This window comes from Peromyscus californicus, unplaced genomic scaffold (genome assembly GCF_007827085.1).
Source record: "Peromyscus californicus insignis strain IS unplaced genomic scaffold, ASM782708v3 Scaffold_1__1_contigs__length_55948999, whole genome shotgun sequence".
NCBI lineage: Eukaryota > Metazoa > Chordata > Mammalia > Rodentia > Cricetidae > Peromyscus > Peromyscus californicus.
In genome coordinates this window covers 47,222,303-47,365,891 of record NW_026294492.1, presented here as the reverse complement: position 1 = coordinate 47,365,891, position 143,589 = coordinate 47,222,303, and the positions used below count along the sequence as shown (strand labels likewise).

Below are 143,589 nucleotides of genomic sequence, written 5' to 3'. Positions count from 1 at the left end.
GAAATTTTGATATTTAGTCCAAGCCTAAAAATATATCTGCTTTTTGTATCATATATACCTTATATGTAAGGTTTGTGGATAAATTAATATTTAAATTTTAATAACACTGTATGGAGAAAAGTTGGTATGTATCAAATATGATAAAAATCACTTCAGGGATCATGATGTTCCAGTTATTTCCAGTACTGAAATCCTTATAATGTTTTCAGAATGTTGATATTTAATGTTTCAGTTTTGAAGAAAATTTCCTGAGAGTAACTGAGTTTGAAACTGGATATACATGTATCTTTTGCTACTTTGGAAAATGTGCAACCACACAATTCTTGGGGCTGTCTCTTGAGGTCCATATTACCTTAGTTTTCTCCAGGAATTTCGGTATATATTTTCAATGATATGGTGCTCTAAACTGTTTCCTAAAACACAAACCAAGTGAAATCATTATAAATTATGACATCATAGTAAATGTTAATAAATTCTAGCAAAATTCACAGTAAAAAGTGATCCTTTTCACAGGGGCTAGAGAGATGGCTCAGTGGTTAAGAGTACTGACTTCTCCAGAGGCTGCTGGTTCAATTCTCAGCACCCACATGGCAGCTCACAACTGTCACACATGGCAGCTCACAACTGTCACACATGGCAGCTCACAACTGTCACACATGGCAGCTCACAACTGTCTGTAACTCCACTTCCAGCGAACCCAACACCCATGGTAAAACACCAAGGCACGTGAAATAAAAATAAAAATTAAAAAAGTGATCCATCTCACATATTCACCTAAATGTTTCTTTACCATACTTAAACTTATGCAGAAGCACTTTTTCTTTGATTGACTAATTAAAGGAATGATGACATACTCACCTATAGAGGCCAGGTTCCTCAAGGTTTCCTGCATCACATCTTTGTAGAGGTTCTTCTGGGATGGATTCAGCATAGCCCACTCCTCTAGGGAGAAGTTCACAGCCACATCCTCAAAGGTTACTGACTCCTGAAAGAGCCCATATACATTTCCACAAGGAGTGTGAGTCTCACAGTACTGGAAAGCTAATCTTAACTCATAAGAAGTTGGTAAGATTCAATGTTCTATGTGCGTTTAAGTCATATCATGGTCATCACACTTACATGTCATACACACTAAGAGTCTCTCACACAGTAATTCTGGTAGTAGATTGGAGCTATCTGGTAAGGCAACAACAGGATAGGTCCATCCTTGTTTAGCTAGGTTGTGCTAACCTCTCTCTGTACTTTGGTTCAACATTTACAATGAATTTTGATTGTCTAATGTCCCAAACACAGTCAATACCAGCTGTCCCAGGACTGCATTCTTAGTAATGCAGAAGACAATTCTACTTCTCCTGGTGTCTACAACTGCTATTCAGAGGGATTCCTCCCCCACCCCAACTGTAAAGAAAGAAGTAGCTTTCTCAACAGTTGATATCAATTACACGCCACTTTTACAGTATCTATTTTCTCTCAGAATTCTTGTAATGTTTATAAGTGCTCATCAGACACAGGTTAGAACCCAATATATTCAGAGACCCAGTGTGACAAGGCACCTCAAGATCTTCCTGCAATGCCTTCCCAGACATGATGCTCTGTATCTTGAACTGTAAACCAAAACAGCCTATCCTCCCCCAAGATTTCTTCTTAGGGGAGCTGGAGAGATGGCTAGGGGATCAGGAGCACTCACTGCTCTTGTGAGGACCAGTATGCTGGCTAGTTTTAGGTCAACTTAACACCAGCTAGACTCATTTTGGAAGTAATCTCAATTGAAAATTGGCCCCCAGTGCTGGGCAGAGTGGTTCACACCTCTAATCCCAGTACTTGGGAGAGACAGGCAGATCTCTGTGAGTTTTGAGGCCAGCCTAGTCTACACAGTGAGTTCCAGGACAGCCAGGGCTATGTAGTGAGACTGTCTCAAAAAAGGAAAAAAAAAAAAAATGCCACCATCAGATTAGTCCGTGGACAAATCTGCAATATATTTTCTTGATTGATGATTGATGTGGAAGGGCCCAGCTCACTGTGGATAGTGCCGCCCCTGGGCAGTTGGTCCTGGCAGAGCAAGCCAGGGGGAGCAAGATAGCAACATTCCTCCATGGCCTCTGCATCAACTCCCGCTTCCAGGTTCCTGTCTTTTTTGCGTTCCTGCCCTAACTTCCCTCAGTAATGGGCTATGATGTGGAACTGTGATTTGAAATAAACACTTTCCTCCCTAGGTTGCTTTTGATTATAGTATGTTACCTCAGCAACAGAAACTCTACTCACATCACATGATTCACAACCACTTGTAACTCCAGTTCCAGAGGATCTAATGCCTCCTTCTGGCTTCTCTTGGGGAGGGGAGATTCATGCGTGTACACACACACACACACACACACACACACACACACACACACACACAAAGTAACAAAATGTTTAAAAACAAAATATTGTCACAGCAACTAAACACAAAACTTAAGACAAGGTTGATTATGGGCAATTCATTGTACTAATAAATTAACATTACCATTTTTATTGGAGAATGTCAGTAGACAATGAAACAAGAAGAATGCCACATGTTTTGGAAGTGGCTTTAACTAGCCACCATGTCACCTGTCAGACATGTACAAAATTCTGTACATTCTATAACAAACTTTTAAGAAGTGTGATGGTTAAGGTTGTCACCTTATAGAATTTATAATCATGTAGGACACAAGCCCCTGGTCATCTGTGATTATCTAGATTACATTACTTGATGTGGGAACAAAAATCTTAAGTGTTGGTGGTAGCATTTCCTGAGCAGGGGGATCCTGAACTGTATAAAATGAAGAAAGGAGCTAAGCATCAGTATCATTCATCAGGTTCTGCTTCCTGTTTGTGGGTCATGTGGGCAGCTAATCCAACCTCCTGATACCCTGACCTCCCTGCCATGTAACTCAGTCAATCCTTCTTCCAGTTACTTTCACCAGGGTATTTTATCCCAGCAACCAGGAAAGAGAAAACTGGTACCCTACACTGGGGCTGTTTATGTGATAAACATGACCATCTTAGGCATTGTTTGTGGCAGGGACATGGAAAAATTTGGTATTTGGGTTAGAAAAGCCCTTGAATGCCAAAAACAGGGCTTAATGGGCCATGCCTGTGAAAGTTTGACAAACAATGCTGAGAGCAGCTGTAATTGATAAAAACATCAGTGTCACTATAGGAAAACCTATTAGGGCACACTGACACAGAAGAAAGATGGCCTGAGGGCAAAACCAGAGGCTCCAACCTGAGGTGGCTGTAGAACTGGGCACTGGCATCCACATGGTACTAGTTTTGAAGGAATGAAGGATGTCAGACAGGGAGGTCATACAGAACAGCTGAGGTCAGGCACCTTATAGGAGAGTCAAGAGTTCCTGCAAAGTGGGCCTCAGAAGTCAATGTGTAGAGCTCTGAAGGTGAAGTCTATTGGAGACCACAGGATACTAGAGACACCAGGACCTTAACAACAGCTATCTGCCAAGGACAGCTATAGGCAGAGAGTCCAGTCCAAGACACAGACTATATGTGATGCAGGCAGCAGCTCTGGGGTGGTGGTGCTACCTACCCTTTGGAATGTAGACAATTTCATCAAATTTAGATGTCAGGCAGAGATGTAGGATTTGATGTTTGCCTTGCTGGATTTGTATCTTACTTTGGTCCACCATAGCTTGCCCCAATTCTTCCATTTTATAACAGGAATGTTTGCTCTGGGCCATTATATAGTTGGAATTATGCAGAGCTGGAGAGATGGCTCAGCAGTTAAGAGCACTGGCTACTTTTCCAGAGGACCTGGGTTCAATTCCTAGCACCCACATGGCAGTTCACAACTGTCTGTAACTCCAGTTCCAGGGGATGACACCTTCACACAGACATACATGCAGGCAAAACATCACTGCACATAAAATAAAAATAAATAAGTAAATAAATAAATGTATATATTGGATGTATGTAACTTGCTTTTCATTTTATAGGACCTCACAGTTAAGATACTTTGGAATCTCAAATTGTTTAAACATGCTTAATGACTACGGGGAGTTTTTGGTGTTGGGATAAATGTATACTACATTATAACATGGTCATCAGTCTATGGAGATAAGGGGCAGAAGGTTATGGCTTAAAACTGATAAGTCTGGGTGTCAAGCTGACAAGGGCTGGAATTGTGATGGTTAATATTATTAACTTGACAGACTCCAGAGTCATCCAAGAGACATGCCTCCATGTGCACCCATGAGAGGTATCTAGACTGAGGTTAGCCTTTGAGAATGTCTCTGAGAGATTATGTTGATTGCATTAATTGGTGTAGGCATATCCACCTTGATTGTGGGTAGGATCATTCCCTAGGTAGAGGACTCTAGACTGTATAAAATGAAGACAGTGACCTGAGAATCAGCATTTATTCATCATTTTGTTTCCTGACTGGATGGCATGAGCATCTACTTCACCTGCTTGTTTCCCTGACTTCCCCACCAAGGCAGACTGTACTCTAATCTGTGGACCAGATCTTTCTCCCTTAGCTTGCCTGTCAGATTTTTATTTAATCATACCTATAGAAAAAATAACTAATGAATATAATAAGTCTATTTTATCAAAGTAGTTGAAATCAATGTCCAACAGTTATTTATTATTTAAGTAAGAATATAAAATTTGCCTAACATAAACAAAAGACTGATACAATAACCATGGCAGTAAGCTATTAACGCAGACAGACAAATACACTGAATGAAAGAAATCAGTCTTTACTCAGCAATCTTGAAACAGAAGAACTGATTATTGAGAAGAGATGGTGTACCAGAATCACATCTTGTGTACAAAAAAATCACATCTATATACATAAGGCAAAGATAAACTGGTACCAGCATGGGAACATGCAGTATATTCCCCTCTTCTCCATGGACAATAATCAAATATTCAGTCTTCAAGTCACAGTCAGCCTGACTAAAATAATGGACAAAAATAATCCCAGCGGGCTGGAGAGATGCCTCAGAGGTTAAGAGCACTAGCTGCTCTTCCAGAGGTCCTGAGTTCAATTCCCAGCAACAGCATGGTGGCCCACAACCATACATGGTTGTACATAATGAAATCTGGTGCCCTCTTCTGGTGTGCAGGGGAATTTAAGGTTACTCTTGGTTCTATATGCCATTAATAAGCCTGAAGCAAGACTTTTGGGACGGGGACACACACACACACACACACACACACACACACACACACACACACACCAACACCAAAAACAAATCAAAACAACAACACAGTAGGCCTGCAAAATGGGTGGGTCAGTGGGTAAAGGTGCCTTCGACAAGTCTGACAACCTGGGTGTGACTCCCAGAACCCACAGACTGCACCAAGAGAATTGAAGCTCTCTTCTGACTTCCGCACACATCACAGCATATAACATACACAACACTCAGTTTTTTAAAAAGTAAACTAAAACCACGAGAAAACAACAAAAACCCAAGTGACAAAGTCTGTCTAAGCCCAGCAAGGGACAAAGCCTTCTACATAAGAAGAAAAACCTCATTTGTTCCGTTATATCATAAATGTGAAGTGAGTGGTAACTCCTGTTTAATAGGTCACTTTATTTGTTTTGTCCCTGTCTTTATGATACTGAAAAACAAGAAAAAGAATCCAGCAGGGAGAAGAGAAATGGATATAAATGTTAAACATATGTCAAACAGATATAAGTGAGGATGTACATTTTTTCCTTCTTGTTTTAAGTTACATTTATTTAGTTTTATTTATATGTCTGGCAGGGGGCAGAGGGAGAGAGAAGGTGGGGAGAGGGACCTCCAGTACCATGGTACACCTGTGGAGTTGAAAGGACAACTTCCAGGAGTTGGTTCTCTCCTTCAACCATTAGGTCTCAGGTATCTAATTAAGGTGGTCAAGCTTGGTGACAAATACCCTTACCCACCAAGTCAACTCACAGGCTCTAAGGATGTATTTTTAGTAAAAAGTGTAATAGAATGTAAAGGCTTTTAGTGAGAAGGGATTTTAAATTGTGAATGCTTTATTGGGTTGAGATATATATATATATGGTGAGAAAGATGGGAAATTATTGAGGCCTAAGAGAGAAAGTATGGGGAAGAAATTAGGCCATTGATTCAAGGTCTGGCTTGCCATTCCTGCTTGTGGGGTTCAGGAAAGACCAACAATGACAAAGCCAAAATTGCTTATAGGAACATTATGTTTTCTTTATGCATCTTATCAAACAGAATTGGGCTAAATGCCTCCTCATTGCCAATTTAAACAAACCTCATAAATCTACTTTACAATTTTGTTTACAAAAGGAAATTCTTTATACTTTTAACCCTGTTGTAAAATATACTATGAGGAATATTTGAATATTTAAGAAATTGGGGGGTGGGCGTGGAGAGATGGCTCAGAGGTTAAGAACACTGGTTGCTCTTCCAGAGGACCTGGGATCGATTCCCACCACTCCTACAGTGGCTAACAACTCCAGTTCTAGGGGATCCAATGCCCTTTTCTGGACTCTGGATACTGCACACATGTGGTACAGATATATGCCAGAAATGCACCCATACATATAACATTAAATTTAATTTTAAAAGAGGGTGTAAATCTTCATAGTACTTGGAAATATTAACTTGAAAGCTACCAAGATCTCATATATACTCATTGTAAGGGTACTTACCCAAGACTCTCCCTTGAGAAGCCCATGCCTAGTCTTAACCCCTGGACATCTCTCTAACAATCTGTGCTAATAACTGTTTTAAAATGTCTCTTGGTATATCTCCAATTTGCCTTTATATTGCTTTGCTCTAAAATAGGCCTAATAAGTTTCAGTTTAATTGCCTTTTCCGAAGATACAGCCACAAGAACTAGTAATCTCCAGCAGATACCTAAGCTTACTCCATGTAAGTTTTAAAAGAATTATGTCTTACAAAAAGGAAAAATAGCATAGCTTCCATTTTTCAGATAAATTCTAACATATAATTGCATCATTAGCATATGATCACTTGCATTCATGTTCTCTCTCCTCTATGATACAAACAAAACTAGAAGGCTTTTTTCCAAGTTTCTTGCAACGGCCAGTGTAGGAATATAAAAACAAAAATGTCATTTGAAAACCAATGTGTTACTGCCTGCTTAGAGATCAGGAAAGAGTCCATGTTTTCAAGACTTAAGTTTTACAATACAGGTTATCACTATTGCTCTTGGTTACCCACCAGAACTTGATGGTAAGACCCTATTGCTGAAGACACCTCATACTTGAGCCACAAGAAATGGAGAAATCAAGTTGGTACTCATATGGAATCTTCATCTCTGTTGGCTAGCTTTCACAACGCCAAAGGTGATGTGTAGGTTGCTGGGGAAAAAAAAAATCTTACCAGCCATGAACTCTCCAAGCTATAATATAATGACTTGCCTGGCAAGACATGCCCACTGATGCAAGGGTGGCATCAATGTAATGGGTAACAACCAACCGCTTTCTGATTGAATTTACAGCCTGCTCCACATGATAGAACCCCACAGCTGTCTAGGTCACAGGCCTCAGGGGAGAACATACGCTATTATTCTGCTAAATAGACACAGTATCAAACTGCCTTCCAAACACTTACGGTTATAACAATAGATTAGTTAGTGCAGCTTTCAACGCTCATCAAAGAAGCTCGCTTCTTCTTGAAGTTAATACAGAGACCCACAATTAATCAAAATGCAGGGATAAGTGACTGTGGAAAGCTTAGCTCTAAATGCATCCTGTTCCCCACGAGGCTCAAGAACCATTATGGAAGAGGGGAAGGAAACACTGTAGGAGTCAGAAGTCAGAGAGGACTACTGGGAATCATGCTTTCTAGACATAACAGGGCTGTTGCATGCATGAACTCAGAGCAGTTGTGGTTGCTTGCATAAGAACAGCACAAGATCAAACTAGTCAAACTTTCAGAATAAATGGGGAGGAGCCAACAGAGGAGCTATTGACAGTTAACTGCTGTTGGAGGACAGAGAACCTGTTTTCTTAAGAGATGTTGTTCCTGCTAGGATGACCCCACACCCACAAACATACTGGAAACACTCATTAAATTCAGTGGATTAAAGAGGGCATAAAGTTGGTAGGCAGGTATAGTGCAGTAGGTCTGGGAAGAGACTATAAGGGGGAATCATGGGATGGATATAATCCATACATTGAATACATGTGAGGCATTTTCAAAGACTAAACAAATACACATGTTAAAAAGTTCTTAAATTTTCTATGTTGCTTACATTTAAAGTTGTATCTATAAAAGTACAGATTTTGGAAGCACCATTTAATAATGATAGAAAAGAATATGCAGAGGCTTAAGAATTGGCTACGCCATTAAAAGTCAGTCCTTCACGTTCTACCAGAGGACTCTAGTCTGGTTCCCACTCACAACCACCTGTAACTTCAGCTCCAGAGAATCTGACACCCTCTTCTAGCCATCTTGAGCATCTAGTCATGCTTACTAGACATACATACACACACACACACACACACACACACACCAAAAAAAAGAGAAAAAGAATTAAATGAACGATTTAGCTTATGACTGACAAATGATAAATCTAAATACATACTGTAACATTTTATATTTAAATCTGTATATGGCTATATAAGTATAAATCCTGTCTACTCGTGCTTACATTTATTTTTTTATTTTTTTATTTTTTTCGAGACAGGGTTTCTCTGTGTAGCTTTGCGCCTTTTCCTGGAACTCACTTGGTAGCCCAGGCTGGCCTTGAACTCACAGAGATCCACCTGGCTCTGCCTCCCAAGTGCTGGGATTAAAGGCGTGCGCCACCACCGCCCGGCGACATTTTTATATTGTATGTATGACAACAAATTGGCTCATAAGAAATAAGTGCTCACATAAATTAAGACAGAGGCTGGAGAGATGGTTCAGTGGTTAAGAGCACTGGCCGCTCTTCTCGAGGACCCAGGTTCAATTCCCAGCCCCCACACGGCAGCTCATAACTGTGTATAACTCCTGTTGCAGGGCATCTGATAACCTCACACAGACATACAGGCTGGCAAAACACTAATGCACATCAACTACAAATAAATAAATCATAACAAAAGAAATTAGGACCATTAGTCCAAATATTTCCTAGTTCATAATGTAACTAAAAAATTTAAAACTCAGCATCCTGACTCTTGTAATCACGACAGATTAAGTTTGGCCAGCAGTCCCAATACGCCAATTACAGACCGAGGACCGAGGGTGAAAGAACAGCTCTCTAAGTCAGTCTGGCTCTTTCTGGGAGAACAAATCAAAGGGTTTGATAATTCCGGATCTGGCTTTGGGCATCTGGCACATACTTCTATTTTTAAAAATTGTAATAATTTAAAAAAGAGAAAGGATTAAGACAAAACACAAGTTGTACACAGAAACAGTCCTGGCCAGGGTGATTACCTGTCTGGTCTATTTTCTAGCTGATCATTTTCTTAGTTCTTGTTGGGAATGTTCCCATGAGGTTCTCTGGAGTAGACAGAAGGGCAACAGCATGACTTGAGCTCTAAAGAGAGGAATGTGGAATGCCTGGAAAAGGTGATCTTACAGCTTTCTGGAGATGGAATTGGTTTCAAAGCAGGATCCAGGCTGCAGACTCTCAGATTACCAAGCAAGAGAGGCAGAGGAGCCTGTGGGCCAGTGAAAGGGGGTGGGGAGCAGGATGTGTGGCCACTAGTACCCATTTTGATGTAAGCTCATTTCTCCAGGTGAGAAATCCCAACAAGCTTGTTAGCTAGCGATTCAAACAATGTCTAAGTAAGGTGGATATCAGTATCTGTAAAAGGGGAAGGCTGCTGGAGATGTTACTTCCTAAGCAATAGCTGGATCCTAACATTACATTCCTTTTGCAGCCACTCAAATTGGCAAGATGAGTGGGTGGGCAGGCCTGGGTCCAGGCCCCATTGGCATTCATTGGCAGCAGTCTTTCCCTCTGGCCCAAGTGACTAATGAATGTATAGTCTAGGTGGGTGCCGAAGCCGATAAATAGTCTAGACAAAGCAGCCAGCATGTATAAGGAAAAGAATTGAGGGCTCTAATAAGAACCGATTGTGCCACCTTATATCACCACACCAAACTCTAGAGCCTTCTGTTAACTTCTGTATATACTTGCTTTCTCCCGTCCTCCCTAAGAGTTAGAAAAGCCCTGTTCAGGGTAACCATGGAGAACTTCGTAGACCTAACACTTAGGGTTTTCTCCTAATGCAAAACTCTGTTCACATACAGTAAGGCCTACCTCTAGCAGGACTCTGCCTTTTAAAATAATGTGTAGATACTGGAACAAGTAGCTCAGCAGGTAAAGGTACTTGCTGCATGAACCTGGTGACATGAACTCAATCCTGGAAACCCACGTAAAAGAGAGAATGCATTTCATGAAGTTGTTCTCTGACCTTCAAAATGCAAGTTGTAGCATGCAGGATATCACACACATACACATACACACCACACCATGTATTATTACTGTGTATACAACAATAATTCATAAATAAAATTTTAAAACAAAAAGCAATGTCTAGAAATATCAGAGGATCTGAGGACACCAGCAATTATGACAGAGCCCAACTCCAGTCTTCCATGGATGTGGATCCCCCTTTCCAACAAGTTTGGAAATATCAGAAGAAGGTAGAAATTCAGGGCTTACTGCCAGTGCTAAGATTCACTGACTTATGGATACAGGTCATGGAATTTAGAGGAAGCTTTCCTGGAATCTGTGAGACTCACAGGAAAAGCAGGTGCCACTGAGGAGAGACAGCAAGGAAGCCAGGGCAGACTGCTCAGTGATACTCTATACCATAGGGATATCTGCTTTCCAACAGTGTCAAGCCTAGAAGGACTCCATTTTATTAAGCAACAACCTTGACCAGAGTTACTCCAAGTTGAAGAATAAGAGCCCCCACCACCACCAAAAAAAGAAAGGCAACACGGCTTGTTTACACACGTAAACAGCCAGTATCTTCCAGAACACCAGGAGAGACAAATTGACAACATCAATGATGACACCTGAAATTATACCAAATCATTTTAGACACACCACACAAATCAGCTTGTCAGCCATATCGCATGTAACCCCCTCACCTGGGACCATAGACTAGAAGGACCACCCCAAGACAAAGGATGGCAGGCAACTGTCGGGAGCCTTACCCACAGGGAAGAACTCCTGAGTCAGTCCTTGGACTCCAGCTCCAGTGCGGTTTCTTCTGCCCAGGACACCCAGCCAACTTAAATTGACTTACTCATGCACACTGCATATACATTTGACATCTGTGCCTGCACTGCTAGGACATCATTTTTGGTTCCCTACAGATTGTTCTTTGCATCTGTCTCAGTTCTATGCCTCCTACTTCAGAACGGACTCCAAACTCAACCACTTTAGCTCTTACCCATTCTGTGACCTGCACATTTGTATATCTTTATGTGAAATGTTCATGTTATCCGCCAGTTAATGTTAGTACTTAGATTGTTATATAAGAACCTGTGATTGTCAATGGCTGGCTAGCAAGCAAAACCGGGCATACTTGGCTAATTGTTAACAACGAAACAGACATAATTTGGGAAATGGTTTATTATCCGAAAAATTCTGGCATTGGAAACACACCAGCTTGTCCCTCTGTTTCTGACAACACGCTCAGGACCCAAGGTCACCACACCCTGCATCCCCCCTCCCCCCCAAACACACACACTCACACACACACACGAACCCCGGAGTCCCGAGTCTCACCACGACACTGCCGCCACCGCTCAGGCTGCGGAGTCGCGAGGCTGCGGGTGCCCGGATGCCGACGGAGGCCATGGCCGCAGCACTGAGCGCTCAGCAAGGGACAGGACCGCGGCTGTGCCTGCTGACCCAGCTCCACCCAGCGGGACCCGGGCAGCGCGGCCCAGCGGAGCCCGATGAGTCACAGACGCAGACTCGGCTGCCCGGGGAGGCCGCGTCCCCACTGTCGCCTCCGCTGGCAACCGCCTCCTCCCAACACCCGGGACGCCCGGCCGTACGCACCATTTTCGGTCACCGGGTGCCCTGGTGTTCTCCAGCGGCTCCTGTGATCAGTGGATGAGACACAAACACTGGGGGACAACCTGCGGGGCCCTCTCCAGAGAAGACACAAACGCCTAAAATGGCTGGACGGGAAGTGGCATCCCCGCTGCTGGACCCGCCCTCTCCCAACATTTGAAAGCCTCATTGGACGGCTTAGGCAGCCAAGCAACTTTTCTTATTGGCTAGTGAGTCACATGCCCGCCTCCTAATGCTTAAATGACAGAAAAAATATCCTCTAGCGTGTACTGTGGCGCCAAATCTCAAATCGGAGCACAACACAAGCTTTCCTGGAGTCTAATCTGACCGTGAGATCCCCAAACTCTACTTCTAGCTTTACATATGAAAGGAGTGAAACTATATTTTACATGGAATTAAAAATAAGTAGGAGCCTATTCTTTGACAAGGCAAAGATGTCAGCTAAATTCTATTTGTATGCGTGAGAAATGGCATAGAAAAGAATAAGTCTGATGTGAGTTAGAAAAGAATTAAGTCTGATGTGACTTAGAAAAGAATAAGTCTGCTGTGGGTTATGCCTGTTTTGCTCAGCTTCTAATGTTCCCTCTCCTTTTGCCGTGGATGGTTGTCACCAAGGTCTCTGTGCCTGGCAATTTACACATTCTGTTTACCCTTTTGAAAGTTTCTCTTGAACCCACTCCACCACTATTGACATCACACAGTCATTTCTATAGCAAAACATTTTGGGAATGAAGGGACACTTTGACATGTTCAAAACATATCAAAGATGCTTCAGGAATTGCAAGGGTTGGGCAGGTCTCAACGGAGCTCCGTGACACTAAACATAAACCTTGAAAACTCCACAGATAACTTCAAGGGCAATCATTCCTGCTTTCAGGACCACCAGCCTGACTGAGGAGGTAGAATTAAGTTCACAAAGAAAGGGTAGACGTTAGAAAGGAAGCCTTGAAGAGGGGAGAAGGTTGGATTTGAAAGGCTGCTCTGGGTGGTGAAGGCATTGTAGGAGGCCAGGGAAGAAGCAATGAGCAGACAAGAGATTCTTGCAGTGAGTCAATGTGCAGACTTGGAGCAAGGGCTGGAGAGCTGGCGGATAGAGGTATTTAAAGTCATCTTTTAGAAAGACAGGAGCAGAGAAAGGAAAGCTGAGAGACTCAAGGCTGCAACCAGCAAGCTGACTAGATGGCATCCACAGTTTTTAAGAATTTAATTTAAAAAAAAAAAAATTATGTTTGTCTGTGTGCCTGCCACATGTGTGCAGGTACCCATAGAGGCCAGAAGGGGGCACTGGATCCCTGGAGATGGAGTTACAAGCTGCTGACCATGGGTGCCCATACAGAATTTGGGTACTTCGTAAAAACAGTCCTGCACTCTAAACCACCACAGACAGAGACAGTTCTCCAGCTCCCTACATTTATACTTCAGACCTCCCCCTCCCCCCACCCCACCCCACCCCCCGCATCTAGCTCTCTGTCCTTTGCATTTATAAAAGTCTTACTTAATATCTACTGCCAAATTAGCAGGCCAGCTGTGTCCTGTTCATCTGCTCTTTTCCCTTCTTTTTTTTTTTTCCGTATTGTTTTCCTTTTCAGAGACTTGCCCCAAGAACACAGGCTGGCCTGGTTTTTAAAGTTTCTGGTCTCAGTCTCCTAATGGCTGGGACTGCTTCAGGTTATCTGATTATATTTCTTTACTTATCCCTCTACTTCTAAACAAAATTACCTCCTCTCCCCTCTCATGTCCCTACTGCCCCCTTGTCTTTACTTTTTCCCTGTCTACTGTTTGTCATCAGCAAAGGAATAATCACCGCCTTTATTTATTTTTCTTTTCCTTTCTATTCATACCTAACGTAACTGATACACATGCAAAAAGAAGTCGTAATATTCTTCCACTTTCTAAAATATTTGAAGGATGATAAATTTGTGGGTTTTTTTTTTTACTAGATACTCATTTATTTTAATGTATTTTCATAGTGGGCCTACCCATGGATAGGAGTATTTTTGCAGACACTATTTCCCATTTAATCTGGTAGCCCAAACATTATAGAGCAGAGTTAAACAAAACTTTAATCCTGCTACAACCTGAAAATTGCAAACAGTTTCATTTGAAAAAAAGCAATGCGATTAAACACAGACAGACAGACAGACAGACAGACACACACACACACACACACACACACACACACACACACACACACACAGCAAATCAATGATTTAACCCAAAATAAAAGAAGCTTTAATGCAAAACTATAGTAAACATGAAAAACCAAGGCAATACAATTCCACCAAAAGATACATAGTAATGGCTTCCAAATCAAGTGAATTAGATGAAATTTTAGACAAATGAAAATAATGATTTTACACACACACACACACACACACACACACACACACACAAAGAGGCTACAAATGCCTTACAAATTCCAACAGAGCATAAATACAAGTTAAGGACAGACAAAGGGGAAATTCTGTGGCCTTTGGGCTTCACTCACTGACAACTTATAAAGAAGTCTCTCCTCATTGGCACTGTGATTTCATTCAACAATTTTATAGCTTTTGGCCTGAATACCCCTTCCCCACTGAACCCCTAGAATTTCACTGAGATAGAAGGCCATTGAATATTGGCTGGATTTATTTCTTATCCTCTGATATGCATATGTGTTACCAGTGAGTCCAAAGTGTTTGCTATCTCCTATTCACTTGGTCCAATAACATAATGTCACCAATGTGATATTTTGTAGAAGAGAAAGACAATCAAGAACCTTTCTATCTAAGTTATGACACAGGGCTGGAAAGTTAATATATCCTGAGGTAAAGCTGTAAAGGTATACTGCTGGCCTTGTGAACTGAAAGCAAATTGCTTCTGGCAGACCTTTTGGACGGGGATGGGCGGGGGGGGGACGAAATAGCTAGATCAATAGTTCCATACCATGTGCCAGGAGATGGGTTAATTTGCTCAAGTGAGAACACCATATCTGGTATGGCGGCTGCAATCAGAATCACTGCTTGACTGAATTGTCATTCTCCACAATCTACCTGTCTTCTGCACTGGCCAGAGAGGAGAGCTAAAGTGAGATGTGATAGGAACCACCTCTGCATCTTTCAAGTCCTTGACGGTGGCACTAATTTCTGCAGTCCCTCCAGGGATGCAATACTGCTTTTGATTCCATATTTTCCTTAGTGGAGGAAACTCTAAAGGCTTCCATTTAGCCTTTTCAAATATAATAGCCCTCACTCCTCAGATCAGGGAACCAATGTGAGAATTCTGCCAACTCTCAGTATATCTATCCCAATTATACATTCTGGGTCTGGGGAAATAACCACAGGATGAGTTTGGGGACTCAATGACTGGACCTACTGTGAGTTGGACCTCAGCCAAAACTCCATTAATAACCTGGCCTCCATATGCCCCCCTTTACCTGGAGGGCCACAGTGTTTTATGTGATCTCCTGGAATTAGCATTACTTCTAAACTGGTATCCAAGAGACCCCTGAAAGTCTGATAGTTTCCTTTCCCCAATGTACAGTTACACTTGTGAAAGGTCCCTCTGGGGAAGGACTGAAGAAAGGCTAATAGCAAAATTTTTAGGTATTTATCAAGGTCCTTCCTTAGGGGAACCTCTCCATCCCTTCATTAAAGTGGTTTTAGGTCTGCAAACTGGCTCAAGTCTGGAAAGTGATACATGGGCTGAGATTCCCTTTTGCCACATCCAATGTAATCTTTTGTTTGTTTGAGGGTTTTTTTTCCTTATACAGATCAAACAAAAACTCTGTAGGCTTCTTCTTATCTAGTTCTTTCCTAAGAACACTATGATTGGTTAGCTAGTACCAAAGGTCCATATGAGTAATGCTGCCACAAAATTCACTTGTGCTGACCATTACAGGGTAGGGCACAGTGGTTCTCAGCCACTGTGGTTATGACACCTTTGGGGGTCGAATGACCCTTTCACATGGATCACATATCAGATATTCTGCATATCAGATATTGACATTATGATTCATAACAGTGGCAAAATTACAGTTATGAAGTAGCATTGAAAATTATTGTTGGGAGTCTCCACAATATGAGGAACAGTATTAAGGGGTCAGATAATTAGGAAGGTTGAGAACCACCATGCTAGGCCATTATGGACATTGTTTTGTCTATGCTGCCCATCACGATAACTATGATCACCTTGCCTTTGGTGATTCACTGCTGCCACTTGGCCCCTGCTACCTCGGGGCCCTGTTAAACTCATTGCATTTAATTCATCTAATGGAACAGCAGCATCTAAACCCCTAAAGTCTGGCACAAGGAAAAGGGTGACAACAAAGCTCTTCAAGTGTGCTGTTGCCCCTCTCACCATTTTGTGTGTGTGTGTGTGTGTGTGTGTGTGTGTGTGTGTGTGTGTGTGTGTGTAAGATTAGTGAAGGGCATGTCTTCTGGACCTTCCTCTTGTGGAAGATTAGGTTTTACACAGTGTAGCCACTCTAGCATTTCAATTTCCCTGAGCCTTAAAGTCCCTTCATTAATACTAAGCCAATGGGTATCAGGCATCTCCAACTTCTTGTCAGTAGGCCATATTTTGACAAATGGTTCAGCCAACCATTCAAACATACTTTTTGAACTAAGTAAGCTTTCATATTAAACTTAGAATTTCCACTCAGTGGGCCCATATCAATAAAAGTCTGATTCAGTTTTATGTTACTTCCACCATTATCCCACACCCTAAAAATCCATTCCCGCCTATATTCCCAGACTTCTGCTTAAATGAATCACCAAACTCATTAAGTGCTTTAGTAGTATAGGACACCTCCTCAGGGACTACACTTTCTACTTTCCGTATAGGAGCATGCTTTGCCTTGAGTTTGATTATAGGTGGGCCCCAGTATTGTCTTGCCTGTCATTTCCTCAGCCAAAGGTGAAAAGGGCACTATCTTAAGGGGTGGAGGTGAGGTACAACTTCCCCAGGTGAGATAAACCCTTAGGGAATCTGAGGGTTCAAAGTGCTCAGCTTCAGTAGGGTCCTTTCACACATCCCCATCCCAAGTGATCAGATCCCATTCTTTGCCAATTAATGCCCTTAATATAACAACTGACACCTTCCAAGACTGGGGCTTGAAGTTTTGTTGTGATTCAGCCAACCTTATAATGAGGGCTTCTGTTTGATTTTCTGCAACTTGGGCACTGTGGTTGCTGGAGAAGACTCTCTTCCAGGGCACACTGAGAAGTCTTTAGACTGTTTGGGTGCATGTGGAGCCAGTCACTTTTATCACTATGTTTACCCCTATCCTTTATCAACTTATCCAGAAATGCCAAGAGCAAGCAACCACAACCATCATTTCCCTTATTTCCCCAAACTGTCAAAAGTTTCCTACACAGAGTCAACAAGTCCACTGCCACCTACAGTTGGTGTGTCAGGATAATCAAATGCACTTATCTCCTTCAGTTGTAAAAATAGTTCACATGTGGGTTTTTAGTACAATCCAAGCTCTCAGGAGAGGCTTTAGTAACTGGAGAGGTTTTGGTAATGTGGGTGTTGGCAAATTGAAAAACCTGTTTCAGATACTTAAAAGATTCATCTTTATACTTCTGTTGTCCTAGAACCATTTCTGGCATCAAAATCTGTATTAGTGAGGGTTACTCTAGACTCTAGTGTGTAAAGGGGATTTATTAGAATGACTTACAGGCTGCCGTCAAGCTAATCCAACAATCGCTGTGTTCTGGCTGCGAACAAAAATTCCAAGAATCCCGTAGGTGTTCAGTCCACAGGGCTGGATGTCTCAGCTGGTCTTCAGTATATGATGAAATCGTGAAGAAGTAGGCTCTAATGCCAGTGAAGGGATGGACTTGTAGCAAGGCAAGAACAAGCAGGCAAAGAGCAAAAGCTTCCTTCTTCCGTGTCCTTATATAGACTTCCAGCAGAAGACGGGCTTAGGTGTGTCTTCCTAATTCAAAGATCCGGATTAGAAGTGGATCTTCCTACTTCAAATTAAGCAAAAAAATCCCTCACAGGTGTGCCCTCCATTTTTAGGTTTTAGTTAATTCCAGATGCAGTCAAGCTGACAACCAAGAATGGCCATCACAGGTGGTATTTGTTGCCCAGTTCACTTGGCCACATGGGTTGTGTTCATAAGAGACCTAATGAAGAGGTTGGCTGAGTTAGGTCTTGGAGCTAAAGTTCCTGGTGTGACATGATTATTATAAGGTAGGAAATAGATGAATCATTTGAACAAACTGTTCCTAAAATTCTAAAGCAAGCAAAGGAGGGGCATCAGGAGGACAGCAAAGCAGACAGTGAGGAGTCTCCTGGTTATTCAGGATCAAATATGGGAAGACTTGTGTTGAGATGGAGATCCTAGGGGAAAATACTAGTGATAAGGAAAATGAGGTGCTATTCACTTCTGAAAATATTTAAGGCCTGAGCAGTAGTTCACAGAATGACAAACAAGGGAATGAGTGACTTAAGACAGGTGTGGTGATTTGAATAGGAATGGCTCCCCACAGATTCACAGGTTTGAATGCTTGGCTCATAGGGAGTGGCATGATTAGGAGATGTGGCCTTGCTGGAGTAGGTGTGGCCTTGTTGGAGGAAGTGTGTCACTGTGGGAGGGAGCTTTGAGGTCTCAGATGCTGAAGCTAGGCCTAGTGTGGCTCAGTCTTTTCCTGCTGCCCAAAGATCAAGATATAGACCTCTCAGGGGCTGTAGAGATGTCTCAGGGGTTAAGAGCACCACCAAAGGACCCAGGTTCAATTCCCAGCACCCACCTGTCAGCCCACAACTGTCTGTAGCTCCATTTCCAGGGGTCCCAATGTCCATATCAAAACACCAATGTACATAAAATAAAAATAAATTTTAAAAAAGATGTAGAATTCTTAGTTTCTTCTCCAGCACCTTGTATGTCTGCACACTGCCATATCCTATCATAATGATAATAGACTAAACATCTGAAACTGTAAGCCAGCCCCATTTAAATGGTTTCCTTTTTTAGAGTTGCTTTGTCTCTTCACAGCAATAGAAACCCAGCTAAGACAACAGGGGAGGTCTTTAATTGGGAAAAGTCTAAAGAGGGACTCTATATAACAATCAGAACTCTTCTATCTGTTAACAGTGGGGTGGTTATAGGGCTGAAAAGTAATAATGAGGAAGGTTGTTAAAAGTCTCCTTTTCAGGCCTGCAGTTGCCCATTGGAAGAGGTAGCCAATGAGTAGTCAGTTAAAAAATGTTAAGCATCAGTATCGAACTTCTGCCCTCCGGGGTTCTCCCATTGTGCTGTAAGCCTGTATTTAAGACCTCCTCCCTCCTTCAATAAATGACATTCTGCATTAAACAAAAAAAAAATGTTAAGTGATGAATCTAATCCTGTTTGGCCATTATCTGGGGTCCATGGAGCAGGGACAGCAATAATCTAGAGAAATAAATTACTTTAGTACTGGAAATCAGATTACTGTAGTTACAGAATTGTTCCAGTTCAATCAAAATTGAGTTTCTTTCCAAAATGGCATGGCCCTGGCTAACATCTTGGACCCATTACTTGCTAAGAAACACAAACTGGCCCCACCAAGACCATTGGTGATAGGGTCATGTCCAGGTACCTCTTTGCCTCTACAGCATCTAAAGATGATGAGTTAAATGGCTTAAGGAAAAATGACTGTGGTTTATAGAGCAGTGGATTAGGAACTGTCTCTTTCCATGCTGCTCTACTCAATATTGCTTTCTTAAGATTTTATTTGTAATTATGTGGATGTGTTTGTGTGCCTGTGTGGATATGCACATTTATCCAGTGCCCATAGGTGGCAGATTCCCTGGGACTGCAATTGTGAGTTGCAGGATGTGGGTGCTGGGAATTCACGTCTTTTGCAAGAGCAGTGCTTCTAACTAAGAGCCATCTCTCTATCCCCCAAGCATAGCTTTCTTGAGTAAACATTTAATACAAATGATGGGTTCTTTAAAGGCAAGCATTTCTTTTCAGTATTCCCTTAGGCATCTAATACCAACTGATACTTGAGATGGATAAAGGTGAGCCAAGGTACCCTCTGTAGTGGGTTTTTTTTTTTCTTTAACATAATGCTAACACTTTTGTGTCTTATAGATTTTTTGTTTTGTTTTGTTTTTCCAGACAGAGTTTCTCTGTGTAACAGCTCTGGCTGTCCTGGAACTGTCTTTGTAGACCAGGCTGGCCTTGAACTCACAGAGATCCTCCTGCTTCTGCTTCCCAAGTGCTGGGATTAAAGGCATGTGCCACTACTGCCAGGCCTATATCTTACAGATTTTAAACCATCTTGCAGAAAAGTAAAATAAGCACCTAAAAGTTTACAATAAGGGACTGGAGAGATGGCTCAGTCTGCTTTTCCAGAAGACCTGGGTTCAGTTCCCAGCTCCCACACGAGCAACTCAGGAATCTCTTGTAATCCGGTTCCAGGGGCACCAAACACCCTCTCACAGACATATATACAGGCAAAACACCAATGCACATGAAATCAAAATAATTTTTAAAAGATATAGAAAATGCACTGAATTACTGATTTCCAAACTCATGTGTGTTCATCTGTTGCTATATTGATAACAGTAAAGAATTAGTTCTAGTTCTTGGAAACTAAAGCATAACAACTTTTTTAAAAGTTTAAAATAAAAGGGATATGTGCCTGGCTTTCTTTTGGGGGGCCACCAACCAGCTCCCAAATCATGACACAGAGACTACTATTAGTTTTGAATGCTCAGCCTAGCTTAGGCTTATTTCTGGCTAGCTTTTTGAATTTAAATTAACCTGTTTCTCTTTATCTACCTTTTGCCTCAGGACTCTTTCCCTTTCATTCTTTCTGTATATATTAATTTCCTGCCATCTGCATGTCTGGCTGGCGGCTGCCTGGCTTCTGGCCCGGGCATGTCCCTCTCTTTCTCCCCGTTCTCTTCTTTCTCCTTCTTCTCTCGTTCCTCCCTCAAGCCTAGATTTCTCCTCCTATTTCTTCCCTCTCTCTTCCAGCCCTGCCTCTCCCATCTCTGCCTAGCTATTGGCCATTCAGCTCTTTATTAAACCAATCAGGTGCCTTAGGCAGGCAAGGTGAAACAAATGTAACACATCTTTACATAGTTAAATATTCCACAACAGGGATCTGGAAAGCAGGGGAGGGGGTGAGGGTGGGAGTTGAGGTGGAGGTGGGAGTGGTGTGTGGGTAACTGTGGTGGCACTGTCCAAAAGCCATAAAATTGTTGAATGAAAGTCACAGGGCCAGTGATGAGAGACTTCTTTAGAAGTTGTCAGCTAGCAAGGCCAGAATATGCGGTTATTGTCAATGGTGCTGTTTGCACTCCCAAAATTCTATGACCAAGACCCTGTTGCTAACGACAACACACTCAGCTGTAGCGCACGGGAAGCTGAGCTGAGAAGGAGCTGGAAATCTGCCTCCTTGCTGACAGGCCCACATAGTGCAGAAAGGTGCCATGTGCTCTATGGGAAAGAATTGTTGGCAACAGTGCCCCTCAGTATCTGCCATGTGTGCTATAACACCAACGTGCCAGGCAAGCTGTCCCCAGTAAAACAGCAGTGGCATGGTTGTTACCAATGGAACAAACTGCATTTAGATCTCCATCTATAGGAAAGAACTCACGGTACTGTAGTTGTGGCAAGAGCCCATGGTGATAGGTTCCAGTGAGGAAGCAATGGCTACCATTTTGTAAAAATGTGAAATGCCTGTCAAAATGCTGACCACAAATTGGTGTTTATATTTAAAAAAAAGATACCAATTTTCTACCTCTTTCGTGCAGGGAAACTTCTTTGTAATGAGAAGTTACTACCGAGATTCATTACTGGTCAAGCTCTTAAGAAGTCACTGTTGTGGCCTAGTATCCTGGTTATCAGCTGTACCCCAATTATCAGCCTACATGAAGGAAAATAATCAGACATCTGTGTCCCCACCTCCAACATTACCTCCAATCAGTGACATCACATGAGGAGGAGCAGAAGTGCAGGAGCACAGCTAGGTGTCGTGGCACACACCTTTAATTCCAGCACTGGGGGGGTGGGGGACAGAGGCAGGTGGATCTCTGTGAGTTTCAGGCCAGCCTGGTCTACACAGTGAGTTCCAGGACAGTCAGGGCTACATAGTGAGACCCTGTCTTGAAACAACAAACAAGCAGTGAGCACGTAAGAGGCCTGGAGCCTCCCATGGCTGTTTCCTGCAAACTGAAATCTCTTTCCCTGGGCAGGGGATGGAGACTCATGAGACTCATTCTCATGAAACTTAACAAGGCCCAGGAAGGTCAGAAAGTTACAGAGTGCACAAGAAGCCATTGTTAGGGAAAGAAGGTTCTGGCTCTGAGAAGCCTGCAAGTTGTGTGAGGACAGCAGGATGCACCTCTCCGGAACCCTCATCTCTGCTGGGGTGGGCTTTGCAGTGATGCAGATGAATTTGCATCCCCCAATGCTCCTGTAAATCACCACAGAAAGCTCATGGGTTCACCGAGGTAGACTTGGCTGGGGTTGGTTTGGTTTCCTCTCTATGCCCTATCTGGTTTGAATGGAAGTTTGTAATGTCTTCCCAGGAAACAACCACACAATTATTGACTCTAGCACCTGTCTCCTACTATGGAGCACCTCGTGACCCCCAAGCAGGGTCACCAACCTCTCCTCATTCTGCTGTGTTAACCACCCCCTCCTCCCTCCTCCAAAGCTACTAGAGCAGTGGTTCTCAACCTTCCTAATGCTGTGACCCTTTAATACAGTTCCTCATGTTGTGGTGACCCCCAACCATAAAACTATTTTTGTTGCTACTTCATAACTGTAATTTTGTTACTGTTATGAATCATAATGCAAATATCTGATATGTGGGATATCTGATATGCAACCCTGTGGAAAGGTCATTTGACCCCCAAAAGGGGTCAGGACCCACAAGCTGAACTGCTGCACTAAAGCCTCTTTTGGTTACTAACCCTCCACAAACCCAGTGTGGATCAGTGGCTTGAACAGTGTTCGATGGACACAGAGGAGTTCTGCTGGCATCTGAAATGAGGGTTGCCTTGGCAGACTGGAACTCAAGCCTCTGGGGTCAGAACTACATACAAGTAGTGTCATGTTTCTGTGGAATTGTGAGATACCAACTTGTCGGCAAAAGTGGAATTCTAGTGTTAGGTGTGAAAACAGAGCAGACACTGGGTGACAGAAAAACAATGTGTGTGAAACGTTCACTTTTGGTCTCCTATGTTTAATACATGTGGTGCTTTGAAAAGAATGGCCCCCACAGGATCCCGTATTTGAATGCTTAGTCACCAGGGAGTGGCACCATTTGAAAGGATTCGAAGAATGAAGCAGCATGGCCTTGTTTGAGGAAGCGTGTCACTAAGAGTGGGCTTTGAGGTTTCAAAACGCCATGCCAAGCCCAGAGTCTCTCTCTCTGCCTACAGATCAGAATATCCAAACTCTCACCAGGTCTGCCTGCATGCTGCATGCTCCCTGCCGTGCCGATAATGGAGTAACCTCTGAAAGCCTGTAATTAAATGCTTTCTTTTATAAGAATTGCCTTGGTCATAGGGTCTCTTCACAGCACTAGACCAGTGACTAAAGCAATACATAACACTAAAACCTTCTCTTTATTCTCTCTGTCTTCCAGCTCCATCTATCCTTCCTCCTGCCTAGCTATTGGCCATTTGGCTCTTTATTAAACAAATCAGGTGCCTTAGGCAGGCAAGGTGAAACAAATGCAACACATCTTTACATAATTAAATAAATGTAACATAAACAAAAGTGCCACCTTTACACAGTTAAAGTAATATTCTGCAGCATAAACAGATATCCACAAGATACCAGTATCCAATAATGAGGTGAGTGGCTTGATGTGGTAATGACTCCAGAGAGAATAAAGAGGAGGAGAAATCTAGGCTTGAGAGAAGAAGCAAGAATGAGAGGAAGAAGGAGAGAAGAAGGGAGATGCCCGGGGCCAGAAGCCAGGAAGACACCAGACAGACACGACAGAGCGAAGCAGTGAAAGTAAGCTATACAGAAGTAAGAAAGTTAATAAGGTAGATGAAGAGAAAAAGGTTAAACTTCAGTTAAAAGAAATGTGCCTAAGCTAGGGCAAGCATTCAAAACTAGTAATAAGTCTCTGTGTCATGATTTGGGAGCTGGTTGGTGGCCCAAAAGAAAAAGCCTAGTACATGGATACTCATCACTTTCAACCTTATCCAGTATCCTCAAGCCAAAGTTTGTCCTCCACATTGTGCTTCCTTCCAGCAATGAGCAAAGCTTTGGCAATCAGGAGTCTACCTCCACATCCCATTGATAAAAACAACCCATTGGGCTGGTTGTGGTGGCTCATGCCTTTAATCCCAGCATTCAGGAAGCAGACAGGTGGATCTCTGTGAGATGAAGGAGGCCTTCATGTGCCATACAACACAAACTTAATAAACTTGTAAACATGACCTGATCTATAATTAAAATATATGTATCTTGTTTAGTAGTTAAAAAAAAAAAAGGTTTTCAGAGCAATTTTAAAATAGTTCAACCTTAAAAGGACACTATATCTCTAGAGAAATGGAATTGAGTCAGCTTTAAAGTACTGACAAAAGCAGACTTATTGGAGAGCTGAAAACTTGGTCATTCCTAGGTCCTTAAGGCTGGAGCCTCAGCACTTAGGGACGATGGGTGGGTGAGTGAGTAGAGGGTCAGTGGGTGACTAAGTGGGTGGGTGAGTGGGTGGGTCAAAGGGTGGGTGAGTGGGTGGAGGGACAGAGGGTGGGTGAGTGGGCGGAGGGACAGAGGGTGGGTGAGTGGGTGGAGGGTCAGTGGGTGGAGGGTCAGTGGGTGAGTAAGTGGATGGGTGAGTGGGTGGGTCAAAGGGTGGGTGAGTGGGTGGAGGGTCAGTGAGTGGGTGAGTGGGCAGAGGGTCAGTGGGTGAGTGGAGGGTCAATGGGCGGAGGGTCAGTGGGTGAGTGGAGGGTCAGTGGGCGGAGGGTCAGTGGGTGAGTGGAGGGTCAGTGGGCGGAGGGTCAGTGGGTGAGTGGAGGGTCAGTGGGTGAGTAAGTGGGTGAGTGGGTGGAGGGTCAGTGAGTGGGTGAGTAGGTGGGTGGAGGGTCAGTGAGTGGGTGAGTGGGTGGGTGAGTGAGTGGAGGGTCAGTGGGTGGAGGGTCAGTGAGTGGGTGAGTGGGTGGGTGAGTGAGTGGAGGGTCAGTGAGTGGGTGAGTAGGTGGGTGGAGGGTCAGTGGGTGAGTAAGTGGGTGGGTGGGTGAGTGGGTGGGTGAGTGGGTGGAGGGTCAGTGGGTGGATGGACAGGCTTCAGCAGTCCCAGTCTGACACAAGGAGCCTAGAAGTTTCCTGAAGCCCTGTGTTTCCCTAGCACACTAGTTTGGAAACACTAGGTCTGGTATCGATGAAGTAAACATCAATGGCAGCAGCGCACATGAACTAGGTAGCAAGAGCAATAGACAAGTGAGCAGAAGGCGAGATGCTCTTCCTTCTGCCACACGCTTTTTATCTGGACCCCCAAGTGCAGCCTACAAGTGGGGTGGGTCTTCCCACATCAATCAAGAAAATCAGAACAGTTCTTCCAGTGAGGGTCCACCCACAGGTGTTTCTAATTGGTGGCAAGTTGGCATTAAAACCAACCATCACAGACATGCAAGAAAGTAATGTTAGAAAATAAACAGCAAAGAGAGAAAAATATAAACATATGCAAAACAGAAACAATACAAAATCAATAGAAATATGGTTTAAAGGGTTTAGTCAATGGCCCAGTGGGTAAAAGCACTTTGCAAGCTGAGGACCTGAGTTTGAATCCTTAACACTCGTCTAAAGCTGGGAATGGCGTCAATCGCGGCTTCAATCATGATCATACACCCAGCACTATGGGGAGTGGAGAGAGGTGAACGGCTGAATTTTGCGGGCTGCCAGATTAGTTCGTAGCTGAGTAAGAGACACTTTCTCAAGAGAATAAGTCAGAGAGTGATAAAGTAGGTCACCCACTGAGATTACCACTCTGGCTTCAGTAGGAAGACGGACACACGTGCACACATGTGCACACACACACTAACATATATACATACAGCACATGGTCTTACATACATACATACATTTCAAAATGTTTTTTGCTCATGAAAAAGAATAAAAGTACAGACAAAGTGGCCAGAACTAGGCATATGAAAGCGGTGCAAATATTCCAATATTCTCAAAAAGTCATTTTTAATTAATCACAATTGTTTGAAAAAAAAAAGCATTTATGCATATTGGCATGTTACAAGTAAATGTCAGTCCACCACATGAATCTACACAATTTATAATGCAAGTAGAAACATGTACCCAATTTAATGCAAAAGGACATCACCCATTAAACTATAGATTGCTGCTTTAAGAAACCTTACAAAACGATTTCATGATAGTATACTTTCTACAGCTGTTTTGTTTTTCAAATGTGGGTCTTACTGGTCTCCATTCCAGGGGTATAAGCTGTCATCTCATCTCACGTACTCGGCTTACGCTTATTTTGTAAAGCAAACTTTGGAAATAGAAGTCTAGAATTAGCTCCTAGGTTGGAGAGATGGCTCGGTGGTTAAGAGCTCTCACTGTGCTTATGAAGGACTTGTGTTCAGTTCCCAACACCTACACGACTGCTCACAACCATCTGTAACTCCAGTTCCAGAGGTTCCAAGGCCCTCTTCATGGTGGTGCAGGCACTGCACACATGTGGCACACATTCATACACGCAGGCAAAACACTTACACATGTGAAATAATATAAATAAGTCTAAATTTTAAAAAAATCTGTATTTAAGGTTATTCTATGGTAGGATCTTTCATGTCTGTGAAAGGAACAGTAGTAATGGAAGGCTTTCCAATATTGCCTACATACAAAGGGTTTCTCTCCAGTGTGACTTTTTAAAAAATTGTTATGTATATGGCTAATTTACCTGCATGAGTAATTTGTCTGTGTACCATGAGCATACAGGGGCCACTGAGACATTAGATCCCTTGGAACTGGAATTAGACACAATTGTAGGCTGCCATGTGGGTGCTGGGAATTGAACCTAGGTCCTCTGGAAGACCAGCCAGCATTCTTAACTGCTTAGCCATCTCTCTAGTCCCCTCTAGTTGACTTATTTGGAGGAAGCAGGAAAGAAGTGAAGCATTTCTACATTGCAAACATGCACAGGGTTTTCTGCAGTATACTCTGTGGCATGTCTTTTCCATGATCTGGGACTACAAAGATTTAAACATCGCCTGCATTCCTAGGGCTTTTCTCTAGTGTGACTTCGTTCATGGACTTGAAGAAAACTTTTAGTACAAAAACCATTTCCATGTTATTTTTTTTTTAAAAAAATGTTTCCCTCCATTGTGGCTGTTTCAAGTTTGTTTTGTTTTTGTTCTTGTTTTTGTTTTTTTTAGAAATCAGTAGGAAAAGAAAGAAATCAGTATGATAGAAGGCTTTCACTTATCTTCAGAGTGAGGTTGCTTATGCAAAAGCAACCCAGACATTTAAAATGTGTAAACATTATGCCAGTGAGAATAAGCAAAGGCTTTCCCATATTGTTTACATGCACAAGGTTTCTATTCAGTGTTGAGTTCTTTCATGCTTTTTAAGGTGGCTAAGAGACCTAAAGCCTTTCCCACATTTCTTACATTCATGGGGTTTCTCTCCACTGTGCATCAGTGCATGATACTGAAGAGAACTTAAATGAGTAAATGTTTTACCGCACTGCTTACATACACAAGGTTTCTCTCCGGTGTGGATCATTTTATGTTTCCGCAAAGCACTGTCAGAACTCAAAACTTTCTCACACTGTGAACACACATACGGGTTATCTCCACTGTGTATCTTTTCATGACTTCGAAAGGTTGTAGAAGAGATAAATCCCTTCCCACATTGTTTGCACTCATAGGGTTTGACACCACTGTGGGTTACTTCATGTCTTCTTAACTGATTCAAAGACAAGAAGGCTTTTGCACACTGCTTACACACATAGGGTTTCTCACCAGTGTGAATTCTTTCATGTATTTGTAGGGAACCGAGACGAGTGAAAGCTTTCCCACACTGCTTACAAACATAGGGATTCACACCACTGTGAGTTACTTTATGTTTTTGAAATTGAGTCCAAAGCATGAAGGCATTCCCACACTCCTTACATACATAAGGTTTTTCCCCAGTGTGAGTTCGTTCATGTACTTGAAGATAAGTAGAAGTAATGAATCCTTTCCCACATTGCTTACATACATAGGGTTTCTCTCCAGTGTGGATTCTTGTGTGTCTTTGAAGGGAAGCAGAACGAGAAAAGCTTTTCCCACACTGATTACATGCATAGGGCTTCTCGCCAGTGTGGATTATTTTATGCCTTAAAAGAGAATTCAAACGAGTAAAGGTTTTCCCACATAGTTGACACTTATGGGAACTTGTGCCGGTGTGAATTTTTTCATGTCTTAGAAGAGAACTGGAATATGCAAAGGTTTTCCCACATTGCTTACACGTATAGGGCTTCTCTCCAGTGTGGATCCTTTCATGTACTTGAAGGGAACTGGGGAAAGGGAAGGCTTTCCCACACTGCTTACATGCAAAGGATTTCTTTGCATGGTAATGATGTTCATGCCCCTTCAAGGACCTAAGGGAAGTAAAAGTTTTCCCACACTGCTTACACTCATGGTGTTTTTCTTCAGCAGTAGTCCTTTCATGATTTTGACCAAGGTTTAAGTCTTCATTAGACTGCTTATTTTTATTAGATTTCTCAGCAGGGTCAGTACTTTCATGCTTCTGAAAAGATGGGGGAGAGCTGGAGGTGTTCTCAGATTCCTTATTATTATCCAACTCCTTTCCACGTTCCTGAACTTCATTTGATTTCTGCCCTGGCCTAGATTTTAGCTGGACACTTAGAGCTACATGGCCAATGACTACATTTACAAACCCATTTCTTTTACATATGTGTACTCCTGGATAAAACTTATGGTTCACAGTGCCTTCTGTAGAGAAGTTGAAGATTTCTGCACACTTATGACCTTCTTTACAGTCGTGTAGTTTCTCTACCAGTTGACATCTGTAAGAAATGAAAGTGTGTGAATATTAATGATTTACCAGTAGGAATACTGGTTCTATGTACCGTAAGAATCTTGAACATATTTTGACTGAATGCTATGCAGCATGATTTGAGGGTAGCTATAATAAAAAGCAATAGTACAATAAACCAATGAGAAGTTATATTGTTTCCATGCTTGACAAACATTAAATGTTTATTTCACATTTAAATACACATTTCAGTACTCAATATCGTGCACAATTTGATACACAATACTGATAATGAAAATAATGTTGCATTTTGAACTACTTGAATGTTGTGGTAGTTTAAATGAAAATGGCTCCACTGGTTCACTGGGAGTGGTACCATTATGTGGTGTGGCCTTGTTGGAGCAGGTGTGGCAATGTTGGAGGAAGTGTGTCACTGGGGATGGGTTTTGAGATTTCAGATGCTCAATCCAGGCCCAGTGTGTCACTCTCTCTTTCTGTTGCTTGTGAATCCAGATGTAGAACTCTCAGCTACTCCTCCAGCACCTTGTCTGCCTGAATGCCACCAAGCTTCCCACCATGATGATAATGGACTAAACCTCTGAACCCGTAAGCCAGAACCAATTAAATGTTTTCCTTTATAAGAGTTGCCAATGTCATGGTATCTCTTCACAGCAATAGAAACCCTAACTAAGACAAATGTCTATATTGAGTTATCTTTTTGTTTCATTTATTTATTTATTTTATTTATTAAGATAGAATTTCACTTTGAAGTGCTGGCTGGCCTGAAACTCACTAAGTAGACCAGGCTGGTCTCTAAATCAGAGATCCACCTGCCTCTGCCTCCCAAGTGCTGGGATTAAAGGTGTGGCCCCACACCTGCCTATATGTGTTACCTCAATAATTAATTAGTCTAAAAGAGTAATCTTATTTGTTTCATATGCACCTGATACCCAAGATTGTAGATAAACTGATATTTCATTTTCTATAATGTATATGCTGTAAAATTTGTATATATAAAGTATGATAAAGTGTCACAACTGGCATCATGATACTCCAGTTGTTTCCAATGCTTGAATATCTGGGATGTTCTTACTGATGATGTGGAAAATACTGGCAGTTTTGGAGACAATTTCCTGAGATCAACTCAGATTGAAGTTTGATATATTTGTATCTTTTACCTTTTTGTAAAATGTCCCATGGCACCATAAACTTTGAGGAAACTGGATTACCTTAGCTTTCTCTCAGAATTTTGGTATTCATTATCAATCTTTTGGTGCTTCTTTATGTTTCCTAAAATACAGATCAAGACAAATCATTATGGATCATGATAGTACAGTAAAAACATTAGTAGATTCCAACTAAATTCATGGTATAAAGTGACCCCATCTCACATATTTACCCTTTTCTTTACCCCCTTTTTTCAGGAAACAGTCTCCCACTACCACAAAGTATACAGTCAAGTTTTCTGCATTTGGGGAAAGCACAGGAGTAGCACATAACAAGTGGAATGGATGAGTCTCACTTTGGGAAGACCACCTTCCTGATTGTGGTGTCTCCCCTGTCAGGTAAGTATATCCAAATGTTTCTTTGCCATATTTCAGTACATGCAGCAACAATGATGAACTAGAAGCACTTTTTTTTTTTTTTTTTTTTTTTTTTTGGTTTTTCGAGACAGGGTTTCTCTGTGCAGCTTTGCGTCTTTCCTGGATCTCGCTTTGTAGACCAGGCTGGCCTCTTTTTTTTTTTTTTTTTAAAGATTTATTTACTTATTATGTATACAACATTCTGCCTCCATGTATGCCTGCAGGTCAGGAGAGGGCACCAGATCTCATTATAGATGGCTGTGAGCCATCATGTGGTTGCTGGGAATTGAACTCAGGACCTCTGGAAGAACAGCCAGTGTTCTTAACCTCTGAGCCATCTCTCCAGCCCTAGAAGCACTTTTGTTTGATTGACTTATTATGAGAATGATTATGTCTTTACCTATTGACACCATGTTTCTCAATATTTCCTTCATCACATCTTTGTAGAGGTCCTTTTGAGATAGATCCAGCATAATCCACTCCTCCATGGTGAAGTGCACAGCCACATCCTCAAAGGTCACTGACTCCTAAAAGAGCACACGTATATTTCCACAAGGATAAACCTCACAGTACCAGCTATGCAGACTTCATAAGAAGTTATTGTGACACTGTGTTCCATATATGTTCAAACTGTCTTAGTGTCTTGGTCACCACACTCTTTTTTTTTTTTTCTTTCGAGACAGGGTTTCTCTTTGTAGTTTTGGTGCCCGTCCTGGATCTCACTCTGTAGACCAGGCTGGCCTCGAACTCACAAAGATCCGCCTGCCTCTGCCTCCCGAGTGCTGGGATTAAAGCGTGCACCACCACTGCCCAGCTGGTCACCACGCTCTTATTGTTCATACATACCAAGATTCTCTAATACAGTAATTCTGGCAGTAGATTGGAACAGCTGGGTAAAGTAACAGCCAAACAGGACCATCTTTCCCCTTATATGCTGTGCTAATTTCTCTTTGTCATCTGGGTCACTGTGACAACTTTTATAACAAATTCTAATTATCTAATGCCCCAAAGAAAATTCAAGGTGGATCTCTGTGAGTTTGAGGCTAGCCTGGTCTCCAAAGTGAGTTCCAGGACAGACTCCCAAGCTACACAGAAAAACCCTGTCTTGAAAAGCCTCCTCCCCACCAAAAAAAAAAGCCTTGTAAAAATCACTTTTGCCGGGTGACCTTTAATCCCAGACCTCCGGAAGGGGCTTGGACCTGCCTAGGCTCAGTTTGCCGGGCTCTGCTGACTCCCCATGGGAGACCTTGATTTGGGGGATGTGGGGATGCGGGGTGGCTTGGGGGGGAGGGCTGGGAGGTAGGAGGAGGGAGGAGGCGGGATCTGTGGGTGGTATGTAGAGTGAGTAGAAAATTTCTTAATAAAGAAAAAAAAGTTTTCTTTTATAAGAGTTGCCATGGTCATGGTGTCTCTTCACAGAAATAGAACAGTGACTAAGACAAGTGGATAGTATTGAATCACTCTTCTCACAACTTGTTAGGGACTTGAATATATCCTCTGTGATTCACTATAAACAACATTTAGAAGTGTGTACCTGTTTTCTCATAGAGTATTCTTAAATAATAATTTGATAAGACTTGTGATGTAAGGCCAGAGAGATGGTTCAGCAGTTAAGATTACTGGCTGCTCTTCCAGGGGACCTGGATTTGATTTCTGACACTCATGAGGCAGCTCACAACTGTGCAACTTCAGTTCCAGGGAATCAAACCCTCTCTTCTGGTCTCTGCAGGCACCAGGCTCATACATGCATTACATGGATGTACACTCAGGCAAAACAACCATATACATAAAATAAAACAAAATAACCATTTTTACTTTTTTTTAAAGATCTGATGGTGCATATTGATTTTCAACTTGACAGAATCTAAAAATCACCTAGTAGACAAGACTCTTGCTATATATGTCCGGGATTATCTTTCACATTTTAGGCAGAAGGACTTACCCTGTCTGTGGGATGCACCATTCACTAGGCTGTGGGAAAATGAATTCAGAGGACAGAGGTAACTAAGCACTGGAATTCACTGCCTTCTGCTTTCTGACTGCAGATTCAATGGGAGCAGCTGCCTCCAGCTCCTGTTGTCAAGCTTCCCCCAATATGATAGATTGCAACCTTGAGCTAAATCTAGAATAAACCGCTGCTCTCTTAAATTCCCTTCTCAGGAGTTTTGTCACAATACAATGCAAGAACTTATACAGGACTGATTAAGGGTAATTCATTTTCTAATAAATTAATATTATCATTTTTATTTGGGAATGCAATGAACAATGAAAAAATAAACAGCTCTTACTACCATGTGTCCCCTCATAGACACGCATGAAATTCTATAACTACTAAAATTGTGATGGTATCAGGCAATGGTGGTACACACCTTTTATCCTAGCACTTGGGAGGAAGAGGTTGGTGGATCTCTGAGTTCGAGGTCAGCCTGGTCTGTAGAGCAAGTTCCAGGACAGCCAGGGCAATACACAGGAAAACTCTGTCTTGACAAACAAAAACAAAACAAATAAACAAATAAAAAAAGAAGTGTGATGGAGGATTGAAAAAAAAAAAGAAGTGTGGTTAGTGCTAATTGTCACAACCTAGTCTAGAATAATCTAGGAGACAAAACTCTGGGCATACCTAAGAGTAGTCGTCTATATTAAAGTTAGCCTTTGAGGAGATCTGTGAAAGGTTATTTTGATTAACTGATGTGAGAACAACTACCTTAGTTATGGGCAGAACTGCGCCCCAGGGAGGGACTCATGAACTGTGTGCATCCCTGATATGCACTAGCATTAATTCAGCACTCTCTGCTTCTCGGTTGGAGATGATGTGACCAGGTGCTTCTTGACTGCCCCCCTAGGATGGACTGTACTTTTGACCTGGGACCCAGAGAAAAAAACTTTTTTCTTAACTTGCTTTTTCAAGGGCATTTTACGACAGTAACAAGAAAATGAACTAAGACAAAAACTGGTACTGAGAACTGTGGCTGTTGCTGTTGTAAACTGGACTATGTGGTTCTTTGGTCTTTAAAGCTGGTTTGGGGAGGTATGGTAGTTTGAATGTGAATGGCCCCTTTGGCTCATATATTTGAATGTTTGGTCCCTACTTGGTGGAACTGTTTGGGAAGGATTAGAAGGTGAGGCCTTATATGAGGCGGTGGGTCACTCGGAGTGGGCTTTGAGGTTTCAAAAGCCCATGCCATTTCAGTTGGCCTCCTTCCTTGTGGTTGTTGTTACAACATGTAAGCTCTCAGCTACCACTCCAACGCCATGCTTGCCTGCCTGCTGACATGTTCCCCATCCTGATGGTCACGGACTCACCCTCTGGAACTCTTCTGTAAGTTTCCTTGATCATGATGTCTCTTCACAGGAATGAAAATAAACTTGAGTGTTTCTGTCCTATTTTGGTAACAATGTGTTATGCATAGATATGAATACATTAAACAGATATTTGTGTTGTCTTTCCTCTATGACTTTATGTAATGTAACATCAAGATAATGTCAGTGGTTATCATATTTAAGTTTTAAGACACTTAAAGAATGTCCTTCAAGAGATATTGTTACCTATTCTAAAATATGTAATTGTATTGTGGTTGTATATGGGATACTTATATCATGTTAGTTGTAATTATGGCTTGGCTATTGTTTTTATTATTTTATTTATTTATTTATTTATTTATTTATTTATTTATTTATTTATTTATTTATTTATTTATAGTTTTTTGAGACAGGATTTCTTTGTGTAGTCTTGGCTGTCCTGGAACTTGCTCTGTCGAACAGGTTGTCCTCTAACTCAGAGATCCACCTGCCTCTGCCTCCTAAGTGCTAGGATTAAAGGTATGCACCACTACTGCCTGCCTACTTTTATTAATGTATTCAGTCATAAGGGGATGATTGTGATTAAAATTGATAAGGGGTGGACTTAGGATGACTAATCTTGGTTGTGAACTTGACTACATCCAGAATTAAATGAAAACCAAATAGTGAAAGACTTTCCTTGGTTGGATTATTTGAGGTGGAAGACCCACCTTAAATCTGAGCCATGCCTTCTGGCATCAGTCCCCATAAATGGACATGGAAGAGGAAAGCATTTGCTTTTTACCTGCTTACCCAACTTTCACTGGAAGCTCACCTGTCCTGTTCCTAAGGCACTCCTTCACTGGTGTTAGAGCCTACACCACTGGGATTCTAATGTAGACCCCAAACTGGCAGCTCTCTAGGACATCCCTGGGACTCCAACTCCGGATTAGGACAGCTGACATCCACTCTCATGGACTGAACAATTGTTGGATCCTTGGCCTTTGCATCAGGAAACAGCCACAGTTGAAGGATTTGAGGGACACCGTATAGTGAGCAGCAAACAGGAAACAGGCCTGAACCCCAGCTCAGGTTTAGTTGTTGCGCAGGAAACTTCAGCAACCACCGAGAAGGCCAAGAGTGCTTATGAGACACAGTATGTTTCTTAAGGGATCGAGCCGGGTGGTGGTGGCTCAAGTCTTTAATCCCAGCATGCAGGAGGCAGAGGCAGGCAGATCTCTGCGGGTTCGAGGTCAGCCCAGTCTACAGAGTGACAGGACAGTCAGGGCTACACAGAGAAACCTTGTCTTGAAGAAACAAAACAAACAAGCAGAAAAAGACATCTTGTCAAAAAGAATAATATATGTGCACAGACACACATGCATCAAAACATCTATACACATAAAATAATAAAATAGTTTTTGAAAAAATTCAAATTAGTAGTCTAGCTTAGGACCCACAAATTATAGGTCTACATAAATGAAGCAAAATGTTTCTATTTAAATCCATCTTTATGTATGGCTATATGAATATAAATATTGTCTACACATGCTTGCATTTTTTATATTGTATGTGCAAAACCAGAATGGCTCATAAGATGAATAAGTTAAATTAGTCCAAATAGGGCTGGAGTGGTGGCTTAGAGGTTAAGAGCACTGGCTGCTCTTCCAGAGGTCCTGAGTTCAATTCCCAGCAACCATATGGTGGATCACAACCATCTGCAATGAGATTTGGCACCCTCTTCATGCATGCAGGAAGAATACTGTATACATAATAAATAAATCTTTAAAAAAAAAAATTAGTCCAAATATTTCCTAGTTCATAATGTAGTTAGAATTTTAAATCTCAGCACGCTGATTCTGGAAATCATGACAGACTAAGCTTGGCCATGGGTCCCAATATGCCAGTTAGAGACACAGTAACGAGAGTGAAAGAACAGCAGCTCTACACATCAACGTGGCTCTGCCTGGGAGAACAAATAAAGGGGTCTGGTGATAATAATCTAGTTTCTGGGAGATGACATGAGTTTCTATCAAAAGGAAGAAGTTCAGAGCAAACAGGTATGCACCAATATGTTTGGTCTCTTTTCTGTGGTCATTACCTCAGTTCTTAGTCTGTAAGGTGGTCAAAGATTCTCATTGGTGGGGCTGGAGTGATATCAGGCTTGGCAGTGGGAGCTTGGGCTGCTCTTCCAGAGGACTGGGGTTTGGTTTCCAGCACCCATATGGCAGATCTCAATTGTATGTAACTCCACTTCCAAGGGAATCCATTGTCCTTTGACTTCCAAGGGCAGCAGGCATACATATGGTGCACATACATACATGCAGGCAAGAAACCAATACACATAAAATAAAAATAAATCTTAAAAAAAGATTCTTATTGTTCCCTATGAATTAACTGGTCCTCAGGCGAGGCCTCATGTGGAAATGGTTCATGCTCTGCAGCTCTAAAATCTAAGACAGCTAGTGTTAAGACAAAGGCTGTCTCTGTGCTTTTAACTTTCAAAGAAAAGCAATGGATACCAAAAGACTGAGATGCTAGAGTTTTAAAACAAAACTGCCTGTTATAAGAGGACTTAAATCTTTTTTTGTTTTTTGTTTTTTTGGTTTTGTTTTTTGTTTTTGAGAAAGGGTTTCTCTGTGTAGCCCCGGCTGTCCTGGAACTTGCTCTGTAGACCAGGTTGGCCTCAAATTCACAGAGATCCACTTGCTTCTGCCTCCCAAGTGCTGGGGTTAAAGGCGTGCGCCACCATTGCCTGGTGGATAACTTAAATCTTTATCGTGTTGGTTAATTAAAGTTGGTTGAAAAAAATAAATGAATAAATAATCATGTATCCTAAGGATGACTAACATGTTTTAGAGGCATATAACATAGAGCTTCTAGGATTTTCATTAAAATATGAAGTTGTGAGGCCTGGACAATGGCTCAGCATTTGAGAACACAGGTCTTAGGAGAACCTGAGTTGGTTTCCTAGCCCTGACATCAGGTGGCTCACAACAGTCACTGCTCTAGAGGCGGCACCTGGGAGAACGGAGCGCATGTATGAGGGGGACTAAAGTCTCACGCAATAGCCAACTTTATTCATAGCACCGGACAATTTTTACTCTGAGGGTTAAGAGGAGTCACGTGAGTAAAGTGTACAGTCACAAGGACAAGTGGCATGTGGCAGACCAGCCCCACATGGCAAAAATGTATTTTTCCATAGAGGCATATAAATGAATAACAGTAATGAATAATTTGAAGTAAACTCATTCCTATCCGCTACACCTGAGAAGGGCACAAAAACACATTTGAAGAACAGTTTTGAAGAAACCGAGGCCACAAGACTTGTTTTCTTGGAGTTTTCTCATAAACACTCAGAGATCTCTTCACATGACTCCATTCTAGAACAGTATTCCGACAACAACCACCTGTAACTTCAGCTCCAGGGGTCCTAATGCCCTCTTCTGGAATCCATGGGCACCTGCATTTACAAGTGCCCACTTACACTAATAATTTAAAATAAAATACATCTTTAAAAATAAGTTATATTTCTAAGAAAAAATGTTTTCTAAATTCTGAAAGACAAAAAGAAATCACCAAGTTTTTAAAAAGGTCTTTAAAGACGATATAATTTTGGAAAAAAAAATGTTAAAGCAAAAAGGGACTGCTGCTGGCCAGTGATGGCGCTCGCCTTTAATCCCAGCACTCGGGAGGCAGAGGCAGCAGATCTCTGTGAGTTTGAGGCCAGCCTGATCTACAGAGCGAGTTCCAGGGCTACACAGAGAAACCCTGTCTTAAAAAATAAAACTAACTAACTAAATAAATAAATAAATACAGTCAAAAAAATTGCAGGGAGTGTTTATCCATACAAGAACAAACCTGATTGATATCCTTAGCTCTGGGAAATAATATATTTATCTGGACAGATAAATACTGGCTACTCAGAGAAACCCAGAATAAGGCTTTCCAAATTCCCACATTTAGCCTTAACAGTTAACAGTTGAACTGGACGACATACAAAATGCTTACTTAGGCAGATTTTCCTGAAGTGTGTCTCCTTTCTGTAGGCATGTCATTATGGACTCACTGCTAGCCTGAGCCAGCTCATATCAGTCTTTGACAGTAATCCAAAAGACAGGATAACCTCAGAGAAAACTGTTTTAATCTACAAGCTAACTGTGGCACCCCCTAGCACATCAGACTCTATGTTTTGTTTGCTCTTGTTTAAGAACAGTTCTCTTTAGCCTAACTGTAGGGAAGCTTGCGGACCCAGCACTTAGGGATTTCCCTGTCACAATACCTCTTTCACGTACTGTCATGGCTTACTTCTATCAGGACTTTCCATTTTAAAACAATATTTAGAAACAAACCAAATAACAATTATGATAGAGGCCAACCCCATCGACCCCATGCATGTGGATCTTCCTTTCCATGAGCCTGACAACATCAAGAGGACTTGGGATTCACCATCAGTCCTAAGAATCCTTAGCGGGAACTTAGAGGAAGGTTTGCCTCGAAGCTTTGTTCTGATTAGCTTTAACTGCCCGCTTGACACAGTCAGCAGTTATCCCAGAAGAGAATCTCAGCTGAGAAGATATCTGAATCAAATTAGTATGTGGGCCTGTCTGTGGAGGATTGTCTGGATAGTTCCAGCACCCGACGGTCCCCTACGGTCCAGCTTACAGTGAAAGGCGCCTCCCCTAGGCTGGTGGTCCTGGGAGTATAAGAAAGCTAGTTAAGCATGAGTTTATGAATCAGCCAGCACGTAGTGTTCCTCCACGATTTCTGCTTCAAGTTCTTGCTTGAGTCTCTCCTCTGAATTCTTTCAGTGATGGACTGTGACCTAGAAGTATTAATCAAATCTACCCTTTCCTCCCTGCTTTCAGAGTATTTTGTTACAGCAACAGAAGGAGACCAGAACTACATGAGAGTCTCCTTGGGAATGCAGATATGCCACTAAGATGGGTGAGACATGGGATGATAAAAAGAGGATGACTGCTCGTGGCTAATTCATGCTATAGGGAATATCAGCTTTTGGGTTGTGCCAAGCCTAGAATGGTTCCATTTTATTAAGCAACAGTTTTGACCTGATTGACTCGAATTTTAAGCATAAGACCCTAGAAAGGGCAAACAGCCACTATCTGCCAGCATACCAGGAGACACAAACTCACTACATCAATAAACAGCCCCTGAAATCATACCAAATTTTATTAAAAACACCAGACGCACATGCTTGTCAACGGCACTATAAGCAACCCCTTCACCTGAGTTATAGAGAGAGCACCCCAAGACCAGAGTGTATGTAGCATGACAATGATTACAGGGTCAGCTGTCAAGAGCTGGGAAATAGCCACAGGCAAGGACCCCTGCCTTTGTCCTGGGTTTCAGCGCAATTTCTCCTGTACGGTTGATTGATGAGACTTACTCGGTCCCCAACAGACCTTTCTTTGTCCCTGCACTAGCTCAAAGCCTGGACTTCAGGAAAGCTTTCTGGGCTCCCAAGCCTTTCTAACACTTAGCCATTCCACAACCTGCACATTGGTTTATTTTTGTGTGAAATGTTAATGTATGATTTAATATTAGTGATTAAGATTGGAATAAAAGAGCTGTGATTGCCCACGGTCTGAGAGTAAGCAAAACCAGGCTTACTTGGAAAACCGCAGGCAAGAAGAAAGCATTTAATGACTATTTAATAAATCGTGACAGTGTAAAAAGACACAACACGTCCCTGTATGTTTGTGACATAACACACACAAGGACTCGGGGGTCCCACACCCCTTTACTCCTCTGGTGTTGGATCTCCCAACCTGTGTACCTGGTCTCCACCAACCTCCGCGGACACGACACGCCCAGTCAGCGGAGGCACTGATGCATCCGCTGCACTGAGGACTCAGCAGGGACTTGACAGTCGCTCTGGCTGCTGGCCCAGCTCCACCCAGAAGGATCCCCGCTCCGAGGCTCATCAGAGCCAGTCTAGACTCATCCTCAGACTAGAGCTGCACCACACTCCCACACCCGGCTGAACGAACCATTTCCAGCGACATGGTGTCCTGGTATCCTCTTGGGGTTCCTGCTGTCAGTGGAGGGGAGACCGAAAGGGACGGGAGAAACCTGGAGAGTCTCTCCACAGTCGGAGGAACTCAGATCCCAAATATGGCAGGGACAAAAAGCGATGTCTCAGTGATACGTTGCAGCCATCTTCCTAATGCCTGGATTTTTCATTGGACATGCATCCCAAAACAACTTGCCTGGTTGGCCATCAAGCCACAAACCCGCCTCTTAAAGCTTAAGTGACGGGAGGAGCACACCCACGTGGCAGAGTAAGATACAAATGAGGAATTCTAGGCAGGAGCCTGCCTAAACAACCCAGCTTACTCCTCTGCGTCCACACTGGCTCCACTAGGGGAAAAGGGCGTAAGCAGAGCCTGTCCCCGCTTTCCTGACTAGGCACTTACTCAGCGGGCAACTCTTGCTTCCTCCCCTTCCAATGGGGTTACAGATGTGCTCAGGGAATTCCAGACTCAGTGTCTATGGCAACAGCCCACCACATCATAGAAAACAAAAGGCAGACCAGGTTTCACTGGGATAAAAGAGAGACTGATATATCACACTTCAGAAATTTGGAATGAAGCAGATTTCTCTACCTACCCATATTCAGTCAGTAACAGAGAAAACATATATACAAAGGAACACAATTATTGAAAGCATAGAGAAAGTGAAATTTATAGACAGAAAAAGGCAGACATACTCGAGAAAGTTCTCATACTTTAACAATGACCAAGGGCCTATCCTGACCCAATGACTTTTGCTGTCTTCTACAAGCACAATATTACCTAACTCCAAATGGCCAGTCTCAAGAGACAACAGATGTTACACAATTCTGCCCGCCCCCTCAGATATATGCAAGGATCAGATTCAAAAGGGACACCGAGTCAGATTGCTCTTGGTGGCTGTCACTAAACTGGAGGTCACAGTCTCTACCTGAAGCCCGGTTCAGCCACCCAACCTTGTGAAGACATTTAAAACATGCAAATGAATAGTAAAAAGCAGAAAAAGGAGAATTATGCAATATGGCCATGTTGGGAAGAGGACCAAAAACATCCAGGGACCCCCATCAGTCCATCTTGGGATTACTACAGTGAGATGGAAGTTTAAGTAGAGGGCCAGGACACATTAAGCAGTCCAGGATGAAGTGTGATCCCACCCATCACTGAACTGTCATCATATCTAGGGGGACAACAATCTCTTTCTTAGAGAAGTATTTTTGGAGAGAAAAGCTCCACCTCTGGTTGGCCCAGGCTTTTCTTCTCCCAACACGAGATTCCTGAAGAAATTCCAATTTCTTGGGTTTTTTGTTGTTGTTATTGTTTGTTTGGCTGGTTGGTTTTTTTGAGAGCAGGCTGGCTTTGAAGTCAGAGAGCCACCTGCCCCGAATCCCGGGTGCTGAGATTAAAGGCATGCGGCACCACCACCTGGTTGGGGCTCATTGTTTTAATACTGTTAAAACTAAAGCATCTTTTTAGAAAATATTCATTTCTGCCAGGTTAGTGACACAAGATTTAATGTCAAACAGAATGGTGGGACCTGAAAGAAAATAACTTGGGACTATTCAGAAAGAGCAAAGATACCTATTTTAAGACTTTGGGGAAAGAAGAGGTTGCACTTGGAGGAAGAAGTCTCCTTAATGCATGACTTAGAGGATATGAGGGAAGTAAGGGACATGTCATTCAAAGGAATGTATATCCTTTTTGGTTTAGGATCTGGTTGCCTGAGGAGCTGTAGGGGTGTTAGGTTTTGGCTAGAGGCTAATCAGATTACTTTTCCTGCAGTATTCCAGATACTGCCAGGCTCCCTACCAAGAATATGTCTGTGACTCTAACTGGTTCTCTGGTACCCAGGTATGAGGAAGGAAGTGCTAAGTCTTAGAGACAAAGTAACTCCATTTTGGATAACCTGCTTCTCAGAGCTGATTCTGAGGTACCTGGTGCTGCCACAGGGATAGTTCAACAGCTAGGCTGGGTTTGTAGTCAAACTCCCAGGTGTCTGGATTAGACAATGACAGACCACATCATGCTCTCTCTGGCACTAAATCTTGTGGTCTCAAGGAACAATCACTTTTCCAGTGTCCTCTATCCTATCAAAACCTTACAGTGAGAATTACAGAATCGCATCAGGCTACTTATCAGTTTCCCTCAACTCCCTTGAGGGACTGAGAATCACAGAATCACAGTTGGGTGCTTGTCAAACAAGCCTCAGTAGCAATGAGAATTACAGCATCAGCATTGAGGGTAGAGAGAGGCAGCTGCAGAGGGGTGGGACCTGAGAGATATCTGGTCATATCTAACAATATGGACTTACATAAATGGTTTGTGAGACGACTAAATTCCCACTCCATTGCTATAAAAGACTTCACTGGGGTTGGAGATTTAGCTCAGTGGTAGAGCATTTGCCTAGCAAGTGTAAGCGCAAGTCTCTGGGTTCAGTCTTCAGCTGGGGGTGGGGGAAGAGACAAAAATAACAAAAAGGGGCTGGAGAAATGGCTCAGCAGTTAAGAGCATTAGCTGTACTTCCAGAGGACTTGAGTTCAATTCCCAGCACCCACATGGCAGCTCACAACGGTCTGTAACTCCAGTTTCAGGGGATCTGACACCCTCACACAGATATGCACCCAGACAAAACACCAATGCACATAAAGTAAAATAATTAAAAGATTTCTAGCCAGCACTTGGGAGGCAGAGACAGGCAGATTTCCAAGTTCGAGGCCAGCCTGGTCTACAGATTGAGTTCCAGGACAACCAGGGATGTTACACAGAGAAACCCTGTCTCGAAAAACAAAAAAACAAATGACAAAAAAAGGCTTCCACCCCCAAAAAAGCAATGTGTGAGGGGAAAAAAAATTAAGACTCTCACTTCAAAGGGGATAAGAGATCATTTATCCTGGAGCCAAGTATGAGTGACCATGACCTGAAAATAGACTCATGTTACCCCAGCAGTATGTTTCAATGTGGTAACAGTATCGTGGTGTTTTATAGCTACAAAGTCAAGAGACTTGAAATATATTGGTGGAGACATTGGATAGATAGATTACAGAAAATGGGAACATTTCTAATACATGTCTCAGATCACCTGACCATATGGTTAGCCTCTGGTTGGTAGAAGCAAGTAGTGGGCTAAATTAATATCCTTAAAAGGGGGCTGGAGAGATAGCTCAGAGGTTAAGGGCCCTGACTGCCCTTCCAGAGGTCATGAGTTCAATTCCCAGCAACCATATGGTGGCTCACAACCATCTGTAATGAGATCTGGCACCCTCTTCTGTATACATAATAAATAAATAAATCTTTAAAAAAAATATTCTTAAAAAGATATTACCTGATAACCACAAGAATATTAGGCCCAACCCAGAAGTGGGCAAAAAATGGCTAGTAAGAGGGTTAATGACAGTCTAAGAGAAATTATAATTAAGCTTTGGACCTGCAACATTCTAACCTCTCCAGTCACTGAAGCTGTAATCACCTTTCTAGAACATTCAAATTCCAGTGTGGCTTCTTTCCTTCTTTTGAACTGAAAAAATAAAATATTTTTGAGGCAGGGTCTCACTATACAGCCCTTGCTGGCCTGAACTGAGTAGACTGGCCTCTAAGAGATCCATTTACCTGTGCCTCCACAATGCTGGGATTAAAGGCATTCACCACCAGGCCTAGAAAATTACATATGTATATAGTGTATGTGTGTTTTTGTATGTGGGTATGTGCACACGTGTGTAGGATTGTGCAGAGGCCCAAAGGGGGTATCACATCCCCTGGAGCTGGGGTTACAGTTGTTTGTGAGCAACCTGATGTGGGTGCTGGGATCGGAACTTTGGTCCTCTGCAGGAGCAGAAAGTGTTCTTAACCAATGAGTCTTTTTCCCAGCCCAAAGATGAAGTGGGTGGTTCCTTCCTTCCCTCCTTCCTTTTTCCCTTCCTTTCCTCCTTCCCTCCTTCCCCTCTCCCTCCCTTCCTTCTTTTCCTTTCTTCCTTTTCTTTCTCTTATTCTCTTCCCTTTTTCTCCTCCTCCTTTTTCTCCAGGTTAGGGGGTGCATTCCTTCACAAATGCAATGAAATCAGGGAGGCTGCTGTGGCTGCAGCATTGCACACTTCAAACATTTTCTACTTTTGTCTTTTTTTTGTAAGTTCATCTGCAGTCTGCGTGTTACTGGTCTGTCAGCACTGTCTACCATTGGCAGAATTATAAGGCGCCTACATTAAAAAATGAATCAAGAGGAAACAAAGGAAACATTTGAACACACTCAGATAAGCAGGCTGTTGAAATTCAAGATCACATTCTCAAGTTCAAGAGCCAGACTTAACACTGAAATTGAGCCCGGGAGCAGATCACTGGAAAGTGGTCAATGGGAGTGGGCGGGGGGTGGGGTGGGTGGGTTAGGGGTTGGGGGTTGGGGGTTGAGGGGTGGAAGCATGCAATCCTCTGCTATGCACAAGCCCAGACTTGAAACTGTGACTCCCCAAACCTTCAAATTTGCCAAAGGGACATTACTCTGTAGGTCACCTTAAGGTTTTCACCTAAATGGTCACTCACAGAAACCTTTTATCCAAGGAACTACCTATCCCAAAAGGGTTTTACTTTAAGTCTGATCTTCACAGATTTTTCTTCACGCATACAGGAAGACCCCTGCGACTTTGCAGGATAAAAATACTATCCACAAACCACCACCTCTAAGCCGGTTACCGCCTCAGCGGGGCCAGAAGCTCCTCCTGTCTCTGGCCTCCCGCTTCATTTTCCTCCTCACTCTCTGCAGCTCCTCACAATCAGCACTTCTTGGGGAGCAATTCTGACCAGCTGGAAGTTGAGTGCTTCTAAGAGGTAGCTGAGTAACATACCAAAGGACACTTCATGGCCACCCCACTGAAGGGTCACAATGTGCCCCCACTGTCGAGTGAGGGGCTTCACTCCTCGGCCCACTCGCTTATCGACATGCTTCACGTCAACATCCATAGCGTCATGAGACAAGGATGTCAACTCAAAATCCCTTAAATGCTAGGCTGCTCCTCCATCCTACTTCTGTGCTCACGTGTGAAATAGAGAAATCTCTAAGACACTTCATTTGGATTTTCAAATGGGGCAGAAGCCTATTCTTTGGCAATGCAAAGATTGCAGCTGTTTCTAGGTAAGCACGCCAGCATGGAAAAGGACAAAACTCTCCATTCTGCTCAGCTTCTAGTTTTCCTTTTCCCCAGCTGGTGGTTGTCAGGTCTCCACCTGGGGATTTACATATTCTGCTTGCCCCTTTGAAAGCATCTCTTGAATCCACCCCCACCACCACAGTCACTTGGGTTTCAGATAGAGCTTGCTTTGTAGTGGATGATGTCCTTGAACCTCTGGCTGTCTTAATCCTCTTGCCTGCACTCCTGGTTTCTCAATCATTTCTACAGTCACTCTTAAGGCTCCAGATAGTGTCACTAGGAAGCACCAGGGATGGCGGGTCTCCAGGTAGCTCTAGGACCCTGAAGACACACCTGGAAAACTCCATGTAGCAGTTCCAGGATGAGGCTTCCTGACAAACAGCAGGTCCTGCCTGGAAGGTGTAGCAGAGGGGTGTGTAGATATCGGAGCCACCGGTGTAAGAAACCCACTCTGTCTGTGTAACAGAACTTTTTTGTTTTAAAAGATTTATTTATTTATTATGTATACAGTGTTCTGCCTACATGTATGACTGCATGCCAGAAGAGGGCACCAAATCTCATTACAGATGGTCGTGAGCCACCATATGGTTGCTGGGAATTGAACTCAGGAGCCCTGGAAGAACAGCCAGTGCTCTTAACCACTGAGCCATCTCTCCAGCACCCATAACAGAATTCTTGAAGCAAGGAGATCAGGTTTAAAGGCAGTCTGGGAGATGAAGGCATTGTTCAAGGCCAGTGCAGAAGCAGGAGACAGGCAAGAGCCTCGTGAAGCAAGCCAGGTGAGAGGAGAGGGGAGCCTGCTGGGGTGGGGCAGGACAGCCACCAGGCCATTAGATCCTGAAGTCCCTTTTCTATCAATAGTGGATGACGTAAGGAGTTTGGGGCCAGAAATAAACAGATGAGTGCCGATCTTCTGGCACACCTCTGGTACCTCCTCATCCATATCACCTCTGGGGATAGTGAATCTTCATTAGTTAGTTTGAGTGCATACAGACTCACCATGGAAACATACCTCTTTGTCTATGAAGGGTGTTTTCAGGGAGACCCATCCTGAATGTAAGTGGCACCATTTCAAGCTCTGGGATTCAGGACTGAATGAAGGGGTGGAGGGTGGGGTCATGAGATGAGCACCAATCTGACTATAGAGGCAATATGGTCAGCTAGTTGTCTTGTTTCTAGTCACACAGCTAAGGCTCCTCTCACCATGCTTTCCCTTGAGGGACTACATGCCTTCTTAAATCTTGATGGAAAACACAGACTTCCTTCCTTAAATTGTTTTCAATTCTTATTTTGTTTTTTGTTTTGGTTTTTCAAGAGAGGGTTTTTCTGCATGGTACTGGCTGTCCTGGAACTCACTCTATAGACCAAATGGCCTTGAACTTCACAAACCAACAGCTTGTATGTTTTAGCATATACAGACTAGAGATTTTAGCAAGAGAGAGACATGAAACTATAAGTATATTTGGAGCCAGGTATGGTGGCACACACCTTTGATCCCAGCACTTGGAAGGCAGAGGCAGGCGGATCTCTGAGTTCAAGGCCAGCCTGGTCTATAGAGTGGGTTCCAAGACAGCCAGAGCTACACAAAGAAACCCTGTCTCAAAAAAAAAAAAAAAAAAAAAAAAAAAAAAGATTCTATTTTGGAGGCAATGAGAACCACTGGGCAGAGGGAAGAGGGAAAGAGATAAAAAAAAAATGGATGAAAAGAATCAAAGTACATAGTATACATGTATCAAAGTATCATAACAAAACCCATTACTTTGCATAATAATACATACCTTTTTTAATTTAAAAGAAGAAACAATATGCAGAAATTACTTCCCCCAATCTGGACCTAAATAAGAGTCCTGATAATGACTAGTCTAAGGTTTAATATTCACTAGGTTGAGTATAATTTCTTGCTACATTTACCCCTTCCTATGGGTTTATCAGAACATAAACAAATGGGTAATTAAGAACATCTGTATTTGTGAAGAGCAGTAAACAGTATATTGGAGGAAATACTGTAGTGCTGCTACAGTAACTCAGAAAAGTAAAAACTGGCCCAGAACACTGGTGTTCAAAACAAAGCCAAATCTGCTGCTCTGAAGGCATGTGTCCCATGCTTACACCGCTGGGCACTGCTCCTTTATAACCATGACAAAAGGAAAGGACACTCTGTAAGGTTGCCTGTAAAACTGACAGAGTATAAAACATTCTGAATCGTGAAAATGAGGCAAGCACCCTCTCTTCACTAATGTGAGTAGTAATTTCCATGAATTAAAATTTTCTTCATGTAATTATTTGAGGCCTTCCAAGTAATAACTCCTATGATTACCAAATAGAGAATTCTACTCACATCTCAGTACATCCAACAAAGAGGCACCTAACTATATCTAAGCAACCCCATAAATTCCTTCAAGTTAAACACCAATCCTGCCAGAATGTCCATGGAATGTTCTTACTGATGAGACATACTGGCTTACTGTGCACAAACAGATTTAGTACAATTTATTACATGGCACCAACAGTCTTTGGCAACAGGCCACTAATGCCAACATCTGTCTTAGTATAGTGACTGGAGGGGAAATTACAATAAAAATCAATGGTACAACAATACAAACATCAAAATAACATTTACATGAGAAAAAAAATCATTAGTTATATATGTGCAATAAAAGTGGCTGGTGACATGAAAAACTAGAAAAGCTTGTAAATGTGATGTGATCTATGATTATAGAGTGACATTTATACCTACCTTCTAAGCAGACTAAGAATTAACACTTGTTAATCTACAAGTGGTTTGAAAATAATTTAAAGGACGAGGAGACAAGAAATGTTAGGGAAAAAAACATCAGGTAGAGAAGAGAGAAAGTTAACAAACAAAAATACATGATATAAAAGTGAGCTCTGTTCATGGAAGAGAATGACAGTCTACAAAAAAATGGTAAGAGCTTGACATAGGAATTAAGAGGGAAAAATCTCAATATTCACAAAAAGTCATTTTTTCCATGGTACAATAATCTCAAGGGCTTGAAAACAAGACCTTTTTTTTGAGCCTTCTGGCATTACAAATAACTATAAACTCATCAGTGAATGTACAGAAATTAAAATAAAAGGAAAAAAACTACCTGATTTAATGCAAAAAGATTTCACACATTAAACTTGTATGCAGCATTGCTCTAAGAAACCTTACTAAATTAATGTAATGATAGTGTACCTTTTTCTTCTTCTTTTCTCTTTCTTTTTTCCTTTTTGGTTTCCATCTCCTGTACTTAAGCAATCCTTCACTTCACATACTCAGTTTAAAGATAATTTTCTAGGGGCTGGAGAAATGGTTCAGTGGTTAAGAGTGTGTAATAGTCTTGCAGAGGGCAGGATTCAGTTCCGAGCACCCACATGAGGCAGCTTACAGCTGCCTATAATTCTAGCCCCAGAGGATCTGATCTCCTTCTGGTCTCTGCAGGCACTACATGAATGTGCACAAATTCACAGACAACATGCATATACATATAGTTTTAAAAAGAGATTTTTTTTTTAGAGCAAAAATGTGAAGCATGGAGTCCAAAAAGGTTCTTTTAGGAATAAACTACCAATGCTGGATGTGGAAGCAGACATCTTTCACTCAAACATTCTAGAGGTTGAAACAGGAAGATAATTGGATCAAGGCCAGACTGGATTACATGGCAAGACTCGCTAATAAATTCCAATAAGTACAATATATTTACAAAGTTTTCTTCAGATATCGGATTTTCTAAAACAAGCAAAAGTTTGTATTCAGTCCTTCACATTATTGACATTTATGGAAATTAATATATGAAAAATTTTCAAAGGACTGGCCCACTGTTTGCTACTACTGAGTTCCTTGTGTTTTGACAAGGAAAGATTTTATTGGGGAAGCATTTGCACATGTGTTCATATTTGGACATCTCTTCTAGTCAAATATACAAACATGTTTTTTCTTTTCTTTTTTTTGAAACAGTCTTACTATGTAGCCCTGAGTGACTAGGAAATCAATATATAGAACAGATTGGCCTTGAACTCTGACATTCCCTGCCTCTGCCTCTCAAATTTTGGGATTAAAGGTATGCCACACTATGCCTGCCCAAACATGTTCTTTCTTAATCCATGAATAGGACCAAAAGGTGTTCCACATCTTTAACTTTATAGTTCTCTGAGTGCAGTCTTATGTTATGAAGACTTTTCAAGTTCTGAATTCAAGGTTACTGTCTGGTGAGTTCTTCTATGTCTGTGGAAAGAACTATAATAACTGAAGGCTTTCCCACATTCTGTACATACAAAGGGTTTCTCTCCAGTGTGACTTCTTTCATGTGACTTAACATAACGAAAAGAACGGAAGGGTTTTCCACATTGCGAACATATAAAGGGCTTCTCTCCAGTGTGGATTCTTTCATGTATTTTGAGGTAACTAGGAGAACGAAAGGCTTTTCCACATTGAACACATGCATAAGGCTTCACTGTAGTGTGAGCTTTTTCATGCCTTCTCCATGATATGCGGCTACAGAAGGCTTTCCCACATTGCTTGCATAAATAGGGTTTTTCTCCAGTGTGAGTCTGTTTATGACTGTGAAAGGTACTGAACCAACTGAAGGCTTTCCCACATTGCTTACAAACATAGGGATTCATGCCACTGTGAATTACTTCATGTCTTCTCAAATGATACAAAGAAAAGAAGGCTTTTCCACATTGCTTACATACATATGGTTTTTCTCCAGTGTGAGTTCGTTCATGTATTTGAACCTGACGAGAAGACCTGAAGGCTTTCCCACATTGTTTACATAGATAGGGCTTCTCTCCAGTATGAATCAATTCATGGTATTGAAGGGAACCGAGAAAAGTAAAAGCTTTCCCACATTCCTTGCACACGTAAGGTTTTTCTCCAGTGTGAGTTCGTTTATGAATTTGAACTTGTTTAGGAGATCTAAAGGTTTTTCCACACTGCTTACATACATAGGGTTTCTCTCCACTATGCATCAATTCATGGTATTTAACTGAACTGTGACTAGTAAAGGCTTTACCACATTGCTTACATACACATTCTCCAGAATGAATTATTTTATGTGTTCGAAAAGCACTTTCACAACTGAAAACTTTCTCACATTGCAAACACACGAAGAGTTGCTCTCCTGTGTGAGTCCGCTCATGTTTTCGAAAGGCACCTGAAGAAGCAAAAGCCTTACCACATTTCGTACATTTATAGGGTTTCTCTCCACTGTGCATCATTTCATGGAACCGGAGTGAGCTACGATCAGTGAAGGCCTTCCCACACTGCTTACACACATAGGGCTTTTCTCCAGTATGAATTCTTTCATGAGTTAGAAGAGAACTCGAACGGGCAAAGGTTTTCCCACACTGTTTACACATATAGGGCTTCTCACCTGTGTGGATTCTTTCATGTATTTGTAGTGAACTAGGAAAAGGGAAGGCTTTCCCACACTGCTTACAAACATAAGATTTTTCTCGGCTGTGATATTCTTCATGCCTTCTAAAAGAACTGGAAGAAGTAAATACTTTCCCACATTGCTTACATTCATAGTGTTTTTCTCCCGTAGAAGTCTTTTCATCACTTTGACCTGATGTGAGACAGCTAATGTCTTCATTACAGTGACTAGTTTTAGGTTTCTCCTTGGTGTGAATTCTTTTATGCTTCTGGAAGGTTGTGGTAGAACTGGAGATGTTCCCAAATTCCCTATGTTTATTCAGCTCCTTTCCATATTCCTGAGTGTCATATGGTTTGTGCCCTGGGTCAGGATGAGGGAGGACATTTAGAGATAAGTGGCCAATAATCACTTCTCCATATACATGGTTTTCATATGTGGGAACTCCTGGACACGATTTCTGGTTCAGGACACACTCTGGAGTCCAGTTAAAGATTTCTGCAGACTGATGACCTTCTGTATATTCACAGAGTCTTTCCAACAACTGGTTACTACAAAAAATAAAAAGTGTATTACTAAAAACATGTTTATTAATAATTTGTCACAAGAAGTGTTAATTATATCCCCTGTAATAATTTGAATTGAATGCTCTGCAATATGGTTTAAGGACATTTACAATAAAAACAGAGGTAGTCGTGTGTAGCTATGCTACACTGTCTTCATTACAGGCAAATGCTGAATGTCTATATTACCTTTAAATATATTTTCAATACTTAATACTGTATACATTTTTGATGTACTAGTGACTAAAATAATGTTGGATTCTGACATACTTGTATATCTATTATGACATTCATCCTATTCTAAAATTTTTTTTTTTATTTCATATACAATGCATACCCAAACCCTGGAGATAAGTCAATATAACATTTTAAATAATATAGAGTAAAGATAGTATATATGAATATGATAAAGCATTATTTGTGGTATCATGATGTTCCAGTTGTTACTAATACTAGGATGTTCTGATTGCTGAAGTTAATGTGTAAGCAGCTTTCGAGAACATTTGTTGAAATTAAAACTGTTTGGAACAAGATTTATTTGTATCTATCACTGCTTTGTAAAGTGTGCCAACCCACCAAGAGTCCTGAGGAACACTGCTGTCTCCTTACAAATTACCTTAGTTTTCTCCAGAGATTTTCATACTCATTTTCAATGTTTTGGTGTTCCCATTTGTTTCCTAGAATACAGACCAAGAAAAATGGATTACTTCTACAGGGGAAAAAAAGATTCTAGCTAAATTCACAAATTCACAGTATAAAGTGATTCCACCAGACATATTCACCCACAGTGTTCTTTTTCCATAATCTAATTCATACAGTAGGAGTGATGAGCAAAAAACACTTGTTCTTTCATTGACTAAGTAAGAAAATAATGTCATCTTCACCTATATAGGCCAGGTTCCTCAAGTTTTCCTGCATCACATCTTTGTAGAGATCCTTTTGAGATGAATCCAGCATAGCCCACTCCTCCAGGGTGAAGTTCACAGACACATCCTCAAAGGTCACTGACTCCTAAAAATATACACATATATTTCCAAGAGAAAGGGTGAGTGTTATAGTACTAGAAATCTAGACTTAATTCATCAGAATTTGATATGATGCTATGTTCCATATGTATTCAAGTCACGTCCTTATTCCATACATACAATTTCATATACAAGCTGATTTTTCATACAGCAATTCTAACAGCAGATTGGAGATATCTGGTGAAGCAAAATCAGAATGAAACTACCCCTTATGTTGAAAATTTCTACAACACAGGTCCCCCTATATTTTTTTATAGCAACTTTTGCATTACTTAATATCCAACAAGAGAGTCAACACTAACTGTCGTGAGACTACATAATCTTATGTAGGCTGGAAAAAAACGTTCTGCCTCTCCTGTGGTATGGAAACTACTACTGGGAAGAATTCCTCTTCACTCTAACTCTAAAGAATGGTATGGCTTTTCCAGAGAACTGATGCCAACCATGTGCTACTTTTGTTTTCTAATTTATTTTATGTATACAGTGTTCTGTCTGCATGGTTGCCTGCACACCAGAAGAGGGAATCAGATCTCATTATAGATGGTTATGAGCTGCCGTGTGGTTGCTGGGAACTGAACTCAGGAACTTCTGGAAGAGCAGTCAATGCTCTTAACCTCTGGGCCATCTCTCCAGCCCCCGTTTTTTAAATGTAGACTTCTTTGCATCTCATTTTGTTGTCTTAGGACTGTGACCATAAGATTTTGAGGCTAGACAGAAGTTTAGCAGGGAAAAGTTACAGTATTTTTGTGTGGTCATTAGAAATTAGTGATTGGAAAACACATTCTTTGCATGAAGAGTCTTAAAAGAAGCTGGCTTAGTGGATACAATTTAATCTCTTGTTACAACTTGTTAGGAACCTTAGTACATCTTCAGTGAATGCACTGAAAAATGTTTGGGAGCATGTACCTGGCTTCTTTTAGATCACTCTTAATTCAAAAAACTAAAAGTTGGGCATGGTGGTGCACACCTTTAATTCCAGCATTTGGAAGACAGAGATATATTTCTCTGGGTTCAAGGCCAGTGTGGTCTACATAGTGAGTTCCAGGACAGCCAAAGCTACATAGTGAGATCCTGTCTCAAAACAAACAAAAAACAAATGAACAGAAAATAAATAAATAAAGTAAAAATTGAATGGAACTCATTAAAGATAATCCACAGTACTAGTAAACAAACACGAAACTAGAGGCAATACTAATAAAGCCATACTTGCTTGCAGAGGCAATATGTTTTTCTAAAGATAATCTTGTCAAAGACAATAAATACATTGTGCTTACTTAGTGCAAAAATGATAAAAATTATGTATAATTTTCAGTTTTTAGTACTTCCTTCTTGTTCCCAAATCTAGACAGTACCTTTCATAAATCCACTTTACAGCTTTATTTATAAAAGAAATTTTTTTTAAACTTTTAACATTGTTGTAAACTACATTTGTTTAGGAATATTAAAATGGTCTGGCCTGGGGGAGTGGGGATGGCTCAGTGGCCAAGAGCACTTGTTGCTCTTGCAGAGGGTCGAACACCCACATCAGACAGCTCAGAACTACCAGTAACTCCTGTTCCAGGGGATCTCTCTGGCCTCCATGGATATCTGTACCCACATCATGCACATCCGGACAAGTAAACACACATACGGACACACAAATAAGAAATACAATTTAAGAAGTGGTGGGCCATGGCAATCATGAACTCTCAGAAGAGGGACATATTTGTATCTACTTGTATACCCATTGGTAAGCCCACCAAACCCAGATGGTTATTTCCGAATTCAGAGTCACACAGATGGCCTCAATTAAACTCTGTGGGACAGTAACAAATGAAAAACAATGCCTATGAAAAAGAGATCTGCAAGAAGAAATAGGGATGGCAGGAAGAAAAGGAGTAAGAGACCGTGTGGGGGAGAATAACTAGAATACATCATTTAGGTATGTGAAATTGTCAAAGATAAAATGTATTAATAAAGTGGAGGTACAGCTTTCTTTCTTTCTTTTTTTTTTTTTTTTTTTGGTGTTTCGAGACAGGGTTTCTCTGTGTAGCTTTGCGCCTTTCCTGGGACTCACTTGGTAGCCCAGGCTGGCCTCGAACTCACAGAGATCCACCTGGCTCTGCCTCCCGAGTGCTGGGATTAAAGGCGTACGCCACCACCGCCTGGCAAGGTACAGGTTTCTTAACATGTAACTTCAAAGCACCAAAATTCTACAAATACCCACTGTAAAGGCAATTGATTGACATTCTCCTTTGAGATGCTTGTATCTACAGTTGGCCATGTCTTATTCTTTCTTTGGAGTCTCTCTTTCTAATAATCCCTGTGTTCTATTTTTAAAATGTCTCTTAATAAATCTCCAACTGGGTGTTATGGTGCATGCATTTAACCCCAGCACTTGGGAGGCAGAGGCAGGAAGATCTTGGTGAATTCAAGGCCAGCCTGATCTACACAGCAAGTCCTAGAACAATCAGGGTTACATAGAGAGACCCCATCACAAAAACAAACAAACAAACAAATAAATAAATAAGTCTCCAACTCTGATTCACCCTGGCTCATTCTTGTTTTTGGTAAAAAATGTTTCATGTATGGGCTGGAGAGATGCACTTGCCACAGAAGTCTGTTAACCCAAGTTTAATCTCCAGAATCCATATTAGAAAAACAAAACAAACAAATAAACACACAAAAACCCCTGACTCCCCAAAATTGTACTCTGACCTTTTAAATGTGTGTGTGTATGTGTGTGTGTGTGTGTGTGTGTGTGTGTGTGTGTGGTGTAGTATATGTATGTATGTGAACACGCATATGTCAATGCACTTGCTCCATGCATGCATGTATAGAGACCAGAAGCTGTCTTAGATTGCTTTCCTCTATTACTTTCTACATTTTTTTTTTTTTTTTTTTTTTTTTTTTGGTTTTTCGAGACAGGGTTTCTCTGTGTAGCTTTGTGCCTTTTCCTGGAACTCACTTGGTAGCCCAGGCTGGCCTCGAACTCACAGAGATCCACCTGGCTCTGCCTCTTTTTAATATGGGGTTTCTCCCTAAACCTAGCACTAGTTCCATCTAGAGTTGTAAGCCACCAAGCATCCAAGATCTCTCCACCACTGCCTACCTTATTTACCCTTCTACCATCCTCCACACCAACCCCACCAGCACTGGGGCTAGACATGTGCCTGAGTTTCTGGCGATCCGAACTCAGGTCCTATGTATGCAAACACTTTATCCACTGAGCCATCTACCCAGCATAAAGGCTGCTTTATTAGAGGGGAAATGCCTTTTAAAATCTGTAAAAATAAGATTTTAAAAAAAGGAACCATGAAGTTTACCAAAAAAAAAAGTCTTATTAAAAGTTATAGATACAGGAGGCTGGGGATAGCTCAGTGGTTCAGAGCACTTTCTACTCTTCCAGAAGACTGGGTTCAGTTCCCAGCACCCATATGACAGCTCACAATCACCTGTAACTACAGTTCCAGGGGATCCAGCACCTTCTTCTGGCCTCCACAGGCACTAGGCACACATATGGTGAACAGACATACATGTAGGCAAAGCACCCATACATATAAAATAAACACAAATAACTTTTTTTAAGTTACAGGTATGATATATATTTTGGTAAGAGTTAAAGAAAAATGGGATGTACAATTTTTTAAATAACCCCCACCCCCATTTTTTCACATGCAGACTTCTTTGCATCTCATTTTGTTGCCTTATGACTATGACCATAAGATTTTGAGGCCAGACAGAAGTCTGGCTGGGAAGATTTCATTCGTTTGTGAAAACCTTGTATCAGCAGTTGACCAGCTCCTTGGTTATCAGCTCTGACAGGCCCCAGCATGACCTTCAAATAGTGGGAAAAGCTGTAAGAAGGTGCTAACTATAGCAAAACTCCTCCTGTCCTGCTCGTTCCTCCTCTAGCTGTTATCAACAACTCAGACACTCTAATAAGCAGACCTTCCATCTCAAATACCTTCAGCCATCATATCTGTGGGTTCCTTATATATGGATGTGACCAGAGATGCTGAGAGAAAAAATTTGCATCTCTGCCCATATGTATGTGTGTGTATGTGAGAAAGAGAGAGAGAAAGAGAGAGAGAAAGAGAGAGAGAGAGAGAGAGAGAGAGAGAGAGAGAGAGAGAGAGAGAGAGAGAGAGAGAGAGAGCCAGAGAGCCAGAGAGCCAGAGAGAGTGAGAGACAGCAAGGGCAAGATAGAGATAGATAGATAGACAGACAGGCAGACAGGCAGGGAGAGGCTATGAAGGGGAGAAAGGGGGAAATGATTTAAAATTGGAAAGGAGTTTAGCTGGTATCCACATCCCCATCTCCAATGTAAAGGACTGTGGCAAATTGGAAATAAGAAGTGAGAGAAAACTCAAAAGCTTAAACATGTCACCAAGGGCTTGAGTTCCCAAAACGATTTGTAAGAGGGACTGAAGAGATGGCTCAGTGATTGAGAGCACTGCTGCTCTTTCAGAGCACTCAAGTTCAGTTCCCAGCACCCATGTCAGGCAGCTCACAACCGCCTGGACTCCAGCTCTGAGGGACCTAACACCCTTCTCTGGCCTCCTCAGGTACCTGCACACATAAATAAAATAAACCTTTTTTAAAAAAAAAAGATCTATAAGAGTAAAACTTTAGCCGAATGGTGGTAGGTCACGACTTTAATCCCAGCACTTGGAAGGCAGAGGCAGACAGATCTCTGCTGTGGATATCGCTCTGTCTAAATAAACACTGATTGGCCAATAGCCAGACAGAAAGTATAGGCAGGACAAACAGAGAGGAGAATTGAGGAAACAGGAAGGGAAGAGATTGATTGCCTAGAGCCGCTAGCAGGACAAGGGAGATGTAAGGTACCGATAAGCCACGAGCCACGAGCCACGTGGCAAAGTATAGACTAATAAAAATGGGCTAAATATAAGAGTAAGAGCTAGACAATGATAGGCCTGAGCTAATGGCCAAGCAGTTTAAATAATGTAAGAGTCTGTGTGTTTATTTTATAAGTGGGCTCCGGGACTGGCGGGACTTGGTGGGAGCTGGAGAGAAATTCTCCAGCTACAGATCTCTGTGAGTTAGAGGCCAGCCTGGCCTACAAATCCAGTTCCAGGACAGCCAGAGCTGTTACAAGTAAAACTTTAAAGATAGCTGACATACATATGATTAGGTTCACTATAATTAAAGTTTACTTCCTAATTCCATAGGGTCACAATGATAGCTGTTTATCTCCTCGGCCAGTCTGTTCCACACACTAAGAAAAACTACAAAAGAATACAGCAAGTACTTGCACACTTCAACTTCACTTTAGAATTTTACTTTTAGCTGAACAGTGGTGGTGCACACCTTTGCTCCCAGCATCTGGGAGGCAGAGGCAGGTAGATCTCTGTGAGTCCCAGGCCAACTTGGTCTACAGAGATATTTCTAGGACAGTTAGGGCTACACAAAGAAATCCTGTCTCCGAAAAACAAACTTTTACTTTTAGGGTTCTCAACAATAGATAAAATAAAGCCCCAAAGCTCAGTGATTACAGACACAAGAACAGAAAGAAACAGTATTTCTTCCACCCACTTGGTGAGACCAACAGTTAAGCCATTTCATGAGTCTACTTTGGGGAGAGGCACCCTAACTAATTACATTAAGTCACAGATCACATGCCCAAGGGTATCTGATGTCATACAGAAGAAGAACAGAAGAACAGTCCTAAGACTGTAACTCATGAAAAAAAGAAAAGAAAAAGGGTTTAAAACAAAGATGGAGAGGTGTTTCCATTAAGATCGGCCTGGAGTGGTGGCATACACTTTTAATTCCAGAACTCTGGAGGCAGAGGCAGTAGGGTTTCTGTGAGTTAACGGTCAGCTTGGTTTACACACAGGGAGTTCCAGAACTGCCAGGACAACAAAAAGAGACTCTGCCTTGGGAGGAGGAAAAAAAGGAAAGGAAGGAAGGAGGAAAAGAAGGAAGATCCAATATTAAGTTTAGTTCCCAGTACCTATGTCTGGCCTATAATTCCAGTTTCAGGCGATCTGATACCTCTGGCCTCCCCAGGCACCCGTATTCATGTGTACACATTCATACACATGATTCAAACTAAAAATTAAACCTTTAAGATAAAATCATTTAACAGGGTCAATACCTATTCAAGGTTTGACATGTTAACCTTCCTCAAATGCCAGGATCAAGGGTGTTAAATATATGTTGATCTGTGCTGACACCTTCAGTCAGGGTGGGTTGAAGCCTTTCCCAGTCTGACTATAAAGACAACTGTGGTGGTATTTTACTTGTACTGAAATGTGATTTTAATTGTATATTAATAAATAAAGTTGCCCGGGGGTCAGAGCTATTAGAGCCATAGCAAGAGCGTGGCGGTGGTGGCGCACGCCTTTAATCCCAGCACTTGGTAGACAGAGCTAGGTAGATCTCTGTGTATTCAAGGATACAGCCAACATTGGAGACACACGCCTTTAATCTCAATACCTTAGAGGACCTGGAGGGCTGTACATACAGGCAGTGACGAGGCAGTCACGTGTTTGGGTTTACAACCAATGAGAAGGCAGAACAGAAAGACTATTTAAAGACACACACACAGGAAGTAGGCCCCCTTTTCGGAGAGCTCTCTTGGCTGAAGCAGGAAGGGTAAGGCTCTTAGTTCTGACCTCTTGGCTTTCTTCTGTGAATCGGCTCTGTGTTTCTTATTTAATAAGACGGTTGGTTACATCTACAGACAATAGATTATCCCTCCTAATGGCATGCAGAAAAGAATCCAGATAACAGTAAAGCTAAATGTGCTGGTTAGCAAATTTTGACACATTTGGGAAGTGTTAATCCTACTGATGGAGAGTAAGACAGCTACCACTGTTGAAAGTCAAATTTGAAGCAAGCTTTAATTAAGCCACATAGATGGGCTCTGGCCAGGTCCATACCCAGATTCCTGGAAAATGGCCCAGAATCAAGTTTTGCAAAGGCTGAAGATTCATTGTATTTCCCATCAGGCCCAATTTTGGGAAGCATACATCATGACGAATTTCCTGCTTACATATCTCCTGCCCACATGTGATTGAGCACATCTGGTGCACAAACTTGTTTAGGGGAGTGAAAACATTAGGCTTGATATCTCCCATAAACAATAGCCTCCAGAATTTTAGGAGCTGTCTGTCCTTGGGCAAGGGGCTTGCTGATCAGAAGCATTTTTGTTTCATGGATCTCTAAGGCATTGTAATTAAAACGTAAAATGTTGTCGGGTGATGGTGGCACATGCCTTTAATCCCAGCACTCTGGAGGCAGAACCAGGCAGATCTCTGTGAGTTTGAGGCCAGCCTGGTCTACAGAGCGAGATCCAGGACAGGCACCAAAACTACACAGAGAAACCCTGTCTCGAAAACAAAAACAAAAACAAACAAACAAATGTAAAATGTAGCTTTGGCTCTCACAGAAGGAAAATCTTAATTGAGAAAACGCCTCAACAAAATTTGCCTATAGGCTAGTCTTAGGGCGCTTTCTTCATTAATGGTTGCCATGTTAGGGTCCAGCTCACTGTGGGCAATGCCACCCTGGGTAGGTGGTCCTTGGTGGTATAACAGGCTGAGCAAGCCATGAATAAGCCAGTAAGCAGCACTCTGTGGCCTCTATTTCAGGTCTTGCTTCCACGGAGCTTGGGGGGCTCAAGTCTTAGACAATGTGTAAAGGATGAACACACTTTATCAAATATAGAGGCTGTACTATGTCAAGAGAGAGATCTTCATTAGGATCTAGTCCTGTACACTGTCCTGCTAAGAGTAATAGTAGTTCCCCCAAAGTGTGTTTAGTTTGAGCCCTCACTACTATACTTAAACTGATGGTACTATCATAGAATAGGAATTAAAAGTTAAAAATCTGGGTATGGGTCAGTGAGATGCTTCACTGAGTAAACAACTGAGCACTCGAGTTAGTTCCTGGGAAACTATGTGAGGAGAGAATGGACTCCAGAGAGCTCTCCTCTAACTTACATACACATGCCATGACAAACAGACCCCCTCCCCATGCACAAGAAATAATGAACTGTTTTAGAAATTATGATTGCTCTGTATGGCAGAGTTTATTTATTTATTTTGAGTCAGGGTCTTACTTTGTAGCTCTGGCTGGCCTGAAACTCACAGCAAACAACCTGCCATTGCTTCCCGAGTACTGGGATTCAATGCCCAACTTGGGCAGATTTTAAATTTATCTAAAGCTTATTCACATATTAGAGAGTCTTTTATAAGTAATATATGCTTAAAAGCAGACTCTGATAGATTATTTGTTACTGAGACATACCATGCTCATGAAGAATTTAAAGAATCTTCTAACTTGATAGACAATACTTGATTGATTAAACCAAAAGTTAAAGCAGTCTTTAGACTCTATTAGACTCATAACATATTAAATAACTCTAATATATTAATCAGTTAATTGACTCTAATATACTAATAATTAAATTATTAGGCTCTAATATAAAGAGAGTTTTTTCACTGTTGACTTATCCTTTCCTTCTTGGCTGCTGTTGTATATGGCATGCTCTGATGTGCTCAGCTTTCTGCCAAAGAATCCCTTATTGCTAAGAAGCTGAGCAAACAGCTGACTTGATTCACAGCAGCAGGAAACTATCTTCCATATGAAACAGCTGTTAAGGATAGAAGGCTTATTTCTAACGGGGGTGGGGGGGCAGTATGGGGACATGCTGTAGAGTGTTAGAAGAGCACTCCTGTACTTCATTTTGCAAAAAGGAATCTGCGCATGCACACTACACACTGCTAACCGTTTCTGTATTGAGTTAACCTTTGATTTAGATGTAATCCAGAGAATGACACATGAGGAATTCAAGACTGGGTGGCCTTGATGTAAGAGATAACCTCATACACAGAGAGAGGAGGGGATATGGAAAACAGCACCAACACCATAAATCTCTGAGACAACACTGACCTCCTTGCCCAGAAGGGCAAGAGTAAGCTATGAAATCATCCACTGCCTTTCTTTCCCTGCTCTATATAACCTGCTGGGTAAGACAGATCTTTGGGATGTCAATCTGTTGTCTTCTCAGATTGCTGGCTCTCTGAATAAGACACAGTTTTTGGATTCAATTCCTAACTCTGTTCACTGGATCTTGAAAGTGATACATAGCATGGACCAGTTTCCCAGTTCACTTTATCTTCCACCATACGCACAAGAGATTAAGGCAAAGAATCTACAACTCACAAACACACAAGTTTCAACCTTATACTAGTGTTGTGTATAGGGCAATATTAATCCACTCCAAATTCAAAGCAGGTAATACTCTGATTAGTGATAAACACATGAAAAGCTAAAAGGAATGTGTGTACACACACACACACACACACACACACACACACACACACACACACACACACAAAGGAGATGAGGACACACGGCAGACCCAGCACGTTCACTCACCCGAATGTGACTCCTCTGATCTGCATATGCACATGAATTTTAGTGTGAAACAAACGGCTTGCTGCAACCTTTCTCTTGGCTTCTTCAGGCCTCATCATTCTAGCCACTCAGCTACAAACCACGTAAATTGCTATCACCTACTTAATCACAAAAGAAAATTTTAGAACGTTTAAATAACCCAATATTTCATTAAAAAAAAAAAAATTCTACCAAGAGGGAAGCATCCAGGCAAAGCAACCTGCTTTGCTCAGAATTACACAAAGAAACCTTCAATCAAAAAGTTAAATACTGGGGCTGGCGGGATGGCTCAGTGGTCAAGAGCCCTGGCTGTTCTTTTTTTTTCTTTTTTTTTTTTTTTTTTTTTTTGGTTTTTCGAGACAGGGTTTCTCTGTGTAGCTTTGCGCCTTTCCTGGAACTCACTTGGTAGCCCAGGCTGGCCTCGAACTCACAGAGATCCGCCTGGCTCTGCCTCCCAAGTGCTCCCTGGCTGTTCTTGCAGAGAACCTAGATTCAATTCCCAATATCTCCATGGCAACTCCACCCTAAAGGGATCCTAAGCCCTCTTCTGGACTCCACAGGCAGCAGCCACACATGCAGTACACAAACATACCACACAGGCAGGCAAAACACCCATACACATTAATAGAGAAAAAGTTAAATACTAAGCTTATTAAACACATGCTCATCTGCCAACAGAAATTCAGAAACTGCCTGAAAGGGGCTTATGAGAAACAAAGACACTCTGATTGCATAGGAACCTCCAAGAGTTCTTGAAGTACTGTGCCAAAATACAGGACAAAGACTACATACTCCATTACACGGGACACACATATGAACCACAAATACTTAAGCCCTTTTCTATATTATATTCTGAATAGAACAGCACTGTGGGTACAAAACTGAACACATGAAAAGGTTGAATTTGACCCAAATATTGCAATCCTGGTTAAGGGCTATATTCACATAATTCTACATATTACTATTACCATCATTATTACTTCTATTATGATTATTACTGCATGACTGATTGTGCTCGTGATCTAGGAAACTACATTACTAGAAACACCCTCAAGTTTTAATCCAAATAAGGCCTTCAAAATTCCCACTTTTTTCCTCAGCACTGAATTCCTGAATTTATCAGTAGAAACATCTGGGTAGATTTTTTCCTTAAATGTATCTCCTTGCTGTAGGCCTGTGATCATTGACCTACCCCAGCCTGGGCCAGCACATACCAGTTCCTGATTCTAACCCTAAAGACATGATGACCTCAGAGAAAAACTATTCTCTAGTAGCCAACTGTGGAACTCTCCATTTCGACAGGCTCTCCTATCTTCCATTTGCTCCTGCTTGTCCTTATTCACCACTGTTTTTAACTCCCTACAAGAGACACTCCTCTTTAGCTCAACCACCTACCACGTAGGGCTTCATTCTATTGCAATACTCCATTCACACACAGTCATGGCCTAACTTGATGAAGATTCTTTATGTTAAAACAATGTTTAGAGAGGCTGGAGAGATGGCTCAGAGGTTAAGAGCACTGGCTGCTCTCCCCAGGACCTGCATTCAATTCCCAGCAACCACATGGTGGCTCACAACCATCTACAATGAGATCTGGTGCCCTCTTCTGGCATGCAGGAATACATGCAGGTAGAACACTATACATAATAAATAAATAAAATCTTAAAACCAAAACAATGTTTAGAAACAACCCCAGGCCAATAACATTATGATAGGGATCAATTCGAGCCACCTGTGCACATGGATCTGTGAATTTTCTAGTGAGTCTGGCAACGTCAGAAGGACTTGGAAAGTTGGGCATTTGTTTAGAGTTGTGAAAATCCTTAGACCAAGGAGAGAGGTCATGGGATTTAAAGGAAGCTGAGACTCATAGGAAAAGCAGATGCCAATGAAACAAAAGAGACAGGGTACAGAAAACAGGGTGGGGCTGCTGAGTTACTGCATCCTGTGGGGACTGTCAGCTTTCCAGCTGTGCCAAGCCTACAGTGACTATTTTGTTAAGTGACAACTCTGCACCGGTTTATTCTGAGTATCAATGTCAACAAAACACATAAGGCACAAATTGATAATTTATCTCAATAATGACACCTGAAAATAAATCAAATCATTTAAAAACAAAAAAAGCCCACTAAAACTAATTCATCAACGTAATCGGATGTAAACCCTGCCTGAGACTATCCAAAGTGTAACTGGCTTACTGAATGACCACAAAAATGTCAAGGGACAGGAAACATATCACAGGGAGGGACCCCTGCCTCAGCACCAGGACTCCAGATCCACTGCAATTTCTCCTGCCACGGACCTCAGCTCACTTCCAACAGCCCATCTAACAGCCTGTGCTCGGGACCTGCATTGGACATCTCTGAATCCTCCTTGCTAAGTCTTAATCAGTTCACTGCCTCCAACTTGAGGAGAACCTCTCATTGTCTTCAGTCTCTTTAACCATTCCCTAGACATTCAGTAACCTGCACATTTGTATATCATTGTGAGAAATGTTCAGGTGTAACCTGCCTGCCTGTTGACATTAGTGGTTAAGATCGAGATAAAAGAATCGCGGTTGCCAATGGCCAGCTCGCAAGGAGAGTCGTGTACTCGTCAAATCGTAACCAAAAACAAACCAACCAACCAACAAAGGCTGTGAAATGACTGGTTATTAAGTAAATTGGGATATTGTGGAGATATAATGGTATCCTACTTTTCTGACAACGTGCAACGGGGATCACCACACCCCGCGGCTGTTCCCCTCCCCCAACACCCACTTCCCCGCACAGAAGCCCTAAACCAAGTATCCCCACCACTCTCCGCCTACACCGCTCAGACTGCAAAGACGCGGACGCCCAGGTAACCCGAGACGCCGCAGCACTGAGCGCTCAGCAAGGGACAGGACCCCGACTGTGCCTGCTGACCCAGCTCCACCCAGCGGGACCCGGGCAGCGCTGCCCAGCGGAGCCCGATGAGACTCAGCTCCAGACTCCGCTGCCTTAGGAGGCCGCGTCCCCACTGTCGCTGCCGCACGCACCATTTTCAGAGACCCGGAGTTCTGATGTCTTCCTGAGACTCCTGCAGTCAGACAAGAGGATGCAAATACCGAGGGAAGAAATCTGGGGGCCTCAGCCAAAGACACAGGACGACAATATGGCGGGGACACACAATGGCACCCCAAATGTTGTGCAGCCTCCGTCACCGAAGACCAAAACTCCTCATTGGACAATTCACACAGCCACCAAATGTTCTCCCTGATAGGCCAACAATCCGTTCTCCCGCCTCCTGGATCCTGAGTGGCAGGGGAAGCATCTCCTTCCTCGCAGGTTAAAGTCATTGAGAGTCCCAGCAGAAGATTTCACAGCTGGCCCTGCTTACTACTCTGGAGAGCACCTGGCCCTACCTGGGAAAAAAAGTGCATTTAAAGCGCAGATTAACCTGGCTTTGCAGATACTTATTCGTGGGGGAAGTCCTGCTACTTTTTCCTTAAAGTGGGTTGCCGGTGACCTTAAAGAATCTCACATTGTCTCTGGCGACCACTCATGTCCTCAGAGAAGACTGCCTAAGGAAGTTCAGAAATCTCTGGGATAGCCCGGAGGGCCTAATATTATCACGTCTCAGAAGTGGGGAATGAAGCAAATATTCAAGTCTTTCTTACAAATAATTTCTCAATCTGCTTTCAAACAATAAATACGAACAAAGGAATGAGATTACTCAAGACACAGAGAAAGTGAAATTTGTAGAAACAAAATTACAAAAAGAAAATGAAAAATTCCTCCACTTTAGCAATTGGTTCCTCAGTGCTTGCAGCCTGACCCAATAACTCGTGATATATTAGCCCAAAAAGCTAGAGCAGGGGTTCTCAACCTCTTTGGGGGGAGGGAGTCATATATTAAATATCCTGCACATCAGCTATTTCCATTCCAACTTCTAACAGTAGCAAAATTACAGTGATGAAATAGCAACGAAAATAATTTTTTGGCTGGGGTCACCACAGCATGAGAAACTGTTTGAAAGGGTCGCAGCCTTCGGAAGGTTGGGAACCACTGAGCTAGAGTCTCACTTTCAATGATCTGTGGCAACTGGCTCAAATGGGCAGTCTCCAGAGAGATGGGTGGGCATGAAAACCTTACAACTTATAAGATATTAGGAAGCCATTCTGGGGGGTGCTGGAGAGATGGTTCAGCAGTTTAGAGTACTGACTGTTCTTCCAGAGGATCTGGGTTCAATTCCTGGCATCCACATGGCAGCTAACAACTGTCTGTAACTCCAAGATCTGACACCCTCACACAGACATACATGTAGGCAAAACACCAATGCACATAAAGTAAAAATAAACAAATTTTAAAAAAGAAGCCATTCTGGCCCCTCATGTATGGATGCCCACAAGTTACCCATAAGATGAGATGAAATAATCTCCCCCTTAACTTGTTATAAAAGACCCCCACCATCTCTCATTTAATATGATTTGTACTTATCAAATTGGCTGTGGATGTCATAGAATGTATTTAATTAACTTTCTACTTTTACTTTTTGGTAAATTTATTTACAGCCCATGTTTTGATATCACTACAGAAGATATTCTGATGGCCCCAGATGGATAAATATTAAAGGATTGGGGCTGGGGAGATGGCTCAGTAAAGAGCATTTGATACTCTTCTAGAGTACTCAGGTTTGATTTCCAGAACCATGTAGTGGTTCACAGTTGTCCAGTTCCAGGAGATCTGATGCCTGATGTCCTGTTCTGGTCTTCAAGGGCACCAAGCATGCAATTGGTGCGCAGACATACATGCAGGCAACCCCCCCCACCATTGTCTTAGTTAGGGTTTCTATTGCTGTAAAAAGACACCATGACCATAGCAACTCTTATAAAAGAAAATGTTTAATTGGGGTGGCTCGCTTATAGTTCAGAGGTTCAATCCATTATAGTCATGATGGGAAGCAAGGCAGCATGCAGGCAGACATGGTGCTAGAGAAGGAACTGAGAGTTCTTACACCTAGGCAGATAAAACTTACAGATTTACAGTCACCTATGCTTGTCATCTCTATAGTTATGTTAGCTAGGTTCTCTAGACTTACAGAAACTTATGTGAGATGGATAGGTAATCTTCAAACACTGGAGAATATGGCATTTAAATGTTTTGATAACTTGGAATTCTGTTGACGTGAGACACGATTGCTCCTGGCAGCACTGATCTGATCCTGAGAGAATGTTGGGCTTCTGAGACATTTCTGTTTGGAAGTTTGTCTTCACCTTGGCACAAAATGGCCTACTGAGCAAAGAACTGCCCTTGCGTTGACTGCTGACAGTAAAATCGTCTGACAGATACTCTAGGCCTGTAGCCAATTTGAATGCACCAGCGATGCTGAGAAACTTTAGGTGACTGTCCAGACTGTCAGCTGTCTCTGTCTACTCTCGAAAGACTCCCGAAAGTTGCTTGCATCCTTCTCCCATTTCTCAGGTATTATTATATTCCTTCTCAGGTCTTTGATGGGATTGAAGACTAACAGTTATAGTTACAATCTTCTTGTATCTTAGCTAGAACATATTAAGTATTAGATTTAGGTTCTTTGGAATGATCTTTGTAACGTGTCATTTACCTATGCTCCAGACTTCTCTGAATTTTAGTATGTGTCTCTTGTTTGATGTTGTTTGTGTTGGTTGTAGTTCCATCTTGCCTAGGTCATTATCCCTTATTACTCCTGGACAATATTTGATAATCATTCCTATTGTATATAGTTTTGTATTAGGTTAGAACTTCCTTATTTCGACAAAAGGAGGAGATGTAGTGGGTAGCTGTTTCAGCTTTGACCTGTAAGTACTACCCCCAGTGAGACTTCTGGTAACTGTCACACCTACCTATGACCTGACCCAGAGGTGGGGCCAAGAGAGGAGCCCTTAAGACCCAAGATCCGGATGTGCTGGCTCTCTTGGTTCCTGGTGATCCTGGATGCTGGATGGTAGACTGCACCTGACCTCTCCTGGAACCTGTAACCAACCCCTTTACTAGCTGTAAGTTACCCCCAAAATAAACCTCATTTTTTTTTTTTTTTTTGGTTTTTCGAGACAGGGTTTCTCTGTGTAGCTTTGCGCCTGTCCTGGAACTCACTTGGTAGCCCAGGCTGACCTCGAACTCACAGAGATCCGCCTGGCTCTGCCTCCCGAGTGCTGGGATTAAAGGCGTGCGCCACCACCGCCCGGCCTAATAAACCTCATTTTTAACTACATGGAGTTGCCTTAATAAATCCCCCAATAGAACTGTTTTAGTTGTAAGGCGCACAGTCTCTTAGGTGGTCTCTGAGAGTAGGTGGTGATGTTCCAGATCCACTGAGACCTATTGCCAATGAAAGATCCTAACCCTTCAGGCTTACACCCCCCAAGCCCCAGGAGAATGAGGAACTAAAAAAAGCTAGGTCCAAGGGCAACCTGACTCAGCCATTACTCAACTACCCCCCTGCCACAATGTAACAATATAAAGAGATTTCTATTAAGAGATGCGCTCAACTGTGACTGGGATAATTGCAAGTGTTCCAGGAAGGACCACTGTAACCTTAGTGTAAACTTCACTCCCACCCTGATACCCCCCCCCTTGAGGTTTCGGGAAGAATGTGCATACAGACGTGACTGTACCCACTCTGTGATCACTCTTGATCAGACCATGATCTTATGAAATTAGCCTCTAGACATAAATCAATTGAAACGAAATTGTATGGGAATTGTAATCTTGTGGCTTTTGTGGGTTTTTCCTTTAAAAGTACCTATATGGCTGCAGTAGGATTCGACTCTTGCTCTCAGGACAAGAGTGGCCCGACTGTACAGCCGCTTCTTCAATAAACCTCCTGCTCTTGCATCAACAGGACCTGAGTCTGGTTCTTGGGGCACCCACTTGAGACCCTAGATTTTGGGGTCTATCACCAACAGTAACACACAGTTCAACAACTTGTACCAGCATCCCAGCCTTCAGCATCCCTTAGTTTTGTTCTTTCAGCACACACTAATCTATTTGGACCTGTTTCATCTTTCTTGTCTTGTGCTTCAGGCTGCACATTCGCTTCTGCCTCCACTTTGTTCTCATGGCTCAGGAGTTTCAAGAAAGATGGAACTAAGGCAGAGAATTACTGGGAATGGACAAGTCTTTTGAAACTCAAAGCCTGCCTCCAGTGTCACACCTCATCCAACAAGGTCACACCTCCTAATCCTTCCTAAGCAGTTCCCATGAGCTGGAGACCAAGTATTCAAACATATGGAGTATTCTTATTCAAACCACCATAATCCTTAGGGGCAGGTATGACAAAAACATCCCATTTAGGGCTGAGGGGTCCAAGTCTCATATTTTCTGCACACTGTCTAGTTGTGGGTCTCTATGTTAATTACCATCTTCACTGATGAGGGCTGAGCTATGGGTATAGCTGATCTATGGTTATAACAATATGTCTTACGCTATATTTATTTATCAGAATAATAGTAGTGGTTTTCCACTACTTCATACAGCCTATGACCTATCTAGTATCAGGTTCTTGGCCTTATTTATGGTGTCAGGTAAGAGTTCTATCTCATGAAGCATGACGTAAAGCCAACCAAAAAATGGTTGGTTACTCCTATAATATTCACACTGCTATTGTACCAGTAGACATGCCTCGTAAGCAGGTCACTATTGTGGCTCAAAGGGTGCAGAGCTGGGTGAGATGGATGATTACTTTCTTCCTTAGCAGCATATATAGCATCTTATAGCACTGTGAACACTAGCCAATGGGGATGAAGCTTCAGGTTGAGTAACAGTTTTATTTTTCCATGTTCCTTTACATAGTATGTGATGTCTTCAGCAATAAGGTCTTATCAGAAGGATAAGCAGTAGCACTGGCAATAGCCTGCAGTATTTAGGGTTCTGTTTACTGCTCTAAAGGCAGTGGAATCTGGTGGAATGGAGCCTAAAAATGAGTCAGACTAAAGCCTCATGCAATAACTGTGGGGCGTTTACCCACCAACCCCACAGCTCCCCAGAGTTTTCTTGAGTGCGAGCAGCAGGAAATATTAGATAGAAGGATTTATTGCAGAGAATCTTGCGGAGATAAACAGATAGAAAATAAAGGATAGCCTCAAGAGGGCCTGGAACCTATTCCAACGGGTCCCAACTGTCTCTGCCCCAGGGTTTTTATAGAGACGCCAAGGGGTGGAGCAAAAGACCTCCTCCCCCAGCACAACCAAGTGCAGACCATCCCAGACACCTGCACTCAGGCCTAATCATCCTAATCATCCTCTATGGTCCTAATCATCCTCTATGCGGACCTGCTAGGTAAAGTCACGAGGAACCCGAGAACGGGCTCCCACAAATAGCCAACTTTATTCAGAGCATCAGACAGTTTATACACTGAGGGTTAAGAGCAGTCATGTGCAAAGTTCTCATGTATATGAGTTCTAGCTGTATATAATCACAAGGACAAGCTGCACATGGCAAAAACATGTTTTTCCATAGAGTCATACAAACAAATAACTGTAGCCAATTGTAATGAATAATCTGAAGTAAACTTCACTCCTATCTGCTACACCTGGGAGGGACACAAAAACACATTCCAATAACAACTTTGGGGTTTTGAAGAAACTGAGGTCACAAGACTCTTGTTTTTTAAGAATTTTCTCATAAGCACTCAGAATTTACTTCATCCTTGGATGATGTCTGTGGGTCCCCTTTGGCCAATGGCTCAAAATGATGTAACTCATTCTTGGTACTGGGGTAGACTATGATGTCAAGTTGGGATATTGTCTTTTATGTGCTAACTCCATTAAGTGCCTCTTATATATGTATATATTTTAGGAAGCGTATATAGTAGTAGTTTCAATGTGGCTCTTCAAAAGGTCTTCAGTGTTGGCTTTCCCTCCCATATTCCATCCATTTCCCGGCCTTCCTCATTCTATTTAACCCTCTTACTCTAATTTCCTTCTTATCCCTTTATAACATTATTTGAAAACTCTCCTCTCCCGGGACCCCTTACTAGCTACAGATTATAAATTAAAGGAACAGCTCTCAAACATGAAACAGGAGAACATAATTCCTTGTTTTTAAAAATGAATTTATTTATTATTACTTCATGTGCGTTGGTGTTTTGCCTGCATGTATGTCTATGTGAGGATGCCAGATCCCCTGGAACTGTAGTGACAGACAGGTGTGAGCTGCTGTGTGGGTGTTGGGGATTGAACCCCAGTCCTCTGGAAGAACAGCCAGTGCTCTTCACCACTGAGCTGTCTTTCCAGGGCCCAGGAAACTGTAATTCTATGACTTGGGCAAACTTCCTGTCTCTTAATTTGGCAAGTCTCCTTAAATCTTTATTTTATTTAAAAAAAAAAACAAAAAAAATTTATTATTATTTTTGTGTGACTGTGTATGATACATGTGTGCGTGCTATGGCATGTGTGTGGAGGTCAGATGCCGGCTCTCTCCTTCCACCGTCATGTGAGTGGCAGAGAAGAAACTCAAGTCATGAGGCTGCGTGCCAAAGCTTTACCCCTGAGCTTCCCACCAGACCCTTTGGTGCCTTTTTTTTTTTTTAGGTTTATTTATTCTTTTTAAATAGAGTTTACTTAGAAAGCCCAGAGATAGAAAGTTTTTTTTTTTTCTAATTTTTATTTTATGTGCATTGGTGTTCTGTGTTTGAGAATCAGATCCATTGGAAATGTAGTTACAGACAGTTGTGAACTGCTGCGTGGATCCACTGGAAGAGCGGTCGGTGAACTTAACGGCTGAGTCACCTCTACAGAAACGAGTTCTGTAGACCAGGCTGGCCTCGAACTCACAGAGATACGCCTGCTTCTGCCTCCCCAATGCTGGGATTAAAGGTGTGCGCCACCACCGCCCGCTTTTTGTTATTTTTTTTTTTTTAAATCCTGTGTGTGTGCGTGTGTGTAGGTTTGTGCATGTAAGGCCAGAGGCATCAGATGCCACGGAGCTGGAGCTACAGGTGACTGTGAGCAGCAATCACTTTTAACTGCCGAGTGGTCTCTTTACCCCTCCTCCTCCTCACCTCATTTGCCCCCGCCCCCCCTACACACGGGGTTTTGTTTTGTTTTTTCTGTGTAGCCCTGGCTGTCTTGTGCACCCTCTGTGGACCAGGCTGCCTCTGCCTCCTAAATGCTGGGATTAAAGGCGTGCACCAACCACTATACCCAGCCTCACCTGTTTTTTTTTTGTTTGTTTGTTTGATCGTTTTAACTTCTATTTTTGGCTCTCCTTTTCAATGACCGAACTCGCAAAACCTTATGGGTAGGAGATGGGCAAACAATAGATTGTAGGCTATCTGCCACAAGAAAAAAAAAAAAGTCATGACATAATACATGGAGATACATCTGTACAGAGAAACATTAGGTTCCTCCAGCCCATTACAGGGAAAACAAAAACAAAAAACCTCAAACAACAAACTCCCTGCTGACGGCGCAGAGCATGTTCAGGCACCTCCTGATCTCTCCTGGTTTCTTTGATTAAGCATCAGTAAAATTCGCCAAACTATCCAAGTTGTGGAAGCCTTCCATTTCCCTCCATGACCCTCCTGAAACAATAAAATAAAACCTACAGGATTTTTTTTTTTTTTGGTTTTTCGAGACAGGGTTTCTCTGTGTAGCTTTGCGCCTTTCCTGGAACTCACTTGGTAGTCCAGGCTGGCCTCGAACTCACAGAGATCCGCCTGCCTCTGCCTCCCGAGTGCTGGGATTAAAGGCGTGCGCCACCACCGCCCGGGTAAAACCTACAGGATTTAAATGCAGTTATTAGAACAAAAAGAGATGGTGCCTCTGTCTCCATTCTCTGGCGGCGAGGGCGAAGCAGATGGGATCAACACCCGACAGCCGCTGCCCCAGTAAACAGGACGAGACAATAGGATTAAAATTCACCATGCCAATGGCTTGGGTAAAAGCGAGTCCCAAGTCTTCCGCTTCTCCTTGGTGGGGACTGGACCATCAAATGTGCGGCTTGACTCAGAGAGAGGAGGAGCCAGTCCATCCTCACGGTGGATGCTTAGAACTTGCCTGTGGTTTCCTGCGCCTGCCTCGGCGTGGGGCTCCCATCCTAGTCTTTTGGACCAGACTGTCTACTGTCTGCTTGTGTGACCAGTGCTTGTTCGAGCCTGCCACCTGCAGGCGCCTGTGGTCCCTTTCCGCCCCCCACGCCAGACAAGTGCCTCTGTGTCCTTGAGCAGGACCGGAAACTGGGGTGGGGGTGGGGCGGCGGCTTGTGGCCAGCATTTGCAGGAGGGGCCTCCCCTTTCCAGGGGTTACTAGACTCATAATGGTAGGTAGGAGCCTGGGCCACTAGTCCTTGGTACGCCAACTAAAGAGACAAGTAATAGTGAAAAGCAGCAAAAGATTTTTTTTCCAGTGAGACTATGGCCGGAGAATAAGGACTGGAAACTGAAACATCAATATTAATACAAAAAAGAATCCAGTTGGCAGAGAAAAGAGTGAAATCTCTTTCTCCACCTAGGCACCATACAAAACAACGGAGAATGTACAGGCCAGTTTGCAGAAAAAGAATGTGTCCTACCTAGGACCCATCAAAGCCTAGGCTCATCTGAGAGGAGAGTCTCAACTGAGGAATTGTCTAGATCAAATTTGCCTGTGGTGGGTAGATAGACTTGGGATCTTGATTATTAATTTACAGAGGAGGAGTCGTGGTCTGTATAAATCTCAGCACTCGCCAGGCAGTGGTGGCGCACACCTTTAATCCCAGCACTCGGGAGGCAGAGGCAGGCAGATCTTTGTGAGTTCGAGGCCAGCCTGGTGGTCTACAGAGCCAGATCCAGGAAAGGCGCAAAGCTACACAGAAAAACCCTGTCTCGAAAAAAAAAAAAAATCTCAGCACTCAGGAGGATCTTTGTGAGTTCGAGGTCAGCCTGGTTTACAGAGTGAATTCCAGGACAACCAGGGCTACACAGAGAAACCCTGTCTTGAAGAAGCAAACAAACAAACAAACAAAACAAAACAAAAAGGAAAGAAAGCTAGCTAAGCCGGTGGGGTGGAGACATAGGGGCCAATTATTAAATATTGAAATAAAGCTCAATTATTAGATATTGAAATTCAAGGCAACAACTCTTTGAGTCACAAAAAAAGACTGTATAATCCCAACTTAAGATGCAAAATCTGTCTACTAAATGCAAAATTTAGTAGCTATCAGCTATAAACAACTGGATCTGAAACTTGAAATATAATACCACTCACACGAAGGAGCCAGAAGTAGAGAAGGGCAAGGATCAAGAAGAAAGATAACATAACGCTGAAGGCCACAGATTAGGGGCTGGAGAGAGATCTCAGTGGTAGGGAACATTTGCTGCTCTTCCAGAGGACCCGAGTTCAGTTCCCAGCACCCAGGTTAGACAGCCACCTGTAACAGAAGTTCTTGGGTTGGCCAGCTCCCAACAGCAGTGGTGTAAGAAGGAAGTGATTTAGGAATGCAAACATTTTTGTTTTGTTAATTTCCTTTTCAATTGTTCAGTTAGGAGATAGAAATATAATTGATGTTTATGTATACAATCCATATTCAACTCCAAATAGGGGAAATACTAGACATAATAAATAAATGGTAAATGATCTGACAAAATACATTGTATAAAAATTCCATACTGAGTCTAGGTGTGTCTGCTATCTTACATACAGCCTCAAACATTGTTCTGTAGGCAGTTTTCTCCTTTTTTAAAAAAATTTATTTTATGTGCATTAGTGTTTTGCTGCGCATATGTCTCTGTAAGGGTGTTGGATTCACTGAAACTGGAGTTACGGGCAGTTGTGACCTGCCATGTGACTGCTGGGAATTGAACTCAGAACCTCTGAAAGAGCAGCCAGCACTCTTAAGATGCTGAGCCGTTTCTCCAGCCTGGCATTCTTCTCTTAGTAAGCCGGAAATGATTCACTATAACGCAGTCTGTTTTCGTACTTGACCGAGGAAGACTCTAGGAAGTCCAAGATGGCTTTTCCTGGTTGCTCTTAAAGAGAGAAGCTCTTAGGAGATGCCCCTCAGAGAAAGCAGCACCAACCTAGTTGAAAAAAAATGTGAGTTCCAAGTTCAAGGAGAAACTTTGTAAGAAATAAAGTATAGGGCTGGAGATATGGTTCAGTGGTTAAGAGCACTGACTGCTCTTTCAGAGGTCCTGAGTTCAGTTCTCAGCAACCCATGGTGGGTCAAAACCACCTGTGATGAGATCTGGTGCCCTCTTCTGGTATGCAGGCAAACATGCGGACAGACCACTGTATACATAATATATAAAAAAAGAAACAAAGCAAAAAAGTATGGAGCAGCAGTATGCCTGATATCCTCCTCTGCCCTCGATAGTGCTCTTGTATCCACACACACACAGAGAGAGAGAGAGAGAGAGAGAGAGAGAGAGAGAGAGAGAGAGAGAGAGAGAGAGAGAGAAGGAAAGCCAGGATTCTCCTGGTCTCATATTGAAAGAATAAGATTAAGTATCTTGACTTTATTTGACACGATTTTGGCATGAGGTGGGCAAATAATTTGCAGTGGGGAGTGGAGGTCTAAGGCCAGCGCTTTCACACGGAGGCCATTTTGAGCCTGTGAAGAGTCTGCAAGGTGAAAGCTCTGTTGGTGCTTCCTGGACAGCTGCCCTCCCATGCATGTGACCTCCAGCTGCTTGGAACAACCACAGGCGTGCTGAGAGACCAGAAAAGCTACACAGCACTGGGAAGAATGAGAGTAGCACGCAGGTGTACTTAGAGATGCTGTAGTTTCTGTGGTTGTGGCTCTGCTTGCCATTGGGGATGTTTGCTGGACAGTTTTTATTTGGTACCTGTCCTAGTTAGGGTTACTATTGCTGTAATGAAACACCGTGACCAAAAGTAAGTTGGGGAGCAAAGGGTTTATTTGGCTTACACCTCCACATTGCTGTTCATTATCAAAGGAAGTCAGGATAGGAACTCAAGCAGGGCTCGAACTTGGAGGCGAAAGCTGATGCAGAGGCCATGGAGGGATGCTGCTTACTGACTTGCTCAGCCTGCTTTCTTGAGCAGCCCAGGGCTGAACCCTCCCCCATCAGTCACTAATTAAGAAAATTCCTTACAGCTGGAAGTATGGAGGCATTTTTCTCAGTTGAAGTTCCCTCCTTTCAGATGACTCTACCTTGTAGTAGAATATTTTAAGGTGTGTTACTTTTGTTTATGTTGCATTTGTTTACCTCTGTGAAGCTGTGTTACTGTGCCTGTCTAAAACACCTGATGGTCTAATAAAGAACTGGCCAATAGCAAGGCAGAAGAAAGGATAGGTGGGGTTGGCAGGCAGAGAAAATATATAGAGGGAGAAATCTGGAAAGGGAGATCGAGAAGTAGCCAGACAAGGAGGAGGATTCCAGCTACATAGCAAGCCACAAAGAAAGAGTAAGATTTACAGAAGTTAGAGAATGGGAAAGGTAGATGGGATAATTTAAGATAAGGGCGCTAAGGCCAGGTGTTCATAAATAATAAGCCTCTGTGTATGATTTATTTGGGAGCTGGGTGGCAGCCCCCCCCCCCCAAGAGTAAAAAGCAAATAACAATGTAACAGTGTTCCCACTTGGGCTCTTATTTCCATGCAGGGCTTAAGAAAGCTGAATTAAAAATAATAATAATAATAATAATAATAATAATAATAATAAAAAGAGTATACAGCTCCTTTAAGAGTTTCTGCCAGACAGTTTCTGCCAGTCAGTAAGCCCTTGAGCAGCTAGTATGTCAAGTAGAAACAAAAAAACTAAGTAAAAAACACCTGCCACAGTGCAAGCATCAGCATTCTAGAGATTTAGGAAGGTTGAATGCAGTTCCTAGTCAGACAAACCTCAGACCTGCAGAGTTTCAGGCTTGGCTTTCAGACCCAAGAAGTGGGCGGAGCCAGCTGAGAGCCACTCCAGGAGCATCTAGGTGTAGGTTAGCAGTTTAAAGGTTTGCAAATACAGTCAAAAACAGCTGAAGATACATAATAAAAGAGGTACAGATGGAAAAACCTCTAAGTAAGTTACAGTGTATTTAACAATGTGCGTAGGCTGAAGAAAAGGAAAAGGGTATAGTCATAGAAAAGAAAAATGAATAGTTTATAAAATAAAGTCTTTAAAGAGAGAATAAAAGAAAAAGCCACATAAGATGGGAAATACACAGGTAGTTTGGATCCTGTATGGTATTGTGTTGATTTTGATTTTTTTTATTGTTAGAAAGCAAAGGATAGCTACAAAGAGACCTGGAATTGAAAGAGGGACTGTTGAAATAAATCAGCATATATATTTTAGGAATGCTTTAACTTTTAAAAAGTAAAAAAATATATTTATCAAATTGAAATCAAAAATGCTTTGGAGATTTGCTTCCACAGAAGATGAGAGGCTATGGATTCCTTCAGGGTTAATACGGATCAGGTTTAATCAGGCAAGACCTCCTGAAACTTGATAGATGATATCTATCAGCAAAACTTACTGCTGGTCTTCCCAGGACATTTGGTCATTATCTCAAAATTTTCTCTCTGGGGCCTTAAAGATACTTCATCCACAGACAGCAGGAAGTAGTACGGAGAAAACTACACCCACACTCCTGAGAATTGGGTGTGGGTTACTGTCGGTTATTTGGTGGGCTATGGATGTTTGTTATCATTTAGGGAAATATAGTATATTGATACAAATTTTAAGTTATTTTTCTTACACTGTATATAAGTTTTTACTCTTGTTTAAAGGGGTTTTGTATATTGATGCAAATTTAAGGTTGTTTTTGTTATAACATATTGTATACATATTTCTATTCTTGCTTAAGGTGTTATACCTATGCAGTTTATTTAAAAATGTAAGGTAAAATTCTTGTTTTTAAAAACTGTTACTATAAACTATATAGGATAATCAGGAAACATAGATTAGTGGTTAGTCATTTATAACAAATTTGTAGATAAGTTAGATATGCTTTCCAGATCATATAGAGATGTATTTTAGATAGACAGACAGTCTTCAAATCTTTCAAAGACATACAGAGTATGGCATTTAAAATGATTTGTTAACTTAGGGTTTTTTATAACAGTGAGACACATCTGCTCCTGAGATAATGGGCATTGCAGAAACTCCTTATGGAGTTTGCTTTCATTGTGGCAAGGTTAGCCACTAGGCAAAGAAACTGTTCTTGCCTTTGACTGCTGACAATGGACTGTGCAGACTGGATATGTAGGACACAAAGGGAAAAGACTGTTGAATTTTGCCAAAATAAGACAGGATAGTCATTCAAAATTCCTGCTTCACAGAAGAGTCTATCAGATATTCTGCAGGACACAGAGTAAAGTGACAGACAAACATTGCCAGAACAAGGCAAGACAGTCCAAAATTTTTGCTTCACAAAAATGTCTGCCAGATACTCTAGGCCTATAGGCTGAGGATGGATGCCCCAATGTTGCAGAAGGAACTTTGTCAAGGAAGTCCGATGTCTCTGTTGTTGCTAGAGTTTTGGAAGTTGTTTGCATTGCACTTTTTGTTTACTCAAATAAAATTATCCTTCTGGGGTCTTCGATAGAGTTGGAGACTAGATAGTTACAGTTGCAGTTTTCCTTAGTTATGATAGAGAGTAAATTAGGTATAAAACTTTAGGTTCATTAAGATAGGATAGATAACTGCTGTGGGATGGTCTGTATGTCAAGTGTGTTGTTGATTGGTCAATAAATAAATCACTGATTGGCCAGTGGCCAGGCAGGAAGTATAGGCGGGACAAGGAGGAGTGTCCTTACAAGGAGGAATAAAACTGGGAAGTGGAAGGCTGAGTCAGAGACACTGCCAGCCGCCACAATGACAAACAGCATGTGAAGATGCCGGTAAGCCACGAGTCACGTGGCAAGGTATAGATTTATAGAAATGGATTAATTTAAGCTATAAGAACAGTTAGCAAGAAGCCTGCCATGGCCATACAGTTTGTAACCAATATAAGTCTCTGTGTTTACTTGGTTGGGTCTGAGCGACTGTGGGACTGGCAGGTGAGAAAGATTTGTCCTGACTGTGGGCCAGGCAGGAAAACTTTAGCTACAGATAACGGAGTATTTTCTTTTAAGTTGCCAAACACAAATGAACTGGAATTCATTACATTGTGAATGTAATCTTATTGATAGTTGTTCTTATTGTGTACAGTCTTATTATGTTAAAATTAAAACCTTTCATTTTTTTAAGACAAAAAGGGGGAAATGTTGTAGAATATTGTTTCAAGATGTGTTACTTTTGTTTATGCTCTGGAACATTTGTTTAATGATGCAAAGATGTGTTTGACTTCATAAAATTCACCTTCAGTCAGGAGGCTCAGTCAGCAACTAGCTGACAGGAGGAGCTAGCTGGGAAAGGATTTATAAAGAGAGGTGAGGAGAAACATGGGGCCTTTTTGGAAGATTCAAGCAAGGAGAGGAGCTGAACTACTTGCTATTCAGCCTCTCTGAAGAGCAGAATTCTACCTTAACCTTTGAATCTTGAGTTCTTTAGAGGGAGAGGTTTAGTTAAGTTCTCTTCATGGCTTTGCAGGAGTTGGAGCCAGCTGGAGGGAACAGATTTCCCTCCGACTACAGCCCTTGCAGCCTAACTGCTGCTGGTAAGGGCAGAGTTGCAGTTGCTGATTCAGACAGCTGTGGCTTAAAAAGCAGCAACCATTTAGAAAAGGACAACACTGCCTTGTGTCAAGTTGTTATAAAACTAGCCAGCAATGCACGTGTAGAATTTGAGGTTTGTCTATAACTTGTACACATAAACAAAATTAGAGAAAGACTCACTTAGGTAGTCTAAATTTCCAACTCTCAGAGTTCTAAAAATGATTTTGAGAATTTATCTGGGGAATATAGTTAAAAATAATAATACTTGGTGTTAGTCCCAATTTCTGGTGGATAGAGCACCAAAACTTGTGGAATTTCCTAAGGAGTATCTTGGCTATTGTGTACTTCTTTCAGACAAAGATGACCATATACTAATGAGGTCATTCAGGATACCATCTTCAAAAAATTTTTTTTTTTAAAGATTTATTTATTTATTATGTCTACAGCATTCTGTCTGCACATATCCCTGCAAGCCAGAAGAGGGCACCAGATCTCATTACAGATGGTTGTAAGCCACCATGTGGTTGCTGGGAATTGAACTCAGGACCTTTGGAAGAACAAGCAGTGCTCTTAACCTCTGAGCCATCTCTCCAGCCCCAAATTTTTTTTTAACTGGGACTTGAGAGATGAGTCAGCTGTTAAAAGCATCTTTTAAAAGCAGACCTGGGTTTGGTTCCTAGCACCCCCATGGTGGCTTACAACTGCTTGTAACTCCAGTTCCAGGGCATCAGATACCCTCTGGCTGCCTCAGGCATTGAGGCAGACATGTAGTACACAAAAATGCATACAAGCACACCTATATGCTCACATAAATTTTAAAAAAGAATACATCTTTTCAGATTTATTATGTTTTAATTTACGTGGGGGGTGGAGGTTCAAGTATGCTACCGAGCACATGTGATGGTCATATGACAACCATGGGAATCGATTCTCCTTCTACCACGTGGGTCGGGGAGTCGAATTTAAGTTGTTAGCCATCACAACAAGGGTCTTTATTGGCCGAGCCATTTTTCTGACCTAGGACATCATCCTTCTGTGCCTTGAGGCAGGAGGCTCTGGTGTCTAGACATAGGAAAGCATGCTTTGGACTGCAGTAGTAATAGTGTGGTGGAACCCTAATAATTTTGTTGTTCTTTCAAATCTGGGTATTGTCAGAATTGAATTGTAAGGTACCTGGTTTGTGTTTGAAAATTGATTGGTGTTCTGCAAACCCACATAGCTAATGTCAGAGGTGATATCTCAGAAGGATACACAAGTTAAATGTTCAATTGACTGTGGTGAAGGTTTGTCCACTACTGAGCCTGTAGAGGAGGGAGCTTTTCATACTGAAAGGAGAGGAGTTAGGGATGTGGAAGTCCCAGAATGACATTTTCTGCCTCCTCTGGTTTCCCTCCCTCCTTTCCTGGGATGGAGGTATCCTGGGCTGCATAACAGTGAATGTGGTGTTTAAACTTAGGAGCATATTCGATCTAAGTGTGGGGTTCCTTGTGAACTGTGAGTAAAGAAGATAATTCCTGGAGCCCTTCTGCTCTTTCCTTGTGGAGCCTTGTTTACAGGACAGCAATGGAAAATAATGGTTTTCTTTTGGGGGACCTGAGTAGATAGAATGACCATCTGTAGAAGCAAAAAGAAACTTTGGGAAGGGCAAGGTGGTGCACATATTTAATCCCAGCACTCAAGAGGCAGAGGCAGGTAGATCTCTTGAGTTCGAGGCCAGCCTGTTCTACAGAGCAAGCTCCAGGTCAGCCAGGGTTACACAGAGAGACCCTGTCTTAAAAAAGAAGAGGAAGAGGAAGAAGAAAGAAAGGGAAATGAGACAGGGTTGGGGTATGTGTCCTGGAGGAGAGATGCCTCTGAAGCCGGATCAGTCCTCACTTTCTAGCTTATCTAGCCCCAACCCTAAGCTGCTAAACTTCTTTCGAGTAACAGAACCAACATAGGGCTGTTGCTGTCAAAGTGAGTGAAAGGACCAAGCAGACGCCATAACAGGCCGCTCAGTCTTTTCTCAGAGATCAGGCCTCAATTTCAGTTTCCTGAGACTTGAGCAAGCAGTTTCTGGGAGGGTCATGAACAAAAGACATAGTCCTTGCAGTAGCTCCCTTTCTGTACGTGCTCTGATTGCTCAAGGTTCAGCCAATTGTTTACTGTCTGGGACCCTTCACCAACTTAGAGCTATGTGCATGGGTCAATGTGAAAGCCTGGGCCACTGAGCAGACCCCAGAGTTAGTACATGCTAGGCCAGCCAGCCTCCATGGCAGCTCAAGGACAAAGCCTGGACTTGTCCGTGCCTGCCCAAAAATGGATAATTGTAACCCCCAACTAACTGTAGCCAATTAATTACTAACATAATTGCCACTCACATAAACCAATTCTGAATCTGTTCTTATGTGGTCTGTAGATCCCAAGCCCCCCTTGCTTTAAAAAATCCTGCCCCATTGCTGCTCCGGGTCTCTCCTGCTCTGTTGCTACATCAGACGTGCGGAGAGTCCCAAGTTAACTCGTAATAGTAAAAAGACTCTTTGCTTTTGCATTGGATTCGGTCTCTTGGTGGTCTTTGGGGGACTCTGGGTACAAGAGTAAGGTCTAAGGGTTGTGTATTCTCATTGATTCTGTCTGCTCCCAGTTGTTGTTTTCAAGAATTTCCCCTACTGCTACCTGTCACACTCAGGCTATTTCCTGCCTTCTTTTTTTTTTTAAAAAACTGGGAAAGAAAACAAACCCAATCTCTAGAAAAAGATCTCTAGACAGTAAAACAGTGAACAAAGGCATTGCAGGCAAATGCTCAGAGAAAGAGGAAGGGAAAATTCTGCCCGTGAGAGGACATGGATCCTTTACAGGGGTTGGGAGAAGTTACCTGGCTTTGCCTCATGGTTCATGATACCTCTACATACTTACTAGAATGAAAGAAAAAGGCCTACTCTCCTGAGGGAGTAAGTTTACAATGACACTTGTCTCCCAGAGCATGTAAAGTGAGGTGAAGGCTTAGGAGCTAGGTACTAATTGCTTATAACAGATATCATGGCTGGGCAGTGGTGGTGCACGCCTTTGATCCCAGCTCTTAGAAGGCAGAGGCAGGCAGATCTCTGTGAGTTTAAGGCCAGCCTGGTCTGCAGAGTGAGTTCCAGGATATCTGGGGGCTACACAGAGAAACCTTACGGTCTGTTGCTATTAAGAGGGAAATTTTACTCCTTGGTTTTTGCCAAGGAGTAAAATTTTAACTTTTACTTTAACTTTTTAACTTTTCGTCTCTACACAAGTGTCTGTGTGTAGAGCATGAGTGGGAAGTAGGGACACAGGAAACTGGGGTGCAGATGTGACTGAAGTGGTGGCTGCTGGGGTGGTGGTGTTTTCTGGATAGTGTGTTGATTTGAAAAGCACAGTTCCTGTGAAGGCCAGGATTAGGGAAAGCCTTCAACAGTGTGGGTCCTGTGGAGAAAAGGTGTCTGTATTCCCGAGTTTAGGTGAGAATGTTTAAAGGAAACCTCAACCCTAAACCAGGGCCATGTGACAGGCCCAAGGCTTCAAAAGTGTGCTGTCCATGGAGTTCCTGGAAAGCAGCCAGCTGCATCATGTGCCTGGAGCCCAGAAATTCAAAGACCCCCGGAATCTGGCATATCTCTCACTTTGCAGTTTACAAAAATAAAAAGCAGTTTCTGTGTCTGGTGGAGCCAGGCCCTTCTCCTCTCTCCTCTCTACCACAAACACTGATTTTCAGGCCCTGTAAGGCTCACTCTCCTATACCCTGGCATACTGAGCCCCAGGGTTTGGGGGTACCATTTGTAAGAGGGCCCCAGACCTTAGCACAACTGACACCATGATAGAAGTGCCATCCACCTGTAAAACAACCCACAGACAGCACCACTAGCCAAAACCAAAGCAAAGACCTCATCCATCGAAGTCCATAGTTCTGAGAAAGCCTTTAAATATACTAACAGGAATCAGAGAAGCTGGGGGAAGGAAAGGCCCAGCCCAGTCCTTGGGCTGTTGTTTAGGGTGGCAGGTGAGTTTGCCAGCCAGGGTGACTGTCATAGCTACTGAGAGATGCTGGGAAAAGCTGGCAGAAAGCGACTGCTTTGATGTTAACAGGCCCCTCAGTTAACCATTTGTCCCAGGTTTGATACTTAACAGGGATTTTTGCTATTATTTGGGGTCAATTTTTCACTATAAATTCCACTTCCTCTGTGACTTGACTAACTGTAATTGCTTATTTGAGTGTTTTTATGTTATCAGTTGACTATGGGATTGAGAAAGCCTTGGGCACCGGCCTCATTCCAAATTCTGAGGTGAGAAAATAGCAGTGTAGTAAGAAATAGGTCAGCAAAGGAAAATGAAAAAATAGCTCAGTTTGACTGTAAAACGGAGAGAGCAGACATTTCCCCCCTTCAAGACAGGGTTTCTCTGTGTAGCCCTGACTGTCCTGGAACTCACTCTGTAAACCAGGCTGGCCTTGAACTCACAGAGATCCTCCTGTGTCTGCCTCCTGAGTGCTGGGATTAAGGGCTTGCAGCCTGGCTGAGAGCATACTTTTATTAGTCTGAGAAACTGAGGCCTTCAAACCTGAACCTACTGTGCAGGGGCTGAGAATCACTTTTTCCAGTGGAGAGCAGGGAAGGGGAGGTCCTGGCTTCAACAGGCCCAGAAACCGGTTTTCTGGGCAAACTGGTTTTCTCTTTCTTTTATTTTTTTGTTTCTCTCTCTCTCTCTCTCTCTCTCTCTCTCTCTCTCTCTCTCTCTCTCTCTCTCTCTCTCTCTCTCTAAATTGCAGGGTGAAAGGTAAACCAGATTGCTTGTTTTTGTAAATTCTGTGGGTAGAAGGTTTCCTGAAGTCTTGAGCAGGTTGGTGGGCTGTAGGGTGATGGGGGCAGGGGATTTCCTTTAATGAGGCCCTCCCTCCTTATCCAGCGGGACCAGTCTGTTCAATGCAGCCTTTTGAATTGTTTCCATGGCAACTGAGTCTGGAATTCTCTAAACACTTGCTGTCACCCACTGAGGCGGAAGAAATAAGAATTGTTATTAGCAAGTGGAGGCCAGGACAAATTATGCTTAAATGCACTTTCCCCCAGATGGAGAAAGAAAGCTAGGGCACAGAGCGCGTAATTTCCTCACTACTTCGCCCAGGAAAACTTGTCTCTTGTCATTAGAGCTCCAGGACCTGAGCTGGCCGAGGGCTCGCTGGCCTATCAGAAAATTATTTGAGTGTGTGAACTGGCCAATGAGGAGTGTGTTTCTTAGGTGCAGAAAGCTGCCTGCAGGTCTGTTAGTTTCCTCGCCTCAGGCATGTGTGTGTTCTTTGTAAATAGATCTTAGATCCCATGCATGTATGTGTTCTTTATAAGTAGATCTTAGATCCCAGGCCTAGAAATCAAAATCGCCTTCACTGGCAGCAGGAGCGGCAGGAGGACACCAGGACACTCAGTGGATGGAAATGGTACGTTCCGCCCTCATCTTGGATGTGAGAAGAAGGGATGCTCTATGGGACCAGGACTTCCAAGGCAGCCGAGTCTGCGTCTGTGACTCATCAGGCTCCGCTGGGCCGCGCTGCCCGGGTCCCGCTGGGTGGAGCTGGGTCAGCAGGCACAGCCGCGGTCCTGTCCCTTGCTGAGCGCTCAGTGCTGGGCACCCTCAGCCCGGGTGGTCTCTGCATTCTGGACCTTGTGGGCAGAGAGAGGGTCGTGGGGAACCTTGGGATTCCAACTGCGGCTTATGTGTAGGATGTGTGGAGGAGATGTGTGTGGCGGGAGGGACCAGCATGGATGGTGAAGGTTAGGACACTGGGTCTGTAACTGCTACTCTCTTCCTAAAGTCTTGCCACATCCCTTGCAGTGTCTCAGGGTCCAGCTACCCAGAGCACCTGTGACTCTCAGTGTAAAAAAATGAGGCAGACACGATCTCGATGGACTGAGACCAATTTATTGGAACAACGAGGAACCTTTCCAGTACAAAGCCTGAGTGCCCGAGGGTCTGGGGCATATGTATATACACATAGGTAGCCACCAGGAAGTTACAGCTATTTTTTTGTGGTTTGACCGGGACTGTAGGGGCAGGGGGAGGTTTGTTTTTGATACCTGGACATATTGTTTCTGCATGTGAAGCACATGCACTCTCCTGAAGCTTACTTAGTCTCAAACAACTTAACTGATACATTAGAGATTTAAGTCCTGTTTTTTCTTTCTTTCCTTCCTTCTTTCCTTCCTTCCTTCCTTCCTTCCTTCCTTCCTTCCTTCCTCCCTCCCTCCCTCCCTCCCTCCCTCCCTCCCTCCCTCCCTCCCTCCCTCTCTCTCTCTCTCTCTCTCTCTCTCTCTCTCTCTCTCTCTCTCTCTTCCTTTCTTTCTTAAAGCACTTAGGAATTTTGTTAAAGGAATCCTCCTTGACTCTAGCTCAGAGGTTCTCAACCTTCCTAACGCTGTGACCCTTTAATACAGTTCCTCATGTTGTGGTGACTCCCAATCATAAAATTATTTTCGATGCTACTTCGGAACTGTGATTTTGCTACCGTTAGGAACCGTAATGTAAATATCTGATATGCAGGTATCTGATATGCTACCCCCCCCCCCCCCCGTGAAAGGGTCCTTCGACCCCCCAAAAGGTCCACAGATTGAGAAACACTGCAGTAGCTCATGTACCCCAGACATGGAACATTTAAGACTACCCACTTTTCAGAATGGTTCAGAGGAGTGTAATGTTTGCCCCTTTTCTTGCTGACTCTGTTAAGGAAGCTTTCTTTAATGCTTTGGGCTTTCCCCCTAATATTTTGGCTTCCTGGTTCTCTGAAGCCTCATCTCCACTATGTAGCTGATTGTCCACCATGAGGGGGACCTCTTTGACGGTTTAGAATGGTGGCAGGTCCTTTCTTTCTTCTCTCTTCCATTTTCTTCTTCCATGCAGCTACTGACATTTTACAGCTTGCTTGCCCTGCAGTTTTTCAAGCTCTAATAAATTTGTCCTTGAGCTTTACGAGCAAACAAACAAACAAACAAACAAAAACATGTTTTCTTTTGACTTGGAAGGTAACAAAAGCACATGAAATTTAATGTCTTTGTCTTGTTACTGTTGTGGTTTCTTCCTTCTGGGAAATTGAAAGCACGGAGTCCATGTGTTAAATCTATTGTGGTGGATTGTAGGGGTAGTGGGGCCTCACAGGACCACCCCAGATTGTACTTAGAGCTGTTGTGTGACAGAATTTTCCTGGGGAGACTCAACACAATGCACATCTACTCACCCCAGAAAAGAGCCCAGAATAGTCCAAAGTATTATTGAACCAGAGTCCAGTTGGTGAACCAATGCATGTTTATTTGGGGGCTACTAACAGGATTATGGAGGGGGTTTACAAAGAGCAGAGACAGCTCCAAAGCAGCTGCATCAACAGAAAGTCCATCCCAGCGTGGGTGAAGACTCCTGGCCCTGCCACCCTTGATCTCTTTTTTTTTTTTTTTTTTTTTAAGATTTATTTATTTCTTATGTACACAGAAGAGGGTGCCAGATCTCATTACAGATGGTTGTGAGCCACCATGTGGGTGCTGGGAATTGAACTCAGGACCTCTGGAAGAGTAGTCGGTGCTCTTAACCTCTGAGCCATCTCTCCAGCCCCACCCTTGATCTCTTCTACTCAGCTTCCATGCAGCCCCAGTGCCAAGGTCTCTTCCAGCAGTTTGGCTGGACAGAGGCTCTACCCTAGCGGCTGCTTACTCTCTTTTATACTGCTGGTGGAGGTGCTCAACAGTCTTCCACGTTCCTATTCTTTCTGGATATATGTGACTTTTTGTTTACCTGCTTAGGGAAAAACATCTCAGTTTGGAGGAACATGCTGTACAAGAGCTAGTTTATTTTTTTTAATAATAAGGATTTGTTTTGACCATCTCACAGCATCAACACTAAGGACCAATGTGATAATGATCAAAAAAGATGCCACCCCATCAAGAATACACAAGCGTGTGTACTTCTTTTTTTTTTTTTTTTTTTTTTTGGTTTTTCGAGACAGGGTTTCCCTGTGTAGCTTTGCGCCTTTCCTGGAACTCACTTGGTAGCCCAGGCTGGCCTCGAACTCACAGAGATCCGCCTGGCTCTGCCTCCCGAGTGCTGGGATTAAAGGCGTGCGCCACCACTGCCCGGCGCGTGTGTACTTCTTGACTTATGTTTGAATTTTATTATAATGTGAAGATCACACCAGTCCACAACATGAACCTGAGGACATCAGACCCCGTTTTTAGGTTCTCCCAAGATGGGCACTTTGAATTTAAAAATTCATGTTTTCTAACCCTGGAGAGACAACTGAGAGTTTTAGAGCTCATACTACTCTTTCAGAGGTCCCATGCTCTTTTTGTAGCACACATATCTGGCGGCTCACAATTGCTTAAAGTCTGGGTCCAGGGAGATTGGACAGTCTTTTCTGGCCTCTGAGAACACTGCATTTGAGTGCACGTGTGTACACACCACACACAGATGCACAACACATTAGAAATAAAACTGAAGTCTTTAAAAAAAGAGAAGAACACCTTATGCCCTTGTTGATGCTGTTTCTCCAGTTAGCCTATCATAAGGACTGGTGGCCAAGCTTAATTTATAAGGGCTGCCAGGAATCAGAACCTTTTTGTTTCAAAATTTTAAGTACATTGTAAAGTAGAAGGACTTTGGGCTAATTTTAGAGTTTTAATTTATGTGAGGACTCACTATTCTCTGTCTAGCTATTTTGAATTATATTTTTTAGTCTTTTAATATGTATGCAAGGCCAGAGGTGTTGGAGTTCCTGGAGGTACTGAGTTACAGGCAGTAGATAGTCACACAATGTAGATGGTGAGATTCGAACTGAGGTCCCCTACAAGAACAGCAAATACTGTTGAGCATCCTCTCCAGTTGGGACCCACTCATCTTACAAGCAAATGTGGTACTATGTTTACAATATAAAGGTATGTGCACACATAGACAATATTTATTTAATAGGTGCCATAAAGATAATTCTCAAAGCTTTTATGGCTTTTATTTAGAGTATGATTTGTCAGTTTTTAGGCTAGAGTGTTAATTGATTTCTCTTTTTCTTTTTTTTTTTTTTAAAGATTTATTTATTATGTATACAGCATTTATGACTACAGGCCAGAAGAGGGCACCAGATCTCATTACAGATGGCTGTGAGCCACCATGTGGTTCCTGGGAATTGAACTCAGGACCTCTGGAAGAACAGACAGTGCTCTTAACCACTGAGCCATCTCTCCAGCCCTGATTTTTCTTTATAGTCTTAATGAGTCCTAATCTGAAATGCATGTGGTTGAGGGCACGTGTTTTAATAGGAGCAATGTAAAAAAGTAAGATGCAAGGACACGGATGCCACCCTGATCTCTAAAAGTATGCAGCAACCACTTGGTTCTGATTTTATTCATTTATTTTATTATTATTATTTTGTTTTTGTTTTTGGAGACAAGGTTTCTCTGTGTAACTGCTCTCACTGTCCTGAAACTCACTTTGTAGACCAGGCTGGCCTTGAACTCACAGAGATCCCTCTGCCTCCTGAGTGCTGAGACTAATGTGCCACTGTCTAGCTTAATTATTTTTAAAGGTACTATTTTTTTTTACTTTGCTTTTAGAATCTCATACATGTAGAAAATATGTTTGAGCATATTCACACAAACCTCATGCTTTTTCCTAACTTCTCCATCTCTCCCCAACCCCCCCCCCCCCCCCCCCCCCCCCCCCCCCGTATCTCACTAAACATTTTATTTATTTATTTGGTCTACTGTATCTTGCTCCTTTTATATGCATGCTTGTAAGGCCATGCACTAGAGTATAGCTGATTTATGAACAGCCAAACTTTTAAAGCAAACTGACTCTTCCTTTCCTAGTAGCCATTAACAGTGAGTAGCTCCTCAGTTAATGGTGTGGGGGTCGGTTATTCTAGCCCCTCCCCCATCCATGATGGAATGTTGACTGCCTTGATCTTGTGCAGACAAACAGAAGTGCTGTTATTTTATACTGTAGTCCTGTAGTGTCCACTAGACAGTTTTACTCCAATCTCTGGCTTTCGCAGTCCTTCTGCCCCCTCTTCCTCAATGTTCCCTGAGCCTGGGGGAATAGAGTGGGGGATAGAGGCGTGGTGTAGATATCCCACTCATGCCCCAGCACTCCATACATGGTTCTTCACTTCACATTGACAAGTTGCAGGTTCCTGCATTAAGCAATGTTCACTGCACACAGAAACATCTCCCATGAGGATAAGTGTGGCACTTGTGACCATAGAGATAGGCATTTTGAAAGTGTTACCATACAATAAAATAGATTTACTCCTCAGGCCTGTGACCTTTCCAGCTTTCAGTCAGATTTACAGGAACAGACATGTTTTTCCTCATGTGGAATGGGGCTTAAGTCCAGTCAGAATGAAATCTGTTGTTGCCTTAGTTGACAACCTGTGGCTTCTGGGAGGGAGCATAGTGCCCTGTGGAGGGGACTGGTTTTAGACATTTATTATAGACATTTGTTGCAGTTAATAGCTTTGGTCAAGTGTTTTACTTTAAAGCGTGTTTTAGAAATTATAGAGGTGACATGTTGGTGAATTAGAACTTTGTCTAAGATCATGTGCCATCTTTTGATTGTTTTATTATCCAGTGACTTTCTCAAATAAAAATGGTGTGATGGGCCAGTGTGATGACACACTTGAGAAGAGGGAATCTCAGTTGAGGAATTGGTTCCATGAAAATGGCCTGTGTGCATGCCTTCAGGGCATTTCCTTGATTGTTAATTGATGTGGGAGGGCCTACTCCAATGTGGGTGTTGCCATGCCAGGTATGTGGACCTGGGCTTGTACAGTGCTCACCTCTGCTCTCTGCCTCAGTTCTTGCCTGAATGTTCTTTCTTTGAGTCTCCTGCTTTGGCTTCCCCAATGATTGACTGTGACCTGTAATCCATATGAACACTTTCCTGCCCAAGTTGCATTTGGTCATGATGATATAGCCAAGGAAAGCAAAATAGGACACAAGTAAAACGAATTACTTGTCATGAGTCCTGTTTAATATTTGACTAAGGACCGGAGCAAAGAACCCAGCTGTATACCTTGTAATACTGGCCTGTAGTGCAGTCACAGAACATATATTCAGGCTCCTAACAATTTGTAAGAAGTATGAAGTAGAGGCCTGCTGAGATGGCTCAGCAGGTAAAGGCACTTGCTATGCAACCCTCATGGTCTGAAGTCAATCTCTAGAACCCTTGCTAAGTTAGAAAGAAAGGACCAACTCCCACAAACTGATTTTCACTAGAGCACTGTGGCATGCTCACACTCTCCACACAATATACACTAAATCATGGTTTTAGAAAGGTGTAGAAATACTGTCTGCCAAACCAGATGATACAGAATCATCATGTAGAGAATATGTTGGTTTCTAACCAGATAGCATCCCTCTGATGACCATGTGAAACTATTGCTAAGATTCTTAGGGGAAACAGGTAATGATATTTTTAACTTGGGGTATAGTTGTCATCAACTATCTGAGAAATCTACCTTGTTCTTTACAGCTATGAGGGGAAGGAATCATTGGAGATCTCAGTTCCCAGATGCCAGGAGACTATTTTGTCCAGCATTTCTAAGCACACACGTTCTAAGGACTGCTGATATTGACTCCCTGGAGGGTATTAGACCATCAGAATTTGTGATGAAAGTTGTTAGAAAGATGCAGTGCAGAAAGAGAAACTAGCACAGTGGTGTGCACAAGAGCTCATGCTATCTTCATGTTTCCTTCCCAGAAAGCACCAGATTGTGTTTGGAGGAATCTTAGCCTATATGAGCAGTAGAGTGTGATGACTGTAGGTAAACTGCATGTTTTGCAACTCTGTGAGTTTGGTGTCCTGGGTTTTGGCACCAAAAATGTTAGTAAACTGATTGTAAAAACTCTGGGTTTAGCCGGGCGGTGGTGGCGCACGCCTTTAATCCCAGCACTCGGGAGGCAGAGCTAGGTGGATCTCTGTGAGTTCGAGGCCAGCCTGGGCTACCAAGTGAGTTCCAGGAAAGGCACAAAGCTACACAGAGAAACCCTGTCTCGAAAAACAACAACAACAAAAAAAAAAAAACAAAAAAAACAAAAAACAAACAAACAAACAAAAAAAAAACCTCTGGGTTTGGTCCCCAGGTTTCAGCACCAAAAATGTAGGTAAATTGGTTGCAGAACATGAGTTTTGCAACTCTGTGGGTTTGGTGTCCTGACTACCTGGGGAGTCAGGCAACACCTTGAGCTATGTAGCACAGCTGTGATGGCTGAAACTGCAAGGAGACAGTTCAACCCTGGAGGGCGAGGTATCCCAGACACCTCAAGCTGCTCTGCCCTGAAGGTGTCACGAACACCTAGAGCTGTTTAGCACAGCGCTGACAGCTGGGACTGCAGAGAAACAGCCCAACCCTTGAAAGGAAATTTTTCTGACTTCTCGGGAGAGTCAGGCCTGGAACTGCTTCAGCAGGGAAGGGCATCCTGACTTTTTGGGAAAGTCAAGGTATACCTGGTGTGATGGGGGATGGTCTCTCTGCAGGATATAACAATCCTGTTCCTCTCCTGGAGAGCCTCTATAGCTGAGCTTTGCTCAGCCCCCACTTAAGGGGACTTCCTAGCAGAGCTCTGCTTCTCCGGCCTAAGATATTGCTTCTTTTGCTTCACTCTGCGAAAGGGGAAACCCCTGCAGAAAAGTAGCAATCTCCTCCAGCTCCAGAAAAAAGTGTTGTTTATAGTTCTCTCTGTCCATTGAGGGACATCTGAGCAAAGATCTTCTGTTCGGCTCCTCCTTGCCCTGCTCTTTCAGCTCTCTCTCTTGTTTTGTCCACTGGGGGACATCTCGGCAAGGATCTTCTCTATGCCATTGAGGAAGAGATTTATTTGGGAAGGAGTAGTCCAGGAGAGTGGCTGCCTCTACCAGGGTGGAGAGAAAAACCTTTTTTTCTAACTGACTATGCAGGGTGGTTTACACAGGAAGTCTTGGGGGTGGAGTGAACCCCGGGCCCAGGGTTCTACTATCCTGCTCTGTGATTGGTTGGTTTCACAAGTCAGTTGGCCAGGGGCAGAGATGGCTCTGATCTTCCTGAGCCAAATTGTGTTTCTTTCTGCCCTAATCTGAGCCATCTTTCCCTAGCTCTGGGCTCCAGGGTCAGGGTGGGTTTCTTTAGCCAGTCCCTTTTCCCTACAATGATGAAGACAACTTGTGGAACATAGTGTCATGTCAACTTCTCATTAATTCTGTGTACATCTCCAGTACCATGAGGTTCACTTTGCGGGAAATATATGTGTGTGCTTTTAGGAGTCAGTGAGCTTTGAAGATGTGGTTGTGAAGTTCACCAAGGAGGAGTGGGCTCTGCTGGATCCATCCCAGAAGAAGCTGTACAAAGATGTGATGCAGGAAACCTTGAGGAACCTGGCTGCTATAGGTACACATGAGCATTGCCTTTTCTAACGCATCAACAGGACAGTGTTTCTAGCTTATCAGTGTTGATGTATGAATTGGAATATGGGAACGAAAATGGGGGTACATATATCAGATATGATCACTTAAGCCTTAATCTAACTGGCATTCGATATTTTCTCTATAATTAATAATTGGTAATTTCTCTGGGTCTGCATTTTAGGAAAGAAGTCAGGCAAACAGAAGGTTTTAAATGAGTACGAAAATCTCTGGAGAAAACTAAGGTAATTTGTTTCCTAAAAGATAATGATATTCCCAAGTGGTGATACAATAGAACACTTTACTAAGAAGTAAAAGATGCATTTGATATCCATGGTCAGACCAATTTCATCTCAAGAAAATTTCTTCCAAAACTTGTGTCGTAAACATCAACACTAGAAGATGCTGAATATTGTAATGTTGAAAACAACTAGAATGTCATGTGTTTTCATAGTTCATATATACAAACTTTAAGCCATACAGAATGTCTTTGTTTGGCTTTGTATTGCTGTGCTGATGACCATAAGCCAAAGCAACACGGAGAGGAAAGGATTAATTACACCTTGTAGTTAGCAGTCCATGATCAAGAGAAGTCAGGATATGAACTCCAACAGGGGCCTATAGGTATGAATGGAAGGCAGAGGTTATAGAGGTATTCTGTTTACTGTCTTGCTCCCCTTGGCTTGCTCAGTTTGCTTTCTTATATATCACATGACCACCAACCTCAGAATGGCTCTGTAGGCTGGATGCTTCCAGATCCATTAAGAAAATCTTCATAGGCTTCCCTATAAGCCAATCTGGTAGGGGGCATTTTCTCAATTGAAGTTCACTCATATTATTCTACATTTCATTAAGCTTACAAAATACTAACCAGAACAATTGACCCCTTGTCAACTTGACACACAAACATATCACTATTAAACCATAATCTTTCCTATTTCTTTGTCCCCAAGATGTCATGTTGATATCTAAATATAATTTAAAACATAAGAAAGTGTCTTACAAAATTTCAGCATTTATAAGTGTAAGTTCTCCTTCAAAACCAAATGTGTCTTTAAAATGTTGAAATCTCCGACATGTGGGCCCCTGCAATGCTAAAAAAAAAAGTTACATCATTTCTTACTCTAAAAGGCAAGCAGCAGTACATAGTCACAATCAAAGCGAAGCAAAACCTACCTCCTTCAGTATCAGTAATTCAGTGTCCCATCTCTGAAACTGACACACCATCTCCTGGGCTCCCAAGTCTCGGATCCACTTCCCCAGCTCCGCCACCAGCAGCACACAGATTATCTTCTACTGTCAGGCCAGTACCGTACCACACTGGCTACTGTTCTGGGTGCTTCCATCCTACTGGTATTGCCAACATGCTGTGGTGTCCACTGTAACTGAGGCTCCACCTTCTCCTATGTAGACAGAGCAAAGGGTTTATTCAGCTTACATAGCCTGATCATAGTCCACAATTAAGGGAAGCCAAAGCAGGAACTCAAGGCAGGGCAGGGGCCCAGAGACAGGGACTGAGACAGAGACCCATGGAGGAAACTACTTACTTTACTTTCCAGGGATTGCTCAGACAAAAAATAAGAAAATTATATATTTTCTTATATAATCAGCACCACCTGGTGCCTGGGGGCAATACAACCCCCAGATGGCTAATCTCTCCCACACTGATGATTGATCACAAAAATGCCCCCACAGATTTGCCTAAATATGATCTAATGGAGACATTTTCTTAGCTGAGATTTCTCTTCCAAGATGATTCTACATTGTGTCAAGTTGACAGAAAACTAACCAGAGCACACCTCATCATTTCAAATGTTATACAGGGGGGACCAAAAGATTGCCTAGTTGTTATTAAGGGCTGGCAATACAATCATAATGGCCTGAATTCAATTCCTAGAACCCACATAAAACAACACATATCTATAATCCCTGTACTTCTAAGAGATACCTTGCTTCACTGACATGGAAGGAAACAGCACTCCTGAAAGCTATCCTAAGCTCCTCTCATGTACCGTAGCACACACGCACACCTACAAACACAGTAAATGGACACATTTTTGAAACTTAATGCAGTTGATTTATCTACAAGCCATGGAGACAAGTTGGGAATGAAAAGAAGATAGAATTTGCTAATTTGTACTGTCACTTTATGTCATGGATATACATGCATTTAAAAATAGATGACTGTCTGGGTAGTGGTGGTGCATGCCCTTAATCCCAGCACTCTCAAGGCAGAAACAGGTGGATCTCTATGAGTTTGAGGCAAGTCTTGTCTACAGAGTTAGTTCCAGGGAAGTCAGGGCTACACAGTGAGATCCTGTTTTGAAAAAAACAAAATCATGATTTTGATTGATGCCATTGGACATCCAAACATCCAAAATGTGCATAAGATTTGAATTTAAATTTGGGTTGAAATGCTTGTGAATATTTAATGTTCTCAAAGAGACATGCCCCACCATATATGAATATCATTGTTTCTATTGTAACTCTCCTTAATCATCTTGGAGAGCATGCAGTCCAAACATGTTACAAACTTTTCCCAGCATGAAACCAACATTTCTTTTGTTCAGTCATTAATAGACAAAGTATTAATCATGTACTGTTCACTTGTTTTGCAACAGCCAATTGGTAGAGAAATTCTGTGAGTATAAAGAAAGTCGTCAGTATGCAAAAATCTTCAGCTGTATTCCAAAGCATTCTATGAACCTGAAATCTTGTCCAGGACTTACCACATGTGATAAACATGTGTGTGGAGAAGGAAGCATTGGCCATTCATCTCTAAGTGCACCCCTGAACCATCAAGCAGGACCCAAACCTCATAAAGACCAGGAATATGGACAGAAGTTGTATAAACATAAGGAGTTTGGGGGCAGCTCCAGTTCTCCTCTGACCCTTCAGATGCATAAAAGTGCTCACACTAGAAAGAAACCTAAAAATAAGGACTGCAAAGAAGACCTTTTTGGTCACCAATCTGGTCAAAGGAATGAAGAACATGACCATGCAAAAAAATCTTACATTTGCAAGCAATGTGGGAAAGACTTCACCCATCCCAGTCTTTTACGAAGTCACGAAAAGAGTCACAGTGCTAAGAAGCCCTATGTGTGTGAACTGTGTGGGAAAGGCTTTGCTCGGTTAGGTAACCTTTCAAGACATAAGATGAATCCGAATTGTGAGAAGGCTTTTCTGTGCAATCATTGTGGGAAAACGTTTTCTCGTTCTGCTTGCCTTCGAAGACATGCAAGAATTCACAGTGGTGAGAAACCCTATGAGTGTGAACAGTGTGGGAAAACTTTTCTTCATTCTGTTTACTTTCAAATTCATAGAAGGATTCACACTGGAGAGAAACCCTACGTATGTAAGCAATGTGGGAAAGCCTTCACTGCTTCTCGTTACCTTCATATACATGAACAAAATCATACTGGGGAAAAACGTTATGTATGTAAGCAGTGTGGGAATGCCTTCTCATTCTGGAATCAATTTCAAAAACATAAAGTAACGCACAGTGGTGTGAATCCCTACATTTGTAAGCAATGTGGCAAAAACTTCACTTGTTCTGGTACTCTAAAAACACATGAAAGAATTCACACTGGTGAGAAGCCCTATGTGTGCAAACACTGTGGGAAAACTTTTGCTCATTTTGGTAACCATAAAAGACATGAAAAAATTCACACTTCATAGAGAACCTATGTATGGAAGCCATGTGGGGAAACTTTCAATGATTACAGTTCCTTTCAATTCCAGAATAGAATGCATACTGGAGAGAAAAACCTACAAGTGTGAGCAGTATGTGAAGGCTTTTACTTGTTCTTCCTCCATTTTGGAGCCATGAAAGGAATCACTATGGAGAGAAACCCTATGTGTGTTTGCAATGTGGGAAAACTTTCAGCTCTGACAATTCTCTTTGAAAACAGAAAATAATCCTTACTGTAGCAAAATCCTATGAATGTAAGCAATGTGGGAAAGCCTATAGTCATTTATTTGAGGCTCAAGTATGTGAAGGAATCCATAGCAGCAACAGACCCTATGAATGTAAGACATTTGGGAGAGGCTATTTGAAGATATCTCACTTGAAACTAATTCATAGTAGAACTAATAAGGGTGTTTGTAAGTAACATGAAAATGCCTCCTCTTTGTTAAGTCTCACAGAAAACAAACCACAAAAGATTGAAACAGCTTATGCGAGTAATGTGGGGAAATGTCAAAGAAGTCTTAATAGAGAGAAGTTATTCTTCTGAATCAATATAGTTTTAGTACTAGAAGATCCCTTCAAATACATGGAAGCAGACACAGGACAAAAGCCTTTTGGAGAAAAGCTGCAAGTAACATGATAAAGTCTTTTGTATTCTTGTCATTGTGGAGAAGATATGAAATAGCTCACACTGGAGAGAAACCTTATGCACACAATGCAAAAGACATTATAGTCATTTTGGAGATAAACCCTTCATTTATAAGGAATCTTAGAAATCTTTGTTATCCCAAGTTCTTTTATAAACATGAAAGAACTCACCAAGGGTAGCCTAATTTGTGGCGTCTCCATTTTCACTTTGGTAGCACTTTAAAGAATGTATTGAAAGAACTCCTGACATTGGAAAGTATGTGGGACCATTTCTTGGTTCAACTCAAAAATTAGGAAATAGCAAGTTTGGGAAACAAGTTTCATTAAGAGATATTTGATTTTAATCAGACAATCTCACCCACTGAGTCTATGCTCCCTTCCTTCCTTTCTGGGTGTGTTAGTGTGTGTGTATATATGTGTCTTCCTTTTTTCAATTTCTAACTTTAAAGATTTATTTCATGAGTGGGTATTTTGCCTGCATCTATGTCTGTGCTGCACATGTGTGCCTGATGCCTGATGATGGCAGAAGAGGGCATTGGACCCCCGGGACTGGAGTTACAGATAGTTTTGAGTCTCTATGTTGCAGTGCCAGAAATTAAGCCCAGGTCTTCTAAGCTCCAGCCTGTGCTCCTTACCACTGCACCATCTCTCCAGCACCACCTCCTGCCTCTTTGAAGCAGGCTCTAGCTTAGAAGCCACTGTTAGCTACCTTGATACTTATTATGTAGCCTAGGCTGGCCCTAAGCTCACTACAGCCTTCCTGTCTTCTATCATAACATGTTTAAGTAGTATTTTGACAGGGGATATATATATATATTCCTCATTAAAAATAATACACAGAAAAGCAGTTACTCTTCATTTGCGTATTACTCCATTTTAAGCAAATACCTTTTCTCTTTATCCTTGTCTAGTCTACTCACGAAAATATGTAAATATAGTCACCTTTTGCTCCACCCTAATATTACATTTAGATTTTTAAATTTTTTAGTGATTTTATTTTTTATTGAAAATAAATTTTTCATGCATTATATTCTGATCATGTTTTCCCCTTCCCTTTCTCTTCCTAGATCATCTCACCTTCCTTCTCTCTCTATGTAGAAAACAAGCAGCCGAATAAAACAAACGAGAATAAAGCAAAACAAACAAAAAGTAACAAGAAACATATACACAAACAGACACACACAGACTCAAGCAATATGCATCAAAACCTAAAATTTGAAACCATATAATAGATGCAAAAGACCAGTAAGATAAAAATTATCCTAAGCAATACAAGACAAATCTCCAGAATGATCATTGAGTTCATTCTGTTTGGCCATCTATTTCAGGGCATTGGTCTACATGGTTTGTCTACCCGGTGCAGCTCTGTTGGGGAAAACTAATTTGTCCCTAGCAAGTGGCTGTCAATTAGACATAGCGTCTTGGTAATTGAAATTTTCAAATGTATCTGGGAGTGATGGTTCATGGCTATAATCTTGGCAATCTGAGGGAAGAGGCAGGAGGATTTCAAATTCAAGGCCAATCCTTGATACAGAGTGAGTTCATGGTTATCAAGGACTATATAGGAGGACACTTTAGATTTTATCATGTTTTAAAATTATGTGTCTGTTTGTGGGTATGTGTCTGAAGGTACCTGTAGAGGCCACAAGTGCTGGATACCTTGGAGTTGGAGTTACATGCAGTTATGAGTTTCCCAACATAGGCTGCTGGGAACTGAAGTCCAGTCCTCTGTAAGACTGGTATACCCTTAACTTCAGCAATCTCTCTAGCTCCTAAGTTACACTTTTGCCTAATTATATAAGGTGGTTTCTATAGGACACAAGCTTAGAGTCTAGGTCTTTTCCTCGGTGTATTGTATTTGAGATTCATTCATGATGTATGTCAAGACTTTATATTGCTGAGTAGGTGGTATGCCCTCTTGAAGCAGGACTAAGAGTTCACTTTAGTGAACATAGTATGTTGATTCATTTGTTAAGATCTTGGCCCTCTTTCATCTGTGTGCTGTGGTTTTCACCACAGAACCCCTGCAGGTACTATTTTATATTTGCATCTCCAGGTACACAATACTTTAATAATTGACTGTTTAAAATATTTTTTGCCCATTATTAATCATTTAACTTCACAGGCCTTGGTATACATTTTTATCATTATTTTTATTTGTGTGTGTGTGTGTGTGTGTGTGTGTGTGTGTGTGTGTGTGTGTGTTGGAAGCACTGAGTGACTAAACTGTCCGTAACTGTGCTCATGGGTGGAGGTGCTGTTGGAGCCCCCATTCCCAGGTCAAGTACAGGCATCTCAGTTCAAATAACTCTGCCCTTGGGAGCAGCCTTGCATCCTGAGGGGTGAGGAAACTGCAGTGCTGTGGGGTGAAATGAAGTCCCCCAAGACAAACTGGTGTGGTCTCTTCTTACAGGTCACATGTGTTGAGTCCTATCCCATCTATCACATGCCATGAAACAGTTCATTTTTTTGATATAAGCAACAAAGCCAGGTGTAGTGGCACATGCCTTTAGTCCCAGCACTCAGGAGGCAGAGGCGTGTGGATCAGTGTGAGTTCAAGACCAACCTGATTTACAAAGTGAGTTTCAGGACAGCCTGGGCTACACAGAGAAATCCTGTCTTGAAAAATGTATATACATGTATGTGTGTGTAATTATGCAAAATTGTGTATATGATTTAAAGTGCTATGTATGGTTTGTATGCCAAAAATGGGGAGGGGGCCTGCAATACCTTTCTCTTTTTGGACCCTACTGCTCTGGGTCCTCCCAGCCTCAGCTTTATGTGTCTCCCCTTCTCCCTTCTTAGTTACCTTCAAATGCACAAATGAATTCACACTAGGGGAAAAACCCAGCAACTTTCATATGTACAAAGTGTGGGAATGCCTTCATGTTTTGGAATCGATTTCAAAAACAAAGTAGATCACAGTGGTGTGAATCCCTATGTGTGTAAGTATGTGGGTCCTTGTGACAGAATTCAGGTTAACAAATAGGCCTCAAGAAAACTTTTTCCTTTCTTGCTTACTTTCTATATTGTGAAATAGCTCCTCAATATATACTCCTAGCTAGCCTCAATGCTGGGATTAAAGGCATGTGCCAGTCAGTATACCCAGCAACACCCCCAACCCCTTTTTTAAAAAAAACTACAGGGTAGGTATTACTCATTTCAAGTAAGGAACTGTTGGTTTCAGCTTCTAAGGGAATAGTCGGAAGAATTGTTAGCAAAGTTCAATGCAGCCTTAAAAGATCCCACCATAGTTGTGAGTGGTTGTACAGGCTTTTAACCCTAGCACTGAGGAGGCAGAGGCAGGCAGATCCGTTAGATCAAGGCCAGCCTGGTCTGCAGAATGAGTTCCAGGACAGCCAGGGCTCTTACACAAAGAAACTATGTCTGAAGAAACAAAAGGCAGAACAAAAAAAGATCCCATTATTAACCAGGTATGGTAACTTATGCCTATCATCCCAGGGGGGAGGCTGAGGTCAGAGGATCACCATGAGGTTAATCAAGGTCAGCCTGGCTACAGAGCACCACATTGGCATCAGCTATAATGAGATGTTGTCTCAAGCAATTTTGCATGAACTTAATCAACTATTTCATCAAGATGTTTCAGGAGTATCTATCTGTCAGTCCCCGGACAGTTTGCATAGAAGTTCCTGTAGCGAAAGTAAGTAAAGCAAACACTCCAGGGCAGGGAGCAGCATGGTTCTGCTTTGTGGATTCCATATAGATATAGAATCAATATAAATGTGTGTGTGTATATATATATATTAGTATGTGTGTGTGTGCATGAATGTATTTATGCACCACATGCATACGGTATGGTGTTAGAAACCTTTGAACTGGAGTCACAGATGGCGAGCCACCAGGTACATGTGAGGACCCACTTAGCCATCTCTCCAGTACTGTGGATCTTTAAGAAGTTTTGATGCGCCGGGCGGTGGTGGCGCACGCCTTTAATCCCAGCACTCGGGAAGCAGAGCCAGGCAGATCTTTGTGAGTTCGAGGCCAACCTGGGCTACAGAGCGAGATCCAGGACAGGCACCAAAACTACACAGAGAAACCCTGTCTTGAAAAACCAAAAAAAAAAAAAAAAAAAAAAAAAAAAAGAAGTAGTTGTTTTGATGCATATGTACAAGGTAGGTAGCACTTTTTTTTTTTTTTTTTGTTCCAAGTCACACTGGAATAGTTCTTTCTTTTAGGATATTTTCTCCTGTGACCTTCACAAAAGGGGCTATAATGATATTACAATGGCAGCAGGTCTTTTGAGGACTCAGACCTTTTATCAGTGCATTTGTGGATAAATGCATTAGTTTCTGAGAGTGGAAATGCTTAACGGCAGTTTCAAGTTTATTTAGTCACAAATGGGCATTCAACCATCAGGAGACACAGATACCAAGATGCTCCTGTAGTTTAAGTTGATTACTCCCTTGTCTGTTGGTTTGCCTGGGGTGTTCTCTTTCCTGGAAAGGTGGAAGCTTTTTGAAGCCGTTCATAACTATGATTTAGTCTGTTGCAGTTAGATGCATTGGGTGCATGACTAGGTGGGTGAGTATGGCTGTGATGGAACACCAACACCAAAGAGCAGATTGGAGAGGTGATAGGAGAATTCCCGCTGGGCTGCAGCTGGCCTGGCTCCAGAGTACTAGCACCTAACCTTAATTCATCTTTTGTTTCTCAGTTATCCTTTGTTTCTCTCACCATCCTACGTGAATTCTGTCTGAGGGTTTTCCAAGGACACAAAACCTATGCGAAACTTGGTTTGGGAAAACCCTGAAAACTGTGGCACCTGATGAATCGAGAAATTTGCACTTGGCATTGTATTTTGGGAGCTTCTTTCAGGTTGTTTTGAACATATGGAAATCAACTGGTTAAAGTGTAAATATTGAGAAAAATAAAAATGCCCTGGATGAAGGGAAAAGTGCTTCAGTCCTTAGAGACTGGATCTCCATGCAGCTGCAAAAGGCTAGACTCATTCTTAAGGTGCCTCTGAGTATTCTTTCCACGGATACTCGTGAACCCACACACCCATGCTGCAACAGAGAGGAAAGGGCTTATCTGGCTTACACTTCATATTATTGTGCATCATCAGAGGAAGTCAGGACAGGAACTCAAACAGGACAGGATCCTGGAGGCAGGAGCTGATGCAGAGACCATAGAGGGGATTTGCTCACTGGCTGGCTCCCCACTGGTTGCTCAGCCTGGCTTTCCAAGCCCCTAACCACAATGGGGTGGGCCCTGACCCATTGATCACTAATCGAGAAAATGCCCTACAGGCTTGCCTGTAGCCCGTCTTATCGAAGTATTTCCTCAACTTTGGTTCCCTCCTCTCAGATAACTCTAGTCTGTGTCAGCTTGACATAAAATTAGCTAGAACAGTGCAAGGACATGTGAAAGGACTCCCGGGTGGGGTGAGCTTCACACATGCCAGTCTGAGACCGTCAAGATCAGCTTGGCTTTCCTCCTGAGGTCAGCTTGGCAACCTCATGTCCAGAAGCAAGGCTTCCTACTTCTTTCTTCAGTGTCCCTAACCTTGCCACATTCAACCAACATTTAGAAAATTATTTTTACATACCTAATTGTGTATAGGTATAACAAAATTTTTATTTTTTTACATTTATTTATGTATATGTGTGTGAAGGTAACCCCCAGAGGCCAGAGAGGATAGTAGATGCTTTAGAGCAGTGGTTCTCAAACTGTGGCTTGTGACCCCTTCGACAAACCTCTATCTCCAAAAATATTTACATTACGATTCATAACAACAGAGCTACAGTTATGGAGTAGCGATAAAAATAACTTTATGGTTGGGGGTCACCACAACATGAAGGCTGAGAATTACTGCTTTAGAGATAGACTCAGTGGTGAGCTGCCACGGGCGGGTGCTGGGAACAGCAGTCTGCTCCTGTCCAAGAGCAGCAGGTGCTCTTAGTCACTAAGCTATCTTCCCAGCTCCTCAACCCAACATCCTAACATCCATTTTAACCCTGACATTTGTTTTCACCACAACAAGGAACGACATTTTGTACAGCAGCACGGATGACACACAGGATTCCATCCAATAGCCTCTGGGGGTACTGCTCTCACACGAGCAAACCCCCACACAGGTACACGTAAACATAATTAAAAATGACTATTTGTTTCAAGTACTTTGTTTTCAGTTTTATTCCTGTCTTATTTTTAATGCAGGTGTAATGGGGTCGAGGGCTGGGCCCAGGCCTTCACATATGCTCAGCAAAAGCTCTACCACAAAGATGCTTGTCTAGCCCTGACATATTCCTGGAAGGTACTTGGTCTTTGAGGGAGACCACAACAGCCCCAGAGCAGGGAGGCAGATACAGCCGCTGACTATAGCTCTGAAAGGCGTTTTCCACCCAACCCCAAGGTCTACAATTGCCTTCACACCTTCCAGCTTTCTTCAGCACCCCTTACTAGCCCTTCATGGGGCTCAGGCATGGGTGACAGCAGGATTCTGGGATCTGGAGAGGCCAAGAGCAGCAAAAGTTGCTTCTCCTGTCTCCCCAACCCCCAACCCCCACCCTGTGCTCCAGGAGGCGGGCCTAAGGCTTGCTGGCCTATCACGGTCTTATTTGAATGCATGTACTGCCCAATGAGGAGTTTGCTTCATAGGTGAGGGAATCTGTCACCATCAGTTCCATTTCTTTCTTTCCCTGGAAATTAGGCAAGTGTGTGTTCTTTGAAAGTCGATCCTAGATCCCAGGCCTGACAGGTCGCCTTCGCTGACTTCAGGAGCCTCGGGCGGACAGCAGGACAACCGGAGCCTAGAAATGGTAAGTGCCACCGGCCGTCCCAGATTGGGGGCGCTGGCGGGGCAAGGGGATGCTGCAATTCTGCCGAAATGGGTACGCGACCTCCCTCACACCTACATCTGGTCTGGCTCCGCTGGGCCGCGCTGCGGGGATCGCAGTGGGTGGAGCTGGGCCTGCAGGCAGAGAGGTGGTCTTGTCCATTCCTGCGGAGTCACTAGACAGATGGACGCCCCCAGCTCGAGTCTCTGCATTCTGGGAGGTGTTGACTGAGGGTCGTGAGGCACCTTGAGAATAAGTGGGACTCATGTGCGAAGGTGTAGGGGAGTGAAATCTGCGTGGGTGGTGACTGTTGAGGTCACTGTCCTCTCTTCCTAAAATCTTGCCACACCCCATACAGTCCAGTGTCTCTGGGAGCAGCTACCGAGAACACCTGTGACTCAGTGTTAAAAAAAAAAAAAGGCAAAACAAACAGATCTGATCTCCGATCTCTCCTGGCTGAGACCACTTTATTAAAACCACCGGGGATCCCAACCTTTCCCTTATGAAGGTTGAGTGTACTTATGGAGCTGGGGGACATACATACATATGTGCGTGTATGTGTGTGTTTGTGTGTGTATGTATGTTTGTATGTGCGCGCACGCGCATGCGTGCGCGTGTTTCTGTGTGTGTGTGTGTGTGTGTGTGTGTGTGTGTGTGTGTGTGTGTGTGTTGGTCCAGACGTTTTGGCTATTTTTTTGTGGTTTGACTGGAAGCAGGAAGGGCTGTTTTCGATTCTGGGTATATTATTTCCACAGGTGAAGCGGAATGGTCAAGCTGGGGCTGCGCAATTGTTCATGGCTAGAGGCATTGCCCAGCAGGCTTGACTCAATTTCTCCTGACCCAAGGCTTTTACCCATCACTAAGAGCAGTTGCCGTTAAGGTGGGGGAAACCAAGTCTCTATGGACTCTTATTTTCCTTCCGTTCCCTAATGTCTGGATACAGGATGGCGTAGTCATGGCTCTAGTCTTCATCAGTTCCTTCCGCATTCCCTTTTCACACTGCCAGAGCTTAGGCTAGGTTACGTCACAGGGAATCTTACCGCCCTCACTCCAAACCTTGTTGAGCAATTAACTCCCCTCATTCCCTCCAGAACTGAAGTTTGATTCTCCCTTCAGGACTTCAATACGGCCGCATGTGCCCTGATTCTATAACTCACCCAATGAATTTCTTCTCTGCCAAACTATAACATCGTTTATCTTAACAGTGACCCCGCGAGCCTTAAGCCGGTCACGTAAACAACAGACAGGTTTATGTGAACTTGGCGTTACCAACCTGTGCCCCGAGTCACATCCAGCCACCTGTTCTCAATAAGCCATTAAAAAGAGCCAAGTTATTAGTGAAAAGCAGAAAAAGACGCGTCAGTGTATGTGGATGAAATGGTCGCAGTAAAGAAGCCAGAATTGCCGCTCTGGGTGAAAGAGGGAAACGTTCATTACAAACTGCCCAGGCTGTCTCTCAGGAAAGCAGAGAGAGCCTAAAGGAGATAATGTTCCAGGGTTTTAAAGTAAGAGGTATCCAGGAGGAGGGTAGCCCCTGAGCTAGGGTTTGAAGTGTATATCTTGTAAGTAGGGACTGAAGGAGCTTAGAGGCTAGCATAGACCTCGATATCCTAATAGTCATCAAAAGCATATATATATAAAATTGGGAAAGCCATAGGTCCCTGTTGCCAGAGATAATGAGAATTTCATGTTTTAGCATGTAAGAACTATTTTCTCAAGTTCCTGAGGGAATGTTGGCTTTTGTATAACTGCCAGACTTTGGGAAAATGGATTTCCTGGGACCAGACAGACTGGATGCACATTGGAAAGAGGGACAGAGCTCTAGATGCAGGGAGGCCCCTTCAGGGTCCTGAAGTGAGAAAGTTTAAAGAGGACCAAGGACATGCAAATGCCAGCAGTGCTGGTCAAGGTGTGGTCCCGCCCTCCAATGACCTTCATTGTTGGATTCAGCCTCTTCCCAACAGGGGGTCTGACAAGGTGTTAGAGGATGTGAAATCCCTTTCTGAGAGAAAAGCTTCCTCCCCTGGTTGGCACCTTTTTCTTCTTTCAGCATGTGATTCTTAAGGAAATTCCCATTTCTTTGGGGTCCATTGTTTCAGTCTTTAGAAAATATCTTCACTTCTGCCAGGTAGGTTACAGTGTCAGAATTTATTAACTACTCATAGTCACCAGAATTGTCAGTTTCGTTGGTGGTAATTTGCCAAGTAAGCCTGACTTTCCTTTTTATCTGGACAGTGACAATCAGACTTAAACAAACAAACAAACAAACTAAACAAAACAAAACCCTCCAATCTTTTAACTTATTTGTTTGTGTTTTGAGACAGCCTTATTATGTAGTCCTGCCTGGCTTGGAACTCTACTATGTTGACCACACTGACTTGGAACTCCCATAGATCTGAGTGTTGGTACTAAAATTTATGTACCACCATGTTTGGCTTTTTATCCCAAATTAATTGTTGTGATTTGTTTGTTTGAAGACAGTATTTCACTATTTGGCACTGGCTGTCCTGCACCTATATAGATAGAGGAGGCTGTGAATGAACTCCCAGAGCTGCCTAGTTCTGCCTCCTAAGAACCAGGATGAAAGATGTGCACTACCACTCCCTTTATCCCAGTTTGATCATTGACACTACCCAGCAGATCACATAATGATAGACAGCTCAGGTTACAGAATGGCTAGGAAATGGTTGAAGAGGCTGCAGAGATCACAGCCTGGCCTGACGTCACAGGCCTAAGGGGAAGTCTGTAGGGACCAGGTCAGAAGTGCCAGCAGTGCAGGTGCAGAGATGCCGAATGCATCTGCCCTGGGAGGGCAGGCTGTCGGATGGTGAGTCTGAAGTGGGCTGAGTGTTTGGCCATGAAGAAACTGCTGGAGCAAGGTTGGGGTGGGGGACATGTTAGCAGGTTGGTGAGAAGTTTCCTGGCTTTTGACAACTGACCCTGTCATGACTCATGCCTGCCACACTTTCGTCTTTTACAGTCTCAGGAAGGGTTCCATCTGTTGTGGATCAAAAGCTCCTGTGTCTGGCGTTTCTGTTATGATTTGTTATATTTTCAGGTGTTGTTACTTATTGATATGGTCAATGTGTCTTGGTGTTCTGGCAGGTGGTGGGTGTTTACTTAGGTAAACAAGCTGTTCTTTTGTAAACAGTCCCCTTTTCCTGGCCCTGATGCTCTACGTGTAGCAAATCAGGTCAAGAACATAGGCTAGACTCTGTCACAAAGGTGATATTCTGTACAACACTAACCAAGAGCAGTCCCTGGCTGCTTTCCCTTCGTTGTCTAGGATGTCACAGATTCAAGGATTGGCCTCTATTGTAATTGTCACTGTCCTTGGAGTTTTTCCAAATATTGTTTTAAAATGCAAATTTGTGATAGGGGTAGGGCATGCCTGTATGTGAAAGAAGTGTTGCCGTAAGGAGTAGGCCCCTAGTGGTAGATCCGCAAGCACCTCTAGAGGTTAGCTGAAGAGGGCTGTTCTCTCTTAGGGAGGAGGAAACAGAGCTAAATATGGGTAAACAGAAGGAAAGAGAAGGTGGGAACCTGAGATGATGGAGGTGTGAAGTTGAAAGTACAGAGTCCATGTGTTAAATCTATTGCTGTCTTGGATTGTAGGGGTAGTGGGGCCTCACAGGACCACCCCTAACCTGGGCTTAGAGTTGTTGTATGACAGAATTTTCCTGGGGAGACTCAACACAATGCACATCTACTCACCCCAGAAAAGAGCCCAGAATAGTCCAAAGTATTGTTGATCCAGAGTCCAGTTGGTGAACAAATGCATGTTTATTTTGGGGCTACTAACAGGATTATGGAGGGGTTTTACAAAGAGCAGAAACAGCTCCAAAGCAGCTGCATCAGCAGAAAGCCCATCCCAGCGTAGGTGAAGACTCCTGGCCCTGCCACCCTTGATCTCTTTCTTTCTTTCTTTCTTTCTTTTTTTTAAGATTTATTTATTTATCTATTTATTTAATTATTTATTTATTTTGGTTTTCAAGACAGGGTTTCTCTGTGTAGCTTTGCGCCTTTCCTGGGACTCACTTGGTAGCCCAGGCTGGCCTCGAACTCACAGAGATCCACCTGGCTCTGCCTCCCAAGTGCTGGGATTAAAGGCGTTCGCCACCACCGCCCGGCGATTTATTTATTTCTTACGTACACAGAAGAGGGTGCCAGATCTCATTACAGATGGTTGTGAGCCACCATGTGGGTGCTGGGAATTGAACTCAGGACCTCTGGAAGAATAGTCGGTGCTCTTAACCTCTGAGCCATCTCTCCAGCCCCACCCTTGATCTCTTCTTTTTTTTTTTTTTTCCCTTGATCTCTTCTACTCAGCTTCCATGCAGCCCCAGTGCCAAGATCTCTTCCAGCAGTTTGGCTGGACAGAGGCTCTACCCTAGCGGCTGCTTACTCTCTTTTATACTGCTGGTGAGGCGGCTCAACAGTCTTCCAAGTTTCTATACTTTATTTAAATTCTTTTGTCTTTTTTTCTCTTAAGATTCATTTATTTTATTTTATGCATTTAAGTGTTTTGCTTGCATATCAATATGTACCACATGTGTTCCTGATGCCCAGGGATGTCAGAAGAGAGTATTGGATACCCTGTAAGTGAAGGTACAGGTGGTTGTGAACCACCATGTGGGTACTGGAATTGAATTCAGGTTTTTTTTTTTTTTATTATGTATACAGCATATATGACAGCAGGCTAGAAGAGGGCACCAGATCTCGTTACAGATGGTTGTGAGCCACCACGTGGTTGCTGGGAATTGAACTCAGCACCTCTGGAAGAGCTCTTAACCTCTGAGCCATCTCTCCAGCCCGAACTCAGGTTTTTTTTTATAAGAGCAATAAGTGCTCTTAACCTCTAGGCAATCTCCATCCACCCACCCCCAAATTTCTGTGCTTTCTGTATATATGACCTTTTGTTTACCTTCTTGGAACAAACATTTCAATTTAGAGGAATATGACATAGAAGAGCTAGTTTATTTTTTTAAATAATAAAGATTTATTTTGATCATCATAGTATCAACATTATGACAAGAACCAATGCAATAAGGATCAAAAGATGCTGATACAACCAGGCCGTGGTGGCACATGCCTTTAATCCCTGCACTTGGGAGGCAGAGGCAGGTGGATCTCTGTGAGTTCAGGCTAACCTAGCCTACAAAGAGAGTCCCAGGACAGCCGGAGCTGTTACACAGAGAAACCCTGTCATGAAAAAACTAAAAACAAACAAACAAACAAAAAGATGTCACCGCATCCAAGTATGTGTGAAACAAAACTTGATTTTTGTTTCAATTTTTTTTCTTTTTTGTTATATGTTTTTTGAGACAGCCTTTCTCTGTATCCCTGGCTGACCTAGAACTCGCTCTGTAGACCACTTTGGCCTTGAACTCAGAGATCCTCCTGTTTCTGCCTCCTGAGTGCTGGGATTAAAGGTGAGCGCCACTACCAGTCAGCTCTGTTGAATTTCATAATGTGAAGACCATATCAGTCCCCAACACAAACCCAAGGAAATCAGACCTCCTCTTTTGTTTCTCCTAAGATGGCCACATTAAGATTTTAAAGTTTTCTTTTCTAGGTGTAGAGTGATAACTAAGCTTTTAAGAGTTCATACTGCTCTGCAGAGGACCCAGTTTCATTTCCTTACTTCCACATCAGGTGACTCACAGCTACCTGTAAATCCAGGTCACTCTTCTGGCTTCTGAGTACACTACACTCATGTACACATACCTAAAACATGCACACACATTAGAAATAAAACTAAACTCTTAAAAAAAAAAAAGTATGCCCCTTGTCAATGCTGTTTCTCCAATTAGCGTATCATAGTGGCTGGTGGCCAAGCTTAACATATAAGTCCAGCCAGGATCAGGAAGTTTTGTTTTAAAATTTTAATTACATTATAAAGTAGAAGGACTTTGGGCTAATTTCCAAGTTTTAATTTATCTGAGGACTCATTATTCTCTGTCTAGCTATTTTGAATCGTAACTTTTAGTCTTATAATATGTATGCAAAGCCAGAGGTGTTGGAGTTCCTGGAGGTACTGAGTTACAGGCAGTAGACAGCTACACAATGTAGGTGCTGAGATGTGAACTGAGGTCCTCTGCAAGAGCAGCAAGTACTGTTGAGCCATCTCTCTAGTTGGGACCCACTCATTTTACAAGCAAATTTGGTACTGTGTTTACAATATAAACTATAACGTATGAGCACACATAGACAATATTTAATGATTTATTTATTTTTATTGCATGTGCATTGGTGTTTTGCCTACATATATGTCTGTGAGGGTGTCAGATCCCTGGGAACTGGAGTTGCAGACAGTTGTGAACTGCCATGTGGGTGCTAGGAATTGAACCTGGGTCCTCTAGAAGAGCAGCCAGTCCTCTTAACCACTGAGCCATCTCTCTAGCCCCGAGGACATGAGTTTTAATAGGAACAATGTAGAAAAGTTACATGCAAGCACACAGATCACTAGAAGCATACAATAACTGTTTGACTTTGATCTAATTTAATTTATTTTTATTATTATTATTTTGTTTTTTTTTCTTTTTTCCAGGACAGGGTTTCTCTGCATAGCCTTGGCTGTCCCGGAACACACTCTGTAGACCAGGTTGGCCTCCAATTCACAGAGATCTGAGTGCCTCTGCCTCCTGAGTGCTAAGATCAAAGGCTTGTACCCATACCACCCAGCTTTAATTTACTTTTAAAGATACTATTTTTATTTATGCTTTCAGAATTTCATATTGAGAGAAATGAGGACATGACTGCCCCTAGGTATGGTTGAGGAGAAGGTTTTTATGATAAATGTGAGGGAGAGTACAGCCAGAGGCACCTGGAAGAATCAGACTGAAATGGGCCATGAGAGGAGAGAGGGTCAGGGTGGAGTGAGAGAGGAGGACCAAGAGAGAGGGACAAAAGGACCAAGAGAACTGAAAGAAGAGACCAAGAGAGGAACTGAGGGCCAGTAGACCCAAGAGAGCAGGTAGCCAAAATTGCAGGGTTATAGAAGAAAGAGAAACTGGGGGAAGGGAAGGGAAGCCCCAGGGCTGGAAAAGTTTAGGGTAGGGGCCAGAATGAGAAGAACAGAGAAGAGCAACAGGTGCTCAATGAGCCTGGTGTCCAGCAGATATTTCAGTGTGCCAATAGGCAGTTCAGTTATCCTCTTGTCTTGGGTTTCTTTGAGCTCCGTCAAGTACATATGGGCAGTATATTTGAGCATATTACATGTCCACCCTCTTTCTCCTAACATCTCCATTCCCTACTTCATTTTCTCTCTCTTTTTAATGTTCTACTGAGTCCAAGTTTTGCTTATATGCATAGCTCTAAGGCCATGCATGGAGCATAGTTGATTTTCGAAGGGCCAGGACTTTAAAACAAACTGACTTTCCCTCTCCTAGATGCCATTAACTATGAGTAGCTCCTCGGTTAATGGGGACGGGTATTCCAGCCCCTCTCCATCCAGGCTGGAATGTTGACCAGCTTGATCTTGTACGGATGAACAGAAGTGCTGTTATTTTATACTGTAGTCCTGTAGTGTCCACTAGACAGTTTTACTCCAATCTCTGGCTTTCGCAGTCCTTCTGCCCCCTCTTCCTCAATGTTCCCTGAGCCTGGGGGAATAGAGTGGGGGATAGAGGCGTGGTGTAGATATCCCACTCATGCCCCAGCACTCCATACACGGTTCTTCACTTCACATTGACAAGTTGCGGGTTCCTGCATTAAGCAATGTTCACTGCACACAGAAACATCTCCCATGAGGATAAGTGTGGCACTTGTGACCATAGAGATAGGCATTTTGAAAGTGTTACCATACAATAAAATAGATTTACTCCTCAGGCCTGTGACCTTTCCAGCTTTCAGTCAGATTTACAGGAACAGACATGTTTTTCCTCATGTGGAATGGGGCTTAGGTCCAGTCAGAATGAAATCTGTTGTTGCCTTAGTTGACAACCTGTGGCTTCTGGGAGGGAGCATAGTGCCCTGTGGAGGGGACTGGTTTTAGACATTTATTATAGACATTTGTTGCAGTTAATAGCTTTGGTCAAGTGTTTTACTTTAAAGCGTGTTTTAGAAATTATAGAGGTGACATGTTGGTGAATTAGAACTTTGTCTAAGATCATGTGCCATCTTTTGATTGTTTTATTATCCAGTGACTTTCTCAAATAAAAATGGTGTGATGGGCCAGTGTAATGACACACTTGAGAAGAGGGAATCTCAGTTGAGGAAATGGTTCCATGAAAACGGCCTGTGTGCATGCCTTCAGGGCATTTCCTTGATTGTTAATTAATGTGGGAGGGCCTACTCCAATGTGGGTGTTGCCATGCCAGGTTATATGGGCCTGGGCTTGTACAGTGCTCACCTCTGCTCTCTGCCTCAGTTCTTGTCTGCATGTTCTTTCCTTGAGTCTCCTGCTTTGGTTTCCCCAATAATTGACTGTGACCTGTAATCCATATGAACACTTTCCTGCCCAAGGTGCCTTTGGTCATGGTGATACAGCAACAGAAAGTAAAATAAGACACGAATAAAATGAATTACTTGTCATGAGTCCTGTTTGATGTTTGACTAAGGACCAGACCAAAGAACCTAGCTATATACCTTGTAATACTGTGTAGCAGTAATACCCACACTACTACTACCCGTTCACCATATCCAATCGAGGGGCTGAGGATCAAAAAAGAGACAAGAACAGTGGGTCATTTGTCTCAGCAGAATGCTGAATGCCGTTTATTAAAGGAGGGAGGAGGCCTTAAATACAGGCTTACAGCACAGTGAGAGAACCCCGGAGGGCAGAAGTTCACTACAGATGTTTTACATTCTTGCATCCTAGCTGTTTACACCAAATGCAGGATACACAAACAAAGAACTTCCAGCAAGTGTTCAGGAGGAAGGAAACCGGCAGGGAATTAGCGTATGGAGCACATCTGGTCAAAGTCAGCAAGCAGGGCAACAGCTACTCAAGAAATGGGGGGCCAGGGTCTAACAGGTCCCCCCTTTTTACTAAAAAATGAACTTCTGTCTTAGGCTTCATGGGACATCAGTGTGTCACTTTACCCATCATAGAGAGTACCTGCCCAGGCCCCACAGGTCCCCTGCCTTAGGTTTGTGCATGCCCTCCAGGCATTACCCATCATTTAATACTCCTTATTATACAGGCTCAGCCATGTGTGAGCTGTAGAGTTAACTGCTGCCAAAGATCTCAAAGTGGCACTGGGCTTGCAATGTGTGTGTTTGTCACAGAAAAGACCAACAGAAGTCCTAACCCACCCATAGCCAGTAGGCTAAAGACAATTGAGCCATTCCCTTCCTAAATGAGCCTTACAACAAATTGGAGTCCTCGTAAGATGGTATCCCAAAAGCAAGTGGAACTTGAGTTTTATAAATTTTAGAACTACCAAAGCCAATCGAAATGTATGTAACTATTGAATTAAATTTATCATACCCAATAGAATGAAGGAGTAATTAACTGTCGTAGCTACTTTTGCTGCCAGGGTCTCCACTGTGCTGGCTGTAGTAACCAACTATGAAAAAGCAATCCCAGAAACAGTAGCAGCGGTGGCTGCCACTGCTATAATAGCAACAACAGCAGCAGTAATGTCAAATTCTCTTCTGGAGCGTGTGAGCACCATCTGTGTCTAACTGCCACAGTCCACTGGCATGGATACAACTCCAGGAACATGAACCACCAAGGCCCATTTTTCTTGATCCCAGCACGACTTAAGCTGGCAGCTCTGCAAAAGAACAACCAAGAACCACAAAGAAAAAACAGACAGCACACAAGGAGCAGAACTAATGGTTTCATAATGGCTACATTTTAGGCTCACAAATTTCAAGGTATCTTCAAAAGGGAGCTAGATGAATTTCAGGAGGCCAATAAAAACCATTCCTGAAAAGTAGGTACTACACCAGCTTGAAGAGGATTACGAAAATGAAAAGGCTTAGCTGGCATGGTAATGTTAACAAATGGAGGTCAGTGACCTTCAGGGTTATCCTTAATCTCCAAGGTGCCTGCCTGGGTGACACATTCTCAAACATACTTGAAAAAGCAATTACATTACCTTCTGAAGAATCCAACCACATGGCTACAGTTCCTAGGCTTATCTTAATGCTTGTCAAGGCTGGCTGTATTGGGCTTTCAATCCCCACTGGTATCAGAAGGGGAGAGTTTTTCACGAAGGCCCAATAGGTCTCTTCCATGTTGGGATTCGGCAGCAGCCACAGGGCACACACAGTGCTTGGGAACCCAAAGAGGAACCTCATTGTCCTGCGGAAAGACACAAACAGAATCCCAGGCCCACATCAACACCGGATCGGGTCTCCTCCAAGTGCCAGTAGAAAGATCCTTCCATTGCACCAGAGGATGATTTGCAACAGGAGCCCTCCAGTGCTTATCTGCAGTGGATACTCCAGCAGAATCCACCGATAAAAAATTTAAAATATATAAAACAAGGGAAAGAATAGAATGTGGAGAGGAAAGATGAGCCCCTAGCTCCCCCCTTTTTACTTTAGCAAAATACGTTTTTAAGGTACGATGGCAGCGTTCTACTATAGCCTGTCCTTGAGGATTATAAGGAATACCAGTCTTATTAACGACAGAAAAATCTTGGCAGAATTTTGAAAATGCTGTACTGCTGTAGGTGGGACCATTATCAGTCTTTATGCATTTTGGCACTTCCATATAAGCAAAAGCATGGAGACCATGATTCTTTTCATCCTTAACCTTCTCACTTGAATGGGCAGAGGCAAAAATTAGAGTGGAATATGTGTCGATAGATAGATGGACATACTGTAATTTTCCAAAGGAAGGCACATGTGTGATGTCCATCTGCCACACATGATAAAATAAAAGTCCTCAGGGATTAACTCCCAAATGAGTAACAGGTAAAAATTCAACACAAATAGGACATGATTTAACTATCTGGATGGCTTGTTCCCCGGTTATGCCTGTGTGATGATAGAGAGATCCAGCATTAAGATGATAATGTTGATGCAACTGAGTAGCCTTATCAAAGGCAGAACAAACTAATATGACAGCCATACGAGTAATGGCATCAGCCCTCTCATTACCTTCACTTAGAGGTCCAAGCAATTGAGTGTGAGCTCTAATATGGCCCACATAAAGGTTATATGAGTGGGACCATATGAGTCCTTGCACTTGCAATAAATATTCATCAATGGGAGAAATGGATGGTATGTAGGCTGTTGTCTCCAAAGGCATAATGGCACATGCCACATATTGGCTATCAGTATAACTATTTACAAGCTCATCAGAAAACATCTGTAAAGCAAGCAACAGTGCCTGTACCTCCGCCATCTGGGCAGAAGTGCTCTGGACTTTCATTCTCTTCACTATGTTACCAGAAACCACCACAGCAAAACCACGTGAAGTGCCATCAGTAAATACCACATGGGCCTGAGGAATAGGAGTCATCTGTACTGTCTTGGGAAATATAACAGGATGCAATTGAAAGAATTGACACACATCATTGGTAGTGAGCATCAAACTGACCCAGCATGGAGCATGTCAATATGGCCCAATCATTATCATTAGCTGACAACCATGTTTTTTGAGACTGGGTGTATGGGGTCACCACAATATCTGGCTCCTTACCAAGAGTTTGAATACTGATCTTGATTCCCTTAAATATAATCTGAGCAACAGCCTGAGGATAATGAGTAATGGTTTTCACTGGAGAAGCTGGGGAATGTACCAATAGAATAGGGCCTGTTTGCCAAAACACCCCAGAAGATGAATGAGAAAAACAAAATATCAAATACAATAAGGGAGAAGAAAGATCTTTATAATGCACGTGAGCCTGCTCCAGGGCCTCTTGCACACATTGTAGGGCTGTACGCCCTTCAGCTGTTAATTCGCGGGGAGATAAAGGGTCAGGGTCACCCTTTAAGACATCATACAAAGGACGAAGTTGACCTGCTGGATTCTTTAAAGTGGGCCGAAGCCATTGAATATCTCCCAGAAAGGTTTGGAAATCATTAAGCGTGTGTAGGTGATCCTTACGCAGAGTAATCTTTTGTGGACGTATGCCTGTGCATAACAATTCATGACCTAAATAATGATAGGAAAAAGATACCTGTAACTTTTCTGGGGCTATTTGTAAATTAGTCAGGTTTAGAATCTCTTGTAATTTAGAAAAGGCATCAAAAACAAGTTTTTTATCTTTAGCAGCCAATAAAATATCATCCATATAGTGAATTATATAAACATCTGGAAAAGCTTTTCAAATTGGAGCTATGGCCAAAGACACATAAATTTGACATATAGTAGGGCTATTGGCCATTCCTTGGGGCAAGACCACCCACTGATAATCTCTGATAAGGTTCTTTGAGGTTTTCCGATGGAACACTAAAAGCAAAGCGAGGACTGTCCTCGAGCTGCAAAGGAATGGTGAAGAAACAATCCCTCAAGTCAATCACAATTAAATGCCAATGTTTAGGAATTGCCACAAAGGTAGGCAAACTAGGCTGTGTTGCTCCCATGAGAAGCATGGTTTTATTTACAGCTCTAAGATCCTGTAATAGCCTCCATTTTCCTGATTTCTTTTTAATAAGAAATATAGGTGTGTTCCAAGGTGAAGTGGAAGGAATGATATGTCCAGCATCTAATTGTTCCTTAACTAATGCATTCGCAGCCTCCAATTTTTCTTTAGTAAGGGACCGTTAATTATAAAAGTATTAAGTACATCCTCTATAGGATTTTTTTTTTTTTTTTTTGGTTTTTCGAGACAGGGTTTCTCTGTGTAGTTTTGCGCCTTTCCTGGGACTCACTTGGTAGCCCAGGCTGGCCTCGAACTCACAGAGATCCGCCTGGCTCTGCCTCCCGAGTGCTGGGATTAAAGGCGTGCACCACCACCGCCCGGCAGCCTCTATAGGATTTTAAGAGGTAACTTTAGGTAATACTCTTCTAGAGTATTTTTATAAAAATAAAAATTTTCATATTGTAAAGAGCCTTTTATTCCTCTATTACTACTGGGAAGAGGCTTTTTTCTTTCCTTTATTTTTCTTTTACAAGGGCCTTAAAATCTTTAGGCCTAGTTTCAATATTTTTCCCCTTTTTACCGGGAAAATCCTTTTTTCTTGATTAAAATTTTCTCCCCTTTCTAAAGGGAAATTTCCTTTCCTTTCTTCTTCTCTATTGGGAAGATTTCCTTTTTTATTTTCTTTCTTTCCCTTTAATCTGGTATATTAAGTCCCCCAGAGACCAGGAACCAAGGACTAACATTTTGGAGAATCTGAATGAAATCTTTAGCTGTCCTGCTCTTAACGGTGGTGCCCTGCTGCTTCAGCAGTCCAATTAACTGTTCCTCCAGGAGCGACAGCGAACTAGCTGCACCCATAACAATTCACCTGACCTTACCTTTTCTTTAAATTGCTGGCCAGCCTTACTTTCGGGTGTCCATCAGCGGCGTCCCTTCTTTCTCGGATCTCAGTGGAACCTCCACTTGTAGCAGTAATGCCGCGCTACCACTACTCATTCACCATGTCCGAGCAAGGGGCTGAGGATCAAAAAAAGAGACAAGAACAGTAGGTCATTAGTCTTAGGAGAATACCAAATGCATTGAAGGAGGGAGGAAACCTTAAATACAGGCTTACAGCACAATGGGAGAACCCCAGTACAGATGTTTTACATTCTTGCATCCTAGCTGTTTACACCAAATGCAGGATACACAAACAAAGAACCTCCAGTAAGTGTTCAGGAGGAAGGAAACAGGCAGGGAATTAGCATATGGAGGACATCTGGTCAAAGTCAGCAAGCAGGGCAACAGCTACTCAAGAAATGGGAGGCCAGGGCCCAACAATACTGGCCTTTAGTGCAATCACAGAACTTATATTCAGGCTCCTAACAATTTTGTAGGAAGTATTAAGTAGAAGCCTGCTGAGATGGCTCAGCAGGTAAAGGCACTTGCTATGCAACCCTCATGGTCTGAAGTCAATCTCTAGAACCCTTGCTAAATTAGAAAGAAAGGACCAACTCCCACAAGCAGTTGCTGATTTTCACTTAGAGCACTGTGGCATCCTCACATTCTCCACACAATACACATTAAATCAAGGTTTTAGAAAGGTGTACAAATACTGTCTACCAAACCAGATGATACAGAATCATCATGTAGGGAATATGTTGGTTTCTAACCAGATAGCATCCCTCTGATGACCATGTGAAACTATTGCTAAGATTCTTAGGGGAAACAGGCAATGATATTTTTAACTTGGGGTATAATTGTCATCAACTATCTGAGAAATCTACCTTGTTCTTTACAGCTATGAGGGGAAGGAATCATTGGAGATCTCAGTTCCCAGATGCCAGGAGACTATTTTGTCCAGCATTTCTAAGCACACACATTCTAAGGACTGCTGATATTGACTCCCTGGAGGGTATTAGATCATCAGAATTTGTGATGAAAGTTGTTAGAAAGATGCAGTGCAGAAAGAGAAACTAGCACAGTGGTGTGCACAAGAGCTCATGCTATCTTCATGTTTCCTTCCCAGAAAGCTCTAATTCACTTTTAGCATTTGTGTTTGGGGGAATCCTAGTCTGAATGAGCAGTAGAGTGTGATGACCAAGACAACTTGGTCATGACACGATATAGAACATAGTCATGTCAACTTCTCATTAACTCTGTGTACATCTCCAGTACCATGAGGCTCACTTTTCGGGAAATATATGTGTGTATTTTTAGGAGTCATTGAGCTTTGAGGATGTGGCTGTGAAGTTCACCAAGGAGGAGTGGGCTCTGCTGGATCCATCCCAGAAGAAGCTGTACAAAGATGTGATGCAGGAAACCTTGAGGAACCTGGCTGCTATAGGTACACATGAGCATTGCCTTTTCTAACGCATCAACAGGACAGTGTTTCTAGCTTATCAGTGTTGATGTATAAATTGGAATATGGGAAGCTGAATGGGAAGGGGTATGTGAGATCACTTATACCTTCAACTTAGCTGTTATCTATTTTTTCTGTTATTAATAATTCTTAACTATTTCTCTGGTTCTACATTTTAGGGAACAAGTTGGAAAACAAGAAGGTTGCAAATGAGTATAAAAATCTCTGCAGAAAATTAAGGTAATTTATTTTCCAAAGCCACATTCTATAGTGCTGTTGTGTTAGGACATTTTACAACAACGTAAAAGAGGTATTTAATATCCAGCATCAAACTAATTTCATCTCAGAAAATTTTCTCCTAAAATTTCTGTCTTAAACATCAGTACTAGAAGATGTCAAATACAGTTGTCTTGGACAACTAGAATATGATGATGTCACATGTGATGTGTTATCGTAGTTCATATATACAAACTTTATGCCATACAGAATGTCTTAGTTTGGCTTTGTATTGCTGGGATGAAGTCCATGAGCCAAAGCAACGTGGAGTGGAAAGGGTTAATTTCAGCTTGCAGTTTGCAGTCCCTGAACAAGGGAAGTCAGGGCATGAACTCAAGCAGAAAGCTCTGGGCAGAGGCCATGGAGGATTGCTGCTTCTTGTCTTGCTCCCCATGGCTTGCTCAGTTTGCCTTCTTATACACCTTTTGACCACCTCCTCATGAACAGCACTGATAAGAGGGGATTGGACCCATCCACATAAGTCATCAATAAAATCTCCACAGGCTTCCTCTCAAGACAAAATAGTGGGGCATTTCTCAATTGAAGTTCCCTCATATGATTCTAGGTTTTGTAAAGCTGACATAATGCTAACCAGCAAAATCGACGCATTGTCAACTTCAAACACAAACACATCACTGTTAACATATAAACTTTCCTGTAGCTAGAGTTTTCCTGCCTGGCCCACAGTCAGGACAAATCTCTCTCACCTGCCAGTCCCACAGCCACTCAGACCCGACCAAGTAAACACAGAGACTCATATTGGTTACAAACTGTATGGCCGTGGCAGGCTTCTTGCTAACTGTTCTTACAGCTTAAATTAATCCATTTCCATAAATCTATACCTTGCCACATGGCTCATGGCTTACCGGCATCTTCACATGCTGTTTGTCATCGTGGCGGCTGGCAGTGTCTCTCTGACTCAGCCTTCCACTTCCCAGCTTTATTTTCCTCCTTGTCCCGCCTACACTTCCTGCCTAGCCAATGGCCAATCAGTGATTTATTTATTGACCAATCAGCAACACATTTGCCATACAGAACATCCCACAGCACTTTCCTATTTGTTTGTCCACAAGATGTCATGTTAATGTTAATATCACAGTTAAAATACAAAAAAGTTGGGCAGTGGTGGCACATGGCTTTAATCCCAGTACTTGGGAGGCAGAGGCATGTGGATATCTGAGTTCAAGGTTGGCCTGGTCTAGAGGGCTATTTCCAGACTAGCCATGGCTACACAGGGAAGCCTTGAATAATCAAAAAACAAAACAAAACAAAACAAAAAAAGCATACCCCCCACAATGAAAAAAGCAAGAAAAGATAAGAAAAAGTTACCATATTTCTTTTCTTTTCTTTCTTTCTCCTTCCTTCCTTCCTTCCTTCCTTCCTTCCTTCCTTCCTTCCTTCCTTCCTTCCTTCCTTCCTTTTCTTCTTCTTCTTCTTCTTCTTCTTCTTCTTCTTCTTCTTCTTCTTCTTCTTCTTCTCTCTCTCTCTCTCTCTCTCTCTCTCTCTCTCTCTCTCTTTCTTTGGCTTAATTCACTTTATTTTTTCTTGTATAAAAACCCTTATATGGTGGTCACAGCTGCAGCCTGAGTTCTCTGAACAGAGACTCTGGTGTGGGTTTTCACAAGATGGTCAGTGAATTCCTGATAAGGAGTCTTGGTGAACATGGTATTTTTCCAGAGGTCAGGGGTCAGGTAGCTGTAGGTCTTAGATGTGGCATCAAAGGTGGCCTTGGCAAAGTTGCCCAGGGTGGCAGTGCAGCCCCTGGCTGATGTGGAGCAGTCATCAATATCGGCCACCATCAGTAGCTTCTTGGCCTTAGGAGCAGAGACTGCCAATGGCTCTGTGGTCAGGGATGAGATGCACCAATAGAGATCCTCAGCGGCCTGCCACTTTGCACAGAACACTACGGAGCTCATCAGTCTTGTTTCTCCAGTAGCCTCGCTGCACAGGGACAATGGACAGCTTAGCCAAGATGATGGCAGTGGCTACCTCAATAGCATCAAAACCCTTGAACATGATCTGCTGGCCAGTCAGAGTCTGCTTCTGCACTGGCATGCTCTTTGGAACCTCATCCTTTAGGGATGCACCCAGAAAAAAAAATCAATAGTCTTAGATTCCTTAATGGGCCTGGAGAACAAGTAGATATCCCCCAGGGACTTGATCTTAACCAGGTGGCTGAGCTTGGTGATGGAGATCCAATCCTAGTCTTTGGCTTTACCTCCACAAGCACCGCAGCCTTGGCCAGGCCAATAAGACCTCTGCCAAAGGCACCCTTGCCACCTAATCCTGGGCCCTGGATCCTCTGGGCCCTCCTGCTGCATTGGTTTCATCCACCGTTTGGTGTTTTTCAGAAGAAGAAGTGTTAAGATATTTCAAGACTTTAAAAGTCCAAGATCCCCTTAAAAACCCAGTGTCTCTTTCAAAAGATGAAAGTCTCTGAACTGTGGGCTTCTGCTAGATAAAAAAAAGTTACATTCTTTCTTACTCTAAAAAGGAAAAAGGAGTACATAGTCACAGGCAAAGCGAAGCAAAGCCAACCTCCTTCAGTGTCAGTAATTCAGTGTCCCATCTCTGAAACTGACACACCATCACCTGGGCTCCCAGGTCTCGGATCCACTTCCCCAGCTCCGCCACCAGCAGCACACAGATTATCTTCTACTGTCAGGCCAGTACCATATCACACTGGCTACTGTTCTGGGTGCTTCCATCCTACTGGTATTGCCAACATGCTGTGGTGTCCACTGTAACTGAGGCTCCACCTTCTCCTATGTAGACAGAGCGAAGGGTTTATTCAGCTCACATGTCCGGATCACAGTTCACCCTTAAGGGAAATCAAAGCAGGAACTCAAGGCAGGGCAGAGGCCCAGAGACAGGGACTGAGACAGAGACCTATGGAGGAAACTGCTTACTTTACTCTCCAGGACTTGCTCAGACTATTTTCTTTTCTTTTTTTTTTTTTTTTGCCTTGTTGTTTTCTTTTTTCATTATTATTTTTTCTATTATCAGCTTGATGCAGTACAAATTCTTTTTTTTTTTTGAGACAGGGTTTCTCTGTGTAACTTTGCGCCTTTCCTAGAACTTACTTTGTAGCCCAGGCTGGCCTCAAACTCACAGAGATCCGCCTGGCTCTGCCTCCCAAGTGCTGGGATTAAAGGCGTGCACCACCACTGCTCAGCTACAGTACAAATTCTTATCCTAATAGTAAAGTATTTCACTGAAGCTTGCCCAGTGATTGAGTAAAACCAAAACTTACTATAAACCACAGTCATCCTAGGGTCCCCCCTGCTAAATAGCCTCCCTGGTTCTGTGAGTTGCAGTCTGATTGTTTTTTACTTTATATCTAATATTCACTTATAAGTGAGTACATACCATGTTTGTCCTTCTGGGTTTGGGTTACCTCACTCAGGATGATATTTTCTAGGTCCATCCATTTGCCTGCAAATGTCATGCTGTCATTGTTTTTCTCTGCTGAGTAGTACTCCATTGTGTATATGTACCACATTTTCTTAATACATTCTTCATTTGATAGGCATCTAGGTTGTTTCCAAGTTCTGGCTATTACAAATAATGCTGCTATGAACATAGTTGAGCATGTATCTTTGCGGTATGATTGAGCATTCCTTGGGTATATGCCCAAGAGTGGTATGGCTGGGTCTTGAGGTAGATCGATTCCCAATTTTCTGAGAAACTGCCATACTGATTTCCACAGTGGTTGTACAACTTTGCATTCCCATCAACAGTGGAGGAGTGTTCCCTTTGCTCCACATCCTCTCCAACATAGACTGTCATTAGTGTTTTTGATCATAGTCATTCTGACAGGTGTAAGGTGGTATCTCAGAGTCGTTTTGATTTGCATTTCTCTGATGAATAAGGATGTTGAGCTTTTCCTTAAATGTCTTTCAGCCATTTGAGATTCTTCTTTTGAGAATTCTGTTTAGCTCTTTAGCCCATTTTTTAATTGGATTGTTCACTATTTTGATGTCTAGTTTCTTGAGTACTTTATATACTTTGAAGATCAGTCCTCTGTCAGATGTGGGGTTGGTGAAGATCTTTTGTCTTATTGACTGTGTCTTTTGCCCTACAAAAGCCTCTCAGTTTCAAGAGGTCCCATTTATTAATTGTTTTTCTCAGTGTCTGTGCTACTGATGTTATATTTAGGAAGTGATCTCCTGTGCCAACGCATTCAAGAGTACTTCCTACTTTCTCTTCTATCAAGTTCAGTGTAACTGGATTTATATTGAGGTCTTTGATCCACTTGGACTTGACTTTTTTGTGTGGTGACAGATATGACTCTATTTGTAATTTTTTACATGTTGACATCCAGTTATGCCAGCACCATTTGTTGAAGATACTTTTTTTTCCCCATTGTATAGGTTTGGCTTCTTTGTCAAAAATCAGGTGCTCATATGTGTGTGGATTAATGTCAGAGTCTTCAATTCGATTCCATTAGTCTGTATGTCGGTTTTTATGTCAGTACCAAGCTGTTTTTATTACTATAGCTCTATAGTAGAGGTTGAGGTCAGGGATAGTGATGCCTCCAGAGGTTGCTGTATTATACAGGATTCTTTTAGCTATCCTGGGTTTTTTGTTTTTCGTTATGAGGCTGAGGGTTGTTCTTTCCAAGTCTGTGAAGAATTGTGTTGGGATTTTGATGGGGATTGCATTGAATCTGTAGATTGCTTTTGGTAAGATTGCCATTTTTACTATGTTAATCCTACCTATCCATGAGCATGGGAAATCCTTCCATTTTCTGATATCTCCTTCAATTTCTTTCTTTCTTTCTTTCTTTTTTAAAGATTATTTATTTATTATGTATGCAGTGTTCTGTCTGCACACATCCCTGCAGGCCAGAAGAGAGCACCAGATCTCATTATAGATGGTTGTGAGCCACCATGTGGTTGCTGGGAATTGAACTCAGGACCTCTGGAAGAACAGCCAGTGCTCCTAACCGCTGAGCCATCTCTCCAGCCCCCAATTTCTTTCTTTAGAGACTTAAAGTTCTTATCAAACAGGTCCTTCACTTGTTTAGTTAGTGTTATCCCAAGGTATTTTATATTATTTGTGGCTATTGTGAGCCTAGCCTTTAACGGCTGAGCCATCTCTCCAGCCCTATTTGTGGCTATTGTAAACGGTGATGTTTCTCTGACTTCTTTTTCATCCCTTTTATCATTTGTAATTAAGAGGGCTACTGATTTTTTTGAGTTGATCTTGTATCCTGCCACTTTACTGAAGGAGTTTATCAGCTGTAGGAGTTCCCTGGTAGAATTTTTGGGGTCACATATGTATACTATCATATCATCTGCAAATAGTGAAAGTTTGACTTCTTCCTTTCCAATTTGTATCCCCTTGATCTCCTTTTGTTGTCTTATTGCTCTAGCTAGAACTTCAAGTACTATATTGAATCAATGTAGAGAGAGTGGACAGTCTTGTCTTGTTCCTGATTTTAGTGAAATCGCTTTGAGTTTCTCTCCATTTAATTTGATTGTGGCTGTTGGCTTGCTGTAAATTGCCTTTATTATGTTTAGGAATATTCCTTGAATTCCTGATCTCTCTAAGACTTTTATCATGAAGGTGTGTTGGATTTTGTCAAAAGCTTTTTCAGCATCTAATGAGATGATCATCTGTTTTTTTTTTTTTGTCCCGGCCAGCGGGATCTTCAGCAGAGACCCTAGAAGGGGGAATGGCCAATGAAAGGGACAAGAGACACAAAGAATTGACAGCAAGACAGTATTCTGATCAAGCTGCAAAATTTTATTTTCTCAGGTGGGTTTTATAGTAAGCAGACCAGGAAACTTTATTTGGGAAAAGATCAGGGGACTGTTGAGTTGCCAAGCAACCCAACCAAGCAACCTAACCACAAAACATTGTTACTAATGGTCACTGCAGCAGAAAGATAAGGAAATATTATTTTCTAATAACTCAGGACTTGTCCAGGCATGTCAAAAGTTTCTGGTTAGTAGCTCAGTACTGGGCAACAGAAACTTAACTCAGGCAGGCAATATGACATGGCACTTAAAATTGTCCTCGGCATTTTTTCTTTCAGTTTGTTTATGTCGTGTATTACATTGACAGATTTTCATATGTTGAGCCATCCTTGCATCCCTGGGATGAAACCTACTTGGTCATGGTGGATAATCTTTTTGATTGTTCTTGGATTCAGTTTGCCAATATTTTGTTGAGTATTTTTTGCATTAATGTTCTTGAGGGAGATTGGTTTGTAATTCTCTTTCTTTGTTGCATCTTTGTGTGGTTTGGGTATCAGGGTAACTGTAGCCTCATAAAAAGAGTTTGGTAATGTTCCTTCTATTTCTATTGTGTGGAACAATTTGAAGAGTATTGGAATTAGTTCTCCTTTGAAAATCTGGTAGAATTCTGCACTGAAACCATTTGGTTCTGGGCTTTTTTTTGGTTGGGAGACTTTTAATGACTGTTTCTATTTCTGTAGGGGTTACTGGTCTATTTAAATAGTTTATCCAGTCTTGATTTAACTTTGGTATGTGGTACCTATCCAGAAAATGGTCCATTTCTTCCAGAGTTTCCAAATTTGTGGAGTAGAGGCTTTTGAAGTATAACCTAATGATTCTCTGGATTTCCTTGTTGTCTGCTTTTTCATTTCTGATTTTGTTAATTTGGTTGCTCTCTCTTTGCCTTTTGGTTAATTTGGCTAGGGGTTTGTCTATCTTGTTGATTTTTTTCAAAGAACCAACTCTTTGTTTCATTGATTCTTTGTATTGTTCTCTTGGTTTCTATTTCATTGATTTCAGCCCTCAATTTGATTATTTCCTGGCATCCATTCCTTCTGAGTGAGTTTGTTTCCTTTTGTTCTAGAACTTTCAGTTGTGCTGTTAAGTCATTGGTATGAGATTTCTCCATCTTCTTTATGTGTGCATTTAGTGCTATGAATTTTCCTCTCAGCACTGCTTTCATAGTGTCCCACAAGTTTGGGTATGTTGTACTTTCATTTTCATTGAATTCTAGGAAATCTTTAATTTCTTTCTTTATTTCTTTCTTAACCCATTGGCACTTCAGTTGGGCATTATTCAGTTTCTATGAGATTGTAGGCTTTCTATAGTTTTTGTTGTTGTTGAAATCTAACTTTAAGGCATGATGGTCCAATAAGATACAGGAGGTTATTCCAATGTTTTTGTATCTGTTGAGATTTGCTTTGTGACTGAGCATGTGGTCAATTTTTTAGAGGGTTCCATGGAGTGCTGAGAAGAAGGTATACTTTTTTGTGTTAGGGTGGAATGTTCTGTAGATATATATTAAGTCCATTTGAGTCATAACATCTGTTAGGTCCTTTATTTCTGTGTTAAGTTTCAATCCGGTAGATCTGTCTTTTGGTGAGAGTGATGTGTTGAAATCTCCCACTACTAGTGTGTGTGGTTTGATGTGAGATTTAAGCTTTAGTAATGTTTCTTTTACAAATGTGGGTGTCTTTGTATTTGGGGCATAAATGTTCAGAATGGAGACTTTATCTTGGTGGATTTTCCCTGTGATAAATATGTAATGTCCATCCTGATCTCTTTCGATTGATTTTAGTTTGAAGTCTATTTTATTAGATATTAGAATAGCTACACCAGCTTGCTTCTTAAGTCCATTTGATTGGAAAGCCTTTTCCCAGCCCTTTACTCTGAGGTAGTGTCTGTCTTTGAAGTTTAAGTGTGTTTCTTGTATGCAGCAGAAGGATGGATCCTGTTTCATATCCATTCTGTTAGCCTATGTCTTTTTATAGGTGAGTCGAAACCATTGATATTGATGGATATTAATGACCAGTGATTGTTAATTCCTGTTATTTATTTATTTTTTTGTGGTAGTGTTGTTTTTCCCTTCTTCGATATTTGCTGGTGTGGGATTATCTATTGCCTGAGTTTTCATCGGTGTGTTTAACTTCTTTAGGTTGGATTTTTCCTTCTAGTGCTTTCTGTAGGGTTGGATTTGTGGATAGGTATTGTTTAAATCTGATTTTATCATGGAATATTTTGTTTACTCCGTCTATGGTGATTGAGAGTTTTGTTGGGTATAATAGTCTGGGTTGGCATCCGTGGTCTCTTAGTGTCTGCATAACATTTGACCAGGACCTTCTAGCTTTCATAGTCTCTATTGAGAAGTCTGGTGTTATTCTGATGGGTCTGCCTTAATATGTTACTTGGTCTTTTTCTTTTGCGGCTCTTAATATTTTTTCTTTGTTCTGTATGTTTAGTTTTTTGATTTTGATTATTATGTGGCGAGGGGACTTTTTTTTTGGATCCAGCCTATTCGGTGTTCTGTAAGCTTCTTGGATCTCCATAGGTATTTCTTTCTTTAGGTTAGGAAAGTTTTCTTCTATGACTTTGTTGAATACATTTTCTGTGCCTTTGAGTTGGTATTCTTCTTCTATCCCTATTATTCTTAGGTTTGGTCTTTTCATGGTGTCCCAAATTTCTTGGACATTTTGTGTTACGACTTTTTTGGCTTTAGTGTTTTCTTTGACTGACGAATATATTTTCTCGATTGTGTCTTCAACATCAGAGATTCTCTGTTCCATCTCTTGCATTTGGTTGTTTATGCTTTCATCTGTAGTTCCTGTTCATTTAGTCAGAATTTTTATTTCCAGCATTCACTCAGTTTGTGTTTTCTTTATTGTCTCAATTTTAATTTTCAAATCTTGAACTGTTTCCTTCTGTTTAATTACTTTTTCTTGGCTTTCTTTGACTTCTTCCAATTTTTTGTTTGTTTTTTCTTCCATTTCTTTAAGGGAATTTTTAATTTCCTCTTTAAAGAAGTTTTTCATTTCCTCTTTAAGGGCCTCTATCATCTTCTTAAAGTCATTTTTAGGACTGATTTCTTCTGCTTCTTCTGCCTTGGTATGTTCAGGCCTTGCAGGTGTAGAATCACTAGGTTCTGATGTTGTCATATAGGTCTTTATGTTGTTGCCTGTATTTTTGCACTGGTGTCTACTCATCTCTTCCTCTGCTTGGTGTAGGCAGAGTCTGTGTCTGAAGGTGCCTCTCTTGTTCTAATTGTTAGTCTTTGTCCACTAGGAGTTCTTGGTCGAATCAGTGCTGTTGGGCTCTGTTTCTCTGGGAGCAGCTTAGTTCAATCAGTGTCAGTTGGTTCTGTCTCAGGGAGTAGTTGTTCCCAATTGGTGCAGGGTGGGCTTATGGCTCCAGTGGTTGTTGGGTTCATAGGGGTTGTTTTGTTTTGTTTGGTTTTTTTGGTGGGGGAGCAGGGAAAGGTAGCTGTCTGGTCCCTGAGACTCTGATGGCTGGGGCCTAGGGGCTGGAGAACTGGTCTGCTGGTCCGGAGATGCAGGCTTACCTGTTTCCAGTCAGTGTAGGGTGGGCTTATGATTCTGGTGTTCCAGTTCAGTGGCTGGGTGGCACCTTCTTTGGTGTTCTCAGGTCACATTTTGCTCATTCGTCAACTCCTCAGCTGATCTTGTTTCCTCAGACTGCAGACTGTAGGCTTCTAAAACCTCTCCTGAATGGATCTCAACTGAGCAGGTTGTTCAGTAGGGCATTCTCACCCACACCTCCATGTTGCTGGGTTTCACAGGATCAGCAGCTGGGCCCTGGGTTGGCCTCAGGCAATATTTTCTGTTCCGGTCTGTTCCTATTTTCTTATATAATGAGGACCACCTGGTGCTAGGGGTGGGGGGGGGGGGTGAGGCGATACCACTCCTAGTTGGCTAATCTCTCCCACATTGATGATTGATCACAAAAATGTCCCCACAGATTTGCCTAAAGATGATCTTAAGGAGATATTTTGTCAGCTGAGATTTCTCTTCCAAGATGATTCTACATTGTGTCAAGTTGACAGAAAACTAACCAGAGCACACCTCATCATTTCAAATGTTATACAGGGGGACCAAAAGATTGCCTAGCTGGGAATAGGGCTGACCATGCAATCCTAATGGCCTGAATTCAATTCCCAGAACCCACATAAAATGGCACTTATCTATAGTCTATGCACTTCTAAGACAAACCCTGTTTCACTGACATGGAAGGAAACAGCACTCCTGAAAGCTCTTCTGAGATCTTCCCATGTACCATAGCACACATGCACACCCACAAACACAATAAATGAACACAGTTTTCCCCTAAGACTGGGTTTCTTTCTGTAGCCCTGGCTGTTCTGGAACTCACTTGTAGACCATGCTGGCCTCAAACTCAGAGATTTGCCTGCCTTTGCCTCTCAAGTGCTGGAAAAATGAACACATTTTAAAATCAATGTTGTATTGATTTATCCATAAGCCACGGGGACAAGTTGGGGATGACTAATGTCAGCTTATTTCATGGACATGCAAATATTTAAAAACAGAGTATTATTTTGGTTGATACCATTTTACATCCAAAATGCACATAAGATTGTGGATTGAAATTTGTGTTGAGATGATATGTGAATATTTAATATTCTCAAGGAGACATACCCTACTATACATGAATACCATTATTTCTCTTTTAACTGTCCTCAAGTGGTCTTGAAAAGCATTGCAGTCCAAACATGTTTCAAACTTTTTCTCAGCATGAAACCAACATTCCTTTTGTTCAGTCATTAATAAACCAAGTCTTAGTCATGTACTCTCCACTTGTTTTGCAGCAGCCAACTGGTAGAGAAATTCTGTGAATATAAAGAAAGTCTTCAGAGTACAGAACTCTTCAGCTGTATTCCAGAGCCTTCTGTGAACTTGAAATCTTCTCCAGGATTTTCCACATGTGAGAAGCATGTGTGTGGAGAAGGAAGCATTGGCCATTCATCTCTAGGTGCACCCCTAAATCATCAGGTAGGACATAAACCTCATAAAGACCAGGAATATGGACGGAAGTTGTATAAACATAAGGAGTTTGGGGGCAGCTCCAGTTCCCCTCTGTCCCTTCGGACACATAAAAGTGCTCACACTGGAGAGAAACCTCCTAAAAATAAGAACTGCAAAGAAGACCTTCTTTGTCTCCAATCTGGTCAGAAGAATGAAGAACAGGACCATGCGAAAAAACCTCATATTTGCAAGCAATGTGGGAAAGGCTTCACCTATCCCAATTCTTTACAAACACACGAAAAGAGTCACAGTGCTAAGAAGCCCTATGTGTGTGAACTGTGCGGGAAAGGCTTTTCTCGGTTAGGTTCCCTTTCAAAACATAATGTAAATCATTCTTGTGAGAAAGCATTTCTGTGTAATCATTGTGGGAAAACTTTTACTCGTTCTGCTACTCTTCTAAGACATAAGAGAACTCACAGTGGTATGAAACCCTATGTGTGTAAGCAATGTGGGAAAGCCTTCACTGTTTCTCGTTACCTTAAAGCACATGAACTAACTCACACTCGGGAAAAAACTTATGTATGTAAACAGTGTGGGAAAGCCTTCACATTTTGGAGTCAATATCAGAAACATAAAGTAATTCACAGTGGTGTGAATCCCTATGTTTGTAAGCAATGTGGGAAAGGCTTTACTTATTCCAGTTCCTTACAATCACATGAAAGAATTCACACTGGTGAGAAGCCCTATTTGTGTAAGCACTGTGGAAAAACCTTTGCTCATTTTGGTAACCATAAAAGACATGAAAGAATTCACACTGGAGAGAGACCCTATGTATGCAAGCAATGTGGGAAAACTTTTAATGATTATGGTTCCTTTCAATTGCATAATAGAGTGCATGCTGGAGAAAAACCCTACAAATGTAAGCAGTGTGGAAAGAATTTAGCTTCTTCTTCCTCCCTTCAGAGCCATGAAAGGAATCACTGTGGAGAGAAGCCCTATGTGTGTTTGCAATGTGGGAAAGCTTTCAGTTTTAAGAGTTCTCTTCGCAAGCATAACATAATGCATACTGAAGAAAAACCTTATGAATGTAAGCATTGCAAAAAAGCCTTTCATCATTTTTATTTACTTCGAGGACATGAACGAATCCATAGCAATGACAGGCCATATCGGTGTAAGCAATGTGGGAAAGGTTTTTATTATTCTAATTATCTTAAAAAACATGAACAAATCCACAGCAGCGAAAGACCCTATCAGTGTAAGCAATGTGGGAAAGCTTTTCATTATCCTAATTATCTTAAAAAACATGAGAAACGAATCCACAGCAGTGAGAAACCCTACCAATGTAAGCAATGCGGGAAAGCCTTTTGGTCTCCTGATCAGGTTAAAAAGCATGAACGCATCCACACCAGGAACAGACCCCATGAATGTAAGATATGTGGGAAAGGCTTTACAACTCCTAATCAACTTCACTCCTGTGACAAACCTTATTTATGTAAGCAATGCGGGAAAGAATTTTTGTTTCCATATCGTTTGCAAAGACATATACTGACACATAATAGAACAAATAAGGATGTTCCTAAGTAACATGAGAAAGCCTTCTCTTTGTTAGTTCTCACAGAATCAAACCACATGAGAGTGAAATAGATTATGCTGACAGTGTGGGAAAATGTCCCAACCAGTCATAATGGAGAGAAGCTATTCTGTTGAATTGATGTGGCCTTTAGTACTAGAAATTCTCTTCAAATACATATAAGCAAACACACTAGATAAAAGCCTTTTGGAGAAAAGCTACAAGTAATGTAATAAAATCTTCTGCATTCTTCTCATTATGGAGAATATGTAAAATAGCTCACACTGGAGAAAAACCTTACACATGAAATATAGGTAGCCTTTAGTTCTTAGGGGGCCCTAAAAATGTTGTAGTAATCTCTTTGGGGAGAAACCCTTCATATATAGTGTGGTGGTTTGAATTAAAATGTCCTTCATAGGCTCATATTTTAATGCTTAGTCACCAGGGAGTAGAACTGTTTGCAAAGATTGGAAGGATTATGAGGCATGGCTTTTTGAAGTAGTTGTGTAAGCTTCTTGAAGGGATTGTGTCACTGGGGCTGGCTTTTGAGGTTTCAAAAGCCCTTGGCAGATCCTCTCTTTCCCCCTTGCTCTGTGCTGCCAGCCATGATGATAACAGACTAATTCTCTGAAACTGTAAGCAAGGCTCCAATTAAATGCTTTGTCTTATAAGAGTTGCCTTTGTCATGGTGTGCCCTTGTTGGGAGTAGGGATGACTTTGTTGGAGGAAGTTTGTGTCACTAAGGGTGGGCTTTGGGGTTTCAAATGCTCAAGCCAGGCCCAATGTGTTTCTCTTTTCTCAATGTCTATGGATTCAGATGTAGAAGTATCAAGTTACTTCTCCAGCACCATGTGTGCCTGGTTCCCACAATGACAATGAACTAAATCTCTGAACTTAAGCCAGCTTCAATTAAATACTTTCCTTTATAAGAGTTGGCATGCTCATGATGTGTCTACACAGCAATAGAACACTGATTAAGACAGTAGTTGGTACCAGGTTGGGGTATTGCTGTGACAGGCCTGACCATGTTGCTTGTTGGCAGAATGCTTAATGCAGCATACCAATAGGAGTGTGGGAGACAGTGGTGCTGAGAGTGATGTAGATGATGATGGTCTAGCTTGAGGTTTCATAGGAGAAGAACATTAATAAGTGGCCTAGAGATCATGCTTGTGATATTTTGGTGAAGAATGTAACTGCTTTCTGCCCTTGTTATAAAAAAAAAAACTGCCTGAGGCTAAATTAAAATAATTTGGATTGATAACATTAGTAGAGGAGATTTCAAGGCACCCTAGTATTGACTATTGAGTGATTATTAGTGGTTACTGTTATGTAGCTCAATAATGAAAAGAGTAATCTGAAAAAGGAAAAATACAAAATGTACAGTTTGAGGAGAAAAGAAGCACCAGGAAGTATAATGGAGCTAAGTTCAGGGCTCAAAGAGATAAAAGTTTACAGAAAAGTCTGATCCTAAATGTAATAAAGGATAACCTCAGGACAAGACCCCACCTAGCTAAGCTTCCAACTTGTGAAAAGGAATTAAAGAAAAGTTCAGGGCAGAGTGTGGTAGACCATGCCTTTATTCCAAGTACCAGGGAGGCAGAGGCAGGCAAATTTCTGAGTTGGAGGCCAGCTGAGTCTACAGAGCAAGTTCCAGGACAGCCAAGCATATGCAGTAAAGAAAACCATTAGAAACAGAAAGCTGGTGAAAATGTATTTTAACAAGAGGCCATGTTCCAGCCCCAGCAAGCAGATGAACTTGGCAGCTTTAGCAACTCAATTCTGGCTTTAGAGTCAAGGTTATAAAAAAAGGATTCTGGAACCTCCTTCTTATTGTATATATGATAACACTGTGGACCCAGAATTTGTGTTTGCATTAATTAAATAAACTCAACCTTGGGTCAGGAGGTGGGGCCAGCAACTAGTTGACAGAAAGTAATCATAGAGTCAGAGGAAGTCCAGGAAATGAATAGAGAGACACCCAGGAAGTAGTAGGGAAGGACTTTGAGGGTGGTGGTCCTTTTTGGTTTGGAGGAATGGAAGAGTTGCTCTCTTTTTTGAGATGTTTGAGAAGAGGGAAGGTTAGCTAGTTGCTCCTCAGCCGCTCTGATCCAATAGGTTTTCACCCCAGCCTCTGACTCCCGAGACTTCACCGGTAAACGGAATGATAGAGATCTAGTTAAAAACTGTATTTGCTGGCAGCAGCAAGAGGTAGATCCAGCGGAAAGGAGAAGTCCTGCTGGGTCACTGCCAGAGAAGTGGGTCAGTAACTGTGGAGCCTCAGTTACTGGTTGAAACAGCAGTAGATTCAGGTACAGTCACTGTGACCACAGAAAAAGAACACCCTCGACGGCTAAGAAAGATGCTGAGGCCAAGCATGTGTCCCTGCCTGGAGGCCCAGAGAAGCCTTTGTGTGAAGCTGTGAAGATAAAGCCTGGGCTGCCTTGGAGACCCCCAAGATGTTGGAGATGCCAGAGTTGTGGGATACCTACAAAGGAGAGTTGCTAACAGAGTGTGGAACCAGCCCAAGAGAAGGAAGTGTGTTTCAGTCCACAAAGCTGAAAGGAGTGGGTATCTGAGGAGCACTTTTGACATCAGATAAGGAGATGTAGAATTTGAACAGTTTGAACTTTGCCCTGCTGGTTTCCAATCTTGCTTTGGTCTAGTATTAACCCACTATGCTCCCTTTCTTCCATTTTGGAATGGTAATATATATTCTGTGCCATTGTATATTGGAAGTATGTGGTCTGCTTATTTTATTTTATTTTACAGGGGATTACAGTTAAGAGATTCCCTTGAATCTCAGAAGAGACTTTGAACTTTGGACTTTGAAACAGTGTTGAGACTGTTACAGACTATGGAGACTTTTGAAGTTGGACTGAATGCATTTTTGCATTCTGATATGGCTATAAGCCTATGGTGGCTAGGGAATAGATTGTGATGGTTCAAATAGGAATGTACCCCATAGGCTCATATATTTGAATGTTTGGTTTAGGGAGTGGTGCTACTTGACAGGGATTAGGAGATGTGGCCTTGTTGGAGAAAGTGTGTCACTGGGGGATGGGCTTTGGAGTTTCAAATGCTCAAGACAGAACCAATGTGTCTCTCTTCTCCCTGTTACCTACTGATCTGGATGTAGAACAATCAGCTCCTTCTCGAGCACAATGTCTACCTGCATGCTGCCATGCTCCCTTTCATGATAACAATGGACTAAACTTGTGAACTCTAAGCAAGCCCCAATTAAATGCTTTCCTTTATAAGAGTTGCTGTGGTCATGGTGTGTCTTCACAGTAATAGAACAGTGACTAAGACATATAGGGAATCTTATAAAACTTTCAGTCATCCCATGTTCATTTATAGACACTCACTGTAGAGTAGAGATCTCACTATAGAGTGGCCTGAAACATAGAATTTGTAAAGTCTTCATAATCACTTTGTTAACACTTATAAGAATGTATTGAGGCTGGGTGGTGGGTGGCCCACATCTTTAATCCCAGCACTTGGAAGGGAGAGGAGGGAGATCTCTGACAGTTTGAGGCCAGCCTGTTCTACTAGTTTCAGGACAACCAAGACTACAAAAAGAAACCTTGACACAAAACAAAATAAACAAAGAATATGTGAGAGAACTCCTGGTGTTAGAAAACATGTAGGAAGATTGCTTGGTTCAATTCAAAAATTAAGAAATATCAAGGGGCCAGGTGGGGTGGTGGTGGTGGTGGTGGTGGTGGTGGTGCACATCTTTAATTCCAGCACTTGGGGGGCAGAGGCAGGCAGTGAGTTCAGGCTAGCCTGGTCTATAGAGCTAGTTCCAGGATAGCTAGGGCTACACAGAGAAACCCTTTCTTGAAAAGCCAAAAGAAGAAAAGTTAGGTTTAGGAAACAAGTTTGATTACAAGAGATATTTGATTTTAATCTGACAATCTCACCCACTGAGTCTGTGTGTTCTTAACCATTGAGCCATCTGTCCAACACCTCTATCTGCTTCTTTGAATCAGGCTCTATCTAGGAAGCCACTACTAGCCACCTTGATACTTATTATGTAGCCTAGGCTGGCCTCAAGCTCACTACAACCCTCCAGTCTTCAATCATAACATGTTTAAGTAGTATTTTGACAGGAGATATATATGTCCTCATTAAAAATAATACACAGAAAAAGTAGTTATTCTTCACTTGCACATTCATCCATTTTAGTAAACACTTTTCCACTATATCCTTGTCTAATCTACTTAATAAAATATGTGAATTTAGTCACCTTTTGTTCCACCCTAATTTTAAATTTAAATTTTCTTATTTTTTACTGATTTTGCTTTTTTATTGAAAATAACTTTTTCATACAATGTATACTGTCATGATTGCCCTTCTCTCATCTCCTCCTAGATTTCCCTCCCCTATCCAATACCACTCCTCTTCTTTCTCTCTAGAAAACAAACAGCCAGATAAACGAGAATAAAATAAACAAACAAATGAACTGGTATGAGAAATGCATACATGGAACACTATGGATTGCCCAGAATCTGGGGAAGATGCTACATCCAGTGGGGGGTATCTGAGGGAAAAAAAATCTATGTACACTATGCTCTCATATCTGTTAACTTTATTCCTCTAAGACAAAATTCTATCAAAACAGCTACAGTTCATCAGCATTCAGGGCAGGAATAAATCTAGATACACCAAGCTCTTTGTCCATCTACTTTATTTCTCTGGGATGAAATCCTGTCTACATAGCTTAGTTCTGTCCTGACACTCAGTTCCTCTTTGTCCCCTCTTTCACTGCCCTCTCATAGTCCTGCTAACTGTTGTGCCCAGATTGTGACCCCCAGAGAGACCACCAAAGATGAGCGTGCCAGAATGCAAAAGCAAGGTTTAATTCTGGGATATCCAAATACAAGCCTAGGCAGGGACTTCGTCCAATACATCCAATGCAGTGGAGGCTGGAGGAAGCACCCGCCTGTCTGCAAGCTCAGTTTTTAAAGGGAAAAATCACAAGGTTACATCATTTAGGGGTGCTGGTATGAGTACAATTCTGATTGGCTCGCTTCTAGGGACTTCTAGAAATTACTTCTAAGGGAGTGTTTGCCCGCCACCATTTCTCATTGGCTGCCTTCAGGTGGGGGCATTTCTGTGGTCAGTTACCCTGGAAACCAGGGAGAGGACATTCCATAGTCTGGCAGGCATTACCTCATGACTACCTTGTGACTCTGTACTTTTACACTTCCTGATTTCTGGAATCTGGACTGACTTGTTTCAGTAACTATTGGCCTATTCCTAGAAAGAGAAATCTTAGGCCTTAGTTTTTGGGTGAAAGCATTTTGGTCTTATTTCTAAGATGGCTCATTTTGGTCTCGCATTTCCCCTTCTCATGTGCCTAATGGAACCCAATCATGGGTTTTGGGCAGTTAGCTCATAAGTATCCCTCTCTAATAATGGCCATGTATAGTTAGCCATCTTGTCTCCATGCCAGGGAGTTTTCTTTTGACCCAGCATTTCAGCCTTTTCTGAACAGGGAACATGGGATGATGTATTCTCTTCTGGAACTGCTTCGAGCTGGCATTGGGGCGCCGTTGTCAGGGACCCCAAAAGGCTAAAAAGCTAGTCAAAGATTGGGCAAGGGGCATTTGTCAGAAGCATGTAGCTGCCTGACCCCATAGGGACAGGGAAGAATCATGTTAGCTGGGCTGGTCTACGTCAGCTTTTAGCAAGTCCGGAGCTCACAGTCATCTGGAGCAGTGGAGTTAGTGACTGAAACTTGGAGGTGACTGCCAGCCAAGTGGAAATCTGTTGAGACAAATTTAAACTAGGAACAGAAGTTAAAATTTATGAACTTATTTGGAACCCTTAGGTCCATACCCTTAGTAATGGGAAAAGCAGTAGTCCCAAAACCAGAAGAGAGGAAAAATACCATCTTTAGGAATACTTATCTGGGGTCCTTTTCAACCTCTGTAAAGTGGGTCTAGGTTTTTATGACTCTTTTGATCCTTTGAGGCCTACTTACAAAATGACATAAAAGTTTTAGATACATTAGTATTACCAATCTGTACTGAAATCCATATTGTAGAAAAAGCAGGTAATGGGTATCTTGTAAAACAGCAGAAGTGGACTCATACCTTTGAGTCCCAACAAGAACTACAGATTTGGGTTAAAAGCTTGTGCATTTTCCTTCTGTCCAGAAAGCCAGGTATAAATTGGACAGAGATTTTTGGCCTGATGAGAAACACTTTTAGGTTTACATTTATGACATCTAAAACAAATCTAAAACGTTGAGCTTGTGACTGAACAGTAAGTAGTTATTGCTCTACCAGCTCATCAGGGCTCCTAAATGTTAAGCTCTGAACCATAAAACAGGAGAGTAATCTGAAACATATCTCATCCTAAATTATTTTTTTGAGACCCTCAAAGTTTAGAAGCTTTTCTATCCTCAGACCTTTCTTAGACTCATATCTGAACCTTTATGACTAACTTAAACTTTTATATCTTAGAACATTTTTCTAAAAGTGAGCTAACGAGCTAGCTATAGCCTTGCAGAAGGATCTGGTTGATGCTGCCATGCTGACAAAGTTAGAGCTAGCCTAGCCATCAGTACTATCAGAAATCTGAGAAGGATAAACTATATCTGAGTGCAGACCAAGAAGCTTCCAATCCTATAAATTACAGGGACCAATCCCTACCCAGGTCTCCATAGCATTGGAGGCACCAGTCGGAACAGCATCAATCTTTTTTCACCATCTGGCCCATTACGATCCTGTTTCCTGACTTCAGCACAAGCAGCTCCATCACAAGCTTCCCATCAACTCCTTAATGTGACCATCATTTCTCCACCAGGCTGAGGGATGCTTCAGAAGAGATAGTGTTGCTCCCGGATGAACTGTCCAGTCAACTTGATGTCCACATCTACCTGGCCAACCCTGGTGACACCATCTTTGATGTGGTAGAGAAAACACTGAGACACCAAGGGGTCCTCATTCAGATTTACTAGATGGGGAGTCTTTTTTTTTTTTGGAGAGAAGACACCCACAGTACCACCATCCTCTCGGATAGCCTCGCCCATTTCAGCCAGCAATGCTTCTCTCTCCATTCTCAGGGCTTCTATCTTACGAAGCTTCTCCTCTCAAGTCTCATTCAGCTCGGTAATAGTCTTCTCCGTCTCCTGCAGCCTCTCCATGGCCTCCTCAGGCCCAATCTGAGGCTCAGCACTGGGGGAAAAGGAGGCTCCAGTTCCCCATTGTGTGGAGGAGGAGATGAGGGTGAAGCTGGGGTGGGATGAGATGATGCAGCCGACAGAGCATCTCCAGGACTGTCCTCTTTTACCTTTAGACCTCCTAGAGCAGATGCTGAGAGTCTCTGAGCCATCAGCAGCTCCTGCTAATGTGCCACCTCCTTCTGCAGCTCTTGGGTAAGCCAGGCATTGGAGCATCTTGCCCTGTGGTCAGTGTTGCCATAATCTAGGCAGAGATGTTATGGTGCCTCGTACATAATCTTCTTCGGAGACCTTGGGTCACTGCTAGGATCTGGAAACCTGTCTGATATAATAAGCTTTTAGATCAACATTTAAATGCCATATTCTGCAGATCTCTGAAGTATGAGGGCTGTCAGGTATCTGAATAGACAAACTTTGTTTCTAGTTACTTGTTTCAAGCTCAACCCTGAAAACATATGCAAGGGACTGAGTAAATGAGTAAATTTATCCCTGTAATATTACATCAGTACTTACTTACCCTGACTACAATTAAAAAAAACTTGATTATGGGGGCTGGAGAGATGGCTCAGAGGTTAAGAGCACTGGCTGCTCTTCCAGAGGTCCTGAGTTCAATTCCCAGCAACCACATGGTGGCTCTCAACCATCCGTAATGAGATCTGGTGCCCTCTTCTGATTTGTAGACATACATGTAGGCAGAACACTATATACATAATAAATAAATCTTTAAAAAAAAAAAAAAAAAAAAAAAAAAACTTGATTACTTATGACTGACTATTTATGTTCTCTAACAGCCTACAATAAGTAGCCTAAAAACAATGCTTTTAAGTTGAAGCTCTTCTAGCATCAAATACAGGTTCAGTAAAGAAACCAAAACAAAATATCAATATAAAACATATATATGCATCAGTTTATCCAAATAACGTAAGCTTAACAAACTTAGCAAATACAAGGAGGCTAGACAACATTCTTAAGCCTGAACGTACCTTGGGTAAGGAGAAACATTTTTTTAAGTCATTGGTTTTTAACTATAAAAACTGTTCTTAAAAGATTAAGATCTCTCAAATGTCTTCTGTAATATCAACAATAAAGTATCTTCTTTTACTTTAAGGGGGAGAAAACATGGCATCATCATAATCTGTATAAAGTAAAACCAAGCTCCAGAGTGCAAACAATCCCAAAGTTCAATATCTGGGATTCATTTATAATCATTTTGGTTCTTTTACTTAGAGGCTTGGATCATTTCTTTGACCCTATCTTTGGCAGCACATACATAGCCTTGCTTACTCCATTTTATTATGGCTGGTGCTTCCGGTGATCATCACCTGACACTGGCATTTTTTTTTTTAAACTGCTAAGGTCCACCACTGCAACTAGACTCTTTTTGGAACTCTAGTCCTGCCATACATTTGCAAACCTCAGCTGTTTCCTATGATTCCTTTATATTACAAAGTTTAGCTGCCAGAGCAAGGTATATTCCTGTGTATAAAAGCATTGATGTGCAGCTTTAATATTTATTAAGTATCTTACTTATTAAACATATGTTGTCATCTATTTAAATTCTCTATAAACTTGCTGTTGAACACTTGGTAAAGACATAAGTACTTAGGTGTTAACCTGAGTAGATCTTTATAACCTTAGTAAAAGATGGCTGCCAGCCACATGCCTGCCCATGAGGTCACCAGCCAAGATGGAGGAAGCCACGTGGTTGCTGTTTAAAGCTCGTTTTTCTAAATAATTACTTGCACACATACACACAGTTGGATCCAAGTTACACACATACATACGTACAGTTAAAGCTTGCTTACATTTTCAACAAGTCACATACCTGTATACATACACACATAAACAGTTTGCAGAATCATTAGCCATTCTTAAGATGAAAACCAACAAGAATTAACTTTTAAATTCAGTATTTGCAGGTATAAGAAACCATAACAGTTTACATCACATCCCCTCTGACTTTCTACAACCTTCTATATACCCTCAGTCCGTTCCTTTGATCCCTCAGACATTTAGACAAATTCCACTTTTTCTTTTCTTTTAAAACAGAAACTCTTATCAAAGTCTTTCTTGTGATTTCCCTCAGTAATCTAGAATATATTGTAAAGTTACAATATTTTAAACAAGAACAGAAATACATGCATATACCATAACAAGAATAACTCTCAATTTGCATCAGCACTGTACCACAGACAAGAAACTGTTGGTGACATTCCATTCTTGGAGCCAGACCTTGATCAGGTTTTAACCCCAGGGCAGGTCTTGGGAGCCCCACCCAACACCATGGAAGAGGAAGAGGATGGGGAAAGCGTGTACCATGGGAACAAAAGATTGCTGTTAACCTCAGATTTTCAAGAACATGAGAATGGCAGACTGAAAGTGACTCCATGCCCTGGCTGGGCCCACAGACTTGTAGGCTACTCCTCAGCTGTGACCCTGGAGGGGCAGTTAGTTCTCCACCAGCCCCCACACTGAGCTCCTTGAGGATCCTGCTGGCTCCCGCCAGCTCTGCCCCGTGTCCACACAGGAGCCCAGCCAGAACCTGCCAGCCATATCTGGGCCCCACAATGCTCATAGCCTGCCCTAGCACACAGTCATAGTCCGTGCCAGTTCAATCACCAAAGGGGCCTCTATCCCTTCCGCTGGCAATCTGGCCCACAAGTCCCACCGCATACATAAACTCAAGCATAAAACATTCACACATGTGGCCACAGTTTTCACACATTGATACATTTATATAAGTATAACAAATCACACAGACGAACAAGATAGGCAGACAAAAAGGAAGAACAAGGGCCCTACAGATGGTCCAAGTAGATGAGAGTCCAGAGAGGGAGTCTCGATTATGCCAAAGACCGTAAGGATGGGACAGGGACAATTCAACAGAGTCTCCCGATCCCCAGAGTTCACAAAACAGATGGACCCTTCACAGGTGTCCAAACAGACGGACCCCTCATGGGCGTCCTAACAGACGGACCCCTCACGGGCATCCTATGATGAGGGGGACCTGTGGGGACCCCGAATCCTGATGAGGGGTTGGGACATCTCCCAACTCCTCCAGGGTCACCTTACAGGCGCGTCCGCCAAGGTGAGAGCCTGTCAGATTCAACTGCTGGCTTCAGATAAGAAAAGGAAAGTAGGGGCTGGAGAGATGGCTCAGAGGTTAAGAGCACTGCTTGCTCTTCCAAAGGTCCTGAGTTCAATTCCCAGCAACCACATGGTGGCTCACAACCATCTGTAATGAGATCTGGCGCCCTCTTCTGGCCTGCAGGGATATGTGCAGATGGAAAACTGTATACATAATAAATAAATCTTTAAAAAAAAAAAAAAAAGAAAAGAAAAGGAAAGCAAAGACAAGAAAATGGAGCGCTCTTACCGATCGGTGCAGATGGACCTCCGGAGCTCTTAGGTGTCCCGGTGGGGGGGTCTCTGGAGATCCCGCATGAGCCCCCAAATGTTGTACCCAGATTGTGACCCCCAGAGAGACCACCAAAGATGAGCATGCCAGAATGCAAAAGCAAGGTTTAATTCTGGGATATCCAAATACAAGCCTAGGCAGGGACTTCATCCAATACATCCAATGCAGTGGAGGCTGGAGGAAGCACCCGCCTGTCTGCAAGCTCAGTTTTTAAAGGAAAAAATCACAAGGTTACATCATTTAGGGGTGCTGGTACGGGTACAATTCTGAAAAAAAAAAAGAATGAGGTAGTGAAAGCCAGGCCTTTCATCTCAGTACAGAGGAGCTAGAGGCGGGAAGATCACTGTGAGTTTGAGGCCAACCTGGTCTACATAGTTAGTCCAGGAAATCCAGGGCTATGCAGAGGGACCCCATATCAATAGATAGATAGATATATCAATAGATAGATAGATAGATAGACAGACAGACAGATGGGCACAGAAAAGTGAACGTATCAGAGTAAGCTCAGATACACACGTCACGACAACAAACCCATTTGTACTGGTTCTGATTTTATCAATTTGACACAAAATAGACTCACCTGAGAAAAGAGAACTCAACTGAGAAGATTCCTGTATCAGATTGTTCTGTCAGGATGATTGTGTGACATTTTAATCATTATGTGGAAGCCCAGCCCATGGTGGATAGTGCTGCCTCTGGGAAGGTGGCCCAGGGTTGTATAATAAAGATGGCTGAGGGAGCGATGAGGGACAATCCAGTAAGCAGCATTCCTCCATGGCCTGGGCTTCAGTTCTTGCCTCTCTAGGTGCCTATGATTCCCACATTGATGAAATGTGACCTTGAAGTGTAAACCCTTTCCTCCTCCAAGTTCCTTCCTCCTTCCTTGGGCCCCAGTGTTTATCTCAGCCACATAAAGCAAGCTAGGTCACCGCTACTTTGATTAAATAATGCTTGCTAATGGTTAAAAACTTTTTCAAAAGTGACACTTCATCAAAGGAAAACTGTCTTGCCAGGCACGGTGGCACATGACTGTAATTCCGACACTCAGGAGGCAGAGGCAGGCAAATTTCTGTGGTCTGAGGCTAGTTTGGTCTATATAGCAAGTGCCAGGCCACTAGGGGTTACACAGTGAGACCGTGTATCAAAAAATAAAACACAAAAAGGTCTTCCCACATCACAGGTTAATGTAAATAATCTGAAAATGGTTAAAATGTAATCATCATGGAATTAAGTGGAAAGTGCATTTCTTATTGTATTTTCACATTACCAAGAGGTTATGATCAGGTAACTTGTTAGAAAACATGGACAATTTGTATTTCTAAAGAACAGCATCCAATATATCACAGGAAATACTTTAGTGGTCATCTTCATCTCACACAGCAGAGACAAATCTCCTGCTGTAATTACACGTGCATACCACCATCGTTCAAGCACCGCTCTTTAAAGACTATAACAAGAGAGATGGGCATCCTGTAGGTTACTTGTAAAATGTGCTAAGCATAAAACACTTGAGCCACGGTAGTGAACACAATCCCCTCTCCTTTCTAATCTGTCTGACTATTATTTCTCTTCACTCCGTTATCACAGCCTTCCACACAATTAACTGCTATGATTTCACAAATACAGAATTACATTCAACACTGAATCACTCCTATAAGGCCTCTGAATTAAATACCAATTCTGCCAGAAAACAATCTATTGCATCTGAGGGGACATGACTGCATTATGAACATATTTAGTGGAATTTACCAAGTCTACAGTGCACATAATCTTTCCTAAGAGGACACAAATATCTTTTAGAATGACTGAAGAAATGACAATAAAGGATAAAATTATCTGTAAAAGCAGAATTTACAAAAGAAAAACTCCATAATTAGATGCATATGATACAAGTAGCTTGCCACATAAAAGAAAAAAATTAGCAAACTTGTAAACATCTGACTTATGATTTAGTTTGGTAGTACCCACCTTTAATCTCAGCACTTGGGAGGAAGAGACAGAAGATCTCCATGAGTTTGAGTCTAGCCTGGTCTACATAGCACATTCCAGGAGAGTCATGGCTATATAAAAGAAAGATCCTGTTGCAAAATTCAAAAAGAACCAGTCTCCCCAAATGTATTACATACATACTTAAGCCTATCATCTGA

General features: G+C 42.3%; 5 protein-coding genes, 1 long non-coding RNA gene and 1 pseudogene across 14 annotated transcripts in view; 2 read left to right on the top strand and 5 right to left on the bottom strand.

The window, feature by feature from the left end:
• Positions 1 to 12,135, bottom strand: part of LOC128115718 (zinc finger protein 709-like) — a 22,989-nt gene extending 10,854 nt beyond the window's left edge. The window contains exons 1-3 of one of the 2 annotated variants that reach the window (XM_052746713.1): positions 11,986 to 12,135; positions 859 to 985; positions 353 to 413 (exon numbers count right to left, since the gene is read on the bottom strand). In XM_052746713.1, the coding sequence (XP_052602673.1) occupies positions 353 to 413; positions 859 to 985; positions 11,986 to 11,988 (191 nt within the window). In that variant the 5' untranslated portion in view covers positions 11,989 to 12,135. Of the gene's footprint in view, positions 1 to 352; positions 414 to 858; positions 986 to 11,706; positions 11,948 to 11,985 lie in introns of those variants that run through there. The other variant, XM_052746712.1, reaches the window with a different exon arrangement.
• Positions 12,136 to 26,127: 13,992 nt separating this feature from the next.
• LOC128115716 (zinc finger protein 14-like) lies at positions 26,128 to 44,138 on the bottom strand. 4 transcript variants are annotated; one of them, XM_052746709.1, is made up of 5 exons: positions 39,825 to 44,138; positions 32,904 to 36,093; positions 30,935 to 31,061; positions 30,181 to 30,241; positions 26,128 to 28,982 (listed from the first exon to the last, which is right to left on the bottom strand). In XM_052746709.1, exons 3-5 carry the CDS (start codon positions 31,020 to 31,022, stop codon positions 27,512 to 27,514), a joined length of 1,620 nt encoding a protein of 539 aa, XP_052602669.1. In that variant the 5' UTR covers positions 31,023 to 31,061; positions 32,904 to 36,093; positions 39,825 to 44,138; the 3' UTR covers positions 26,128 to 27,511. The 4 variants fall into 4 exon arrangements, with proteins under 4 accessions (XP_052602669.1, XP_052602671.1, XP_052602670.1 ...); XM_052746711.1 differs by having other exon boundaries at positions 35,915 to 36,093; XM_052746710.1 differs by having other exon boundaries at positions 30,935 to 33,011.
• On the bottom strand, positions 30,373 to 30,524 carry LOC128116109 (uncharacterized; annotated as a pseudogene).
• Positions 44,139 to 47,438: 3,300 nt separating the features above from the next.
• LOC128115715 (zinc finger protein 124-like) lies at positions 47,439 to 64,528 on the bottom strand. Of its 2 annotated transcripts, XM_052746706.1 has the most exons (4): positions 64,374 to 64,528; positions 51,803 to 51,929; positions 51,535 to 51,595; positions 47,439 to 50,906 (listed from the first exon to the last, which is right to left on the bottom strand). In XM_052746706.1, the coding sequence occupies exons 1-4, from the start codon at positions 64,374 to 64,376 to the stop codon at positions 49,148 to 49,150; spliced, it is 1,950 nt and encodes a 649-aa protein (XP_052602666.1). In that variant the 5' UTR covers positions 64,377 to 64,528; the 3' UTR covers positions 47,439 to 49,147. The 2 variants fall into 2 exon arrangements, with proteins under 2 accessions (XP_052602666.1, XP_052602667.1); XM_052746707.1 differs by lacking the exon at positions 47,439 to 50,906 and having other exon boundaries at positions 51,531 to 51,595.
• Positions 64,529 to 83,896: 19,368 nt separating this feature from the next.
• LOC128115713 (zinc finger protein 124-like) lies at positions 83,897 to 99,546 on the top strand. 2 transcript variants are annotated; one of them, XM_052746704.1, is made up of 4 exons: positions 83,906 to 84,313; positions 92,143 to 92,269; positions 92,468 to 92,528; positions 94,905 to 99,546. In XM_052746704.1, the coding sequence occupies exons 1-4, from the start codon at positions 84,305 to 84,307 to the stop codon at positions 95,959 to 95,961; spliced, it is 1,254 nt and encodes a 417-aa protein (XP_052602664.1). In that variant the 5' UTR covers positions 83,906 to 84,304; the 3' UTR covers positions 95,962 to 99,546. The 2 variants fall into 2 exon arrangements, with proteins under 2 accessions (XP_052602665.1, XP_052602664.1); XM_052746705.1 differs by lacking the exon at positions 94,905 to 99,546 and having other exon boundaries at positions 83,897 to 84,313; positions 92,468 to 92,532.
• Positions 99,547 to 100,764: 1,218 nt separating this feature from the next.
• Positions 100,765 to 134,091, top strand: LOC128115712 (zinc finger protein 878-like). Of its 3 annotated transcripts, none has more exons than XM_052746700.1 (4): positions 100,765 to 103,401; positions 118,107 to 118,233; positions 118,428 to 118,488; positions 129,106 to 134,091. In XM_052746700.1, the coding sequence occupies exons 1-4, from the start codon at positions 103,399 to 103,401 to the stop codon at positions 130,844 to 130,846; spliced, it is 1,932 nt and encodes a 643-aa protein (XP_052602660.1). In that variant the 5' UTR covers positions 100,765 to 103,398; the 3' UTR covers positions 130,847 to 134,091. The 3 variants fall into 3 exon arrangements, with proteins under 3 accessions (XP_052602660.1, XP_052602662.1, XP_052602663.1); XM_052746702.1 differs by lacking the exon at positions 100,765 to 103,401 and adding an exon at positions 103,891 to 104,299; XM_052746703.1 differs by lacking the exon at positions 100,765 to 103,401 and adding an exon at positions 124,173 to 124,287 and having other exon boundaries at positions 118,187 to 118,233.
• Positions 133,575 to 141,301, bottom strand: LOC128115714 (uncharacterized). The gene is made up of 2 exons (XR_008220279.1): positions 138,778 to 141,301; positions 133,575 to 138,562 (listed from the first exon to the last, which is right to left on the bottom strand). It is a non-coding gene; the product is annotated as an uncharacterized LOC128115714 (long non-coding RNA).
• Positions 141,302 to 143,589: the final 2,288 nt, after the last annotated feature.

What these genes read in the sequence shown, in the direction of transcription:
- LOC128115716 (XM_052746708.1), bottom strand. An exon ending in GAGAAACATGGTGTCAATAG is followed by an intron (nt 30,242 to 30,934) that starts GTAAAGACATAA and finishes TCTGTATTTTAG; the next exon opens with GAAACATAAAGAAGCACCAA. An exon ending in AATTCTGAGAGAAAGCTAAG is followed by an intron (nt 28,983 to 30,180) that starts GTAATCCAGTTT and finishes CATTTCTTACAG; the next exon opens with ATGTCAACTGGTAGAGAAAC.
- LOC128115715 (XM_052746706.1), bottom strand. An exon ending in GAGGAACCTGGCCTATATAG is followed by an intron (nt 51,596 to 51,802) that starts GTGAAGATGACA and finishes TCTGTATTCTAG; the next exon opens with GAAACAAATGGGAACACCAA. An exon ending in AATCTCTGGAGAAAACTAAG is followed by an intron (nt 50,907 to 51,534) that starts GTAATTTGTAAG and finishes TATTTTTTGTAG; the next exon opens with TAACCAGTTGTTGGAAAGAC.
- LOC128115713 (XM_052746704.1), top strand. An exon ending in GAGGAACCTGGCTGCTATAG is followed by an intron (nt 92,270 to 92,467) that starts GTACACATGAGC and finishes TCTGCATTTTAG; the next exon opens with GAAAGAAGTCAGGCAAACAG. An exon ending in AATCTCTGGAGAAAACTAAG is followed by an intron (nt 92,529 to 94,904) that starts GTAATTTGTTTC and finishes GTTTTGCAACAG; the next exon opens with CCAATTGGTAGAGAAATTCT.
- LOC128115712 (XM_052746700.1), top strand. An exon ending in GAGGAACCTGGCTGCTATAG is followed by an intron (nt 118,234 to 118,427) that starts GTACACATGAGC and finishes TCTACATTTTAG; the next exon opens with GGAACAAGTTGGAAAACAAG. An exon ending in AATCTCTGCAGAAAATTAAG is followed by an intron (nt 118,489 to 129,105) that starts GTAATTTATTTT and finishes CTTGTTTTGCAG; the next exon opens with CAGCCAACTGGTAGAGAAAT.